At 42.3% G+C, this 131523-nt stretch overlaps 4 protein-coding genes across 5 annotated transcripts in view; 3 read left to right on the top strand and 1 right to left on the bottom strand.

Annotated features, from left to right (window-relative positions):
* LOC134347769 (uncharacterized) overlaps positions 1 to 8363 on the bottom strand; it is a 21792-nt gene extending 13429 nt beyond the window's left edge. Inside the window, exons 1-4 of the mRNA XM_063050173.1 lie at positions 8112 to 8363; positions 6365 to 6476; positions 2968 to 3120; positions 404 to 559 (exon numbers count right to left, since the gene is read on the bottom strand). Coding sequence (XP_062906243.1) covers positions 404 to 559; positions 2968 to 3120; positions 6365 to 6476; positions 8112 to 8363 — 673 coding nt within the window. The remainder of the gene's footprint in view (positions 1 to 403; positions 560 to 2967; positions 3121 to 6364; positions 6477 to 8111) is intronic.
* Positions 8364 to 18444: 10081 nt separating this feature from the next.
* c6h3orf38 (chromosome 6 C3orf38 homolog) lies at positions 18445 to 31953 on the top strand. Of its 2 annotated transcripts, none has more exons than XM_063050492.1 (4): positions 18445 to 18562; positions 18950 to 19371; positions 24409 to 24596; positions 30741 to 31953. In XM_063050492.1, exons 2-4 carry the CDS (start codon positions 19245 to 19247, stop codon positions 31353 to 31355), a joined length of 930 nt encoding a protein of 309 aa, XP_062906562.1. In that variant the 5' UTR covers positions 18445 to 18562; positions 18950 to 19244; the 3' UTR covers positions 31356 to 31953. The 2 variants fall into 2 exon arrangements, with proteins under 2 accessions (XP_062906562.1, XP_062906563.1); XM_063050493.1 differs by lacking the exon at positions 18445 to 18562 and adding an exon at positions 20123 to 20302 and having other exon boundaries at positions 19239 to 19371.
* A 13842-nt stretch (positions 31954 to 45795) lies between these two features.
* LOC134347493 (uncharacterized protein C3orf38-like) lies at positions 45796 to 71853 on the top strand. The gene is made up of 3 exons (XM_063049823.1): positions 45796 to 45994; positions 61590 to 62143; positions 69021 to 71853. Exons 1-3 carry the CDS (start codon positions 45871 to 45873, stop codon positions 69570 to 69572), a joined length of 1230 nt encoding a protein of 409 aa, XP_062905893.1. The 5' UTR covers positions 45796 to 45870; the 3' UTR covers positions 69573 to 71853.
* Positions 71854 to 82911: 11058 nt separating this feature from the next.
* LOC134347768 (uncharacterized protein C3orf38-like) lies at positions 82912 to 119414 on the top strand. The gene is made up of 6 exons (XM_063050171.1): positions 82912 to 82989; positions 86077 to 86158; positions 91215 to 91390; positions 99073 to 99169; positions 108056 to 108399; positions 118954 to 119414. The coding sequence occupies exons 1-6, from the start codon at positions 82912 to 82914 to the stop codon at positions 118957 to 118959; spliced, it is 783 nt and encodes a 260-aa protein (XP_062906241.1). The 3' UTR covers positions 118960 to 119414.
* The last annotated feature ends 12109 nt before the right edge of the window (positions 119415 to 131523 follow it).

Raw genomic sequence — 131523 nt, 5'->3', positions numbered from 1 at the left:
ACCTACCAGTGAGTATGCTAATTGGTCATTATAAATTGTCCTGCAATTAGGCTAGTGTTAAATAGGTGGGTTGTTGGGCAGTGTGGCTCTTTGGGCCGGAAGGGCTCGTTCAGTGCTGTAACTAAATAAATAAATAAAATTGCTCGGCAATCTCTTTACTGTTGGTCAAGGACATTGACTATGGTTGAAACAAGAAAAGAAAATATGTACATACAATGATAGATGATTAAATTTCTTATTGGAATTGAAGATGTTTTCCATTATTATTATAGGATGTGGAAAGTGTCATTCACATTTACTACTGATAGCAGTCAGGAACATTGGATGTTGCCCATTTAAATCATATGTTCTGGTGGTGATCTTCCACTGAACAGGAGCAGAAAAGGAATAAAATTCTACATACCAGAAGAGGCTGCAATTTTGGCATTTAATGAAGCAACAGAGTCATGCTCCACCAATCTGTACAGAGCATTGCTGTCTTCAAATTCTTTTACAGCCACGGGATTTAAAAACTTTCTATTTGTCAGATCTCTTCCCAAGTCAATCGCTGCAGATTTGTCTATATTAAAATACAGATCAAAGGACAAAAAAGAATGAGTACTCCTTATAGATATGTTTACTAATCAAAACAACTACTCAGAAGTTATTTTAGAAATTTTATTTTAAAAAATAAGCAACACACATCAAAGTTGCCAGGCAGCATCTATAGGAAGAGGCGCAGTCGACGTTTCAGGCCGAGACCCTTCGTCAGGACTTAAGTTCAGTTTTCCTCTACTCTGCTGTAAGGCACATGACATCAAAGTAGTTCTAAAGTCCCGTTATCCTTTATCAATAATAAGGATAGCCTCTCCTTGGTCAACCATTATTGCCCCACCACTATCAAGTACAATTCTCTCAACAACCCTTTCCCTATCTCATGGTTCATCCTGTATTGAAGAAAAACTTTTGAATCTAACACTTCTCAAAGAGGGAATTGAGATACTTGGTGTAGGGTAGGAAAGCAAAATAGAGTTACACAATCAGCAAAAGGGAGATCTGGGTACCGGCTGGCAGTGAGAATGTGATTTCCTTGTGCCCCTTGCCAACCAGCTCAAGATTTCCCCTCACTATCCATCTGGTAACTTATTATTCCCTTCCCACCCCTTGATCTTTTTTTCTGCTCAGGCTGAGACCACTTTCTCTCTCCCTTTCTCAGTGAAGCCAGTGTTCTGTTCCTTATACCCTGCCTCATTCCCTCCATTCCTTTCCTCCACATACTCTCCTGCCTCCAGCTTCTAGCACACAGTAGATCTCCGAGACCTTGCCAACACCCATCTAGGCAACTACTGGGAGAGGAACAGAGAGAAAAAATATTTTCCATTATATTGAACAGAATCCTCAAGTTCTCTGGCCAATCAAGATAACTCTGCTCACAAAGGGCCTTTCCATCTCAGTCCTCCAAAATCTAGCACTACCACTGACCCATACCCTGGCACAAGTTTGTACAGGTAACCAAAGGTGAATGTCTGAATTTGTGGTCACTTTTAATTAAGAGCTACTGTAACAATAATGCATTAGAAAACTAATGCTTGCAGGGTGTGTGTTAGATACAAGGCTATGTCCAAAGGAAAATGGCTGGAGTCACTTAGTTGCTAATGTGTTGATTAGGTGCATTAAAAATCTGATGAAGGGTTCTGGCCTGAAACGTCGGCTGATCTTTCCACGGATGCTGCCCGACCTGCTGAGTTCCTCCAGCGTGTTGTGAGTGTTGCATTAAAAACCTAACTTACAAAAATTAGTGAAAATAGTGAAATAAAAACTGCCAATATTTACAAAAAGGTATCTACCAGAAAACACAATAATAGCTCCATACTATTTTTGTGCAGTGTGAACACCTGGCAACTCTCCTCTCTCTCCTACTGAGAGCAAAGAGCTCCGGTTATTAAACACCAGGATATGCCATCTTTAATTACCCACAAAGTTAACTTAAGACTACACATGAATTAGAATATGATGCACCTCACAATGTAGTTACAATCATATTACAAAATAAACAGAAATATCTACCTTAAATACAGTGCACAAACAATATGTAAACATTTATCTTCTCCGTGGATTGTCACCTTGTCGTGGAGAAGCTTGTGTGGTCCTGAGATCCCGAGAGTGATGCCGTCTTGAGCTATGCTCCTGGTAGGGTCACCCATGGCGGTAAGGTCGAGGGTGAGGTTCCTGACAAAGAACAATCCAACCAAAACCTCAACGGTGGAACAGGCGGACGAAGTTACTTTGAACTCAACGGTTGTGAAGGCAGATGAAGGCTGCAACAAATCCATCAGCTCCAATCGTCGTGGTTTCCATGCCATTGGAATCAGTTGGTTGATTTGTGAAGTATCGTGTGCTTCTTGGAGTGCAACATCAAGTACATGTTAAACAAATACACGCACAGGCACTTTCGCTCTGTGGGCCACTTCAGAATGAAGACCATCATTCTCAACCTCGAGGGATAGCCATGACGAAACATTTATATATCCCCATTACTAAAGAAATGGAATATTCTGCATGTATGGCAGAAAAGGCACCATAAAACCAACCCAAGCACATTGGCTTGGTTTATACCTATTACGAGAATAGACCAGGGAAGACTGTGGAGTGTGTGCACTCAGTGCAACGACAGTAGAATGACAAAGCAGTGTGTGTGTGTGTGTGTGTGTGTGTGTGTGTGTGTGTGTGTGTGTGTGTATATATATATAAAGGAGTGTGTATACCAAGCACTCTCCATCAGAGTGTGCTTGTAAAACAAATGGAAATATAACTGAATTAGTGGTAACCAGGATATCCTTTGAATATGTGACAGGAGGCTCCTCATGAGGTTGTGCTATCATTAGAAGCTATCACAATCTCATCTCAAACTGCTGCAATCAAATCAAAGGACTTCTGAGCATTTTTCAACTGATGAAAAGTAGAGGATTTTTCATCTAGCAAACTCACCAATATTTCTATTATCGACCAGCCAATTCACAAAATTTTTCCCTGAAAAGGTGTCCTGGTATAGTTTGAGGCAGATCCAGTTGTTGCCAATAATCCCACTTTCCTTGAAGTCCATGATTAGGTTTGTATATTCATCTACTTTACTTACTGGTTCTACAAAGCAAATAATAAAAATTCATTAATCTTAACGGTGGGTGCTTTAAAGCTTAGACATAAATGTGCATTCTGTGAATCATGAACAGGTTGCCTGTTTGTATACTATTATACCTGCTGTCTCTTTGAAAGAAGCCATCCTGTACCTTTTGCAGTAATTAGGTACAGATTATGTTTGACATAAATAGCTAGAATCAAATAGAGCATTATTTGTGGTGGCAAACTTTTCCTTAACACAAACAAAGAACTAAATCTCCAAAACTAAAAATAAAGTTTCGCTCTCAATTGTTGAACAAAATCACTGAGTAGCACAGTGGTACAGCAATCAGTTCTGCTGCCTTATCCAGGTTTGATCCTGACCTTGGGCATTGTCTGTATATTTTTCCTGTGAATGAATGGCTTTGCCACGGGTATTCTGGTTTCATCCAAGATGGCCAAACACACGTTTAGTCTTAGGTTAACTGACTACTGTAAAATGTCTAAAGTGTATGTGGGCAGCAGAGGCAGGTGATGGGATTGAAAGAGGAAAGCGTAAGATTTGTGTTGAAGGGTGTTGATGGTCAGAATGGAGGCAATGGATAAATGGGCCTGTTTCTGTGTTCTGACATGATGACTCTGTAAAACGCTATTTCTTTAAATACCAAGTTTTCTGGATTACCTACGCTTCATACAAGAAGCGGAGTTAGACTTCCAGGCCAATATTCCGATGAATCAGAAATGTTAACTTTATCTCTAATTCTACGGTCATTTCTCTGCTGGCGAATACCTTAAACATTTTCTGTTATTAGAGCAAAGTTATTTTGAGACACTACAAGGAAGTAATACTCTATAGCCATCAGAATTGAGTGAAGTATTTCATTCTTAAAATCTCAATCTGAATTAATATTTGTGAGGAACTTCAGTTACACTCAGAACCTCTTCGGACTGGCAAACAGAATTACACGTTTCAACCATGGACAGGAGCTGAGTCATAAAGCTAAAAGTAAGCTTACATATTTCACGTCTGACTATCACACATTGGATATAATTTAATTTGATATTCACTTGTGTTATGATAATAAATTTGCCCATGATCAACAGACTTTGGATCATCATTAATTATGTTTAATTGAACAAACCATTTGGTTCTTGAACTAACTGGCAAAACCCTAATCACCACAGTTTAGCAACACCATGTACACTTTGACCACTTTGCAGTAAAATGGACTTTTTTGGTGTTTGTAATTGTGCCTTCTGGTTAAAAAACTGTATTTTTCATGTTTAATGTACATTTTTCCTTGAATGTAGCCTATATGATGCTATGGGCCCGTGATGCTGCTGCAAGTGAGTTTTTCATTGTACCTGTGCACAAACGTACTTGTGCAAAGTGATAATAAAATCAATCTGACTTTGTCATAAGCTCGGTGGATACAAGAGAGGGTCATGTGCTGGGTTTCCTGACTCTCCAATGACTTGCCACTAGTAACTAAGCACAAGTCAAGATACTCCCCACTTTCCTGGATGAGTTCAGTTCTAACTACTCTTCAGGAAATCGACACCATTAAAACTTTGATTGCCACCCTGTCTGCTATACTAAACTTTCACTTTCTCCACCATCAGTACAGCACCTCATCAAGGCTCCATTAATAGCCAAACCACAACCTCTATCACCAGGATAGTTAAGAGCAGAAGATGCTGTGAATGCCATCTCCAAGTCTCTCTTCATACTTCCTGACTTAGAAATATATACCATCTTTTTATTGCTTCAGAGAACTTAAAACACAGTGGGATTGCAATGGGTCAGGGAGAATGCTCACTGGCATCTTCTGAAGACTAACAACGAATGGCAATAATTTCTAGTTACATAGGTGGCCTTTGACATATTGATCTACATGAAGTCCTAGGACAATTCCATTCCTCTGCTCAGTTCCAATTTCCTTATAACTTATGGTCTTACACATGCCAATTAACAATTCATGATTTTCCCAGCAGCCACATGGGGCAATTTATAGTAAGTGATTAATCCACATGTCTTTGAACTGTGGGAGGAGGGGAACCTATGACAAGAATATCACAGTGAGAATGTAAAAGCGTCACACAGGTAACACTGGAGGTTAGAACCGAGCCAAGCCGACTGGAGCAGTAAGGCAGCCACACCACCAGTAGCGTCATTGAATTTCTAGTCATTCCAGAATTACTGACATCGTATGAATAATTGAAAGAAATACAATTAGTTGTTGGCTTCCCATTCCAGGGCCAAACCACAGGAAATTTTTTACATTGCATTGGCTTTGCAAAGCAGCAGAACCTGTTCACACACTGCACAGAAACAATTGTCTGTTTTGAAACATGTTTTGATCTGCCATGCTTCACATAGATATACGTACTCTACTCATGAACAGATTGAACAAACATTCTTCCTCCTTTAGTCACGTCAAGAACCCGATACCACAGCAAATTCTCTTTTTTGCAAAACATATCATCAAAGTTCTGGTGTCCACGATGACATTCACCCTTTCTATGATATAACCATGGCAACTACACTCAGTGACCACTTAACTGGGTACCTCCTGTTCCTAATGAAGTGTCTACTGAGTGTATGTTTGTGGTCTTCTTCTGTTGTAGCCATTCAGATTCAACATGTTGTGTACTCAGAGATGCTCTTCTGCACACAACTGTTGTAACATGTGCTTATTTGAGTTACTGTCACCTTCCTGTCAGCTTCAACCAGTCTGGCCATTCTCCTCTGACCTCTCTCGTTAGCAAGGTGTTTTCACACACAGAACTCCTGCCCTCTGGATGTTTTTGTGTGTTTGTTTGTGTTTTGCACCATTCTCTGTAAACTCTAGAGGCTATTGCACAAGAAAATCCCAGGTGATCAGCAAATTCTGGGATACTCAAACCACCCTCTCTGGCACCAACAATCATTACACAGTCAAAATAACTTAGATCACATTTCTTCATCATTCTGATATTTGGTCTGAACAACAACTGAACCTCTTTACCACATCTGCATGGTTTTATGCATTGTGTTTGTGCCACATAATTGGCTGATTAGACATTTGAATTAATGCGTAGGCGTACCTAATAAAGTAGCCTCTAAGTGTACAGCTTACTGCTTCCTTTCAACATTCTGCTTTGAATTTTCAATGGAAGCTGCAGCAATGTAAAGCCTGGATGGAAAGAGATGGCTACAATACATGACTGGTACGCCTTCGCCTTGATAGTCACCACTTGTGAGTTTGTGGAATTTCATTGTTCCTACCTTCCTTCTGCACCTGTTCTTCAACAACTTCCGTTTCAGGGATTGGAGGAGCATCTGGAGGTACAGGTTCATTCTTAACCAGATCAATCAGTTTGTCAAGCTCGGCTTGCGGCTGATGAGAAAAGAAGTGATTCATTATTTCACCATGTTATTGCATTGTGACTATCTGACAGGTACATCAAAAATGTTGCTTTACTACTGGAGGAATTCATTAGGTTAAGCAGCATCTATAAATGCTTAGGGATGGGTGTCATTTTGGGTTGACACCCTGCATCAGGACAGAGAACGTAAAGGGAAGATAGGCAGCGTGCAGGAAGGGGCGGGGGGGGGTGCAAACCAGATGCTGGTAGGTGATAGGTGGAGAAATGTAAGATAGGGTTGATGGGTAGATGGAACCTGATGGGGAAGGGGGTAGGAAGGATGAACCAAGGGAGAAAAACCCCTTGTGGTTTGGTACGTGGGTGATGGGCAGATGGAACTATATGGGGGGGTGTAGGAAAGGTTCAGCAAGGAAGAGGAAACTCTGGTGGATAGGCATGTGGGTGATGGGCAGATGGAAGCAGGGAGGAGAATGTAATAATGAGCAGGGGTGTGTCATTGATAAAAGGTAACAGAGGATGGACTGATGGAATTGAGAAAGTAATACAGGAGAGTGAGTTAACTGAAAGAAGAAAAAATTATTGTTCATATCATTAGGTGGTACGTTACTGGGTAGAATATGAGGTTTCCTTCCGCTTTGCATTTGGCTTCACTGTAACAGTGGTGAAGGACAGCCAGTTCATAGTATTTAAGTTAGCAGGAAAACTACCCTCATCTCACAAACCTACACCCTGTTTGGAATCATGCAGATTGAAACTCCTTGTTTAATTCCTCCTGGCCACGGTATACATGGAGCTGATAATTAGTTTCAACCAACACACATAAAAGTTGCTGGTGAACGCAGCAGGCCAGGCAGCATCTCTAGGAAGAGGTACAGTCGATGTTTCAGGCCGAGACCCTTCGTCAGGACTAACTGAAGGAAGAGCTAGTAAGAGATTTGAAAGTGGGGGGGGGGGAGATCCAAAATGATAGGAGAAGACAGGAGGGGGAGGGATGGAGCCAAGAGCTGGACAGGTCATTGGCAAAAGGGATTTGATAGGATCATGGGACGGGAGGCCTAGGGAGAAAGAAAGGGGGAGGGGGAAGCCCAGAGGATGGGCAATGGGTATAGTGAGAGGGTCAGAGGGAGAAAAAGGAGAGAGAGAAAAAAAGAATACATAAATAAAGAAATAAAGAAAGAAAGAAAGAAAGAAAGAAAGAAAGAAAGAAAGAAAGAAAGAAAGGATGGGGTACAGGGGAGGTGGGGCATTAACAGAAGTTAGAGAAGTCAATGTTCATGCCATCAGGCTGGAAGCTACCCAGACGGAATATAAGGTGTTGTTCCTCCAACCTGAGTGTGGCTTCATCTTTACAGTAGAGGAGGCCTTGGACAGACATATCAGAATGGGAATGGGACGTGGAATTAAAATGTGTGCAGTGGAAAGACATATCAGAATGGGAATAAATAGTTTGTTGCGTTTACCATTCATATTCAATACTTCCAATATTTTTGACTTAGTCAGTGGTAGATTCCGTTCTGAGTGGAGTGCAGAACAAGGTGATTCAATAAAATGGACACCTACTTTATTTGTTTAGAATTTTATCATATGAATAAAGTTCTAGGCCATATTAACTTACCATACTGCAATAAGTGATCAGTTTTACCTACCAACTTCTGAAAATCATCATTTCCTCCAACATGGATGTTGTTAAAGTAGATTTGTGGTACAGTAAGACGTCCAGTGAGATCTATAATCTGTTGGTGTATTACAGGATTTTTCTCCACATTGACTTCAAAGAATGGGAGGCCCATATTGGTCAGGTGATTCTTTGCATAACGGCAGTGAAGACATCCTTTCATGGAGTAAAGAGTGATTCTGCCTGCTAGCTCCTGTTGGATCACTGACTCTTGCTGCTCCATTTCTGACTTACTGAACTGAAGGCTTGTATTACCAATCTACATTTGATGCTGCTGTGTTTGTTTCACAATAGTCTTGTGTAGAAGATGATAAATGATTGCATGTCAAGGTTGTTTCATTCCTTGGGCCCCTTTCTCTTTTTGTATGTGACAGTGAATTTTTCAGTTCCTGAAATTGATGCAAGGGAATTCAGGAAAGGGGAAATCAAAAGGAACACTTATTTATAGAGAGTATTTCACAAATTTAGAACACTCTAAAGCACTTCATAATCAATAACTTACTTCTGAAGCATGATCTCATTTGGGAGTGCTATTTTTGTCCTGGTATTCAAGCACACAGGTGACTAAGAAAATCATCACTCTCTAAATTCAACATACAAAATATATTGTCTTGATGTTTTTGTAAAAACATTGAGATTTAATCTCAAAATCAAAGCATGATAAACTCTTATTGATCATAATGTATATTTTTTATTTGATGTTCAATAAAAATTAACTTGCCTTTCATTAAACTAATTTTAATATTAGTTTGATGGGTCAGATGTTATACAGTAAATTTAATTGACATAGTTCTTAATGTTATCTGGGTAATTTTTTTCTTGTGTTCTGTTTTTGTGACTCTCCGTTTTAATCTACTTAGATGGAAATAAGGGTACAATTTTCACTGCAGGTAAAATAAGTTTTAAGGACTAATAGGAGAGCATATGTTACATATTTATTTTTATTTTGGCTTAGATGACCAATTACTTTTATTGGTTGTTTCTGAAATTAATAGCATAAAAACTAATGGCTAGAATGTACTCAATAGTAGCTATAGTAAAATGGCTAAGTCACCTGGTATAAATGTTGTACATCAAGGCTGCTAAGAAAAGAAATGATGTGATAGCAGATAAATATAAACATATATAATAATCTTCCAATACTTCCTAGATATGAATTATGAAGGCATCGGAAAATTGAAGAGTGACAAATGTGACAGTCTTGCTCAAGAAAAATTATAATTTTTTCCAAGTATTGACAGGCTGGTCATCTTTGCATATGTGTCAGGTAGGATTTTAAAAGCCAGAATCAAGGAAAAAAATAATATGCACCATTAGAGGTTTGAATTAAGGAGATTCAGCAAAAATGGATATGGATCTTAAGAAAGCTTTGGAAAAAATAATCAACTTGGATAAAAAGGTTGCCTTAAGGAGAGAGAGAGGTGAATTGTGGTTAAAAGTTCCTCACACTGGGGGGTATTAGTTTGTGATTTCCATGGGTCAATATGACTGAGATATTGGAAATCAGAATAAACATTTGCTTTTGTTACCAAATGTGGAGTGTAACAAGTTGTGAAGATGATATTAATTAACCAGAACAACGCAGCAGATGAAATATATGAATGTCCAAATGAAATTTAATATAGTAAAATGAGAAATTATTTATTTTGTCAGAAGGCATGAGAAGAGACAACATGGACATTTTAAAGAATGTACTGAAACAGGGTAACAATTTCATAACATACAGCAAATATTTTAAGATGACAGAACATATTGAGAGAGTAATCAGCAAGGCCTATAGGATTGTGGCCCGCATACAAATAGATACTGAGTACCTAATTGGACATTATCCAGAGCCTTTATAAAACTCTTGTTTGTCCACAGCTAGTGATTTCCAACTACAGTACTTCTGGTCATTACATTTCAGAAAGTTTGAAGAAGGTGTGGGAAAGATTTACCAAAATGGTTCAAGGGATGAGTGATTTTAGTTAAAAGGTTGGGTTGGTGAAATTGGGATTGCTCTCTTTGAGGTAAGGGAGTTAAAAGCTAATTTGACAGATATGAAATGTGATTGTGAAGAATTTACATAGGATAGGCAAAGTAATTTCCATTGCAGGATAGCACAACGCTGAAAAATATAGAGTCATGGAATTATACAGTATGGAATGAGTCTTCTTGGCCCAACTTGTCCTTGCCAACCCCATTGACCATTTGGGCTAATATAATTTCTCCACGTTTGACCCGCATCTGAACTAGGAGACCTTCTCCTAAGGTTTAGGAGAAAGGATATAGTGGGGTGTAAGGGAGGATTGTCTCATAAATCAAGTGAAAGCGATTTGAGAACTTGCTGCCTACAAATGTGATGGAAACAGACATTCAAAGAAAAACAGAAGTCACTTGCATAAAATGAACTTGCAAGGTACTAGTAACGGGAGGGCTGAGGCCATAAGACCATAAGATATAGGAGCAAAACTAGGCTGAAGAAATAACTCCTTATTACTGTTCTAAAAGAGACACTCCTTTATTCCGAGGCTGTGTCATCGGAGTGGAGACTGAGTAGATTACACTATAAAAAGCCAGCATAAACTCAATGAACTGAGTGGCCGCTTTCTGTGCCATATTAATCTTAAATCTTCTAGTCCGAGTACAGACGAAAACAATGTAATTGTTCCCAGAGCACTGGCATATTTACCAAATTTTAATCTGAGGAAATATGCAGCCTGCCCATAGCCAGCTGACCACAATGGATAACATACCATGTACTTGCCAATCAAACCTGCCACAACAGAAAGCCCATCTCACTTGTATGCATACTTCTCAGGGATTGTTTATTTTAAAGGAGGCCAGTTCAATGAGATCACAAAGAGCCATCAGTGACATCAAGTTGGTTGCCAATGTTGCCTCATAATTTTAGAATGCACTGTATCTGTAGAACCCAGCAGAACCCCAACATGAAATATTTCAGATATGAACACAATTATTGCGAGGGGGAAGGCAGAGGAACATATTCATACTCATATAGGTATTTTTGTATGATCTGGGTACTGGTGAAATTACTATCAGTGTCAATATTTATTCCGGCAAATGCAATATATAATAATAACTTCTTTATAAGGGAACAAACTATGAAGGGTTTAATAACATCTGCATCTCATCTACCCACCATTCCCTTTCTCACCTGGTTCCACCTATCACCTGTCAGCCCCCGCCCCACCCTTCTCTCTCACCTTTTTATACTGGTCCTCTACGTTCTTAGTCCTGATCCAGGGTCTTGACGTGACCTCATCCACGGATGCTCCCTGACCTGTTGAGTTCCTCCAGCAGGTCTTTCTTCCTCCAGATTATAGCATGTGTGGTCTCTCGTGTCACTGAGTGTTCTGCTTTACAATGTTGTGGAAGTAATCAAACTTAGCTGAAAGAAGACAGTAGTAGTATTCCTGGATACAAGGGGTTTGGGAAGGAAAGGAAAGGCAGTGCTGGAGAGAGAGAATGACCTGAAACTGATCTGTTTAGAATTAAGAAACAATATGGACATGATTACATTACTGGTATGATTCTACAGACTATCAAGTTAACAGGAGGAATTCATGAATAGAAATGCTACGATATCCTTCTTTAAATGTGGTTGCCACTTTTTCTGAGAGATAGCCTGTTATTTAGAAATGTGTTTAACAAAAAAGTACAGTAAAACAGTAGAGTTTCACAATAACTTGGGTTCCTTCCTGTCCCAAAGGTATGCAGGGTTGGTAGGTTAATGAGCCACTGTAAATTGCTCCGCGTCTATAGGTGGGTGGTAAAATCAGGGGAGGGAGTGAGGGGTAATTGATGTCGGGGGGGGGGGAGAACAGTTAAAGATAAAATTAGTGGGTGAATAGGACATCTCTGTGAGCCAGCACAGACTTGATGGGTTGAAATGACTTCTTTTTTGGTCATAATGTCAGGGGAAGGATATTCAGGGGCCAGTTTGCAGGGAAATTGCAGAAATGTGCGAAAGTCAGAGATGATGATAATGGAAAATTTCACCTCAACAAATATATGCTGGGATAGCAATAACTGAAAGAGTTTCTGAATTTTCTTTGGGAGAACTTTGTTGATTAGAACATCTAGGAAACTGACAGTAATATCCTTAAAACATGGCAAAAATCCTCAATGAGAGAAGGGAAAGTTTCACTGAGATTAGAAATCCTCTTCAAATCATCCCTGAAAAATTGTAAATCCTCCACAAATGTACTTTTGAACCAACCAAATGAACTATGAAGTATGAAATTTCAGTCCCTTGAAATATGTAGCAAACTTGACTTTTAGATCTGCCTGTGTTTGACCCTTCTCCCCCTCCCCTCCTTGTTAGCATCAGATGGGAGGTGCGGGATCCCTCGATGAGAACTGGTGTGTGTTCCCTCGACTTGCCCTCCCTGAAGTCCACAATCAATTCCTTTACTGACGTTGAGAGCAAGGTTCTTGCTGCAATACCACCCAACCAGCTGACAGAAAGATAGAAACACAGAAACATAGAAAAACTACAGCATATTACAGGCCTTTCAGCCCACAGTGTTGTGCCGACCATGTAATCTACTCCAGAAGCTGCCTAAAATTTCCCTACCACATAGCCCTCTATTCCTCTAAGCTCCATGTGCCTATCTAAGAGTCTCTAAAATGATCCTATTTTATCCCCCCTCTACCACCATCACTGGCAATGTATTCCATGCACACACCACTCTGTGTGAAAACTTTAACTCTGATATTCCCCACGTACCTACTTCCAAGCATCTTCAAACAATGCCTCCTTGTGTTAGCCATTTCAGCCCTGGGAAATTGCCTCTGTCTATCCACACAATCAATCGCATTCTTGTCCTCCTTGTCACCATCTGAAATTATGCCAATAGTGGTTGTGTCATCAGCAAATTTCTAGATGGCATTTGAGCTGTGACTAACCACACAGTCATGGGTGTAAAGAGAGTTAGGCAATGGGATAAGCACACATTCCTGAGGTGCACCGGTGTTGTCAGCGAGATGTTATTTCCAATCCACACATACTGTAGTGTCGCAATGAGGAAGTCAAGGATTCGTCTGTCTTCTCTCTAACAAGTTTGCCCACATTGTATAAGTTCTCCATGTCATTTTAATGGAATTTCCATCATTCTGTTTCATATTGTTCGTCCTTAGTGGTTTCTGCTTCCCGTCTTTCTTTCATAAAGCTCTGACCAAAACTGGCTCCTGCTCATTTTCTGCACACTTCAACCGCAATTCAAACCCATTTCAGAATCAGAGATTTGCTTAAACAATCCATCCTTTCTCGAAACAGTGTTCTAATTCTTAGAGTCAGAGTCATAGAAATGTACAGCACAGAGACAGGCCCTTTGGCCCATCTAGTCCATGCCAAAACCATTTAAACTGCCTTGTCCTTTTGAACTGCACTGGCACCATAGCACTCCATATCCATTCCGTCCATGGAACTATCCAAACTTTGCTTAACCTTTGAAATTGAGCCCATATGCACCACTTGTGCTGGCAGCTCGTTCCACACCCTCACCTCTGAGTGGAGAAGTTTCCCCTCATGTTCCACTTAAACTTTTCACCTTTCACCCTTAACCCATGACTTCTAGTTGCAGTCCCACCCAACCTCAGTGGAAAAAGCCTGCTTGCATTTACTGTCTATACCCCTCATAATTTTGCATACCTCTATCAAATCTCCTGTCAGTCTTCTAGGTTCTAAGGAATAAAGTTCTAACCTATTCAATCTTTTCTATAACTCAGGTTCTCGAGATCTGGCAACATCCTTGTAAGTTTTCTCTTGTACTCTTTCAACCTTATTTATATCTTTCCCATAGGTAGGTAACCAAAACTGCACACTATATTCCAAATTAGGCCTCACCAATACCTTCAAGATAATATCTCACCTCCTGTACTCAATACTCTGATTTATGAAGGTCAATGTACCAAAAGCATTCTTTACAACCCTATCTACATGGGATGCCACTTTCAATGAATTATGAACCTGTACCACCCCCCCCCCCGGCCCCGCCGCCGATCCCTTTGTTCTACCATAATCCCTAGTGCCCTACCACCCTACCATTCACTGTGTAAGTCCTGCCCTGGTTGGTCTGTTACGTACCCATAATGTGTATCCTTGTTCATTGAGCTTCCAGCAATAATCTTCTTTCAGCCATGATTCACTGATTCCTACAACATCACACCTGCCAACTGTGCTGCAAGTTCATCTACCTTATTCCATATACAGTGTGCATTCAGATACAACACATTCAGTCCTATATTCACCTTTTTGATTTTGTCCACCTCTAACATTGCAACTCATCCTGTTGACTGCAATTTTGTCCTATGAACAGCCTCTGTTTGTAAATCAGCTACCTCATCTTCAGACCTACTATTCGCCTTTCCTACATCTGGCTTGGTGGAAAGGTTTGCCTGGAGTCTAAAGACTGCACTGCATGTAATGTCAGCAGAACACATTTCACTGACACTGAATCAGAAGCTCATCAATTACCCCTTGCATATCACAATGCAGCATACTCCACAACTGACAACCCACCAGCTATTCTGTTCCCGAATCATCGCTTGTTTGGATCTTCTTAAACCCAGTTTCAGAAAGAGTATGCAGGGAAGCCGCTGAGACAAATTGAGGGCTCCTCAAACAAAGAGTTTCAATCTTTCACTCCTGGACAAGCCGTCCTGGTGAGGGACGACAAAGATGACCAAAAGTGGGTACTTGGGAAGATTAAGGACAGAATTGAACCACTCTCCTACAGAGTGGAGATTGTGTCTGATGTCATCTGGAGATGACACATCCATCAGATGAGGAGAGCTGAGTCAATTGTTAGAGAAGTGAAGTGTTCAGAGCTGTCAGAACTACCTCCTGCAATACCAAAGTCAACTCCTACAACCATCATGGAGGAGACCCCAGAACCTGAGTTTGTTTCACAGCCCCAAATCACACCTGCCGTGCAGATTTGATTACCCTTGCTAGGAAAGTGTCACAAGGTGGGTGTTGATGGCAGACCCAAATGCAAGACACAGACACCCAAGTACTAGGAACAGGACTAGGTTTATCGAGGTAGCAAGGTGAGTAAGGAAGAAATGACGCTGAACATTGACACAGGCCCTGGACGAGACTAGGATTTAGGGCCTGGGCTAGGACTTGGGCTAGAAGCACGGGGCCTGGACGTGGAATTAGAAACAAGGAGCCTGAACTAGGAACTCGGAACTCCGGAACCAGAGTCTGGACAGGGACCCGGAACCTGGGTCTTGGTTGGGACTCGGAACGTGGGTTTTGACTCAGAACTGGAACCTGGGTCTGGGCTAGGACTTGGAACCAGGATCTTGGCAAGGACTCGGGACTAGGACCTTGGCAAGGACAGGATGTGGCTACAGGGCAGGATGAGGTACCCCAGCACAGGACAAGGAATCTCCAGCACCGGGCTGGGCGAGGAACTCCTGTGCTGGGCGAGGCACTAGATGAGGACACGAGGCTCGGATTTGGACAGGGCTGGAACACGGCGCCTGGACTTGATCTTGGAACACAGGAACACAGAGCCTTGGACGTGGACTGGATGCTCAGATCCTTGGACGTGGACTGGACGAGGTACTCCAGGGCAGGACATGGCTCTTGGACTAGGTTTGGTGCGGCTCTTGGACTCGGCTTGGTTAGGCTCTTGGGTACAGAGCTGGGACTCCTCCTTGGAGCGCAGGGCCAGGACCCTTTCTAGGACACAGAGCCCTAAACACAGGGACACAAAGAGACAGTTTCAAACTCAACGATAGATAGTTCCTTATCTTGGCATTGCAAGGCTCCGGTCTCACTCCAGCAGTTGAACTAGACGGCGATACAGGCGAGGACGCAGGTGAGGTAACAGATGAAGATTACAGACGAAGGTTAGTGCCAAAGTAACTGTTGAGATAAACTGCCAAAGTAACTGCCAGGGATTCAGATGGGGAGGAGAAGGAAACAGTCCAGCAGGGAGTCCTTGGTTTGGGAGGTATTTATGTGCCAGCCCAAAATGAGAATCAGGTGCCTCAATTAAGGCACCCAATGGAACAAGGGAAAAGAGGAAAACCCAGAATAAGGAATTGACGGACCGGACCGTGAACCAGAATGTGGACTTCACAGACCGGACCATGACAGAAACACATTATCCCACAAGAGTAAGAAATCCACCACAGTGATTAAATCTTTAGGCCTGAATGGGATAATTTAAAATTTACTGTGCAGTGGATGTCTATATTGTAGTTGTATTATGTAGTATACTGTGTATGTAAGATTACTAGGGAGCTATACGTTACATATTTGAGTTGAGATGCATTCTATATTGAGTTGGTATTCATAGCTAAACAGAGAAGTATAATGTATTTAATATTGCAGTAATATTTCAGTAATGTTGTAAATTTTTCATTTGATTAAGCGTTCTTTGTGGTTTACATAATTTATGATGGGGTGTATGTAAGAAGAACGTGAATAGCATACCCATGATATCACCACATTGTATGTGAGCAAAAACTACCTAAAGAAAAACTAATTCATTTCTTTCATCTGCCTGTTATGCCACTGGCAATTAGGGCAGCAATGAAGGTCCTCCACCTCTGTCTGTCCTTGGCCATCATCTTGGTTGTGCCCCAGGTGTGTTGAGGGTCCTCATATCTGCCTCTACGGTATGGTTGCAAGTTGTCTTTGGTTTCCTGCTTTCCTCTGCCCTTCAGGAGTCCAATGAAGTGCTGATGGAGTTGGCCGCTCTTCTCAACCTGTTCCCAATCCATGTCCAGTGTTTCCTCATGACGATTGTGGCCATGTCCTCTTGGTGACACTGAAGGACTAGGGCATGGTTGGAGATCTCTCTTGGCCAGAAAATACAGAGGATCTTCCGAAGGCTCATGGCGTGGAACGATGACAGCCTGGCAAGGTCATGATGCACTATCAATTACTCCAAAAGACTGGAAGTAGAGTAAATACCAAAAGGCTTTTATTAACAGTAAAATGGGACCTCGTCCATGCTGAGTATCTGCCCTGGACTGAGAGGAGCAGTGGCACAATCGCCTTTATTCAGGGGTCTGTGGGAGCAGCCACAGGAGCAGTCAGCAGAGGGGTGTGTCCAGGCATGTTCAGACAGGTAACCCAGTTACAACTTATATATATCGTTTACCACAGGTCGTTCTCTGTTATGTGCCAGTATTCTGACCCATACAAGTTTATGGACAGAACACAGCTCTGGTACAGCTTCACCTTGCTTGATCCCCATTTGCTGCTCAATGATCTGAAGTCATTTATAGCTTTGCTGAGTCAGCATTGGTTGTCATCCTTGGTCCCACCATTCTGCCCAGGTGGGTGAATCTGCCGTGCTGGGCAAGTTGACGCCATGTGCCTCGACAGGAGGAGGAGACCCTACACTGATGGTTTCAGTCTCCCTCTGGTGACTCTGAGTCCAACCTGTCCACCAAAAGTACACAGGCACTGAGTTTTCTCTTGCATTGTGGTATGTATATGATAGTAAGGCGCTATCACCCGCAGTCAAGGTCTTCTAAAGTTGCGAATAGAGTCCATCTAATGCCTCTCTCCTTACCTTTCATTGTTTGCCTCATAACCCAGTCATCAGCAGGTAAGTGATATCGCCAACATCACATAGCCTTGCCTGACTCCCGTCTTGACTTCAAATCTCAAATTGCAGTCCCCCACTGTGCAGGTGAAGTTAGCACAGAAACTCTGGAAAAGCTGGACAGTTTTGGAAGGTATCCCATATGAACTGAGAATTCGCCAGAGGCTCTCCCTGTTGATGCTATCAAAAGTCTTTTCAAAGTCCAGGAATTCTCACGTTTGACTCTGCCACTCTGTGCACTGTTCCACGATGTTACGCAGCGTGAAGATCTGGTCGACACAGCCTCTTTTTCTCCTGAAGCCAGCTTGCTCTCTCCTCAAGCACACATTGTCAGCATCAATAACTCGTTGGACAATGGCTTTGCGTAAAATCTTGCGGGGCAGAAGCAGACATCCCACCTCTCCCGGAAGTTCTGGGAGTCTCCCGCATATGAATAGTGGCTCCCTGATGCCCGCAAATTATATACAATATCACGGAAATCATTTCTTTTGAGAGCGAGCGAGAGAAAAGCAAGAGAGAGCGCGAGAGCGACCACGAGAGAGAGTGCGTGCGCGCGAGAAAGAGCGAGAGCGAGCAAGCAAACGAGAGAGTGCGAGAGAGAGCGCGCGAGTGACAGAGAGAGAGAGAGAGAGAGAGAGAGAGAGAGAGAGAGAGAGAGAGAGAGAGAGAGAGAGAGAGAGCCATGACAGAGTGTTCAAAAAAAAATGAAACATACGTCACCCCAGACTACACTGAGGTGTACCCCTGCCTAATAGGGGTCAAAATAATGACAGTGCTGCTCGCTGCACTGTTTGCAACAGTGACTTTTCCCATGGTGGGTTAAGACTGTAAAAGACGTGTTGAGGTGAGTTTAACAGGTGTCATTCGTTCATTGGCATAGCTAATGTTATTTAAACTAGCTGGCTACCTGCTAAGGAGCTACTCTATTGCAGGCATCCCACCTCTCCCAGAAGTCTCCCGCAAATTGATAGTGCTACCTCCCTGAAATGAGTTTTTGCAGGATGGGATGTCTGCAGAAGTGTGATGCCATGCCAGTTGTTGTTATCACTTAACGCTCCCTTCTTAAGAATCCTAACAATAACTCCCTTTGAGTACTTGTTCCCGGTCCCAGATCACAGTAAACAGTGGTCGCAGGATGGCTGCTGCAACTTTTGGTGTGTATGTGTGTTCAAATGGTCATGTCCTGCTGTTCTTAATGATTTAATTGCATCAACAATATTTTCTTTCTTAGGTGATCTGTGTTGATGTTGAGGTATCTGCGGCCTCTTGAATATCAGGTTCTTCAATAGACAAACGCCAAATGAAAACATAACAAAGGGAGAAAGTGTTAGCGATGCAGGATGTGAGATGGATTAAATGGAAGAAGTGTTGAACGAGCGGGAGAGATAGAATGGACGATGAGAATAAGCCGGAACGTTTCTCCGGGTTCCGGTAACTGTCCGGACGAAAAAGAAGCAGGAGCTGGTGCTGCAATGGCGGTGTGAGGCAGTATCTGGGCTTCGTGTTTTAGAGAAAAAGCGATCACCATGTCGATGTTGTCGGGGAGCGAGCGGTGTGGCTGTCGGGAGATCCTCCAGTCCCTGGGTCAGTTCGAGCTCATGTCGGTGGCGGACACCGTCACCAACAGGATGTTAAAGATCGACAACTGCGCAGGTGAGTGGGGCCGTCAAGAGCTTGGTGGATGGGAGCAGATCATCCCTCAGCACCCCTCACATCCTACAATCTCCCCCAATCCCCGCGCCACAACACCCCACAAAGAACCTGCAGAGGGTTTTAAATCTAGTCAGCTCCATCTTGGGTATTAGCCTATAAAATACCCAGGACATCTTCAAGGTGCAGTGTCAGAAAGACAGTGCCCATTATTATGTTTCCCCGGCACCCAGGGCATGCCCTTTTCTCACTGTTACCATCAGGTAGGCGGTACAGAAGGCTGAAGGCACACACTCAGCGATTCAGGAACAGCTTCTTCCCCTCTGCCATCCGATTCCTAAATGGACATTAAACCTTTGGACACTACCTCACTTTTTAAATATATATTTGTGTTTTTTTTTGCACGATATTTGATCTATTCGATATACATATGCTGTAATTTATTTACTTATTTTATTATGTTTTTTTCTTCTATATTATGTATTGCATTGAACTGCTGCTGCTAAGTTAACAAATTTCACAACATGTGCTGGTGATAATAAAACTGATTTCTGATTCTGCTCTACTCCCTCTACGTTCATGCCTTTGTGTCTAGGTACAGCTCAAGCACCGTATGTACATTTGCTGATGACCCCAAAAGCTAACATGGTGACGAGGAGGTGTACAGGAGTGAAGTAGATTAGTTGGTTGAGTGGTGTTACATAACATCCTTGCAATGATGTCATATGACCAAGAAACTGATTGTATGTTTCAGGAAGGGAAAGTCAGAAGAACATGCACCAGTCCTCATTGAGGGGTCAGCAGTGGAAAGGGTGCGCAGTTTCAAGTTCGTGAGCATCAGCATCTCAAAGGAGCTGTCCTGGGCCCAACATATTGATGCAATCACAACAAAATCACACTTGCGGCTATACTTTTCTGGGAGTTTGAGGAGTTGGTATGTTACCTAGGATGCAGATTTCTATAGATATACAGTGAAGAGCTTTCTGACTGGTTAATCACAGGCTAGTATGGAGGCACCAATGCACAGGATCATAAGAAGCCTCAGAGGGTTGTAGACTTAGAAAGTTCCATTGCAAGCACAAGCCTCCCCAACACTGAGGACATTTGAAAATCGTTGCCTCAGGAAGTTGGCATCCATCATGAAGTATTCGTACCATCTGGGCCATCTTCCCATTATTATCATCAGGGAGGAGGTACAGGAACTTGAAGACCCAAATTAAATGTTTTAAGAAAAGCTTCTTTCCCTCTGCATCGGATTTCTGGACTGAATATGAACTCCTGAAGACGACCTCACTGTTCTGCTTTGGCACTACTTATTTTTTGTATTATAACTTATTTGTTATGCCTGCACTGTATTCCTATCACCAATGACCTGACTTGGACCAACCAAGCAGAGTTCACCGCCAAGAAGGCCCACCAGTGTCTTTACTTACTGAGAAAACTAAAGAAATTTGGCCTGTCCCATAAAACCCTCACTAATTTTTATAGATGCACCGTAGAAAGCATTCTTCTAGGGTGCATCACAACTTGGTATGGAAGTTGTCCTGTTCGAGACCGAAAGAAGCTACAGAAGATCATGAACACGGCGCAGCACATCACACAAACCAATCTTCTGTCCTTGGACTCACTTTACTGTTGGAGCAGTGCTGCCAGGATAATCAAGGACACGACCCACCCAGCCAACATACTTTTCGTCCCTCTTCCCTCTGGGAGAAGGCTCAGGAGCTTGAAGACTCATACGGCCAGATTTGGGAACAGCTTCTTTCCAACTGTGATAAGACTGCTGAACAGATTCTGACCCGGATCTGGGCCGTACTCTCCAAAGATCCGGACTTGCTTCAGTTTTTTTGCACTACCTTTCCATTTTCTATTTATGATTTATAATTTAAATTATTAATATTTACTATTGATTTGTACTCCAGGGAGTGGGAAGCGCCGAATCAAATATCGCTGTGATGATTGTACGTTCTGGTATCAATTGTTTGGCGATAATAAAATATAAAGTATCACGAACAACACATTTCATAACTTAAGTCCATTACAATAAATCTGGTTCTGAAAACTCCCAACAGCACTCCCTGCATCTCCCCTGCGATAGCCCTTGACCCACAATATTCCCAGCCCCTCACCTAGCAACACCCTCTCGCCTCACATCACCTCATACAACATCTCCCCACCTCACAATCCCAGCCCTTGCTCCACAATGACCCCCCATCTCTCGATGTACAACATCTCAACTGCCGTGGCTCGATGACCCTGCCTCACTAGCTCAGTGATACCCTTCCCCTCTTTGCACAATCACCATTCACCCCAAACTTGAGATTCTCAATAACTTTCCAAGTGCTGCTGCTCCACTTCAAGCCATCATGGGCCTGTGATTCCCATAAGTCAGTTAGGATGTTGCATTTCATAAGGAAACTTCAGATACATCCTTGATTCTTTTTCTCCGCTCAGCAAACCCCACACACAGCAGAGGTCCTTTTTCGGGAATGTGGTGTTGGGTGACTGAGTAATCTAGTTAACCTAAAGTAGCTGAGAGAAACTAGAGCCTAAGTGCTGGGGACATTGCATTGAGAAGAAGCTGACTTTGGTTTGCTAATCCTTTCATTTAGTTAGGAGGATTTTGCAAAGAGTGTAGTGATGGTGTTTTTTCAGTGTCTGGATTTGTCTGCAGTAGATAGTCTAAGTATCAGAAGCATTTAGGAGGACAGGGACCACTGCTGTTTGTTAGATCATGATCTTCAATTCAACAAAGGCTGTGGTAATTTGATGGCATCGGTGATATTGAGATGTACAGTGGATATATCCGTGCAGCGCAGGAATGGCGCTGTTCTACTTAATTAGTTTGGCTCACAAACTAATGGTGCCTAATTAAACTAATGCTTTCTGCTTGAACATTGTCCATATCCTTCCATTCTCTGCATATTTATGTCTCTTTCTGAAATGCTTCTATCATATTTCCCACCACCACCATCCTGTGTATATAAAAAAACTTACCTGCACATCTCCTTTGAACTTCTCCACTCTCACCTTAAATGTATACCCTCTAACAGATTAGATTATGAGGACACTCAGGCCTCATTCATTGTCATTTAGAAATGCATGCATTAAAAAATACAACGTTCCTCCAGAATGATATCACAAGAAAACACAGGAAACACAGAAAACACTGTAGGATGAAAATATGAGATATTTCAACTCCGAAGAAAGATACACCCACTATTTAATGTATCTATGCCTCTTATAATTTTCTAAACTCCGATTAGGTCTCCATTCAGCTTCTGCTACTCCACAAAACAGGACACTAGTTTATCCAACCTCTAACTCAGACTACATCTTGTTAAGTATCCTCTACATCCTCTCTAAAGCCTCCACATCCTTCCAATAAGGGGGCAGCCAGAATTGAATGTAGTACTCCAGATGCAGTCTAACCAGGGTTTTAAAAAGCTGCCACAGTTTGCTTTCCCAAAGCAGCGGAAAGTGTACTGTAGATGCATTAAGTGGAAGGGGAGTCTGGTTCTTGTGATAGACTGGACTGCATTCATGATTCTGGGATTTCTTGAGGTCTTGGGCAGGGCATTTGTCATATCAACTTGTGATGCTTTTGGATCAGATACTTTCTATCATGCAGCTGTAAAAATATGGTGAGAGTCATTAGGGACATTTCGAGTTTCCTTAGCCTTCTGAGGAAGTATTGGCAATGGCAGATCTTGGACACGTAGTTGGACCAGGATAATTTGGTGATGATATTTATACTTAGAAACTTGAGGCTCTCAAACATCTCCTCAGCACCTTTGATACAGAGAGGGGCATGTACTCCACTCAGTTTTCTGAGGTCAAGAATCAACTCTTCGGTTTTTGTTGACATTGTAGGAAACTTTGCTCTGACACAATACTACTAGGCTATCTGTCTCCTTCCTGTTTTCAGTCTGGTTGGTTGAGATCTGATTCACCACAGGACTGTCATCTGCCAACTTGTAAATTAAGTTAGAGCAGAATATGCCTACACAGTTATAAGTGCCAAGGGAGTGACGTAAGATACTGAGGATGCAGCCTTGTGGCGCACTAACACTTAGGATAATCATGGCAGAGTTGTTGCTGTCTATCCTTGATGACTGTGATCTATTCAACAGGAAATCAAGGATCCAAATGGATGTGCCGACTCCAAGATATAGGAGTTTCAAGAGGAGTTTAAAATTATGGTATTAAGCTATGGCTAATACCAGTGATCATAATTTTAGGGTGATTGAAGAAAAAGATAGGGGGAATGTCAGAGATATGTTTTTTATACAGTGGTAGTTATGTGGAATGCCCTTCCGGGGGTGGTTGTGGAGGCAGATGCATTAAAGACATTTAAGAAATTCTTGGATAGGCACATGGATGAAAGAAAAATGGAAGACTGTAGGATGGAAGGATTAGATTGATCTTCGAGGAGTTCAGCACAGCAACGTATTAGAAATCTGATTGATGTTCGGCTGGTTTCTGATTTTCTTCAAAACCTTATAATGAAACTATGTGTTTCAAATATTACGTGTGATCGGGTTTTCATTTTCAGTTCTGCGTTTCTCTTTTGATTTTTGTTTTCAAAATTTTGAAGCATATTATTTTAAAATTTTAGTCAAAACTAATATGAGAGTCAGGGATGAATTGTGATTTTTAAAAAATATTAAATAAATTATATAACTAAACTAATTGACTTGATAGAAAATCAGTATTTGAATCCATGTCTTTGCTACATGGAGAAAGAAAGAGCAAGGAACGGCAGCAAGTGTAATCATTAGGTTTTTTTTGTGTCCAATACAGATATATTGTTTTCTGAAACCTTGATACTTTATTTGCAAAATTCACTGGGCACAGAATCAAACTCATAGCGTTGCAGTTCGTTTCAGTAAATTATCCTGGGCAGAGGTAAGGGTTTTGGGAAAGTTTCACAGCAATATAACAAGATAATATAAAGTTTCCACAGACGTAACTGCTGAGCTGAAAAGTGCCTTGTGTTTTCTTATGATTTTACTTCATTGTTGCTCTTATCACCTGCAGAAGCTATGAATGCAATACTGAGTTATAGCCAGAGTGCTGAGGAGCTACTGAAAAGGAAGAAGATCCACCGTGAGATACTGTTTCAGTACTTGGCAAAACATAATATTGTGATTTCTGCTAATACAGAGAAATATCAACTAATTCAGAGAATTATTGACTATTGGAAGGAAAGCACCACTACTTCCCAGGTATTTCATGAGAAGGGTGTATTTTTAGTTATTTAGGGATACAGCACAGTAACAGGTCCTTTGCTGCCTAATCACACCCAGGTGACCAATTAACCTACTAATCCGTACATCTTTGGCATGTGGGAGGAAACCGGAGCACTCAGAGGAAACCCATGCAGTCACAAGGAGAATGTACAAACTCCTTACAGACAGCGGTGGGATTGAATCCGGGGCACGGGCATTGTAATAGCATTCTATTCTGAGGTTGTGCCCTCTAGTCCGACACTCCCCCACTGTAGGAAACATCCCCTCCACATCCACTCTATGTAGGCCTTTCAACATACGATAAGTTTCATTGAGATCCTCCCTCATTGTCGTAAATTCCAGTGAGTACAAGCCCAGAGCCATCGAACACTCCTTGTATGACAAGCCTTTCAATCCTGGAATTGTTTTCATGAATCTCCTTTGAACCTTCTCCAATATCAGCACATCCTTTCATAGGTAAGGGGCCCAAAACATAGAAACATAAGAAACTTACAGCACAATACAGGCCCTTCTGCCCACAATGCTCTGTTGAACACGTACGTACTTTAGAAATTACCTAGGGTTACCCATAGCCCTCTATTTTTCTAAGCTCCATGTACCTATCCAGGAGTCTCTTAAAAGATCCACCTTCGCTGGCAGCCCATTCCATGCAATCACCACTTTCTGCATAAAAAAACTTACACCTGATGTCTTCTCTGTACCTGCTTCTAAGCACCTTAAAACTGTGCCCTCTCGTGTTAGCCATTTCAGCCCTCGGAAAAAGCTTCTGACTATCCACACGATCAATGCCTCTTGTCATCTTATACACCTCTATCAGGTCACCTCTCATCCTCTGCCACTCCAAGGAGAAAAGGCCGAGTTCACTCGTCCTATTCTCATAAGGCATGCTCCCCAATCCAGGCAACATCCTTGTAAATCTCCTCTGCACCCTGCCTATAGTTTCCACATCCTTCCTGTAGTGAGATGACCAGAACTGAGCACAGTACTCCAACTGGGGTCTGACCTGGGTATAACATAACTGTAACATTACCTCTTGGCTCTTAAACTCAATCCCACGGATGATGAAGCCCAATGCACTGCATGCCTTCTTAACCACAGAGTCAACCTGTGCAGCAGCTTTGAGTGTCCTATGGACTTGGACCCCAAGGTCCCTCTGATCCTCCACACTGCCAAGAGTCTTACCATTAATGCTGTATTCTGCCATCATATTTGACTTACCAAAATAAACCACTTCACACTTATCTGGGTTGAACTCCATCTGCCACTTCTCAGCCAAATTTTGCATCCTATCAATGTCCCGCTGTAACCTCTGACAGCCCTCCACACTATCCACAACTCCCCCAACCTTTGTGTCATCAGCAAATTTACTAATCCATCCCTCCACTTCCTCATCTAGGTCGTTTATAAAAATCACAAAGAGAAGGGGTCCCAGAACAGATTCCTGGGGCACACCACTGATCACCAACCCCCATGCAGAATATGACCCTTATCAAATGCCTTGCTGAAATCCATATACACTACATCTACTTCATCAATGTGCTTAGTCACATCCTCAAAGAATTCAATCAGGCTGTAAGGCATGACCTGCCTTTGACAAAGCCATGCTGACAATTCCAAATCATATTATGTCCCTCCAAATGTTCATGAATCCTGCTTCTCAGGATCTTTTCCATCAACTTACCAACCACGGAAGTAAGACTCACTGGTCTATAATTTCCCGGGCTACCTCTACTTCCTTTCTTGAATAAGGGGACAACAATCCTCTGGAACCTCCCCTGTCCCCATTGGTGATGCAAAGATCAGTGTCAGAGGCTGAGTGACCTCCTCCCTTGCCTCCCACAGTAGCGTGAGATCCATCTCGTCCAGTCCCGGAGATTTATCCAACTTGGTGCTTTCCAAAAGCTCCAGCACATCCTCTTTCTTAATGTCTATATGCTCAAGCTTTTCAGTTCGCTGTAAGTCATCCCCACAATCACCAAGATCCTTTTCCATGGTGAATACTGTAACAAAATATTCATTAAGTACCTCTGCTATCTCCTCCGGTTGCATAACACTTTTCCACTGTCACACTTGGTTGGTCCTATTCTCTCATGTCTTATCCTCTTGCTGTTCACATACTTGTAGAATGCCTTTGGGTTTTCCTCAATCCTGCTCACCAACGCCTTTTCATGGCCCCTTCCGCTCTCCTAATTTCATTCTTAAGCTTCTTCCTATTGGCCTTATAATCTTCTAGTTCTCTATCATTACCTAGTTTTTTGAACCTAACGTAAGCTTTTCTTTTCTTCTTGGCTAGATTTTCAACAGTCTTTGTACACCATGGTTCCTGTACCCTACCACCCTTTCCCTGTCTCATTGGAACGTACCTATGCAGAACACCACGCAAATATCCCCTGAACATTTGCCACATTTCTGCCGTACATTTCCCTGAGAGCATCTGTTCCCAATTTATGCTTCTATGTTCCTGCCTGATAGCTTCACATTTCCCCTTACTCCAATTAAACACTTTCCTAACTTGTCTGTTCCTATCCCTCTCCAATGCTATGGTAAAGAAGATAGAATTGTGATCACTATCTCCAAAATGCTCTCCCACTGAGAGATCTGACACCTGACCAGGTTCATTTCCCAATACCAGATCAAGTACAGCCTCTCCTCTTGTAGGTTTATCTACATATTGTGTCAGGAAACCTTCCTGAACACATCTAACAAACTCCAACCCATCTAAGCCCCTTGCTCAAGGAAGATGCTAATCAATATTTGGGAAATTAAAATCTTTCACTATGACAACCCTGTTGTTATTACACCTTTCCAGAGTCTGCCTCTCTATCTGCTCCTCGATGTCCCTGTTACTATTGGGTGGTCTATAAAAAGCACCCAGTAGAGCACCCCTTCCTGTTTCTAAATTTCACCTATAGAGACTCCGTAGACAATCCATCCATGACTTCCTCCTTTTCTGCAGCCGTGACACTATCTCTGATCAGCAGTGCCACGGCCCCACCTCTTTCGCCTCCCGCCCTGTCCTTTCTGAAACATGTAAAGCCTGGCACTCTAAGCAACCATTCCTGCCCCTGAGCCATCCAAGTCTCTGTAATGGCCACAACATCGTAGCTCCAAGTCCTGATCCAGGCTCGAAGCTCATCCGCTTTGTTCATGATGCTTCTTGCATTAAAATAGACACATTTCAAACCATCGGTCTGAGCGTATCCCTTCTCTATCACCTGCCTATCTTCCCCCTTGCACTGTCTCCAAGCTTTCTCCATTTGTGAGCCAACCGTCCCTTCCACTGTCCCTTCAGTTCAGTTCTCACCCTGCAGCAATTCAAGTTTAAACTCTCCCCAGTAGCCTTAGCAAACCTCCCTGCCAGGATATTGGTCCCCCTCAGATTCAAGTGCAACCCATCCTTTTTGTACAGGTCACACCTGCCCCCAAAAAGGTCCCAATGATCCAGAAATCTGAATCCCTGCCCCCTGCTCCAATCCCTCAGCCACGCATTTATTCTCCACCTCACTCTATTCCTATACTCACTGTCACATGGCACAGGCTATAATCCCGAGATTACTACCTTTGAGGTCCTGCTTCTCAACTTCCTTCCTAATTTTCTGTATTCTGTTTTCAGGATCTCCCTTTTCCTGCCTATGTCATTGGTACCAATATGTACCACAACCTCTGGCTGTTCACCTTCCCACTTCAGGATATCGTAGATCAGAAACATCCTGGACCCTGGCACCTGCGAGGCAAGCCACCATCCATGTTTCTGGGTCAACAGAATTGTCTGTCTGACCCCCTAACTATACAGTCTCCTATTACTGCTGCCTTCTTCCTTTCCCTACCCTTCTGAGCCACAGGGCCAGACTCTGTGCCAGAGGCGCAGCCACTGTTGCTTCCCCCAGGTAGGCCATCCCCCCCCCCCCCCCAACAGTACTTGAACAGGAATACTTATTATTAATGGGGATAGCCACAGGGGTACTCTCTAGTATCTGAGAGTACTCGCAAAGCTGCTCACAATACTCTTAAGTGTGGCCTCATGAGTGCTTTATAACATTATGTCCTTGATTTTATATCCTAGTCCTCTCGAAATGAATGTTATCATTGCATTTGCCTTCCTCACCACTGACTCAGCCTGCAAGTTAACCTTTAGGGAATTCTGCACGAGGACTCCCAAGTCCTTTTGCACCTTGGATTTTTGAATTTTTTCCGCATTTAGAAAATAATCAATGCTTTTATTCCTTCTACCAAATGGATGACCATACACTTCCCAACACTGTATTCCATCTGCCACTTCTTGGTGCTGAACCCTGTAGGTTTATCAGGGTACATCAAATTCTCATCCACCTGATGTTTAAATTCATTGACCATTTATTTCATATTCCCCCATCTCCAAGCAGTGAATTTCAGTCTAAGGAAGGATGCTATTTTGAAAGGTTGACAAAAAAGCCCAAATGGGTTGAACAGCAAAGTAACAGCTTCCTTTGTATGGACCAGGCAGAAGAGTGGTACACCTTGTAGAGCCACTGCCACACACACAGTTTCAATCCTGATCTAAGATGGAGTTGGTATATTCCCCTGGAGACCAGCTGGATTTCCTCTGGCTGCTTCATTTCCTTCCTACGTTCCTAGGATGTGTGGGTTGGTAGGTGAATTGGCCTCTGTAAATTACTCCTGGCTGAATGGCAGGATCGGGGTGGGGGGGGAGTTGATGAGAGTATGTTGAGAATTTAAAACGAGAGATTGATGTTAGATTAGTGTACATGAGTGTTTGGATTAGGGCCAGGCATGGGCCCTATTCCATTCTGTATCTGCTTATGACTCCATTACTCTGTTAAGAGGCAATAGGTGTTCTTTATTACTCACTAATTTTAAATTCATACACTGCTCCAGTGTCCCACTTCTCTTTGAAGGTGCAGTAACTACCAAAAAGAAAGAAAATTTAGCAGATTTAAATGAAATCTCTCATATTTCAGTTTGATGTTTTTAGAGTGCGTGAAAAGTGTTGGCCTTAGCAACAGTCCAAAGATGATTAAAGATGAAAATTACTATGGTGTGCTTTAAGTAAATTATTGTGAAGCAGATTTAAGCTTGGGGTGAATAATCTGCTGTCCGCTCTGGGGAACAACAGGAAGTATTGGCACTGAAATCAGATGCCAGAGAAATATAGAAACAAATACGAAAGAAGACCTTTCAATCAATATTGTACAGAATTGGTAAGAGACTACAGGACAACTTTATAAACACAAAATATTCTGCAGATGCTGGGGTCAAAGCAACACTCACAACACGCTGGAGGAACTCAGCAGGTCGGGCAGCATCCGTGGAAACGATCAGTCAACGTTTCGGGCCGGAACCCTTCGTCAGGACTGAAGAGGGAAGGGGCAGAGGCCCTATAAAGGAGGTGGGGGGAGGGTGGGAAGGTGGTAGGTATCAGGTGAAAAACCAGTAAAGGGAAAGATAAAGGGGTGGGGGAGGGGCAGCAGGGAGGTGATAGGCAGGAAAGGTGAAGGAGGAATGGGGGAAGCACAATGGGTAGTAGAAGGAGGTGGAACCATGAGGGAGGCAGTAGGCAGCTGGGGGAGGGGGCAGAGTGAAATAGTGATAGGGGAAGGGAGGGGGAGGGAATTACCGGAAGTTAGAGAATTTAATGTTCTTACCAAGGGGCTGGAGACTACCCAGAGAGTATATGACGGTATTTTCACTCTGCCCCCTCCCCCAGCTGCCTACTACCTACCTCATGGTTCTGCCTCCTACTACTACCCATTGTGCTTCCCCCATTCCTTCTTCACCTTTCCTGTCTATCACCTCCCTGCTTCCCCTCCCCCCACCCCTTTATCTTTCCCTTTACTGGTTTTTCACCTGATACCTACCAGCCTTCTCCTTCCTACCCTCCCCCACCTTCTTTATAGGGTCTCTGCCCCTTCCCTCTTCAGTCCTGATGAAGGGTTCCGGCCCGAAACATTGACTGATCGTTTCCACAGATGCTGCCCGACCTGCTGAGTTCCTCCAGTGTGTTGTGAGGACAGCTTTATAGTTATGAAGTGGAATTGCTTGTTAAGTAAATATGAGCATTTCTTTGTTTACATGGTATATTGACAGCCGAAGATTAACATACTGATATTTTCTCTCTTTCAGAAAAGTAATGCCTCTGAAAGCCCATCAGGAAATAATACATCACAAGTTGACTTAGCAACAAATTACAAAAATGATTACCAGGCAATGGGACTACAATTTTGTGAGTGGTTTTATCACCTTCTGAACACCCAGAATCCTTTGCTAAAAGAACATTCAGCAGAGTGGGGCCCACAGCACTTTTGGGAAGATGCGAAACTTAAGTTTTCATACCGAACTTTAGAGCAGCGGATGGAGGAGTACTCTGGTGCAGTTATGGTCAGCCTCCGTTTATTAGCACTTACAAAGGATGAACATCTATTCCTGAATCCTAACCTGACTGGTGGCGGACTAAAGTGTATCCATTCACCTCATGGATTAGTTATTATTGCAGTGGCTGGCACAATTCACCGAGATTCAGTCTGCCTAGGAGTTTTTGAGCAAATCTTTGGTCTTATCCGCTGTCCAAGTAACGAGAATAATTGGAAGATGAAATTTATTCATCTCAATATCACAGGCCAAGATGCAATGGCAGCAACCCTTCAGTCTGGTGAGGCGTCGCAGCCGCCCGTTATCAAATATGAACCTAATGAGTTACTGCACGTCTTTGAAGAGAATCCAGTGGCAGTTCATGATTGAAGATGTGACGTGTTAGACTGTAGTGGAGAACTGCTTTATGAACGTGTAATGGGGCTTTAAACCTACAGCAGTTGATAAGGCAATGTGTTGCAATGCCACCTATACTTCATTTCGTGATGCAGTGTAACTACAGGTGCTCTGGCTAAATAATTAAAAACAGGCTGAATTTATTGTTCATGTTGTGATCTAACTATTAGTATTAACAAAAATTTATGGATGTGCTTTTTTCTCCCCCACAAAGTGAAGACTGTTATTTCTGCAAGTTCTTTATTTCTCCAATCTAGCACCACATTTACTAGTTACAGATACACTCATTGTTTTAAAGGTTGTAACTTCTAAACACCATTTGAGTCTCCTAACTACTAGTAGCACCAATTGCTCAAGTCAGTAGATTATTAAACATATTTCAACATGTTGGTTGTAGAAAGTTGTATGTTAATATACTTTTTTGGGCAATGCAACTTTTGATAGTTAACACTTTGGAAAGGATATTGTAGACTTAATGATTCTACGATGGAATGTGTATGTATTGTAAATACACGTTATAAAGACAGTTCAGTGTTGTATTTGACATGAAGGAAACAATAAAACTGAATTGATGTCATACTATCTTTGAACTTATTAAATAGTATAATTTGTTGGGTTATATCTTCATTCATGCACGATACTGTAGTGGCATAAATTGCTGAAGATATTATCCAAAAAGAATATCAAGGTACTGAACATCAGTTTATTCTTGAACAATCCTGGATAATACAACAAAATGAGTTGAGAAACAAATGAAATTAGACAGTAGATGCTGAACCTGGAGCAACACAAAGCTTAGGAGGAACTCAGCGGGCTAGACAGCAGCTATGGCGAGAAATAGATAGTCAATGTTTCGGGTTAAGACCTTTCAACTGGACTGAAAAGAAAGAGGGAGATAGCCAGTACAGAAAGGTGGAGGGAAAGAGTGGAACAAGAGCTGGCTGTGATAGATTGGTCCAGGTGAAGAGGTGATAGGCAGATGAGGGATGGACAGTACAAATACCTAGAACTGTAAGAAAAAGTTTGTGAACCCTTTGCAATTAGAACATGACATAAGAGGAGAATTAGGCCATTTGGATCATCGAGTCTGCTCTGCCATTCAATCATGGCTGATCCTATTCTCCTCCTCCATTTCCTAGCCTCCCTGTAACCTTTAATGACATGTCCAGTCAAGAACCTATCAATCTCTTCCTTAAATACACCCAATGCCCTGGCCTCCACAGCTGCATGTGGCAAAAAAACTCTACAAATTCACCACCCTCTGGCTAAAGAAATTTCTCTGCATTTCCGTTTTGAATGGATGCCCCTTTATCCTGAGGCTGTGCCCTCTTGTCCTAGACTCCTACCATGTGAAACATCCTTTCCACATCTACTCTGTCTAGGCCCTTCAACATTTGAAAAGTTTCAATGAGATCCCTCCCTCATCATTCTAAATTCCAGCGAGCACAGACCCAGAGCCATCAAACATTCCTTGTATGATAACCCTTTCATTCCTGGAATCATCCTTGTGAACCTCCTCTAGACCCTCTCCAATGCCAGCAAATCTCTTCTACGATGAGAAGCCTGAAATTGTACACAATACTCAAGGTGAGGCCTCACCAGTGCCTTATAAAGCCTCAGCATCACATCCCTGCTCTTGTATTCTAGACCTCTTGAAATGAATGCTAACACTGCATTTGTGTCCCTCACCACCGACTCAACCTGCGAGTTAACCTTTAGAGTGTTCTGCACCAGGACTCCCAAGTCCCTTTGCATCTCAGATTTTTAGATATTCTCCCCGTTTAGAATATAGCGTGACCATGCATTTTCCAACATTATATTTCATTTGCCACTTTTTTGCCCATTCTCCTAATCTGTCTAAACATAGAAAATAGGGGCAGGAGTAGGCCATTCGGCCCTTCGAGCCTGCACCGCCATTCAGTATGATCATGGCTGATCATCCAACTAAGTCCTGTATCCTACCTGTTTCCTCAACAAAACCTGCTCCTCCACCAGTCTTCGTTTCATCTGCAAACTTGGCAACAAAGCCATCTATTTCATCATCTAAAACATTTACATACAGCATAAAAAGAAGTCCCAAAACCCACCCCTGCAGAACACCACTAGTCACTGGCAGCCAACCAGACAAGGATCCTTTTATTCCCACTTGTTGCCTTCTTTCCAATCAGCCAACGGTCTTAGTAGCTTTCCTGTAATACCATGGGCTGTTAACTTGGTAAGCAGCCCCATGTGTGGCACCTTGTCAAAGGCCCTCTGAAAGTCAAAATATGCAACATCCACTGCATTCCTTTTATCTATCCTACTTGTAATCTCAAAGAAATCCAACAGGCTTGTCAGGCACGTTCTCCCTTGTAATAGTAACTGCACTCACTTCCTTTCTTCACACACTACAACATCTGGCACACCGCTAGTGTCTTCCACAGTGAAGACAGGTGCAAAAACTCATTTAGTTCATCTGCTATCTCCTTGTCCCCCATTATTATTTCTCCTGCCTCATTTTCTGGCGATCCTATATCCACTCTCATCTTTCTTTTACAGGGTTGTAGAGATGCCCTGCCCTATAAAAAAGACACACAAAGTCAGGTTACTGACAGAGCCTGCTCTTCTCAAGAAAGGTCTGTTTATGTGCACCATGCCTTGATCAAACAACTTTCAGAGGACCTTAGAAGAAAGATTGTAGAGATGCATGAAGCTGGAAAAGGCTACAAAAGCATTCCTAAGGACCTGAGTGTTCATCAGCCCACAGTAAGAGAAATTGTCCACCAATGGAGGAAGTTCTGAACTGTTGCATCTCTCCCTAGGAGTGAGTGTCCTGCAAAGATCATATCATGAGCACAATGTGCAATGCTGAAGATAACCCATGGGTAACAGCAAAAGACCTGCAGAAATCTCTAAAGCTTGTTAAAGTCTCTATTCATGTGTCCACTATAAGAAAAAAAGAACAAAAATGGTGTGCATGGAAGGACACCACGGATGAAACCACTGCTCTCCAAAAAAAAACATTCCATTGCTGCACGTCTCAAGTTCGCAAAAAAAAAAAACACCTGGCTGTTCCTCAACACTTGTGGGACAATGTTTTGTTGACAGATAAGACAAAAGCTGATCTTTTTGGCAGAAATGCATACTGCTATGTTTGGAGGAAAAAGGGCATTGCACACCAAGACCAAAACCTCATTCCAACTGTGAAGCATGCTGGAAGGAGCATCATGGTTTGGGCTGCTTTGTTACCTCAGGGCCTAGACAGCTTGCAACTGTTGAGGGAACAATGAATTCAAAATTGTATCAAGAGATTTTACAGGTGAATGACAGGGTAACAGTCCATCACCTGATAATGATCCAAAAGACAAAGAGTAAATCAACAACAGAATGGTTTAAAGAGAAGAAAGTTAGTGTTCTAGAATAGCCAAGTAAGAGTCCAGACCCTAACCCAATTGAGAGCCCTGCTGGCAGCCGATGGGGTAACATCTTTTTGAACTTGCTCCTACCTTATCAATCCTTTTGTTTCCTACCAGTTTTTTGAAACCTTATTCTAAATCTCAATATTGCTCTATTATGTCTATGAGAAAGACTAAAGCCTCTGCAAAAGAAAAAGAAGATGATTCTTCAACCACTTTGGAGATTTCCTTAAAAAGCAAAGAACAGAACTTTCTGAGGAATTTCAACATCTTAACGTCAAGTTGGACACTAGTCAACAAACTCTAACCGAACATGAAAAGCGAATTAAGGAGAATAAAGAAACTTTGTCGATACTGGAAGTGGGCTTAGAAGACATGAGTAAGCTCTGCAAAAAAATTATCATTATCTAATGAAAAATGAACAAAGAAGCTTGCCAACCTGGAAAGAGAAGGAACAATCTACGTATTCTGGGTCTTGAAGAATCAATTGAAGGTGCCCACCCCACGAAGTTTTTTGCAAGCTTTCTGAAGCAGCTATTCCTGATTTATTGCCGTCTGTGCCTAAGTTGGACCGCGCCCACCGGTCACTGGCCCCCAAACCAAAGTCGGGAGAGCGATCTAGGTCAGTTATTTTATGTTTTCATGAATTTCATACTAAGGAGCTTTTAATCCGTCATACTCATCGAGCAGGAATGATCAATTACAATGGGAAGATGATCAGATTCGTGGAAGATTATGCACTGGAGGTTATGGCTGAACATGCCAAGTATAAAGAGGTCAAGTCGCTGCCTTACAACAAAGGGTTTAAGCCCTCCCCTCACTTCCCTGCACATCTTAGAATTGTTCGGAAAAATGGTGTGCAGAAATTGCTGGGATCGGTTGAACACGCACAGAAGTTTTTGAAAGCAGAAGATTAATTGCTTGTATCTCTTACAAGAGCAATTATCTTTTTAACATTGGATAGAATAAGGTTTTAATAAACTTACATTTTGACTGTTTATATATCTTGCTATTTTTTATTACTTTATTCTTTTTTTTGAGGTTTTTCTATATATGTACTTTTTGAAATTGTTAAAATGAATCCTCTTATGTTTTGGATTTCTGATCTAAGTTTTTTTTTGTCTGTTTTGTCTTGGTAGGAACATAATAACTTTGAATGATTGGAGTTTTGCCAGCAGGATTTCTTTGGGAGGGTTGTCTTTAGGGGTTAGCATGCCGAATGTCCTTTCGCCAGCTTTTTGGCTTTGGGAGGGGGAGTGGGACGGGGTCTCTTTTTTCTTTTTTCTCTGGAAGCTGGGTTGGGCTATCATCCAAATTTTCTGTTTGAGTACCTTATTTTATGGTTCGTTCTCTGGTTTTAATAATTTATGGTCAGATCTTTTTATACTTCTCTTAATTGGTATTTAAAATGGATCAGAATATTAATTTACTTAGTTTTAATGTGAAAGGGTTAAATCATCCTGTGAAATGGAATAAGATTTTTGCTTATATTAAAAAGTCAAGGGCCCCCATTATTTTTCTACAAGAAATGTATGTACATAGTTGTGACAACGCATGCCTTTTTAATCGGTGGAGGGATCTACAATTTCATTCTTCATGCAGATCAAAATCTTGAGGGGTCTCGATTTTTATAGACAATACAATTTCTTTTGTTCAACATAAAGTTGTCTCTGACCCTAATGGGCAACTTGTCATAGTGTCAGGGAAACTAGATAATAAATTAATTGAATTTGCAATGTGGATGACCCCGGATTTTTTGTGTGTTTCTTTTCATTCCTGCCAGATTTGTGTCTTTATTCTTTAGTGATGGGAGGAGATTTTAATTGTTGCCTAGACCCAGTATTAAATCGTTCTTCTCTTAAATCAGCCACAGCTAATAAATCAGCTTTATTTATTCAATCCTTTCTAACAAAATGTGATATTGTTGTTGTCTGGCATTTTTTTTTTCACCTAGCAGAAAGGGAGTATTCATTCTTCTCTCATGTCCATCATTTCTATACCAGGATTGATTATTTTTTATTGATAGTCAAATGATTCCATTAGTTCGATCTATTGAATATAAAGAAATAGCTGTATCCAACCATTCTCCTTTATTTCTATCTTTAAATCTTCCTGGTTTCACTCATATGAACAGATCCTGGCGTTTAAATTTAACTTTGTTATCTGACAAGGACTTCCTAAAATTTCTGGAGAATCAAATTACTCTTTTTTTTGAAGAAAATGCGGTGGAAGAGACTTCTAGTCTTATCATTTGGGACGCTTTTAAGGCATATATTAGGGGACAAATTATCTCCTATACTGCATATATTAAGAAAAAAGCTAATAAAGAGAGAACTGACTTAGTTAATCAATTAAACCAATTAGACCAGAACTATGCTTTGGCACCCGACCCTGAACTGTACAAAAGAGGTAATGAAAATAAAACTAAATATGATCTTCTTATAACGTATCCAATTGAAAGCCAACTTTTAAAAGATAGAAGCCAATTCTATATACATGGAGAAAAAACTGGTAAACTATTGGCTAATCAATTGAAGACCTTTATAGCTAAACGACATATTAAAGAAATTTGCAAAACCAATGGTGATTTAACAACTGACCATTTTGAAATAAATGACACATTTAGAGAATTTTATTCTAAACTGTATAGTTCTGATTTTGTTAAAGATAATACTGCAATGAACATTTTTTTAGACCAAATAAATATTCCTGGACTTTCAGTTGATAGTCAAAAGCAGTTGGATCAACTTATTTCTCAGGAGGAAATCACTGAGGCTATACATTCATTGCATTCTGGGAATTCTCCAGGACCTGTTGGATTCTTTGGAGAATTTTATAAGGCTTTTTCTTAATTGCTTATACCTCATTTATGTTCTACCCTTACTGATTCCTTCAAGGTGGGTAGGTTGCCACAGTCTTTTTAGAAGCTTCCATTTGGCTTATTCTTAAAAAGAATAAGAATCCAACTGAATGCTCTTCATATAGACCAATTTCTTTACTCAATGTTGATGCTAAGATCCTATCTGAAGATTTGGCCCGTAAACCCGAGAATATTATACCTTCCATAATATTTGATGATCAGACAGGATTTATTAAAAATCAACATTCCCATTTTAATATACAGCGATTGTTAAATGTTGTGCATTCTCCATCTAAGGAAATATCGGAATGTGCGATTTGTCTGGATGCAGAGAAGGCTTTTGACCGAGTTGAATGGAATTACATATTTAAAACCTTTGAAAAATTTAATTTTGGGCCCAGTTTTATTCTTTGGATTAAATTACTTTACTTATTTCCCTCCGCTCGGGTCCTTACTAACTTTCAGAATTCTAAACCAATTAAATTCCAACGTGGAACCAGACAAGGATGTCCGTTGAGCCCTTTGCTTTTTGAATTGGTATTAGAACCTTTAGCAATTGCCTTTGGAGAGTCTAAAGATATCACCGGTATCTTAAGGAAAGGTACTATTCATAAAGTGTGCTTTATACTGATGACCTACCGCTTTTTATATCTAATGTTACAACTTCTTTACCCTCTATGTTTCTTTTACTGACTAACTTTAGTCAGTTTTCAGGATATAAATTGAATCTACATAAGAGTGACACATACAAAAGTTGCTGGTGAATGCAGCAGGCCATAAGAGTGAATTGTTTCCTTTAAATAATTTGATACGAACTGATATTAACCTTCCTTTTAAAATTGTAAGAAAACAATTTACATATTTGGGTGTAACAATCACTAAGAATTATAAAGATTACAAAGAAAATTTTCTAACCTTAATGAATTATGTGAAAAAGACACTTCCTAATTGATTGCCTCTCTCTTTATCATTGATTGGTCGAATTAATTCTATTAAAATAAATACTTTACCTAAATTTATATACCTTTTTCAAGCCGTACCTGTTTTTATTCCTAAGTCTTTTTTTTATTCTTTGGATTTGATTCTTTCTTCCTATATATGGAAGAACAGAAAACCCCGATTAAATAAAGCCCACCTTCAAGAAATTAAAAAGAATGGAGGCCTTGCTCTACCCAATTTTAGGTTATATTATTGGGCAATTAACATAGGAAATCTTACGTTCTGATTGTATTATATTAATTGTGAGGATTGTCCAATATGGCTCTTTTTGGAAGCCTTATGAAATTTTCTATTATTTCTCTTCTTGGATCCTCTCTTCCTTTATCTTTAAATAAATTAACTGACAGTTTGGTGGTTAAACACACTTTGAGGATCTGGCTACAGTTTAGAAAACATTTCGGTTTATTGAGATTTTCCCTTTCTAGTCCTATTTTTTCTAATCTTTTTAAAAATCATCAACGACCGATCTGTTTTTTAGAGAATGGGATACATAGGCATTAAACCATTTCAGGATCTGTTTGAAGGAGGGTTTCTTTCTTCTTCTGAGCAGCTCTCAGTGAAATATAACCGATCAAACACCCAGTTTTTTGATATCTACAGATTAGAGATTTTTAAAGATCTAAACTACATATATTTCCTACCAGCCCAGATAAGAAAATAATAGATGTAATTTTTATTTTGAAACCTTTTGATAATGGCTTAGTATCTTATATTTATGGTCTGTTGCTGGGACTGAGAATGGCTCCTTCAGACAGAATTAAAAAAGATTGGAAAAGGATTTACAGACTTCATTATCTGATGAGACCTGGAGGGCTATTTTCAAAATGGTTAATTTTTTATCATTATGTGATCGTCATTCCCTGCTACAATTTAAAGTGGCACATAGGCTCATATGTCTAAAGACAAGCTTTCTCATTTTTTTGCAGAAATATCTCCTTATTGTGACAGATGTAATAATGGAGAGGTTTCATTAATTCATATGTTTTGGTTATGTTCGGCCTTGAAAAATATTGGAAAGATGTATTCCAAACATTTTCTGTACTTTTTAAAGTTATTTTTAAGCCCAATCCTTTGACTGCCTTATTTGGTATTGTTGAGGAAAGAGTTATAATTTTGGAGCCTTCTCATTTGCGGGTACTGGCTTTTATTTCTCTTATGTCTAGGAGGGCGATCTTGCTTAAATGGAAGGAGGTTGCCCGCCCTACACATGCTCAATGGTTATGCGATGTTATGTCATGTTTAAGTTTAGAGAAGATTCGTTGTTCGATTTCTGATTCTAATCAAGATTTTCAATTGCTATGGGGACCCTTTCTGAACTATTTTGAAAATCTTTGAATTGTTATTGTTATTAAAATATAGATCTGGGCTATTATTATAAAACACTATATGGTAAAGTACTCTTTTTTCGTTTGTTTTTTTTTACGAACCAGCTTTGTCTTGGTAGTGGGTGTAGATTTTTCTTATAATATAATTATCCATATTATTGTATTTCATATTTTAATTTATTTTATTTGATTGATCATGAATATGGGATACCGTGATTGTATCAGTGTGATTTATATATAGTGCATTTTGTGCTACCTTATTTTGATTTATAATACGTATCCTTATGAATTCTGTATGTGTGTATATGAAATTTAATAAAAATATTGGAAAAAGAAAAGAAAAGAAATGCTATGGCATGATCTGAAGAGGGCTGTTCATGCACGGTATCCTAGAAATATTGAACCAGAAGAGTTTTCTACGGAAGGATGGCCTAAAATTCCTCCTTAATGTTGTGCAAGCAGCTACAGGAAATATTTGGTGGAAGTTGTTGCTGCTAAAGGAGGTTCTACCAGTTGTTAAATACAAGGGTTCACATAGTTTTTCCAGCCTGGACTGTGAATGATTAAACAACGTGTTCAATAAACACATGACAAGTACAATTGTTTTTGTGTTATTAATTTAGGCAGATTGTGTTTATCTATTATTGAGGCTTAGATAAAGAACAGATCACATTCTATGAGTAATTAATGCAGAAAAACAGGTAATTACAAAGTTTCACGAACTTTTTCTTGCAACTGTATGTCAGGATGCTGAGAGTTTAAGACCATCATTCCTACAGTTCTGATCAAAAAGGTTCAGAACCTGTGATTCTGTACCTCCCTGTGCAACTGGATCCTCAACTTCCCAGCCGGAAGACTACAATCTGTGTGGATGGGAAATAACACCTCCACCTCACTGACAATCAACACTGGTGAACATCAGGGATGTGTGCTTAGCCCACTACTCTACTCTCTCACTACACCTATGACTGTGTGGCTAGGCACAGCCCAAATGCCATCCATAAATTTGTTAATGTTACAGCCATTGTTGGCAGAATCTCAGATGGTATCATGTATGAAGAATGTCATCTTTTTGAGGCACCACTCCTTGAAGATGGTCTGGATACTACCAAGGCCAGTGGACCCTTGGTATAAGAGGGCACACAGGAGCGAGACATACCAGCTAGGTCAGTGGTGTCGCAGCAACAACCTGGCACTCACTATCAGTAAGACCAAAGATCTGATTGTGGATTTCAGAAAGGGTAAGACAAGTGAACACATACCAGTTCCCAAAGAGGGATGAGAAGTGGAAAGAGTGAGCAATTGCAAGTTTCTGAGTGTCAATATCCCTGAGGACCTAACTTGGATTCAACATATCAATGCAGCTAGAAAGAAAGCAGGACAGAGTCTATAATACATTAGGAGGAGATTTGGTATGTCACCAAAAACACTTGCAAATTTCTATAGCTGTACCATGAACAGTGTGCTAACTGGCTGTATCACCATCTGGTAGAATAGGGCTACTGTACAGGTCGAGGTAAGCTGCAAAGAGATATAAAATTAGTCAACTCCATCATGGGCACCTTGGTAATATCCAGGATATTTTCAAGGAGTGGTGCCTCAAAAAGTTGGCATCCATCATTAAGGACCCCCATCACTCATGACATGCCCTCTTCTCATTGCTTTTGTCAGGAAAGAGGTAGAGCAGTCTGAAGGCACACACTCAATGATTCAAGAAAACTTCTTCCCCTCTGCCATTTGATTTCTGAATGGAGTCTGAACCCATGAACACTGCCTCACTATTTTTTAATTTCTATTTTTCCACACTACTTATTTCATTTAACCATTATATATATATATATATTCAACCTGTAATTCACAGTTTTTTTGTATCGTATTGTACTGCTGCCACAAAGTTAGCAACATATGCTGGTGATATTAAACCTGATTCTGATTCTGAGGAGAGTGGGAATGGTGTCAGAAGCTGGGAGGTGATAGGTGGAAGTGACAAGGATGAAGATGATGGAATCTGAGAGGAGATGAAGGTGGAATTGTGTGAGAGAGAGGGTAGTGGGAATGGGACCAGTGGGAGGAGTGTGTGGGTAATGAACAGATGAAGGGTGTGGGGTTAAGGCAAGATATGGAGTTATGGGAGCTAATTAGATCAGTAGGAGAAAGAAGGGGAAAAATGGGAAGAGAGATAGAGGGGAACGGTTTCTGGAAGCTTGAGAATTTGTGATTCATGCTGCCAGATTGGAGGCTCTCCTAGCAGCATGCGAGGTGCCGTTTCTCTAATTTGCTTTCGCCTGGCCGTGGCAGTAGAGGAGACTGTGCTCAGAAATGTCTGTGTGGAAATGGAACTAAAATGGCTGACCACCAAGAGATCCTGGCTGTTGGGCAAATGGGGCAAAAGTGCTGGTGAAGCAGTCCCTCAATCTGCGTCCATCCTCATTGATGTTGTCATAGTCTGGTCTGTGAAGTCCACATTCCCGTTCATGGTCCGGTCCGTGGACTCAGGACTCCGGGTCTTCCAGCTGTCCCTTGTTTGGTTGAGTTAATCATAGGCACCTGATTCCCATCTTTGGGCTTGGAATATAAGAACCCCTGGGGTTGAGTGTAGGGGGCTGGTTTGTCTTGTCAGTCCCCTTTGGAGCAACCTGCTGAGGGAAGGCTAGTGAAACCATTTGTGATCTCTAGGCCTGGTTGGAGGACCACTGGTTCAGGGAGCCTTGTTGCCACTCGTTGGAGTAGTCTTTGTGGTATGGATTTGGCTGTTTCCTGGCCAGCTGAGTGGCTGTCAGCTACTCTGAGCTAGGTAGGGATCTGGCTGTTTCTGTAGCCAGCTGAGGTTGCTGGCTGTAACTGTGACTCAGAGCAACCCTGAAGCAGAGATGGATCTGTCTGTCATTCTTTGGTGTTTGTCTCTTCTTGTCCTCGCCTCTGTGGGGTAAGTCAGGCCGTTTTGCCATTGCTCTGCGGGGGATCTGTCTTGTTTTGTCCTCGCCTCTGTGGGGTAAGTCAGGCTGTTTTTCTGTTGCTCTGCGGGGAGGGGTCATGTCTTGTCTTGTCTTTGCCTCTGTTGGGTAAGTCTGGCTGTTCTGCCATTACCCAACAGGTGGTCCTGTCCCAATTTGGTGTGGAGATAAAGTTGAGTCCCGGCTTGTCTAAGTATAAGTCCTGGTTCTATGTCTATGTACTGTCCTATCTCATGTAGGTGTCATGTTAATGATGAGTCCTGGCTTTTCGAAGAACAAGTCCTGGCTCTATGTCGATGTTCAGTTCCCAGTTGGTCTCTCAGCTCCAGCCTCCGAGTTATCAGCCTCCGCACTTCAAGCCTCGAGGATCCCACAGCCAGGCTCCGAGAACCCAAGCCTCGAGGATCCCGCAGCCAGGCTCACGACCCAAGGCCCCAGCCTGCAGCCAAGCTCAAGGCTCAAGACCTCGGCCTCCTGTCCTGTTGCCATGTCATATCCTTGCCTGGTTCTGGGGTCTGAGCCCAAGGCAAGACGCAGGTTCTGGGTCCTTGTCCAGTGTTGGACTCGGAGTCGATGCCTTGTCTCCTAGCCCATGGGTTCTAGTCCTGGTCCCGCTTTCCCTAGCCCAAGTCTGCATTCTTGTCCCTGCTCTTTGCCTGTATTCTGTCACATTCCTACTCTAGTCAAGTCCTGTTCTTTGTACTTCAGTGTCTGTGTCTTGCATTTGGGTCTGTTCCCAACATGCCCCATTGTGACAAATGTAGAAGAAGCTGCTATAGGAGCACCAGATGCAATAAGTAATACCAAAGTTCATATATGTCACTATGTACTACCCTGAGATTCATTTTCTCGCATTCACGAAAGAGCACAATAAAATCAGTGGAAATCCACACACGGTGCACAAACCGTAAATGTGCAACACAACAGACTGCAAACAAAAAAGGAAAAAAAAACTGAATAATAATAAATAAATGAACAATAAATATTGAGAACATGAGATGGAAGTCCTTCAAAAGGATTTCATGGGTTGTGGGAGCAATTCGGTGTTGGAGTAAGTGAAGTTATCCCCTCTGTTTCAAGGAGACTGGTGGTGTGAGTCTTGAGGCTCCTGTCCCTTATTCCTGGGGTGGCAGCAGTGAGAAGAGAGCATGAGCTGGGTGGTGAGGGTCCTCGGTGATGGATGCAGTCTTCCTGTGACAACGCTCCATGTACAAATACTCAGTGGCGTGGGTGGGTGCTTTACTGGTGATGGACAGGGCTGTATCCATTACTTTTTCTAGGCTTTCCATTCAAGGGTGTGTGTTGAAGAAAGTAGGGGCACTGCCTTGCCATTTTTTTTTTGTAATGACACGTATGTGATGGAAAGATCCTCTGGAATGATAACGCCAAGAATTTTAAAGTTGCTGACCCTCTCCACCTCTGATCCCATGACGAGGACTGGCTCATGGATCTCCGATTTCCTCCTCATGTAGTCAATAATCAGTTTGTTGGTTTTGCTGAGATTGAGTGAGAGGTTGTTGTCGGACCACTCAGCCAGATTTTCAATCTCCCTCCCATATGCCGATCCACAGGATTCACCTGTGAACGACAGTCTCACCTGGACTGGTTGTTTAGAGCCCTGGATGATAGTGAACGAGAAAGTATCGGGACAGGCGTATCACCTGACCCCAGACCCCTCGCTGGGAAATTGATGAAAACATGGCGCGAACGAAGATGAGACGGTGCTTAGGACTGAATGATTGGCCTCTGAGAGGGAGAGGTTGGTGGGACGAAGAAGTGGGGGGGGGGAAGAAATTATGGGGGGTCACGATAGGGTTAGGCATGGGGTCAGAAGAGGACGGTGGATTGGAGGACTAAGGGGAGGCGAGGTGGTGGAAAGAGGGGGACTGAGGAGTGAGGGGAGGTCCAGGCTTCGTAGGGAAGCTTGTGAGACCAGGGGTCGATGAGGAAAGGTGGCGGTAAATAAGCGGTAGGACTCAGCGAGGGTCTCAGCACGGAGGTGGCCGGGACGGGAGTGACTTTTCTATTGCCCATGGTGGGTTAAGACTGTAAAAGACATGTTGAGGTGAGTTTAACAGGTGTCATTCGTTCATTAGCATAGCTAACGTTATTTAAACTAGCTGGCTAGTTGCTAAGGAGCTACTCTATTGCAGACATCCCACCTCTCCCGTCGGGGTCCTTGCCCAGGAGATTATGAAATTAACCCTTTCTTTACTTTGCTAGTTTTAATCTGTTCTGATTATATTTATTTACTTGCGTTTCCCTGTTTTCTTTCAGATCCATAAAGAGAGCGCATATGACTGCAATCTTACTAGAATGGGGCAAGAAATTATATTTTGATTGTTTCGCACTGATGATCTATTACCGTTTATGTTCCAGAGTCATAAAAACCAAAGTCCAGAATCACCATTTTGCCTGTAATTTTAATAGACGCATAGTAAATCAGAGTGAGCGTAGGAAAGGAGTGTGCTGACAAATTAATTTCTCTCTGAAGATTGCCCCTGTGTTTAGGTGATTGCTGTAAACAGATGGGGATAAATGGCAATACGGGGAGAATACAAAAGTGATACTTGTAGGATCAGAGGACATGGGTGGTTGAAGTTTGTTACAGATTCGGCGGACTGAAGAGCTTGTTTCCGTGCTATAACTAACAATGACTCTGATTCCAGAAGCCTCAATTTCTACAATAACCTTTTGCCTGCTTGAAGCCTGTCGACGAGGAAGCAGTTATAACTTATCTAGCTTTACATCTGATGGTGTTTCCTGTTTATATCAGCTGATTATGAGTTTCGATTTCCCTTGCTCCTTTCGCTTCGATGTAATTTCCCGAATTCGCTAACTGACGCGTTGACGCTTTCGAAGCGAATCAGAAATCACTGTGGCACATTACTGCATATCTTCTAACAGAGTTGACTCTAAATTCTTGGTGAATTTCATTTAGGATAGAGAAAAATCATGTATTCTTTTTCACAGGCCCAAAGAAGAGGATGTACTGAAATCCTAGAATCATTAAACTACAGTAGTTTACTTGGACTGAAGGACACTATAGCCAGTAAGATAAATGTGTGGAGTAAAGAAGGTGAGTACAATCAGGTCGATTTCTATATAACAAATAGATTATAATTGTTTTCAACAGTGTAACACTCTCTCTCGTGCATCACTGGATTTGTTTTCTCTTCAGACTATTTTTGGCATGTGAAATCAACCTTGTGTGTAAAATTGCACGTTTACACTCGAATAAGTTTTAAATGTATTTAAAGAAAAATGTACTTGAGGAAGCCTTGAATATATATATACACACATTCTCTGTCCTCTGGACTTATTTGCTAATCACTATTTTACCTTCAGCTGACGAAAAGTAATTTTTACAGTGGGTGCAGAGCAGAATGCTCTCATTTAAAATTATACTTCTGTGTTGTGATTATGTGGCTTTCGCTATCTTAATAGAATTTCTCAAAAACTCATGGCATTCCTATGTCAGCCTGCCCTAACTTATCCAGTACCATATGTGGTGAATAATTAGCATATAATTGTCTTCCGGCAAGATGGCACCAATGACCAACAGCAACATCTTGTAGATAGTTTACAAAACTACTGGATACTCGTCTTCTGCTAAATATACTTCTTCTGAACTGTGACTGTTTGCAGACTGTAACTTCCCCTTTTAACAATGTATTTTTGGGACAACTGAATGATCTGACACTTCTGTGATTTCCTGGGGTATTCTGCATGGAATGCAGCTGTGGCTGTAGCTGGGGGTTGCTGTGTTGATTCCTAATAGCAGAACACAAACCCGTGGTTGGCTCCATTGCTCCACTCTGATTAAAGCATTGAGCAAGATTAAATTCAACGAAGGACGATATTCGTACACGGTCTCTTGCAGACTCTGATAGGATGGCAGGGAGGGAGTCTGATGGTGACAGCAATAGCATGGAGTGTGAGTGGGAAGAGGTGGGGAGAGCGACTAAGAACAGGAAGATGATGGGTTGGAAGAGAAAGAAAGGAGGTGGGTCGAGTGTAGGTGGATCGGAAAATGAGGGAAGAGAAGTTGAGGAGAAGGGCCTGAGGGCAAAATTGCTAAATGTAGTGTTAGGATTTGAGGGGGAAGGGGGAGTATAGAAAATCGATCCGCTTAAGCTAACAAAGATCATTAGAGGACAAGTAGGGGAAGTGAACCATGCTGAGAATTTTAGGAGATGGAAACCTGCTGATAGGATGTAAAACTGAAGAGCAAATGGAGAAGGCAATGAAGGTGACTAATGTTGGGAAAGTCAAAGTGTCCAGGGTTGTAAGAGTTGGAGCACAAAGGGTCAATGGTTGCAAGGGGGTGATATCCGGGGTTCCCCTCAGTGTTAATATGAAGAAGCTAGTGGAGAACTTGAGGGTGAGGAATAGTTCAGTGAAGAGTGTGAAAAGAGTGACAAGGGGAGCAGAGAAAAGGGAGACTGAAACTGTTCTGGTAGAATTTGAGGATAAGGTGCCTCCAAAGGAGTTATATTTTGGATTTTTAAGATACAAGGTAAGAAAATATATACCAAAACCTATGAGGTGTTTCAATTGCCAGGAGTTTGGGCATGTGGCCAAAGTGTGCAAAGGAAAGAGAAGATGTGCAAGGTGTTTCGGGGAACATGAATACGGAAAATGTGGAGAGGGAGTGAGACCAAAGTGCTATAATTGTGGAGGTAACCATAGTGTAGCATACTGGGGATGTAAAGTGTTGAAAAAAGAGGTGGAGGTGCAGCAGAGAAGGGTGAAGGAAAAAGTCTCATATGCTGAGGCAGCTAAATTGGCAAGACAGAAGAAAATGAATGAGGGAGGGTGTAGCAAAGAGCAAGTGGCAGCTAAAGAAAGGCAAGATAAGAAGAATGCATGGATAGAGAATAAGAAATTGGTGACCTTTATAGCAGGAGTGGTAAACGCAACGTATGAGATCAAACCTAAAACTGAAAGGATTCAGATTATTGTGAAAGGTGCAGAGCACCATTTGGGTTTGATAGGATTAAAATGGGAAGAAGTAAATGATGAACTCAGGGTACAGTCAAGTCAAGAGACAGTATGTGTGGGTTGATGTTACTAATAATACTACTTCTTCAATGGAATGCAAGAAGCCTGATTGCTAATGGACAAGATTTCAAGCAGTTTATAGCGAGTAGGAGAGAAAAGCCAGATGTTGTGTGTATCCAGGAGACCTGGTTAAAACCTAATTTAGATTTTGTTTTATATGGTTATGAGGCAGTAAGGCAAGACAGGAGAGGAGGGGAGGAGGGGGATGTGCAACTTATGTAAAGCAAGATATTCCTTATAGAATACTAGGTGTAGGAAGTGGACAAGAGGATGTGGTAGTAAAAGTATGGGCTGAAAGGAAAGAGATGGTGATTGTGAATTATTATAATCCATGCAAAAGACTAGACTTAAACAAGCTTGAGGAGATAGAAGGGCAGAATAGTAGTAACGTTGTTTGGTGTGGTGATTTTAGTGGACATAATGTATTATGGGGATGTGACAGAACAGACATCAATGGTCGGGTAATAGAGGAGTTGCTAGATGAGAAGTATTTAGTGTGCCTAAATGATGGCAGTAGTACTAGAATTGATGTTAATACAGGTAAAGAATCTGTGCTTGATCTTACATTAGCATCAAACTCCATTGCATCAGTGTGTGATTGGTTAGTGTACCAAGAAGGAACTGTAGGGAGTGATCATTACCCGATCTGGTGCAAGATAAATATTTCTGCTTCATTGGTCACAGAGAATACAGGTGGGAAATGGATCCTTGAGAAAGCCAATTGGGAGGAATTTCTGGAAAAAAAGTGATAGATATCTAGGAAGGTCAGTGATGGAATGGATGTAGAAACACTTGACAGCATATTAAAACAAGGTATAATATCAGCTGCATTAGAATCCATTCCTAAAAGTAAAGGAAGAATAAAGAAGAGAATAATACCATGGTGGGATGATGATTGTAAGGAAGCAGTGAGAAATAGAAATAAGGCATTTAAACTGGTTAAAATAACTCATAACTTCCAACATATGATTCAGTACAAACAAGCTCAGGCAGTAGTAAGGAGGTCAATAAGACATGCTAAAAGAACGCACTGGAGAAAGTATCGTGATTCAATCGGAAACACAACTCAAGTAGGAGAGGTGTGGGGGATGATAAAAAGGATGGGAGGGGACAGGAGAGAGTGGAGGTACCCAGTTCTGGTTGATGGAAATGTGACTGCAGTAACAAATAAGGAAAAGGCGGAGTTGTTGGCAAACACTTTTTTTATGGTACATAGTTCTGATAATTTGTCTGAGAAGGGAAGAAGAGGTAGAGAGAGAACAAAAGCTGAAAATATGGAGGCTTTATGTAGGAAAGCTAACCTTGACCGTGTGCAAGATGTCCCTTTCAGCATGGGAGAATTAAGAAAGGCACTAGGTAAAACAGGAAAGACTGTGCCAGGTAAAGATGAAATATGTTATAGTATGATATAACACTTGAGTGAAGGAAGTCAGGAGAAACTACTGCTTCTGTATAACAAAGTCTGGGATGAAGGGAGAATACCAGGGAGCAGGAGAGAGGCGATAATTATTCCAATAAGGAAACCTGGGAAAGATGCCAGCAGGTCAGAAAACTACAGGCCGATTGCCTTGACGTCACATGTATGTAAACTTATGGAACGTATGATAAGTGAGAGGTTAGTGTACTCCGTAGAAAGTAGAGGTCTGGTGGCTATGTATCAAAGCGGGTTCAGGAAAGCAAGGAATACTATGGATCCAGTGTTGTGTCTAGAGGATGAAATGAGAAAAGCTCAAGTAAATAAAGAGACAGCGGTTGCAGTTTTTTTGATGTTGAGAAAGCTTATGATATGTTATGGAAAGAGGGGCTCCTAATCAAGAGAATGTGAATGGGGGGGGGCTATGTTCAACTGGGTTAAGGACTTTTTAAACGGGAGAACTATTCAGGTGAAGATAGGATCACAGCTATCAAGCCAGTATGTTGTAGAAAACGGGACACCTCAGGGGAGTGTAGTGAGTCCAACTTTATTCTCCATTTTGATAAATGATATATTCGTAAATATTCCAACGGAAGTGGGGAGGTCATTGTTTGCAGATGACGGGGCTTTGTGGAAAAGAGGGAGAAATATTGCACATATAGTTACAAAAATGCACGATGGAATTAATCAAGTTGAAGAGTGGGGGACAAAGTGGGGTGTTAAATTTTCAGTGGAGAAAACAAAAGCCATGTTCTTTACAAGGAAAAGGTTCAGGGGACTTAATTTGAATCTGTATGGAAGTAACCTGGAGAGAGTTGAAAGTTATCAGTTTTTGGGAGTGCACTTTGAATTGAGATTAACATGGAGAGAACATGTTAGGTATGTAGTTAGTAAATGTAAAAGTGTGATAAATGTCATGAGGTGTCTTGCTGGATTGGAATGGGGTGCTGATTTTGCATCACTAAAGTATATTTATGTAGCATTAATAAGATCAAGATTAGACTATGGAAGTATTCTATATGGGTCAGCAGCAAAATCTGTGCTGGCAGAACTGGATATCGTACAAGCTCGGGCTCTAAGGGTGTGCTTGGGAGCGGTTAGAACTTCCCCAGTGTGTGCACTCCAAGTTGAAGCAAATGAAATGCCATTGGGGCTGCGGCGTAAACAGCTGGAGGCCAATTACTGGATTAATTTAAGGGGGCATGGTGATAGCCATCCTACAGAAGGAGTGTTGCAGACGTGCTGGGAGAAGGAGAGGACACAAAAAGAAAGTTTTGGCTGGACAGGAGAGCAAACAGCAAAAGATATGGGTGTATATGATAAAGGGTTTTGTCCAAGGGTGGTGTGGCCTGTCAGACCTTTCTGGGTATTAAAAAATCCCTCTATAGATTTGGAATTGCTTAAGATTAAACACAGTATTAAGACGGCTGATATACTCAGTGAATATCATAGTTATAGGGAATGTGAGTATAAAGGCATACAGATTTTTATGGATGGATCAAAGGATCCAGAAACAGGTGCAACAGGGTCTGCAATTGTTGTGCCAAGTTATCGAGTGGAAATTAGCAAGAGAACACCTGATTGCTTGAGTGTATATGCAGTTGGAATGTTTGCCATATTGTTAACACTAGAATGGAGTGAGCAGGTTGATTGTAATAATATTGTGATATGTAGCGATTCTGTGTCGGCCCTTGCAAGCATTAAGACGGGTACAGCTAGAGGTCACCAGGATCTGCTTTATGAAATCCTGTTTACAAATTCAAGACTGGCTAGACAAGGCAAAAATATCGCATTCATGTGGGTTCCAGCACATTCAGGTATTATGGGAAATGAAACAGCAGATAGGCTGGCAAAAGCAGCAGTCAAAAAAGGATACAGAACATAGAATAGTACAGCGCAGTACAGGCCTTCGGCCCACAATGTTGTGCTGACCCTCAAACCCTGCCTCCCATATAAGCCCCCACCTTAAATTCCTCCATATACCTGTCTAGTAGTCTCTTAAACTTCACTAGTGTATCTGCCTTCACCACTGACTCAGGCAGTGCATTCCACGCACCAACCACTCTCTGAGTAAAAAACCTTCCTCTAATATCCCCCTTGAACTTCCCACCCCTTACCTTAAAGCCATGTCCTCTTGTATTGAGCAGTGGTGCCCTAGGGAAGAGGCTCTGGCTATCCACTCTATCTATTCCTCTTATTATCTTGTACATCTCTATCATGTCTCCTCTCATCCTCCTTCTCTCCAAAGAGTAAAGCCCTAGCTCCCTTAATCTCTGATCATAATGCATACTTTCTAAACCAGGCAGCATCCTGGTAAATCTCCTCTGTACCCTTTCCAATGCTTCCACATCCTTCCTATAGTGAGGTGACCAGAACTGGACACAGTACTCCAAGTGTGGCCTAACCAGAGTTTTACAGAGCTGCATCATTACATCGCGACTCTTAAACTCTATCCCTCGACTTATGAAAGCTAACACCCCATAAGCTTTCTTAACTACCCTATCCACCTGTGAGGCAACTTTCAGGGATCTGTGGACATGTACCCCGAGATCCTTCTGCTCCTCCACACTACCAAGTATCCTGCCATTTACTTTGTACTCTCCCTTGGAGTTTGTCTTTCCAAAGTGTACCACCTCACACTTCTCCGGGTTGAACTCCATCTGCCACTTCTCAGCCCACTTCTGCATCCTATCAATGTCTCTCTGCAATCTTTGACAATCCTCTACACTATCTACAACACCACCAACCTTTGTGTCGTCTGCAAACTTGCCAACCCACCCTTCTACCCCCGCATCCAGGTCGTTAATAAAAATCACGAAAAGTACAGGTCCCGGAACAGATCCTTGTGGGACACCACTAGTCACAATCCTCCAATCCAAATGTACTCCCTCCACCACCACCCTCTGCCTTCTGCAGGCAAGACAATTCTGAATCCACCTGGCCAAACTTCCCTGGATCCCATGCCTTCTAACTTTCTGAATAAGCCTACCATGTGGATCCTTGTCAAATGCCTTACTAAAATCCATATAGATCACATCCACTGCACTACCCTCATCTATATGCCTGGTCACCTCCTCAAAGAACTCTATCAGGCTTGTTAGACACGATCTGCCCTTCACAAAGCCATGCTGACTGTCCCTGATCAGACCATGATTCTCTAAATGCCTATAGATCCTATCTCTAAGAATCTTTTCCAACAGCTTTCCCACCACAGATGTAAGGCTCACTGGTCTATAATTACCCGGACTATCCCTACTACCTTTTTTGAACAAGGGAACAACATTCGCCTCCCTCCAATCCTCTGGTACCATTCCCGTGGACACCGAGGACATAAAGATCCTAGCCAGAGGCTCAGCAATCTCTTCTCACCTCGTGGAGCAGCCTGGGGAATATTCCGTCAGGCCCCGGGGACTTATCTGTCCTAATGTATTTTAACAACTCCAACACCTCCTCTAACCTTAATATCAGCATGCTCCAGAACATCAACCTCACTCATATTGTCCTCACCATCATCAAGTTCCCTCTCATTGGTGAATACCGAAGAGAAGTATTCATTGAGGACCTTGCTCACTTCCACAGCCTCCAGGCACATCTTCCCACCTTTATCTCTAATCGGTCCTACCTTCACTCCTGTCATCCTTTTTTTCTTCACATAATTGAAGAATGCCTTGGGGTTTTCCTTTACCCTACTCGCCAAGGCCTTCTCATGCCCCCTTCTTGCTCTTCTCAGCCCCTTCTTAAGCTCCTTTTTTGCTTCCCTATATTCCTCAATAGACCCATCTGATCCTTGCTTCCTAAACCTCATGTATGCTGCCTTCTTCCACCTGACTAGATTTTCCACCTCACTTGTCACCCATGGTTCCTTCACCCTACCATTCTTTATCTTCCTCACCGGACAAATTTATCCCTAACATCCCGCAAGAGATCTTAGAGGTCAATATTAAACTATCAAAATCAGAGGGGAAGAGCATAGTGTGGAGAAGGATAAATCAACAGTGGCAGCAGCATTGGGATAGAGCAATAAAGGGAAGACATTTACATTCAATTCAGAACAGAGTAGATATGGGAAGAAGTAGGGGAGTAAAGCGGAAGGAGCAAGTAATTATAAGTAGACTGAGAATTGGATACAGCAACCTCAATGGCACTCTGGCCACATAAATAAGCATCCAACAGGTTTTTGTGATCTATGTCAGGAGACTGAAACAGTAGAGCATATCCTTATTTCATGCCGGCAATTTGCACAGGAAAGGCAACAAATGTTACAACAATTACGCAAAATAGGACTGGTAGAGAACAGAGTTAAAGGTTCATTGGAATGTGAGAAGAGTGATCGGGGAGGAAATGGTTGTTTAATTTTTTAAGGGCGACGGGACTGGAAAGACAGCTTTAAAGTGAATGGACAATGAAGGACAATAAATCCTGAAGATGGCAGCAATGCAACCGTGTGGATGCCAACTGCCGTAAAACCTCAGAAGAAGAAGTATTTCAATGAGAATGAGAACGGAAAACGAATGGGTGTTCAATGCCACCTGCCTGTGTTTGACCGGTCTCCTTCTCAGTGTTGCCTGTGGAAGGTGCTGGAGTCTCGGTTCCCACGCTAGAAGGTTTGATTGCTTTGGCAGCTCATGTCTGTGGACTCACTTTTGGCTGCAATTTGGTGTTTAATGTCTTCAGTGCTGAAAATGCTTTATATTTGTGTGACTTGATTGAGGCCCTTCGCCATGCAAGTGGATCTGTGGTTGTGACCTGCAGCCACTGACAGACACAGCACTGAATTTACTGACTCGGTAGCTGTGGCCGTAGCCACAGGCTCCTGGACCGGCTTCACTCGCCTCTGCGGTTCATGGTTGTGGATGCACTTTTGGGGATTCTGCAGTTTGATGTTTAATGTTATATATATTGTTTGTTCGCTTTTTGTTGCTGCTTAGTTTGGTACTTTTTCCGCACGTTTGATGGTCTTGTGTGGGTTTTTTCTTTCAACGGGTTCTTTGGTGTTTCTTTGTTTTGCAACTGCCTGCAAGGAGACAAATCTCAACTTCGGTAATAAATGTACTTTGAACTATCAGATTCAGTTTCACAGTACGTGTTGGCTAACCATGTAACCATATAACAATTACAGCACGGAAACAGGCCATCTCGGCCCTTCTAGGCCGTGCCAAACTCTTACTCTCACCTAGTCCCACCAACTTGCACTCAGCCCATAACCCTCCATTCCTTTCCTGTCCATATAGCTATCCAATTTAACTTTAAACATCGAACCTGCCTCAACCACTTCTGCTGGAAGCTCGTTCCACACAGCCACCACTCTCTGACTAAAGATGTTCCCCCTCATGCTACCCCTAAACTTTTGCCTTTTAACTCTCAACTCATTTCCTCTTGTTTGAATCTCCCTCACGCCCAATGGAAAAAGCCTACCCATGTCAACTCTATCAAACCCCCTCCTAATTTTAAATACCTCTATCAAGTCCCCCCTCAACCTTCTACGGTCCAAAGAATAAAGAGCCAACTTGTTCAACCTTTCTCTGTAACTTAGGAGATGAAACCCAAGTAACATTCTAGTAACGCAAATACGAGGAAATCTGCAGATGCTGGAATTTCAAGCAACACACAAAAAAGTTGCTGATGAACGCAGCAGGCCAGGCAGCATCTATTGGAAGAGGTACAGTTGACGTTTCGGGCAAAGACCCTTCGTCAGGACCAACTGAAAGAAGAGCTAGTAAGAAATTTGAAAGTGGGAGGGGGATGGGGAGATCCGAAATGATAGGAGAAGACAGGAGGGGGAGGGATGGAGCCAAGAACTGGACAGTTGTTTGTCAAAAGGGATATGAGAGGATCATGGGACAGGAGGCCTAGGGAGAAGGAAAAGGGGGAGGGGGAGAAAAAAGCCCAGAGGATGGGCAAGGGGTATAGTAAGAGGGACAGAGGGAGAAGAAGGAGAGGGAGACAAAGAATGTGTGTATATAAATAAATAACAGATGGGGTACGGGGGAGAGGTGGGGCATTAGCTGAAGTTAGAGAAGTCAATGTTCATGCCATCAGGTTGGAGGCTACCCAGACAGAATATACGGTGTTGTTCCTCCAACCTGAGTGTGGCTTCATCTTTACAGTAGGGAAGGCCATCGATAGACATATCAGAATGGGAATGGGACGTGGAATTAAAATGTGTGCCCACTGGGAGATCCTGCTTTCTCTGGTGGACAGAGTGTAGGTGTTCAGCGAAACCTGACGCAGACTAGGAGATTGTTTCACTGAACATCTACGCTCTGTCCGCCAGAGAAAGCAGGATCTCCCAGTGGCCACACGTTTTAATTCCACGTCCCATTCCCATTCTGATATGTCTATCCATTGCCTTCTCTGCTGTAAAGATGAAGACACACTCAAGATGGAGGAAAAACACCTTATATTCTGTCTGGGTAGCCTCCAACCTGATGGCATGAAGATTGACTTCTCAAACTTTTGCTAATGCCCCACTTCCCCCTCATACCCCATCCGTTATTTATTTATATACACACATTCTTCGTCTCCCTCTCCTTCTTCTCCCTCTGTCCCTCTTACTATACCCCTTGCCCATCCTCTGGGCTTTTTTCTCCCCCTCCCCCTTTTCCTTCTCCCTAGGCCTCCTGTCCCATGATCCTCTCATATCCCTTTTGCCAATCAACTGTCCAGCTCTTGGCTCCATCCTTCTCCCTCCTGTCTTCTCCTATCATTTCGGATCTCCCCCCCTCCCCCCACTTACAAATCTCTTACTAGCTCTTCTTTCAGTTAGTCCTGCCGAAGAGTCTCGGCTTGAAACATCAACTGTACCTCTTCCTAGAGATGCTGCCTGGCCTGCTGCATTCACCAGCAACTTTTTTGTGTGTGGCTTAACATTCTAATAAATCTTCTCTGTACTCTCTCTATTTTGTTGACATCTTTCCTATAATTCGGTGACCAGAACTGTACACAATACTCCAAATTTGGCCTTACCAATGCCTTGTACAATTTCAACATTACATCCCATCTCCTATACTCAATGCTCTGATTTATAAAGGCCAGCATACTAAAAGCTTTCTTCACCACCCTATCCACATGAGATTTCACCTTCAGGGAACTATGCACCATTATTCCTAGATCCCTCTGTTCTACTGCATTCTTCAATGCCCTACCATTTACTATGTATGTCCTATTTTGATTAGTCCTACCATAATATAGCACCTCACATTTATCAGCATTAAACTCCATCTGCCATCTTTCAGCCCACTCTTCTAACTGGCCTAAATCTCTCTGCAAGCTTTGAAAACCTACTTCATTATTCACAACTCTACCTATCTTAGTATCATCTGCATACTTACTAACCAAATTTACCACCCCATCATCCAGATCATTAATACATACGACAAACAACATTGGACCCAGTACAGATCCCTGAGGCACACCACTAGTCACCGGCCTCCAATCTGACAAACAGTTATCCACCACTATTCTCTGGCATCTCCCATCCAGCCACTGCTGAATCCATTTTACTACTTCAATATTAATACCTAACAATTGAACCTTCCTAACTAACCTTCTGTGTGGAACCTTGTCAAAGGCCTTTACTGAAGTCCATATAGACAACATCCACCACTTTACCCTCGTCAACTTTCCTAGTAACCTCTTCAAAAAATTCAATAAGATTTGTCAAACATGACTTTCCACGCACAAATCTACGTTGATTGTTCCTTATCAGACCCTGTCGATCCAGATAATTGTATATACTATCTCTAAGAATACTTTCTATCAATTTACCCACCACTGACGTCAAACTCACAGGCCGATAATTGCTAGGTTTACTCTTGGAACCCTTTTTAAGCAATGGAACAACATGAGCAATATGCCAATCCTCCGGCACCATCCCCGTTTTTAATGACATTTCAAATATTTCTGTCAGAGCCCCTGCTATTTCCACACTAACTTCCCTCAAGGTCCTATGTCATGGTCTAGTCCATGAAGTCCGCATTCTGGTTCACGGTCCGGTCCATCAACCCTTGCTCCAGGTTTTCCAGTCTACCCTGTTTCTGTTCCTGTTGAGCTCTAACTGAGTCGACTGATTCTCGTTGGGGCTGGCTGCATAAATACCTCCAGAGACTAGGGCGTGGCTGCTGGATTGTTCTTGTCCTTACTCCTTGTATCTCTTCCCCTGCCTTCTGTTTCCTCACCTGAAGCCTTGCCTTGTCTTGCCGGTAACTCTCGCCTCGCCTGAAGTTCTTGTCTTGCCTTGCATTGCCTGAAGCCTTGCCTTGTCTTGCTGGTAACTCTCACCTCATCTCACCTGAAGTCTTGTCTTGGAGCCACCCTGTACCTAGCTCCCTTCCTGTCCCTTGCCTCCGCTGGGTAAGTTGGGCCGTCTTGCCGTTACCTACGGTTGGTTCTGTCCCTTCCTGTCCCTTGCCTCCGTCGGGTAAATCAGGCCGTATTACTGCTACCCTGTGGTGGGTTCTGTCCCTTCCTGTCCCTTGCCTCCATCGGGTAAATCAGGCCGTATTACCGCTACCCTGTGGTGGATTCTGTCCCTTGCTGTCCCTTGCCTCCGTCAGGTGGAGATCCGCGCCCTGCCCAGGAGGAGCTTCAAGACCCCAAGCCTCTAGCCGAGCCTCACCTCAAGCCTCTAGCCGAGCCTCGCCCCAAGCCTCGAGCCGAGCCTCGCCCCAAGTCAACCTTCAAGACCCCAAGCCTCAAGTCTCTGGTCTGCAGCCTCGCCTCAAGTCTCTGGTCTCCAGCCTCGCCTCAAGTCTGAAGACTCCAGCCTCATCCTGCCTGCCAGCCAAGTCACGTCCTTGCCTAGTTCCGGGTCCTTGTCCAGTCCCTGCCTCGGAGTCCATGCCCAGGCTCCTAACTCTCTTGTCCAGTCCTGTTCCGGGTTCCCGGTTTTCGTGTCCATGTCCTAGCCCTCACCCTGTATCCTAGACCTGTCCCTAGTACTTCAGTGTCTGTGTCTTGCACTTGAGTCTGTTCCCAGCCACCCCCTTATGACATCCTAGGGAATATCCTGTCAGGACCCGGAGACTTATCCAGTTTTATATTCCTTAAAAGTGCCAGTACTTTCTCTTCTTTAATCATCATAGTTTCCATAACTACCCTACTTGTTTCCCTTACCTTACACAATTCAATATCCTTCTCCTTAGTGAGTACAGAAGAAAAGAAATTGTTCAAAATCTCCCCCATCTCTTCTGGCTCCACACATAGCCATCCACTCTGATTCTCTAAGGAACCAATTTTATCCCTCACTATCCTTTTGCTATTAATATAACTGTAGAAACCCATTGGATTTATTTTCACCTTACTTGCCAAAGCAACCTCATATCTTCTTTTAGCTTTTCTAATTTCTTTCTTAAGATTCCTTTTCCATTCTTTATATTCCTCGAGCACCTGGTTTACTCCAAGCTGCCTATATTTATTGTAGATCTCTCTCTTTTTCCGAACCAAGTTTCCAATATTCCTTGAAAACCATGGCTCTCTCAAACTTTTAACCTTTCCTGTCAACCTAACAGGAACATAAAGTTTCTGTACCCTAAAAATTTCACCTTTAAATGACCTCCATTTCTCTATTACATTCTTCCCATAAAACAAATTGTCCGAAACTACTCCTTCTAAATCCTTTCGCAGTGGCTAGTGCCGTGTACCAGCAGTATATTGTAATCTTGAACATAAGACACTGTAAGTACAAACCCAATCTGGCAGAATTTCAACCTTGTCAATGTTCTCTGAAGATACAAAACTTTAATTTCCTTAAACAACTTAAAATAAGTCAAGCTTGATTTGTGCTTCTACTATCAAAGTTTCTTTCCACATTCTTTCTGCAATGAGTCAACAAATCGCTTTTCCTATTTCAGTAATATGAAATTAGTTTCTATGTTACACCAGAATGTATCATGCCAAACAAAAAAGTGTGTCACCTTTACAAGCATGCATAGACTAGCCTTGGCATATGTCAACCAAATTTAGCTTTGTCCATCTTGTTGAAATAATGCATTTAAGATAAAATTATGCACAGTTCTTTGGCAGGTTTTAATTGTAAATACCCTGTGATTATAATTAAGCAGCTGAACCAATAATTTGAGTTCAAAATCAATTATTAAAAAGATAAGTCTGACTACCACATAGGTAACTGGGAAATTAAAATTTAGTTATTTAATAAATATGGACATAAAATACTTCATCAGTATAGAGACAGACACAAAAATTTTCTTTACTAGTCATCCTGACTGGCTGCATCAGTGCTAGGTATGGGAACTGTACTTCCCTCAATCGCAGGACTCTGCAGAGAGTGGTGCGGACAGCCCAGCACATCTGTAGATGTGAAGTTCCCACTATTCAGGACATTTACAGAGACAGGTGTGTAAAAAGGGCTCGAAGGATCATTGGGGACCCGAGTCACCCCAACCACAAACTGTTCCAGCTACTACCATCCAGGAAACAATACCGCGGCAAAAAAGCCAGGACCAACAGGCTCCGGGACAGCTTCTCCACCAGCCCATCAGACTGATAAATTCATGCCGATACAATTGTATTTCTGTTATATTGAGTGTCCTGATGTACGAACTACTTATTACAAATTACTATAAATTGCACATTGCATATTTAGACGGAGAGGTAACGTGAAGATTTTTACTCCTCATGTATATGAAGGATGTAAGTAATAAAATCAATTCAATTCAATTCGTTCAGGAAAGGAGACCTTTTGTTCCTACATGGTCTGACCTTTCAGGTGATACCAGATACACACTAAAGTAATTAATATTTAAGTGCCCTCAGAAGGAATTTCTAACCAGATTCAAGTAAAACAGAAATATTCATGCCGCCATACAGTGTAGAGTACCTTCCCAGTCTGAAGAATGAGTTATGCTGAGTGGGAGGAATGGGGTGCAGAACAGAAAGCTCTAGATGAAATCACCCATGTAAGCATTACACCTGCCCCGACACCTCCTCCCTCACTACCATTCAGGGCCCCAAACAGTCCTTCCAGGTGACACTCCATCTGTGAGTCCGTTGGGGTCATAAAATTTATCCGTTGCTCCTGGTGTGGCCTTCTGTGTATCGGTGAGACCTGACGTCGATTGGGAGACCGCATCACTGAGTACCTTTGCTCTGTCCATTACAGAAAGCTGAATCTTCCGGTGGCTACCCATTTCAATTCTACTTCTATTCCCATTCCAACAAGTCAGTCCATGGCCTCTTCAACTGCCGTGATGAGGCCACGCACAGGTTGAAGGAGCAACACCATTTATTCTGTCTGGATAGCCTCCATCCTGATTTCTCAAACTTTTGGTTATGACCCCCTCCACTTCATCATTCCCCATTCTTGTTTCCCTCACTCACCTTATCTCCTTACCTGAAATCACCTCCCTCCGGTCCTCCTCCTACTTCCCTCTCTTCCAGGGTCTTTTGTCCTCTCCTAACAGATTTCCCCTTCTCCAGCCTTTTATCTCTTTCACCAATCAACTTCCCAGCTCTTTATTTCACCCCCTCCTCCTCTCCTGGTTTCACCGATCACCTGTCACATTCCTCTCCTCCCTACATCTTCATACTCTGTTTCACTCCCATTCCTTTGCAATCCTGATGAAGGGTATCAGCCCAAAATGTTGACTGTTTCCTCTTTTCCATAGATACTGCCTAATCTGCTGAGTTCCTCCAGCATTTTGTGTGTGTTGCTTTAAAATGTCTGTCTGTGTCATTTAGCATAATAGACGTCATACGGCAAAGAAAAGATTCTTCACCGCACATGTCTGTGCTGACCATCAAGTACCCACTTACACTCATTAATCCTAGTTTAACCCACCCACATTCCCTTCAGCTCCCTCCAGATCCCTCCATTTACCTATCAGCCTTCCAGTCTGCATGTGGAGTTCAGAAGGAAATCCATCTCCAGGAAGAAACCCACTTGGTCACAGTGCAAACTCTGCACAGACAGCAGTGGAAGTCAGCATTGAACCTCAACCCCTGAGCTGAGAGGCAGCAAACCTGGCAACAGTGGGCATATTTCTCCCTCACTGAGTGCAGAATCAGGGTATTTTCTTTTTAGTTGAATTATAGTAGCATCTTAATTTCTCATTCTCATTTACCTTCTTAGTGAGCTGATTATTGTACTTAAAATTCCTTTTTTGTTGTACTTACAATCAAATGTTGAGATTATGTATTTATGTGCATATAAATTACATATTCTTGAACCTTTTTGCAGACCTCATCGGTGTCATTCTGAACCACAGCCAAAGTGCAGAAGAGCTCCTGAAACGCAGGAAGGTTCTGCGTGAGGAAATATTGAAGTACCTAATTAAACATGGTGTCACTGTTTCTACATCGTCAGACAAACAACAACTTATTAATAAAGCTTTGGTGTATTGGATGATGTCGGAAATGAATAGAGAGCCATCAACAGCTGAAACAGATGTGCAAGTTCTGTACCAAAAACATAAGGAAGGACTGGGGCAAAAGTTAGTGAACAATACTGAAAGTATAGAGGTAAAACCACAGACAACAACTTTCACAACATTAAGAGAACTGAGGCAGATGAGACAGGCAGAGGAGCAGAAGGAGAAAGAAGAGAAGGCAAAGAGGCAAGAGGAGAATTTGCGAAGGCAAGAGGAGGATTTGCGAAGGCAAGAGGAGGATTTGCGAAGGCAAGAGGAGGATTTGCGAAGGCAAGAGGAGCATTTGCGAAAGCAGGAGCAAATGCCGAATCCACCGCAGGGTGCAATGGCCATGGAGTTGAACATAAATGTGAATATTTTGCAGGTAATTTATGTGTATCAAAAGATATTTAACTGCATTTGGAGATTTTATATTCTTGCATCTAATTAGAATTTCCTTATTTATTTTCAGTGTTACATAGAAACATAGAAAATAGGTGCAGGAGTAGGCCATTCAGCCCTTCAAGCCTGCACCGCCATTCAGTATGATCATGGCTGATCATCCAACCCAGAACCCTGTACCTGCCTTCCCTCCATACCCCCTGATCCCTTTAGCCACAAGGGCCATATCCAACTCCCTCTTAAATATAGCCAATGAACCGGCCTCAACTGTTTCCTGTGGCAGAGAATTCCACAGATTCACCACTGTCTGTGTGAAGAAGTTTTTCCCCATCTCGGTCCTAAAAGGCTTCCCCTTCATCCTTAAACTATGACCCCTCATTTTGGACTTCCCCAACATCGGGAACAATCTTCCTGCATCTAGCTTGTCCAATCCCTTTAGGATTTTATACGTTTCAATAAGGTCCCCCCCGAATCTTCTAAATTCCAGCAAGTATAAGCCTAGTTGATCCATTCTTTCATCATATGAAAGTCCTGCCATCCCAGGAATCAATCTGATGAACCTTCTTTGTACTCCCTCTATGGCAAGAATGTCTTTCCTCAGATTAGGGGACCAAAACTGCACACAATACTCCAGGTGTGGTCTCACCAAGGCGTTGTACAACTGCAGTAGTACCTCCCTGCTCCTGTACTCGACCTCTTGCTATGAATGCCAGCATACCATTCGCCTTTTTCACCGCCTGCTGTACCTGCATGCCCACTTTCAATGACTGGTGTATAATGACATTCAGGTCTCGTTGCACCTCCCCTTTTCCTAATCGGCCACCATTCAGATAATAATCTGTTTTCCTGTTCTCACCACCAAAGTGGATAACCTTACATTTATCCACATTAAATTGCATCTGCCATGAATTTGCCCACTCACCTAACCTATCCTAGTCACCCTGCATCCTCTTAGCATCCTCCTCACAGCTAACACTGCCGCCCAGCTTCATGTCATCTGCAAACTTGGAGATGCTGCATTTAATTCCCTTGTCTAAGTCATTAATATATATTGTAAACAACTGGGGTCCCAGCACTGAGCCTTGCGGTACCCCACTAGTCTCTGCCTGCCATTCTCAAAAGGTCCCATTTATTCCCACTCTTTGCTTCCTGTCTGCCAACCAATTCTCTATCCACATCAATACCATACCCTCAATACTGTGTGCTTTAAGTTTGCACACTAATCTCCTGTGTGGGACCTTGTCAAAAGCCTTTTGAAAATCCAAATATACCACATCCACTGGTTCTCCCCTATCCCCTCTACTAGTTACATCCTCAAAAAATTCTATGAGATTCGTCAGACATGATTTTCCTTTCACAAATCCATGCTGACTTTGTCCGATGATTTTACCGCTTTCCAAATGTGCTGCTATCACATCTTTGATAACTGACTCTAGCATTTTCCCCACCACTGATGTCAGGCTAACTGGTCTATAATTCTCCAGTTTCTCTCCCTCCTTTTTTAAAAAGCGTTCATAGACTTGAAAGATATTCTTCCATTAGCCGAAAACCATAATACTCAAAATGCTATCCAGAAAAACTAAGACAACATTTTTGCAATAGTTGTACTTCTCAAGAAAGTATTCTATTAATAACCCCATGATTATATCTGAAATGGAGAATTTTTTTCTTATCAGATTAATTCAGAGTCGTGGAATAGGATGAAAACTGAGTTGCTGTAAATAATAGAATGTTGGATAAGATTAGTGTGGCAAAATGATTACCATATTTAATGTCCTTACATTCTTATCTCACTTGGTTCAGAACTGATTTGCATTTAGATTTGTGATGTTGATAGATATCTGGAACTGTGATGTACAGCACAACATCAATGCTGCTCATTCACCAAAGCTGCTAACTCATCACTTGGGGTATTGTTTCAAAGTAAACATAAAGGGAAAGAATTTTATACACACTTGAGTGTTGAGGATTTGGAAGACACTGTCAGGGGTAGTATTTGACAGAGGTTTATTTCTAGAGAACTAAAAAGAGCTGATTAAGTATGTAAAAGGAATGAATTTAACAGCCCTTGGAGAAAAGACTGGACAGTATTACCTAACTGGAGACTAGGTGAATTGCTCTTAAGAGGACCTGGATGAGCTCGATGGGCTGAATAGCATTATTCTGTCATTCTGTAAAACCTTATTCCTGTATTGAATTCAATTAGAAGAAAACACCAAATGTAGTAATACAAATGCAGTGAAATACAAAATCAAGTTTCAAAGTACATTTATTATTGAAGTATGTATACTGCATACCATTCTGAGGTTTGTCCTTCCACAGGCAGCCAAAAAAAACAGAAACATCATGGAACCTATTTGAAGAAAACATCAAACCCCCAACGTGCAATTTAAAAAAAAGAACAAATCATGCAAAAGCAAGGCTTTAACGTACAGAATATTAAACATCAAATTTCGGAATGCATCTTAAATACAAAATACATACAGAGTGCTGGAGGAACTCAGCAGGCCAGGAACTATACATGGAAAGGAATGAACAGTTGCTGTTTTTGCTGAGAGCTTTCATCAGGACTAGAAATGTAGGAGGAAGAAGCCAGAAGAAGACGGTGGAGGGACAGGAAGGACTACCAGCTAGAAAGTTCTAGGTGCTGCTAGGTTGGTGAGGGGATGAAGTAAGAAGCCTGGACGTTATAGGTGGAAAAGGCCTTAAGACATTAGAGAATTAGGCCATTCAGCCAATCAAGTCTGCTCTGCCATTCTATCATGGCTGATTTATTATCCCTTTCAACCTGATTCTTCTGCTTTCTCTCCATAACTTTTGGCATCCTGACTAATCCTAATCAAGAACTTTCCAACCTCCATTTTAAATATACCCAATGACGGCCTCCACAGTCATCTGTAGCAATGGATTTCAGATTCACCACCGTCTGGCTAAAGAAATGTTTTCTCATCAAAATGGACATCCCTCTATTTTGTTCCAGTGCCCTCTGGTCCTTGACTCCCATACTATCAGAAACATCTTCTCCACAGCCACTCTAACTAGGCCTTTCAATGTCCAATAGGTTTCAATGAGATCTACCCCGCTTCTACTACATTTCACTGAGTACAGACGTGGAACCATCAAATACCACTCCTACATTAACCCTTTCATTCCTGGAATCATTCTTGTGAACATCCTCTGGTCCCTCTCCAATGCAAGCACATCTTTGCTTAGACAAGTGGCCCAAAACTGCGGTTTGACCCATGCCTTACAAAGCCTCAGCATTACATCCTTGCTTTCATATTCTATTCCTCTTGAAGTGCATGCAAACATTGTATTTTCCTTCCTTACCAGTGACTCAACCTGCAAGTTAACCTTTAAGGAATCCTGCACAAGGACTCACAAGTCCCTTTGTACCTCTGATTTTTGAATTTTCTATGCCTTCACTCCTATCAAAGTGCATGATTATACCCTCCCTACACTATACTCCATCTGCAGTGTTAAGGGACCATGTTGAGGAAATGGGGCTGCACTAGTTGACCTTCAGCTCATGAGAGAGAATGAGGAAGTGACAGATAGGAGGTAGTCACCCCTAAGTTGCAAGAGGCTGATACCTGGTGACTGTCAGGAGAAGAGAAAAGAACCCTGTGTGTACTCTTGTGGCCGTTCCCCTCAATAATAATTGCACCACTTTGGAAACTTCTGGTGGGGGAAGGGTGTCATAGCAACCGGGTCTCTGGTATTAAGTCTGACCCTGTTGCTCGATTGGGAAGGGGAAGAAGAGGAATGGAGTAGTGCTAGTGGATTCCATAGAGGAGCAGACTTGGGATTCTGTGGATGTGAAAGAGACATAGAAATGATATGTTGCCTCCCAGGTGCCAGGGTCAGGGATGTCTCAGATCAGGCCCACAGCATTCTAAAGGGGGAGAGTGAGAAGCCAGAAGTCATGAAGTCATGGTAAATACTGGTACCAACAACATAGATAGGAAAAGGGAGGAGATCCTCAAGAGAGAATATAGGGAGCCAGAAAGCTGAAAAGCAGAACCTTCAGGGTAATAATCCCTGGATTGTTGCCTGTGCAATATATCAGTGAGGGTAAGAATAGGATGATTTGGTAGATGAATGCGTGGCTGAGGAATTGGTGCAGGGTTTCAGGTATTTGGATCTTTTTTTTAGATTATGAGAACACTCAGTCCTCTTTTATTGTCATTTAGAAATGCATACATGCATTAAGAAATGATACAATGTTCCTCCGGAGTAATATCACAGAAAACAGGGCAAAGCAAAGACTAACACTGACAGAACCACATAATTATAATATATAGTTACAGCAATGCAAATCAATATCATAATTTGATAAAGAACAGACCTTGGGCACGGTAAAAAAAAGTCTCAAGTCCCGATCAACTCCCGAGTCTCCTCCTTCTGGGGAACCGTTACACCTGAATCCAAGGGGGAGACCAATATCCTTGTGGACAGGTTTGCTTGAGCTGTTGGGGAAGATTTAAACTAATTTGGCAGGGGGATGGGAACCAGAGTGATAGGCTGGGGATGAGGCAGCGGTAGACAAGTAAATGCAGTTTGCAGTGAGACGGAGGAAAAATAGGCTGATGATAGGGCAACTTTGCAGTCAGTAAGATGAATTGAAGTGTAACATTGGGACAAAATCAAAAAGTGTGATGAATGCAGGACTGAAATTGTTATATTAGATGTGCATAGTATACAGGATAAGGAAGATGATTTTGTAGCGCAGTTAGAGATTGGCAGATATGATGTGAGTATCACTGAGTTGTGGCTGAAAGAATATCATAGTTGGGAGCTTAACCTCCAAGGTTACACAATGTATTACATAATGTACTGGGTGGGCACAGGAGTACATTCAGCCAGAGACTCATTCCTCCGAGATGCAGCACAGAGCGTCATAGGAAGTCATTCCTGCCTGCGGCCATCAAACTTTACAACTCCTCCCCTGGAGGGTCAGACACCCTGAGCCAATAGGCTGGTCCTGGACTTATTTCATAATTTACTAGCATAATTTACATATTACTATTTAACTATTTATGGTAATATTACTATTTATTATTTATGGTGCAACTGTAACGAAAACCAATTTCCCCCGGGATCAATGAAGTATGACTATGACTATGACTATATAAGGACATGGTGTGGAGTGACTTTAGTAAAAAAAAATTAAATGAAATCCTTCGGATGAGCCAATATTAGATCATCAGAAGTTGTAGAATCCTTGTGTGGAGATTTAAGCAGTTAGGGTAAAAAGACTCTGATGGGACTCCGAACAGTAGCAAGGATGTGGGGCACAAATTACAATGGGAGATAGAAAAGGCATGTAAAAGTGTAAATCAGGGTGGTGCTGAATCCCAAGAGAAGGAATTTGTAGAAAGCCTATGAGATGGCTTTGTAGAGCAGCTTATAGATGAACCCACTAGAGGAGGAACAGTACTGGATTGGGTGTTGTGTATGAACTGCATTTGGTCAGCAAGGCAGTGATCACCCCGCAGTTTGAGAGGGAGAAGCTAAAGTCAGATGTGTCAGTATTCCAGTGTACAGCGAAATGGATCAAATGTGGGAAAACCTTAGATGGAATCAGTTGGGGTGAAGGGTCTGTTCGTATGCTGCACGACTCTATGACTAGTTGGAAACCTTTTATTTCCAAATTCAAATTTGTTCATTTAATCTAACTTCCAATGGCAGCCAGGATGGTATTTGAACTCATAAACTTTGGATTATTTATCCAGGTATCTAGATTACTAATTGGGGTATTTAGCCACAGCAATACCAGAGTACTTGGTTTGGCAAGGGGTAGAACTGAAGTTGATGGAGGAGTTAAAATCAGAGATGAGTTAATTGAATGGCAGACCTGGCTTGATTCGCACTATTTCGGATATTGCATTAGGTTTTGATGTGTATTCTTATGCATGAAACAGACATATTTCTTATACTTTCTTGACTACTTGTTCTAAGAGAGGAAACTCCTATTCCTGATAATAGCAGACTTATAATCTCTAAAATACTAGTGATGCCAAGAGCAGTTGATTAGCAGAGTTTAGAATACCAACACCCTATGCTTCAAACAATTTGGTGTTGGTTTAAGACCTTTGCCTTACTCATAATCAAAGCAATGCTGTTAAGGGGGCGATTGAAGTTGTAGATCCAGTGGGAGTGAAGGATAGGTGATCTGTTTCCAGGTTAGGCTTGTGTGCAGCTTTCAGGAGAGCCTGCAAATGGTTCTCTTTCCATGGCCTGCTGCCCTTTTCCTTCTCTGTGTTATGGGCTTGGAGGCTCCTGTCATTGTCCAGGTTAATTAAGGGTAAATGTGTAAGTGATACACATTGCACCCACTGTGTACCAGCACTGGAGAAAAAGAATGCTAGTTGATCAGACTTAGTCTTTGATGGAGTCAACTTCATGGGTGATGTCGGAGCTGAATAAATCCATGCTGAGTGTTTCAAGATTCAAGATTGCTTAATGTCATTTCCAGTACATAAGTGTAAAGGAGAATGAAATAATTGTTACTCCAGATCTGACACAGCTTAAAAATATTTCCATATCACAAAATAAAAATAATATCAAGAGTAGAATATTAAAAATACACAATAATTATGAGTACATAAGCTTATGTCCATTGATTGTATGTACATAAAGTGACAGTATGTATGGGAGTGTCTACATAAAGTAACTGATAGGAAATGATAAAGTAGTGATGGGGGGGTGGGGCTTAGTGTGTGTTTAAGGGACATAGAACTGCATACTTCTTTGTCCCCATTTATGGTATTCAAAGTATTTGTCTTTGTTGTAATATTCTATTTTTTTTAACAAAAAGCTGACTTTATTCTTTTTTTCTCAACGCATTCCATTATCAGCCCCCACCTCAGCAAGTGGCAAGTGGAGTCTCAGAAGGTGAACAAATGGGCACCGAGTTCTGTGAATGGTTCTTCCAGCTTCTGAACTCTCAGAATCCTTCCTTTGGACAACAGGCAAAAGAGTGGGGCCCACAGCACTTTTGGGATGATGCAATCCTTTACCTTACCTATTGTATCCAGGGAATCGTAAAAGAACAACATCAGAGTTCTCAAATTGTTAGTCTGCGCCTACTCTCACTGGTAAAAGATGAACAACTACTCTTCAACCCCAATATCAGCCAGAGTGGTGTGAAATGTGCAAGTTCTCCACATGGAATAGTTGCCGTGGCAGTGGCTGGCACCATTCACAGGAATTGTCAATGCCTAGGTGTTTTTCAACAGCTCTTTGGGCTCATCCGCACACCAATCTATGGAAGCAATTGGAAAATCAAGTGCATTAACCTTCAGATGAAAGCTTTTAATGATCAGCCTGTAATTATGCAACCCAGTGTATCTGTTCAGATGACAGAACTACAAGCCTGTATCAATGAATTAAGCACACTTCCGAAGTAATTTATTTTGAAAATCATTTTCAGCTTTATAGCCTGAAAGGATTTGAAATTTGTGTGGATTTATGTAATGGTTGGACATTTTCCTGCATAGATGACACTGGATAATAAAATTAAAAATGACCCTCCTTCTTCTCGATTTGGATATGGAAGTTTTAGCAACTATTGTAATCTTAGGAACCTATTGTCTACTTTAAAAAACAGTACTGTGCAAAAGTCTTAGACACATAATGAAGTTAGGAATATTCAGACACCTCCCTGATGGTATTGCATGATGGATCAGAATCTGTTTGTACTTCTCAGCACTGAGGATTCCATTAATTCTGACCAGATCACCAACTCCATTTGCAGAAATGCAGCTCCACGATGCAGGGAACCTCTGACATGCTTTCCTGTTGGTAGCAGACACTCATCTGTGTATCGCTGTCCAGCTTTTCCATGGACAAACTGCCTCCTGTTTGAGGCAGAAATTTCAAATTTTGTCTTGTCAGTCCAGAGTAGTTGTTGCTGTTGTTCAGCACACCCGTCCTGTGTTTTTGTGCGTAGGAGAGTCTCTTGGCTTTGTTTCCACTTTGAAGGAATGGCTTTTTGGCAGCAACTCTACCGTGAACATTTCTGACATGACTTCTCCAGACTATAGAGGGGTGCACTTGGGTTCCAGTAGTTTCTGTGTGTTCAGAGCTGTTAGCAGTACTGGACTTCTGAGTTAGAAAGGACATTGGTTTGGTGTATATCCCGTCTCCTGCACTCAGTTTCCGTGTCCGACCACTGCATTTCTGATCAACCTTGCCTGTTTCTACGTGCTTCTTCAGAAAAGATTGGACAGCACATCTGGAAACCCCTGTCTGCCACAATATTTCTGCTTGGGGGAGACCTTGCTGATGCAGGATGACCAGCTTGTGGTCTTGTTACTAAACTCATTCACGCCATGGTGTTAGAATTGATGATTTGAAGATTAAGCTCCCACATCTGCCACAATCTTACCTTTCAGTTTAGTTGTCCTTCGTCCAGTTTGATTTTTCTACACCTGTTTCTGTTTCAGTTAATGAGTTTAGTGCATTCAACTCATTATGTCATTGATCATTAGCATCCTGTTTGTTATCTTGGTTTAATCATGCGCTGGGCTAGATACGTACTAAGTAATCAAGTTTTATTTGAAAGGTGGTCTATTACATATATGTTACTTCCTTCAAAGAACTACAAAAGTTCTTGGTAACATTTAGTTTTTTGGAAAATGGTACGTTTAGAAATCTAAAATTTGCTCTTTTCTACTGATACACTAATGCAGAAGAGAAAAGTAAACATCTGAAACAAAATTTGTATATAAAATCTAGGCTGCCTAAGAGTTTTGCACAGAACTGCAGTTATCTTAAAAAGAAAATTGATCTTTTGAAAAAGATGATTTTGGTATGAAAATCCTTTGTGCATTATTTTTAATCAACAGATCAATATATTTAGTAAATGACACTTTGCATCATTTTATTTAAATCATCACTGCATATATAAATTACTTTTGTTAAAGCAATATAGAATGGAGCCTCATCCAAGCACCAATAAAATGGAAGCAACTGGAAAATCCAGATGAAAGCTTTTAACAATCAGCCGGCAATGATCCAACCCCGTGTATGTACTGTGCAGATGACAATACTACAGGTCCACGTCAAAGAATTAAGTGCACTTCTGAAGTCGGCAGATTTTGGATAGGGAAGGACAATGTGTTGAGGTGTATCAGCTGTGACTATGATGAACAGGCTCGAGGGGCAAAACAGCCTCTGGTGCTCTTATCTCTTACCTTTATGTTATCATTTGTATCAAATAGAAGCTTGTGTTTAAATGTGACTTTAATTTGAGTTTTTATGTTCTCAGTGACAGTGATGATCAAAATATGCTTGTGCTTGTTTGGTAGCTACAGCTAACATTGAAAGTTATAGAAAGGATGCAGACCCCACCTAGAAAATAATTATTGGAGGGATGGGGGTATAAGGTGGGAATCTTGCTCAATTATACAAAGAGGTTCTGCTCCTGGACATGAAACATAAGCAAGACTCTTTACTTTTAATATCTGCTGCTTCTTAGTAATAAGGCCCCATATGCCACCTAGGCACTAAGGGTTCAGACAACGACGACGCTTCTTAGTAACATTGATGAAGAAGGACATTCTCAACTCATTATTTTCTATGTTATTATCTGGACTTTGGGTTTTACGATTCTCTGGTTATTTGATTGTTACACTAATTATCATTGACATAAATTAATTGAATAACAAAGTTTGCATTAATCATTAATTCCTGAAGCTAATGATTGTAATGGAAAGGTAATGCAGTGATGGAAGGGGTTGCAGTATACAGCTCAGGGTCTTGACCTGAAATGCTGACAACCCTCTGCCTCCATCGATTCTGCCTGACCTACTGAGTTCCTTCAGTGGTTTGTTCTTTTCCTCACAGCTGTTAGTATTGATATTGGTGTTGTTCATTGATACATGTACTAAGGTACTGTTAGAAGCTTGTCTTGCATGCTGTTCATACAGATCAATCATTACACACTGCATTAAGGTCGAACAATATAAAGCAATAGCAATGCAGAATAAAGTGTAAGAGCTACAGAGAAAGTGCAGTGCAAATAAACAAAGTTCAAGATTATAGCAAAGTAAATTATGAAGTTAAAAACCCATCGCATTGTAAAAGAGGTCCATTCAAAAGTCTGGTACCAGCTGGATAGAAGCTGTCTTTGAGGGTGGTGGTATGTGCTTTCAGGTATCTTCTGCCCGATGGGAGAGAATGTGCTGAGCAGCGCCCACAACTCTGCAGCTACTTGTGGTGATGTTCAGAGCAGCTGCCGTACCACGTTATGCATCCTGTGGAAATGCTTTCTGTGGTGCATTGATAAAATGGAGCCCAGTCAGTGTTGATTTCCCGGGAAGTATGGCAGCCTGTACAGATGATAGTGGAAAAAGAAATGAAGTATGTGATTAGACTGTAATGCAGAAATACCACATACAAGTTCACCCTACTGTAGGTCACACCCAACATTAGTTTGTTCACCTCGCTCCAATGACTTCTCCAGCTGTGTGCATTTACTGAGGCAGTGTATTCCCACAGGGTTTATTTTTGGGAGAACTTCCAATGGAGCCAGCAATCTGAAGCACAAGGAAAGGTGCTTATAGCCTCCTATTATTTAAATCAAGAGTCATCGTGCAGTGTGGCTGGAATATTGTGGGCACTGTGAACTCCCTGAGAATCAGACTTGAGGGAATGGAGCCTTTTATATTTCCAAAGTGAAATATTTCCTTGGTTTCCTTGGCCGCGTACGTCTAGGGAAGACGCCCCCAGGCTGGCTAAACTCGTGAGACTGAGGCGCCCCAAACCTCTGTTTGTGTGGATGCTGTGTCATTTACTACACTATTACAAATTAATGCCACAAAATAACAGAGAGTATACTGCATACGATTAAAGGAATTATATTTGTGAATCTTAACTGAAGTGTTAGTAAAGAAAGACAAAAAGAAAAGGGCCCTTTCTAATTGAACAGTCAAATGTGCACAAGCTGGATCTCATATTGAACTGCTCTGTCACTCACGTGCTGGGCCCTTGGTCAACATGAAAGCACACACCACTTTCCGAATGTTACTCTTGCAATCATTCTCAAAAAATCATGTCTCCAAGCAGATATGCTACTACTGGTTCTTCCCAGCGTGTTCTCTCTTCATCTCCTCTCGAACAAAAGTCCCAAGCCTAACCTTACTGTCCTTCACTGTTGTGTTCTTTATATGTACTGTGGGTTACTCATAAAGATACATATTCTGGAAGAACATAACTAAAACTTTTATTTAACAGCAAACAGCAACCACTTCTTAACCATACAAGCTTCTCGATCATTCTGTCATTTCTGCACATGCTCCAAATTCTGTCCAATCATGTTCTTACATGTGATATCACCACACTTCACCAAGAAAACTTCCCACTAATTGGATGACACACATTCCACATCATCCCTTATCTTGAACAAGAACCCAAACAGGCTGAAAGCAGAACAGACTGCTCTTACAGAACTGCCAAATGAAATACCTACAGCATAACAGTAAAGATGTGAACCAGGGCATTACACTCCTCCCCCACCACAAATAGTCATGTCCTCATGACTTTGTAATCATTTGTTATCCCATCATTTATACCATTTCCAAAGGAATTTCATGATGTCAGAACCTCCAATTCATTGGTAAATGGTAGTGACATATCTCGCTGGGGGGATAGTCACAACCCTCCGTTTCCCCGGTGCTACGTAGGCTAGCCTATCTGGGATCTCCTGACTCTTTGAGACCTCCTTATCCCATCATCTACATCTTCACTTTCAGACACTACTTGGGATACTTCTGGTCTATAAGGCAAGGCCTCCCCCCGGTCTATCACTCGTGCCTTCCTGCAACTCAGATCTCTCTGCCACTTGGTGGAGCTCAGCTTCATCCCCAGTTATCTTAGAGCCCAGCCCCCCTTCATGGCCCAGCTGCAAGCCTGCCTGAGCACTGCTGCTCCCCTCCATTTCACCTGCCTCAGCGTGAGAAAGTTTGGGAATTTCTCCCCTAATTAATGGGGAGTTAGCAAAAGGCAGAATATATCACACCCCCAGTTCCTCATCCTCCAAGTCCGTATCCCATTCAGGGGCAGGCACCAGTTTAATCCTTCCTGCTGCTGGTCTTTCAGTCTCACCACATTGCCGCAGAGCCCTCTAACTACGTGTAGGGCCTACATCAGGGCTCTGGGTCAACATGTACCTCCTGTCCCAGAGGCAGAAAGTGATTCCAATCCTCTGGTTTCGCCCGGAAAACTGGTACATTTGGCGTCTGACTCTCCACTACATAGGGCATAACTGCCCAATGGTCAGACAACTTATGCTTCCAAGTAGCCCCAAATTCTTGATGAGGACTCAGTCTCCAGGCATGAATTGGGAGAACCTAACCTTTTGATCATATCTCCTCTTATTTCCTTTTGTGGAGGGCTTCATTCCTGAGAACAGGCCGGGACTTTGAACCTGGGCATTTTGCCATTTATTCACCAGGGAGGTAAGGGCCACTACCAACTCAGAATGCTCAGCCCTCGCTTGAGGACTCATTAGACCTTCTGCATCACCAGACTACTCCTTTCCCTCGCTTCGCAGAAACAAGAGCAACATGTCTTTAAAATCTCTGCCCCAGCTGTGGGAAACATGGCTTCTGATTCGGTACACTCAGCTTCACACCCCTCTTTTTGGGAATTATGAACAGCCTATGGCTGCCCCTCTCCCAGGGTTCCAATAGAACCAGGCAGTTCTACTGCCATTACGTCAGTGCCAGTCTGAACTAGAACACAGTCTTTTCTGCCGTATTATCAAACCTCCTCTCCACCCCTGCAGCATCCATAACTACGTATCATAATCACTTTACCAGACAATTGTTTAACATAGACTTAAACACACAACCCACTGGATCAATGGTCAGGGCAATCACACCGCATCCAATGAAATCGATCCTGGATGATACCTTTGCAATAAAACCAGCTTGGTTTCCTTGGCTGCATAAGTCTTGGGAAGACGAGCTCCGTCCCCACCGAACACATGAGATTGAGATGCACTTGATCCCATTCCAAGCCTCGGTTTGTGCAGATGCCATGTCATTTGCTACCCTATTACAAATTAATGCCATGAATTCACAGAAAGAACATTGCATTTGATTAAAGGAATTATATTTATGAATCTTAACTGAAGGGTTTGTAAAGAATAACAAGAAGAAGAGGGCCCATTTTAATTAAACAGTCAAATGTGCACAAGCTGGAGCTCATCTTGAATTTCTCTGTCACTCACGTGCTGGGCCCTCGGTCAACATGAAAACACACACCACCTTCCGAACATTGCACTCGCAATCCATCTCGAACAATCAAGTCTCCCACCGGATTGTGTGCTACCACTGGTTCTTCCCAGCATCTTCTCTCTTCACTTTCTCTGTAACAAAAGTCCCATACCCAACCTTATTGTCTCTGACCATAAAAACCTCCCTCTATTCCACATCATCCCTTATCTTCAACAAGAACCCAAACAGGCTGAAAGCAGAACAGCAGCTCTTGCAGAAAGAAATATCTACAGCATAAAGGTAAAAATGCTTCTATGTCTTATGGTCTTATGTGAACCAGAGCATTACATAAGCAAGTTGAAACAATTCCTTTAGTTCAAGTTTAATTTCATTCAACAATCAGAATCAAAATCAGATTTAATATCACCAATATGTCATGAAATTTTGTTAACTTTGCTGCAGCACTAGAACGCAATATGTAATAACAGAGAAAAACACTGAGTTACAGTAAGTATATATATTTGTCATGGTCCGGTCTGAAGTCCGCATTCCCATTCACAGTCTGGTCCGTGGACTCCGGACTCCGGGTCCTCCGGCTGTCCCTTGTTTCAGTTGCACTTAATCATAGGCACCTGATGCTCATCTTGGGGCTGGGAATATAAGTGGCCCTGGGATCACGTGTGGTTGCTAGTTCATCTTGTCAGTCTCCCCTTGGAGCAAACCTACCGGTCGAAGGCTCGTGTAGTCATCAAGATATGGATTTGGCTATTCCGTAACCTGCCAAGGATACTGGCAGCTTTGAGTCTTGGTGCCACCCCGGGACCTACCTCCCTTCCTGTCCCTTGCCTCCGTCGGGTAAGCCAGGCCGTTTGCTGTTACCCTGCGGCTGGTTCTGTCCCTTCCTGTCCCTTGCCTCCGTCGGGTAAGCCAGGCTGTTTGCCATTATCCTGCAGTTGGGTCTATCCCTCCCTGTCCTTGCCTCCATGGGGTGGAGTCCCGCATCCTGCCCAAGAGTTGCCTCTAAGTACCCTTGACCCATCATATCCTCGTCTAGACTCCAATAACCCGAGCCTCCAGGAACTCAAGCCTCGTCACGTCTTCACCTGGTCTCCAGGAACCCAAGCCTCCTCATGTCTTCACTTGGTCTTGGGGTCCGAGCCCGAGTCAAGACCTAGGTTCTGGGTCCTTGTCCAGTCTCTGGTTTGGAGTCCACGCCCAGGATCCTTGTTCCCAGTCCCTCGTCCTGGTCCTGCTTCCCTAGCCTAGTCTGAGTTTCTGTCCCTATTCCAAGTCTGCGTCCTGTCCCGTCATTTAGTTTTGTCCGTTCCTGTTCCTAGTACTTCAGTGTCTGTGTTTTGCATTTGGGTCCGTTCCCAGCGCCCACCCCCCCATGACAATAAAAGGAAAGGCATCCGTTAGTCTTGAGGGATCATGGATCTGCGCCTGGAAAGTCTTCACTCTCCAGGGTGCAGGCCTGGGCAAGGTTGTATGGAAGACCAACAGTTGCCCATGCTGCAAGTCTCCCCTCTCCACGACACCAGTGTTGTCCAAGGGAAGGGCATTAGGACCCATACAGCTTGGCACCAGTGTCGTCGCAGAGCAATGTGTGATTAAGTGCCTTGCTCAAGGACACAACACGTTCCCTCAGCTGGGGCTCAAACTCACGACCTTCAGCTTGCTAGTCCAATGCCTTAAGCACTTGGCCACGTGCCCGCTCTCTTGACAATATTAAATAGTTAAAATAGTTATGTAGTGCAAAAAAAGTTAGGAAATGAAAAAGGTAGTCTGGTAGTGTTCTTGGTTTCCATGTCCATTCAGAAATCAGATGGCAGAGGGGAAGAAGCTGCTTCTGAATCCCTGATTGTGTGCCTTCAGGTTTCTGAACCTCCTACCTAATGGTATCAATGAGAAGAGGGCATGTCCTGGGTAATGGAGTCCTTAATGTTGATACTGTCTTTTTGAGGTGAAGCTCCTTGAAGATGTCCTGGATTCTTTGGATGCTAGTGAACCCATGACTACAACTACTCCGGGGCCAAGGACCAAACCGCAGTACCAACAGTCACAGACAGCAGAAAGCAAATAGATAAGATAGCAACCACATATAAGTTATCTCTGTGTGAAAGCAACATGCAGTGAAACTCTTTTCCATGCCTAAACTCAGTGCAGTTATAGATTCTTCCTGTGCTGGCTTGTCACTTTGAATTAGCTAAATGACGTTGGTCTAATTTGTTCAGACATGCACTGCAGTGACATAGTCATTACTAAGTGCCCATTTGTATCATGAGTGACTTCAGTTCCACACCAGAATCAATGCAATTTAATTTAATTAATGGTGCAAGATTCTCTTTAATTGTGCAATCAAAATTGTGAGCAAGTGAACTATTAAATGGTTTCTTTGTGATCCGGTTTCTGGGCGAATGTGAAAGGGATATAATCATGATTGGGATACCAGGAGAACTTTTTTTTCTTCCACCAAAGATATTTAGGATCACTTACAGTTACCTGGCTATAACATCCATTATGGAAAATGGCACCTCAGCCTTGTAGCAGTGAGTTTGAAGCTTAATGTAAGTATTGTAGTCCTTTGAACTTGACTTGAAGCTACATCTGTGACGAGAGCCCTTGACAAGAATGAATTGGACCCAAATGCTGGAGTGTTCAAGGCTAAGATCGAGACACTGTTTCAAACTGGATCAAGAACCTGAGCACAAAACAAACACCAAATAAAATCACAAGCAGGCTTACAATTGATCACTGGACCTCAGTTCAGGTGCTCCCTGAATGCCCAATCCTTGACGCCCAACACATGATTGCCAATGAGCAAGACGGTCCTGAATCTTTAAAGTAGCCATGCCAGCTATCCATACTCTGGGGAGTTAAAGCATCTAAAGCTCAGAAGCTGGCACGGATGGGCGCGTGTTGTAACAACGTCCTTCCAATACAGAATCAAGAGTGCAAACACTCAGGCAAGGCTGACGATGGATAAAGTGAGGCAATGGATTTTCAAACAGTGCAGTATTTACTAGACATTGGAAATTGTTGGATTTATGGAGGAAAATCAAAGTTATTACCTGATATGGAAAGATCAGAAAAAGCCCACAAAAAGTAATGGACTCAATGGTGGGGGGAGGGGTGGTTGTTGATGTCTTTCTTTAAACCTCTATGGTTTTCTGTATTTTATGGCTATCTGGAGAAGACAAATCTCAGAGTTGAATTCTGCATACCTACTTTGATAATAAAATGAACCTTTGTACCTTTCGATACAGCCCTATCCATGACAGGGAAAGCTTTCCCCACCATTAGGCATTTATTCAAAATGGATGATTGCAGACAGTTCAAAAAGTTAAATGGCTCACAGTAAATGTATTATCGAAGCAAGTGTACTGTATATCATCATATACTGCCCTGAGATTTACTTTCCTGCAGGCATTTACAGTAGATACAAAGAAACACAACCAAATCATGAAAAGCTACACACAAGCAAATACGGATAAGCAATCTACTGAAGAAGACAAACTGTGGAAATGCAATAATAAATAAACAAAGAAACAAACAATATTGAGAACATGAAATGCAGGGTTCTTGAAAGTGAATCTGTAGTTGTGGAATCAGTTCACTATTTAGGTGAGTGAAGGTATCCATGCTGGTTCAGGAGCCTGATGGTTGAAGAGTAACAACTGTTCCTGAACCCAGTGCCTCAACGAGAAACAAATGAAATTAGACTGTAGATGCTAAACCTGGAGCAGCACACAAAGCATTGGAGGAACTCAGAAGGCTGGACAGCATCTATGGATATAGTCAATGTTTCGGGTTAAGACCCTTCAACTGGACTGAAAAGAAAGAGGGAGATAGCCAGTATAGAAAGGTGAAGGGAAAGAGTGGAACAAGAGCTGGCTGTGATAGATGGATCCAGGTGAAGAAGTCATAGGCAGATGAGGGACGGGCAGTACAAATACCCAGAACTGCAAGAAAAAGCTTGTGAACCTTTTGCATTTTCTGCATTAATTACTCACAAAATGTGGTCTGATCTTTATCTAAGTCACAATAATAGACAAACACAATAGTCAAAGTCATACTTTATTGATCCCGGGGAAAATTGGTTTTCGTTACAGTTGCACCATAAATAATAAATAATAATAGAACCATAAATAGTTAGATAGTAACATGTAAATTATGCCAGGAAATAAGTCCAGGACCAGCCTATTGGCACAGGGTGTCTGACCCTCCAAGGGAGGAGTTGTAAAGTTTGATGGCCACAGGCAAGAATGACTTCCTATGACGCTCTGTGCTGCATCTTGGAGGAATGAGTCTCTGGCTGAATGTACTCCTGTGCCCACTCAGTACATTATGTAGTGGATGGGAGACATTGACCAAGATGGCATGCAACTTAGACAGCATCCTCTTTTCAGACACTGCCGTGAGAGAGTCCAGTTCCATCCCCACAACATCACTGGCCTTTCGAATAAGTATATTGATTCTGTTGGTGTCTGCCACCCTCAGCCTGCTGCCCCAGCACACAACAGCAAACATGATAGCACTGGCCACCACAGACTCGTAGAACATCCTCAGCATCGTTTGGCAGATGTTAAAGGACCTCAGTCTCCTCAGGAAATAGAGATGGCTCTGACCCTTCTTGTAGACAGCCTCAGTGTTCTTTGACCAGTCCAGTTTATTGTCAATACGTATCCCCAGGTATTTGTAATCCTCCACCATGTCCACACTGACCCCCTGGATGAAAACAGGGGTCACCGGTACCTTAGCTCTCCTCAAGTCTACCACCAGCTCCTTAGTCTTTTTCATATTAAGCTGCAGATAATTCTGCTCACACCATGTGACAAAGTTTCCTACAGTAGCCCTGTACTCAGCTTCATCTCCCTTGCTGATGCATCCAACTATGGCAGAGTCATCAGAAAACTTCTGAAGATGACAAGATTCTGTGCAGTAGTTGAAGTCCGAGGTGTAAATGGTGAAGAGAAAGGGAGACAAGACAGTCCCTTGTGGAGCTCCAGTGCTGCTGATCACTCTGTCTGACACACAGTGTTGCAAGCACACGTACTGTGGTCTGCCAGTCAGGTAATCAAGAATCCATGACACCAGGGAAGCATCCACCTGCATCGCTGTCAGCTTCTCCCCCAGCAGAGCAGGGCGGATGGTGTTGAACGCACTGGAGAAGTCAAAAAACATGACCCTCACAGTGCTCGCTGGCTTGTCCAGGTGGGCGTAGACATGGTTCAGCAGGTGGATGATGGCATCCTCAACTCCTAGTCAGGGCTGATAGGCGAACTGGAGGGGATCTAAGTGTGCCCTAACCATAGGCTGGAGCAGCTCCAGAACAAGTCTCTCCAGGGTCTTCATGATTTGGGAGGTAAATGCCACTGGTCTGTAGTCATTGAGGCCGCTGGGGCGCGGTGTCTTCGGCACAGGGACGAGGCAGGGCGTTTTCCACAGTACAGGAACCCTCCGGAGCATCAGGCTCAGGTTGAATACATGGTGAAGTACTCCACATAGCTGAGGGGCACAGGCGTTTGAGCACCCTGGTACTGACACCATCCGGTCCTGCAGCCTTGCTTGGGTTGCAACGTTTCAGCTGTCTTCCCACCTGTTCAGCCGTGAAGCCCACTGTAGTGGTTTTGTGTGGGGAAGGGTTATAGTCATGACAGCAGGGTGGGGCACTGTGAGGAGGGGTAGGAGGGGAGAGTGAAACATGTGTTGATTGGGGGCCGACAACAGATGGCTCATGTGGGGGATGGGCAGGGGTCACAATGTCAAATCTGTTAAAGAATCTGCCTAACCTAACAACACACAAACAGTTGTAATTTTTCTCATCAATACTGCATACACCATTTAAATAATCACAGTTTAGGTTCAAAAATGTATGTGAACCTCTGGGGTAATGCGTTTGACAAAAGCTGTCTGGAGTGAGGTGTTGAAATCAATTAGATGATTGGTTACAATCATCTCTGGGTTGTAGAGATGGCCTGCCCTATAAAAAAGACACACAAAGTCAGGTTACCGACAGAGCCTGCTCTTCTAAAAAAAAATCTGATTATGTGCACCATACCTTGATCAAACAACTTTCAGATAACCTTAGAAGAAGGATTGTAGAGGGGCCTGAAGCTGGAAAAGGCGACAAAAGCACTTCTGAAGACCTGAGTGTTCATTAGCTCACAGTAAGTGATATTGTCTACAAATGGAGGAAAGTCAGTACTGTTGTTACTCTCCCTAGGAGTGGCAACCTGCAACGATCACACCAAGAGCACTACATGCAATGCTGAAGGAGTGAAAAAGAACCCAATGGGAAACAGCAAAAGACCTGCAGAAATCTTTAGAGCTTGTTGAAGTCTCTGTTCATGTGTACACTATAAGAAGAACACTGAAAAAGAATGGTGTTCATGGAAGGACACCACGGATGAAACCATTGCTCTCCAAAAAAAGATTGCTGCACGGCTCGAGTTGGCAAAAGACCACCTAGTTGTTCAGCAACACTTGTGGGACAATGTTTTGTTGACATGATCCTTTGGCAGAAATATATACTGCTGTGTTTGGATAAAACGGGCACTGCACACCAACACCAAAACCTCATCCCAGCTGTGAAGCATGGTGGAAGGAGCATCATGGTTTGGGGCTGCTTGGCTCCCTCAGGGTCTGCACAGTTTGCAATCATTCTGGGAACAACAACTTCAAAATTGTATCAAGATATTTTACAGGTGAATTTCAGGGTAGCAGTCCATCACCTGAAGTTTAATAGAAGTTGGATGATGAAACAAGACAGTGATCAAAAAGACAAAGAATAAATCAACAACAGAATGGCTTAAAAAGAAGAAAACTAGTGTTTTGGAATGGCCAAGTAGGAGACCAATTGAGATGCTGTAGCATGAACTGAAGAGGTCTGTTCATGCACGGTATCCTAGAAACATTGAACCAAAGGAGTTTTGTATGGAGGAATGGTCTAAAATTCCTCCTCAGTGTTGTGCAAGTCTGATCAGCAGCTACAGGAAATATTTGGTGGAGGTTGTTGCTGCTAAAGGCGGTTCTACCAGTTTTACATACAAGGGTTCACATAAATTTTCCAGTTTGGACAGTGAATAATTAAACAACGTGTTCAATAAAGACATAAGTGTTTGTCTATTATTGTCGCTTAGATGAAGAACAGACCACATTTTATGAGTAATTAATGCAGAAAAACGAAGGGTTCACAAACTTTTTCTTGCAACTGTATGTCGGGATGCTCGGAGTTTCACACCATCATTCCTACAGTTCTGGTCAAAAAGCTTCAGAACCTGTGCTTCTGAGGTTCTCTCTGCAACTGGATCGTCAACTTCCTAGCTGGAGGAACACAATCTGTGTGAAGTGGAAATAACTTCTCCACCTTGCTGACAATCAACACTGGCACATCTCAGGATGTGTGCTTAGCCATCTGCTCTACTCTCTCTACACCTATGACTGTGTGGCTAGCTACAGCTCAAATGCCATCCAAAAATTTGCCAATGATACAACTACTGTTGGCAGAATCTCAGATGGCATCATGAATGATGAATGCCAGCTTTTTGAGGCACCGCTCCTTGAAGATGTCCTGGATACTACCAAGGCTAGTGGACCCCTGGTACGGGAGAGGGCGTACACGAGCAAGATATATCAGTTAGCTGAGTGATGTCGCAGCAACAACCTTGCACTCAACATCAGTAAGACCAAAGAGTTGATTGTGGACTTTAGAAAGGGGAAGATCAGTGAACACAAACCAATCCTCACAGAGGGATCGGAAGTGCAAGGATTGAGAAATTTCATGTTCTGGGATATCAATATCTTTGAGACCTAAACTGTATTCAACATATCAATGCACCCATAAAGAATGCAAGATGGAGGTTATATTTCATTAAGAGTTTGAGAAGATTTGGTATGTCACCGAGAACACTCAGAAATTTCTACAGATGTACCATGGAGAGTATGCTAACTGGCTGCATCACCATCTGGTAATGTGGGGCACAGGACTGAAGTAAGTTGCAGAGAGTTGTAGAATTACTCAGGTCCATCATGGGCACCAGCCTTGGTCATATCCAGGACACCTTCAGGGAGCGGTGTCTCAAGAATGTGCTATCCATCATTGAGAAACCCCATCACCTATGACGCGCCCTATTCTCATTACTACCATCAGCAAAGAGGTAGAGGAGTCTGAAGGCACACACTCAATGATTCAAGAACAACTTTTTTTTAAGATTTAGATTATGAGAACACTCAGTTCTCTTTTATTGTCATTTAGAAATGCATACATGCATTAAGAAATGATACAATGTTTCTCTGGATGATATCACAGAAAACAGGACAAACCAAAGACTAACACTGACAGAACCACATAATTATAACATATAGTTACAGCAGTGCAAAGCGATACCATAACTTGATGAAGAACAAACCATGGGCACAGTAAATAAAGTCTCAAAAGTCCCCGAGTTGATCGACTCCCGTGCCCCGATAGCAGGCAACAAAAGGGAGAAACTCCCTGCCATAAACCTCCAGCCACCGTCAACTTGCCGATGCCTTGGAAGCAGCCGACCACAGCCGACAGTGAGTCCATCCGTCCGAAAACTTCGAGCCTCCGACCAGCCTCTCCGATACAGCCTCCTGAGCGCCATCCCCTGCCGAGCGCCTTCGACCTCGCCCCGGCTGCTGAAACACGAGGATTTTGGCGCCTTCTGCTCCGGAGATTCCGGTTACCACACAGTAGCAGCAGCAGCGAAGCGGGCATTTCAGAAGTTTTCCAGATGTTCCGTCCTGTGTTTCTGTGATGTCACACCAGAGGAATATTGTATCACTTCTTAATGCATGCATTACTAAATGACAATAAAAGAGAACTGCGTGTCCTCATAATCTAATCTAATCTAATAATCTAATCTAATGTTCCTCCGTACTGTCACGTCCGTCTCCATCAAATCAGAATTGTGCACGGTCCCCGACTTGACAGTTAACAGACATCACCACTGAAGTGGCTGTGCGCACTGCCGTTGCACCACCATCTTCCCCTCCTCCTCCTTCTCCTCCTTCCTCCCCTATGATGTTTGATTTCTGAATAGAAATTGTATCCGTGAACACTGCCTCACTTTTTAATTTCTATTTTTTCGAACTACTTATTTAATTTAACCATTTAATATATATTTTCATCATGTAATTTAATTTTTTTTTGTATTACATTGTATTGCTGCCGCATAGTTAGCAAATGACACGACGTATGCCGGTGATACTAAACCTGATTCTGATTCTGAGGAGAGTGAGAATGATGTCAGAAGCTGGGTGGTGATAGGTGGAGTTGCATGACTTGGATGCTGAGCATCCTTGATGATGGATGCTGTTTTCCTGTGAGAGTGCTCCTTGTACAAGTACTCAGTGGTTGGTGGGTGGGGCTTTACCCATGATTGACAGGGCTGTGTCCATTAAACTTTCTCGGCCTTTCGTTCAAGGGCATTGATGTTGAAGAAAGTAGAGCCGCTGCCTTGCCATGTTTGTAATGGAAATGATAATTTCTGAAATGATAATGCCAAGAATTTTAAAGTTACTGACCCTCTCTACCTCTGATCCCGTGATGAGGACAGGCTGATGGATTTTCCATTTTCCTCCTCATGTAGCCAATACTCAGCTTGTTGGTTTTGCTGAGATTGAGTGAGAGGTTGTTGTGGCACCACTCAGCTAGATTTTCAATCTCGCTCCGATATGCTGATCCAGAGGATTCATCTGTGAAAGACAACCTCACCTGGATAGGTTGTTTTTTTATGGGCATTCATTGGTCTCGTGAGACCATGGATATGTGCCTTGGAAAGTTTCCAGGGTGCAGGTTGTATGGACGACCGGTAGTTGCCCATGGTGCAGGTCTCCCCTCTCCACGCCACCGATGTTGTCCAAGGGAAGGGCATTAGGGCCGATACAGCTTGGCACTGGTATCGTCGCAGAGCAATATGTGGTTAAATGCCACAATGCTGAAGGACCCAACACGCTGCTTCAGCTGAGGCTCGAACTAGCGACCCTCAGATCACTAGTCCAACGCCTTAACCACTTGGCCACGCGCCAACACACTGGTTGTTTAGAGCCTTGCATAATAGGGAGGGAGAAGGTATAGGGACAGCTGTAACACTTGACCCCAGACCCCTTGCATGTAGTTGAGTGCTGGGAAACGGAATGGATGAAAACCTGGAGAAAACAAAGATGAGACCGCACTGAGGACAGGTTGTTGTGGCTCACAGAGAGAGAGGTCGGTAGGAGTGGTGGGTGCGGGGGGCAGAGGTTGAGGGCACGACCGGGTCAGGTATTGGGTCAGAAGAGGGCAGTGTTTTGGAGGACTCAAGGGAAGTGAGGTGGTGGAAAGAGGGGGACTCGGAGGAGTGAGGGGAGGACGAGGGTTATCAGAGGAGTGTGAGACGAGGGGCCGATGGGGAGAGGTGGTGGCAGATGAGCGGTAGGATTCATCTGGGGGTCTATCACAGATGCGGCTGCGTCGGGCGTCAGTGTTGTTGCCTAGCCGATTATGGAATTTGCTTTGCTTTGCTAGTTTTAATCTGTTCTGATTATATTTATTTATTTACTTTTCCCTCTTGGCTTTCAGATCCAAAAAGAGAGCACACGTGATTGCAATTTTACCAGAATGGGGCAAGAAATTATATTTTGCTTATTTTGCACTAATGATTTGTTACCGTTTACGTTCCAGAGTCATAAAACCAAAGGCCAGAATCACCACTTTGCCTGTAATTTTAATAGACGCATAGCAAATCAGTGTGAGAGTAGGAAAGGTGTGTGTTGACAAATTAATATCTCTCTGAAAATTGCCCCTATGTTTAGGTGATTGCTGTAAGCAGATGGGGATAAATGGCAATACGGGGGGAATACAAAAGTGATACTTGTAGGATCAGAGGACATGGGTGGTTGAAGTTTGTTACAAATTCGGCGGACTCAAGAGCTTGTTTCCGTGCTATAACTATCAATGACTCTGATTCCAGAAGCCTCAATTTCTACAATAACCTTTTGCCTGTTTGAAGCCTGTCGATAAGGAAGCAGTTATAGATTCTGTAGCCTTACATCTCAAGGCGTTTCCTGTTTCTATCAGTTTCGATTTCCCTTGTTCCTTTTGATTATTTGTTTCACTCGATGTAATTTCCCGAATTCGCTGACTGACGTGTTGACGTTTTCAAAGCCTATCAGAAGTGACTGTGGCACATTACTGCGCATCTTCCAACAGAGTTGACACTAAATTCTTGGTGACCTGAGAGATTTCATTTAGGAGAGAGAAAAATCATGTATTCTTTTACACAGACCCAAAGAAGAGGATGTTCGGAAATCCTAGAATCATTAAGTTGCGATAATTTGCTTGGACTGAAGGACATTGTAGTCAGTGGAGGGTTGACTACAGATGGTAAGTACAACCAAGTCGACTTCTATCGAACAAATAGATTATAATTGTTTATAACCGTGTAACTCTCTCTCTCTTGCAACACTGGATTTGTTTTCTCTTCAGACTATTTTTGCCGTTTGAGATCAATCTTGTGTGTAACATTGCGCGTTTACACTCGATGAAGTTTTAAATGTATTTAAAGAAATCAATTAGGTATTTTTATCTTGCAACATTTAAAAGAGCAGATATTTATTAAATATTGATATTCATTAGCATTCTAATAAATGTATATTTTCTAAATTGCTACATTTCCAAAAAAAAAGCTCCATTGCTCCACTCTGATTAAAGCGTTGAGCAAGATTAGATTCAACGAGAATGAGAACGGAAAACGAATGGGTGTTCAGTGCCACCTGCCTGTGTTTGACCGGTCTCCTTCTCAGTTTTGCCGGCGGAAGGTGCCGGAGTCTTGGTTCCCATGCTAGAAGGTTCGATTTTCTTGGCAGCTCATGTCTGTGGACTTACTTTTGGCTGCAATTTGATGTTTAATGTCTTCAGTGCTGAAGATGTTTTGTTATTTGTGTGATTTGATTGAACTGCTTCGGCACGCAAGTGATCTATGACTGTGACAAGACAAAGATGTAGAAAGGAAGCAGAAGTTGTTGTGGATCTCTTTACCTTCTGCCATTATCCTTCTATTTGACAGTGGTGGATTTATGAGATACTGTCAAAGGAGACCCGATAAGTTGGGCCAGTACATTTCTCAGATGATACACATTAACTAACATTCAGTGTTCCAGAGATGGAGGAATTGATCAGTGAAGGTACTAATTAATCTCATCAGGAAAGTGGCAAGTATTGCATCACATGCCTCAGCTGTGTTTTGTGAATGCTGGAAAGGCTTTGGGAAGGTACTAGGAGAGTCCGTCTCCACAGAAGATTAACCTACTGACCACCTCTTGTGGCCATATTCGTTTGGCCAGCTCAGTTAAGTTTACAAGGTGTTGACGGTGAGCTATTTGGTGAAAATAATAGGGAGTTGATTGACTGTTTTGCTGGAAATGATCAGTGGCATTCACATCTGTAGTGAAAGTAGAATTTATGAATGGTGCTGAGGTTTTGTCGCAGGTGAGGAGTTATGAATGACACTGAACATGGTAGAATCACCATCGTATATCTGCATTTCCGGAAGGTCATTGATAAGGTCAATTGACGGTTGTGGTTAACTCACTTTGCGATGAATATGTATTAGTTTGTACATTGGTTACTTGTTGGTCTTTGTCTGTAGTTTTTCATTGATTCTTTATATTTATTTGTTCTACTGTGAATTCCTGCAAGGAAATACATCATAGGGTAGTATATAGTGATACATACACACTTTAATAATAAATTTACTTTGAATTTTGAACTCTAAACTCTGTGTATAGAGGCTGTAGTCGAAAGTTACCATTTGAGAAACATGGGTAATTTGGTCCAGAGCTTTCAGTCCTGCACCCCTTCCCTCCCATTCAGCATAACTCATTCCTGAGATAAGGAAGGTACTATATACTAGATGGTTGAATGAATATTTCCATTTTACTTGAATCTGGTTGGAAATTACTTTGCCTCATCGTTTGAGGGAACTATCATAACTCCATCTCTTTAAGGTTCATCTCTTTAATCTTGATTGCATTGAGTATTAGCATATCTTGTGAAGCCATATTATTTCTTTCATGCACAGGACAGGGACATTTATTGCTCATTCCTAAATTGTTTACATGTTTTGTTCAGATAATTCTGAGGGCAATTAAATATTAATCTCCTTAGTGTGTATCTGGTATCATTGAAAGTTCCGACCATATGGGAACAATAGGATTCTTTTCCTGAAGGAGACGAGTGAAAATTTTTTTTGTGTCTTTCTCTGTACAAATGAAGTATTTCAAGTATATATTTATTAAATAACTAAATTTTAATTTCCCAGTTACCTATGTTGTAGTCAGATTCATCTTTTTAATACTTGATTTTGAATTCTAATTATTAGTCCAGCAGCTTAATTACGGTCATACAGTGTTTCCAATTAAAGCCTGGCATGGAACTGTGCAGAACAGTATCTTAAATGCATTATTTCAATATGATGGACAAAGCTAAATTTGGCTGACGTACTCCAAGGCTTGTCTGTGCATGCTTGTAAAGGTGACACACCTGTTTGTTTGGCTGATACATGCTGATGTAACATAGAAACTAATTTCATATTAGAAACATAGAAAACCCTTTAGCACATACAGGCTCTGGGCATTCAGACAGTAAGAAGATTCACAGTCTGAAGTCATTCTTTCTCACTGTGGGACGCATGATACCATGATAGATCATTTTAACCTCTGCAGTTTACCATAAGTTTTATTTTGTGTGTGTCCTATTCAGAATCACATTTTTAGCTATTTTATGGGCGATACAACCATGCTGTTGGAATATACAGAACATTATATACATGAATCAATAAGGAATATTAATGGTTTAAATGTTTTCCAAATAAACTATAATGAAATTGGGCAGAATTAATGTGAATTTTGGAAAGAAAAATCCTGAAGTATTCTTTGAGGACATGTTTAGCAGAATAGATCAGCAGGAGCCAGCAAGTATGGTGTATTCAGCTTCTTGGAAGATTTTGATATGGTCCCATGCAGGAGGTCGGTAAAGCGATAGATAATATGGAATTGGAGGGAAATGTGCTGAAATATATTGACTATTGAACAGAAAGCAAAGAATGGGAATAAACAGAACCACTTCAGATTAGCAGTCTGTGACCAGCGAGATAAGGCAGAGATGTGTGGGGTCCAGCTTTTCACAATCTACATGAATAGTTTGGCTTAAACGTCAGATGTCAAATGTCTAATTTTGCTATTAATACAAAATATAGTGGGATTGTGAGTACTGAGGTGGAGTAAAGTGACTTGAGGGAGATATAGACAAGCTGAATGAATTGGATGAGGGTATGCAATATCATGTGGAAAATACATGAGGTCATTTACTTTAGTACACAAACAGAAATACCGAGTATTGTGTAAATGGCAAGCAAGAGATTGGATGGTATTACTGTTCAAAGGAAGCTGGGTGTCCTTGTGCACACGTCACTGAAAGCCAGTGGATGCAATAGGAGAACAGGAAGGTAAACGGTATGTTAGCATTTATTATGAGAGGGAGGACACCTCCTCCCTCATTATCATTCAGGGCCCCGAACAGTCCTTCCAGGTGGGGCGACTCTTCACCTGTGAGTCTGTTGGGGTCATATGCTGTGTCTGCTGCTCCCGGAGTGGCCTCCTGTATATTGGTGAGACCCGATATAGATTGGGAGACCACTTCACCGAGCGCCTTCGCTCTGTGTGTCACAAAAAGCTGGATCTCCCAGTGGCTACCCATTTCAATTCTACTTCTCATTCCCATTCCAACATATCAGTCCGTGGCCTCCTCCACCGCAGTGATGAAGCCACACTGTGGTTGGAGGAGCAACTCCTTATATTCTGTCTGGATAGCCTCCAACCGGATTTCTTGAACTTCTGGTAATTGCCTCACACCCGCCTCACCATTCTCCATTCCTGGTTCTCTCCCTCAATTTATCTGATTACCTGCAATCACCTCCCTCTGGTGCTCCTCTCCTTCCCTCTCTTGCATGGTCTTTTGTCCTCTCCTATCACATTCACATTTCTCGAGCTCTTAATCTATTTCACCAATCAACTTCCCAGCTCTTTAATTCACAGCCCCCCCCCCCGGGTTTCACCTATCACCTATCGCTTTCCTCTCCTCTCTCCATCCTGATAGTCTGTTTTACTGCTATTCCTTTGCAGTCCTGATGAAGGGTCTCGGCCCAAAACATTGACTGTTTACTCTTTTCCATAGATACTGCCTGACCTGCTGAGTTCCTCCAGCATTTTGTGTGTGTTGCTCTAAAATGTGTATCTGTGTCATTAAGCATAATAGAAGCCATACAGCAAAGAAAAAATTCTTCACCGCACATGGCTGTACGGACCATCAAGCATGCATTTACACTCATTAATCCTATTTTAATCGACCCATATTCCCTTCAGCTCCCTCCAGATCCCTCCATTTACCCACACACTATGGTGACCCATCAATCTTCCAGTCTGCATGTGGAGTTCGGAAGGAAATCCATCTCCAGGAAGAAACCCACTTGGTCACAGTGCAAACTCTGCACAGACAGCAGTGGAAGTCAGCATTGAACCTCAACCCCTGAGCTGAGAGGCAGCAAACCTGGCAACGGTGGACATATTTCTCCCTCACTGAGTGCAGAATCAAGACATTTCTTTTTAGTTGAAGTAGAGAAACAGTATAATTTTTCATTCGCATTTACCTTCTTAGTGTATTAATTATTGTACTTACAATTCCTTTTTATATTACTTACAATCAAATGTTGAGATTAGGCATTTACGTGCATAGAAATGACATATTCTTGAACTTTCTTGCAGACCTCATCGGTGTCATTCTGAACCACACCCAAAGTGCAGAAGAGCTCCTGAAACGCAGGAAGGTTCGACACGAGGATATATTGAAGTACCTAATTAATCAGGGTGTCGTTGTTTCTACTTCGTCAGACAAACAACAACTTATTACTGTAGTTTTGGAGTATTGGAGTACATCAGAAGTGAGTAGAGAGCCACTAATAGCTGAAGCAGATCTGCAATTTATGCACCAAACACAGAATACTTCACGGGTAATTTATGTGCATCAAAAGATATTTAGCTGCATGTGGAGATTTTAATGTTCTTGCCTCCGAACTATTAGAATTTCCTTATGATTTATTTTCAGTGTTCATAGACTTGAAAGATATTCTTCAATTAGCTGAAAACCATAATTCCAAAAAATGCTATCCAGAAAAATAACTAAAACAAAATATTTGCAATAGTTATACTGCTCAAGAAAGTATTCTCTTAAGAACCCCAAAATATATTTGAAATGGAGGTTGTTTCTTATCAGATTAATTTTTGGGAGTGTAAAAAAGAGTCGTGAAATGGGATGAAAATCGAGTTGCTGCAACTAACAGAATGGTGGATAAGATTAGTGAGGCAAAATGATTATTACCATATTTAATGTCTTTGCATTCTTGCCTCACTTGGTTCAGAAATGATTTGCACTTAGATTTGTAATATTGACAGATATCTGGAGCTGTGATGTAAAGCACAACATAAATGCTGCTAACTCATCACTGGGGTATTGCTTCAAAGTAAATGTAAAAGGAAAGCACTTTATACACACTGTTTAGCATCTGGAATACACTGACAGGGGTAATAGTTGATAGAGGTTTAATTCTAGAGATCTATAAAGAGCCGATATCTAAAAAGAATGAAGCCATAGAGAGAAGACTGGATAGTATTACTAACTGGGGACTAGGTGAGTTACTCTTACCTAGGATGGGTTGAAAGGCATTTTTCTGCCATTCCGTAAATTCCAATATTGAATTCAACTAGTAGAAACCACCAAATGTAGTAATACAAATGCGGTGAAATAAAAATCAAGCTTCAAAGTTTCAATATACTTTTATTACCAAAGTACAGTGGTATGCAAAAGTTTGGGCACCCCGGTCAAAATTTCTGTTACTCTGAACAGTTAAGTGAGTAGAAGATGAACAGATCTCCAAAAGTCCTAAAGTTAAAGATGAAATATTCTTTTCAACATTTTAAGCAAGATTAGTGTATTATTTTTGTTTTAGTCATAGTCATAGTCATAGTCATAATTTATTGATCCCGGGGGAAATTGGTTTTCGTTACAGTTGCACCATAAATAATTAAATAGTAATAACAAAATCATAAATAATTAAATAGTAATATGTAAATTATGCCAGGAAATAAGTCCAGGACCAGCCTTTTGGCTCAGGGTGTCTGACCCTCCAAGGGAGGAGTTGTAAAGTTTGATGGCCACAGGCAGGAATGACTTCCTATGACGCTCTGTGCTACATCTCAGTGGAATGAGTCTCTGGCTGAATGTATTCCTGTGTCCACCCAGTACATTATGTAGTGGATGGGAGACATTGTCCAAGATGGCATGCAACTTGGACAGCATCCTCTTTTCAGACACCACCGTCAGAGTGTCCAGTTCCATCTCCACAACATCACTGGCCTTACGAATGAGTTTGTAGATTCTGTTGGTGTCTGCTACCCTCAGCCTGCTGCCCCAGCACACAACAGCAAACATGATCGCACTGGCCACCACAGACTCGTACAACGTCCTCAGCATCGTCCGACAGATGTTAAAGGACCTCAGTCTCCTCAGGAAATAGAGATGGCTCTGACCCTTCTCGTAGACAGCCTCAGTGTTCTTTGACCAGTCCAGTTTATTGTCAATTTGTATCCCCAGGTATTTGTAATCCTCCACCATGTCCACACTGACCCCCTGGATGGAAACAGGGGTCACCGGTGCCTTAGCTCTCCTCCGGTCTACCACCAGCTCCTTAGTCTTTTTCACATTAAGCTGCAGATAATTCTGCTCACACCATGTGACAAAGTTTCCTACCGTAGCCCTGTACTCAGATTCATCTCCCTTGCTGATGCATCCAACTATGGCAGAGTCATCAGAAAACTTCTGAAGATGACAAGATTCTGTGCAGTAGTTGAAGTCCGAGGTGTAAATGGTGAAGAGAAAGGGAGACAAGACAGTCCCTTGTGGAGCTCCAGTGCTGCTGATCACTCTGTCTGACACACAGTGTTGCAAGCACACGTACTGTGGTCTGCCAGTCAGGTAATCAAGAATCCATGACACCAGGGAAGCATCCACCTGCATCGCTGTCAGCTTCTCCCCCAGCAGAGCAGGGCGGATGGTGTTGAACGCTCTGGAGAAGTCAAAAAACATGACCCTCACAGTGCTCGCTGGCTTGTTCAGGTGGGCGTAGACATGGTTCAGCAGGTGGATGATGGCATCCTCAACTCCTAGTCAGGGCTGATAGGCGAACTGGAGGGGATCTAAGTGTGCCCTAACCATAGGCTGGAGCAGCTCCAGAACAAGTCTCTCCAGGGTCTTCATGATGTGGGAGGTCAATGCCACTGGTCTGTAGTCATTGAGGCCGCTGGGGCGCGGTGTCTTCGGCACAGGGACGAGGCAGGACGTCTTCCACAGTACAGGAACCCTCTGGAGCCTCAGGCTCAGGTTGAAGACATGGCAAAGTACTCCACATAGCTGAGGGGCACAGGCTTTGAACACCCCGGTACTGACACCATGTGGTCCTGCAGTCTTGCTTGGGTTTAGACATTCCAGCTGTCTTCTCACCTGTTCAGCTGTGAAGCCCACTGTGGCGATTTCGTGTGGGGAAGGGGTATAGTCATGAGAGCAGGGTGGGGGACTGTGAGGAGGGGTAGGAGGGGAGAGTGGAATATGTGTTGGTTGGGGGCCAACAGCAGATGACTCATGTGGGGGATGGGCAGGGGCCACAATGTCAAATCTGTTAAAGAACAGGTTCAGTTTGTTGGCCCTGTCCACACTGCCTTCAACTCCTCTGTTGCTACTTTGCCGGAACCCAGTGATGGTCCTCATCCCACTCCAGACCTCTCTCATGTTGTTCTGCTGGAGTTTCTACTCAAGCTTCCTCCTGTACCTGTCTTTAGCCTCCTTGATCCTGGCTTTCAGGTCCCTCTGTATTGCCCTCAGCTCCTCCTTGTTTCCATCTCTAAATGCCCTCTGTAAAATTTTAGAGTGAAAAAAAGGAAAGGAGCGCCATGCAAATGTTTGGGCACCCCAAGAGATTTGAGCTCTCAGATAACTTTTACCAAGGTCTCAGACCTTAATTAGCTTGTTAGGGCTATGGCTTGTTCACAGTCATCGTTAGGAAAGGCCAGGTGATGCAAACTTCAAAGCTTTATATATACCCTGACTTCTCAAACCTTGTCCCAACAATCAGCAGCCACGGGCTCCTCTAAGCAGCTGCCTAGCACTCTGAAAATTAAATTAAATGATACCCACAAAGCAGGAGAAGGCTATAAGAAGATAGCAAAGCGATTTCAGGTAGCCGTTTCCTCAGTTCGTAATGTAATTAAGAAATGGCAGTTAACAGTAATGGTGGAGGTCAAGTTGAGGTCTGCAAGACCAAGAAAACTTCCAAGAGAACTGCTCGTAGGATGCTAGAAAGGCAAATCAAACCCCCCATTTGACTGCAAAAGACCTTCAGAAAAACATAGCAGACTCTGGAGTGGTGGTGTACTGTTCTACTGTGCAGCGACACCTGCACAAATATGACCTTCATGTAAGAGTCATCAGAGGAAAACCTTTCCTGCATCCTCACCACAACATTCAGCATCAGTAGCTTGCAAGGGAACATCTAAACAAGCCTGATGCATTTTGGAAACAAGTCCTGTGGACCGATGAAGTTAAAATGGAACTTTTTGGCCTCAATGGGTAAAGGTATGTTTGGAGAAAAAAGAGTGCAGAATTTCATGAAATGAACACCTCTCCAACTGTTAAGCACGGGGGTGGATCGATCATGCTTTGGGCTTGTGTTGCAGCCAGTGGCATGGGGAACATTTCACTGGTAGAGGGAAGAATTAATTCAATTAAATACCAGCAAATTCTGGAAGCAAACATCACACCATCTGTAAAAAAGCTGAAGATGAAAAGAGGATGGCTTTACAACAGGATAATGATCCTAAACACACCTCAAAATCCACAATAGACTACCTCAAGAGGTGCAAGCTGAAGGTTTTGCCATGGCCCTCACAGTCCCCCGACCTAAACATCATTGAAAATCTGTGGATAGACCTCAAAAGAGTAGTGCATGCAAGACGGCCCAAGAATCTCACAGAACTAGAAGCCTTTTGCAAGGAAGAGTGGGTGAAAATCCCCCAAACAAGAATTGAAACTCTCTTAGCTGGCTACAGAAAGCGTTTACAAGCTGTGATTCTTGCCAAAGGTGGTGTTACTAAGTACTGACCATGCAGGGTGCCCAAACTTTTGCTTCAGGCCCTTTTCCTTTTTTGTTATTTTGCAACTGTAAAAGATGGAAATAAAAAAGTAATCTTGCTGAAAATATTAAAGAAATGTGTCATCTTTAACTTTATGCCTTTCGGAAATCAGGTCATCTTTTACTCGCTTAGCTGTTCACAGTTACAGAAATTTTGACCGGTGGTGCCCAAACTTTTGTATGCCACCATATATATACTGTGTTCAACTCTGAGGTTTGTCCTTCCACAGGCAGCCACAAAGAAACCGATCATGCAACCTATTTAAAGAAGAGATCAAACACCCAAAGTACAATTAAATAAAGAACAAATCAAGCAACAAACACAAGCTTTGAACATACAGAATATTAAACATCAAACTGCAGAATGCACCTTTAATACATAATACATGTATTTAATCCATGATGCATGGAACTCAGCAGGCCAGGAACCGTAGATGGAAAGGAATGAACAGTTGATGTTTTGGGCCTCGACCCTTCATCAGGACCTTTGAGAGCAGCGTATGGGTCATGAACAGATGAAGAGTGTGGAGGAGGGGCAAGGATTGGAGTTATGGAGGCCAATTAGGTCAATAAAAGAGGGAAAGGAAAAAATATAAGGGCAAGAGAGATTGAAGGGAGTGAATAGTGGAAGCTTGAGAACTTGTGATTCACGCTGCCAGATTTGAGGCTCTCCCAGCAGCATGTGAAGTGCTGTTTCTCTAATTTGCTTTCACCTGGCAGTAGAGGAGGCTGTGCTCAGAAATGTCGTGTGGAAATGGAACTAAAATGGCTGACCACCGAGAGATCCTGGGTGTCATGCAGGTGGGGCAAAAGTGCTGGTGAAGCAGTCCCTCAATATGCATCCATCCTCATTGATGTAGAAGAAACAGCAATGGGAGCATGAGATGCAATACGCAACACCAAAATTCATGTTTAATATAAATTTATTATCATAGTTCATATATGCAGACATCTCACCTCTCCTGGAAGTTCCGGGAGTCTCCGGCATATGAATAGTGGCTCCCTGATGCCCGCAAATTATATACAATATCACGGATCAATTTTTTGAGAGCAAGTGAGCGAGAGAAAGCAAGAGAGAGCACGAGAGCGACCATGAGAAGGCCCACAAGAGCGAGCGTGAGAGAGAGCGAGAGCAAGCAAGCGAGAGCGTGCGAACGAGAGAGAGAGAGAAAGCAAGCGAGAGCATGAGAGAGAGAGAGCGCAAGCGAGAGAGAGAGAGAAAGCAAGCAAGAAAGCGACCACGAGAGAGAGAGCGAGAGAGCGCGCGAGAGAGAGATCACAAGAGAGAGAGTGTGTGTGAGAGAGAGAGAGACATAGCAGAGTGTTCCAAAAAAAGAAAATATAAAACGTACGTCACCCCAGACTACACCGAAGTGTACCCCTGCCTAATAGGGGTCAAAATAATGACAGTGTTGCTCGCTGCACTGTTTGCAACAGTGAGTTTTCTATTGCCCATTGTGGGTTAAGACTGTAAAAGACATGTTGAGGTGAGTTTAACAGGTGTCATTTGTTCATTAGCATAGCTAATGTTATTTAAACTAGCTGGCCAGCTGCTAAGCAGCTACTCTATTGCAGACATCCCACCTCTCCCGGAAGTTCCGGGGGTCTCCCGCAAATTGATGATGCTACCTCCCTGAAATGAGATTTTACAGGGTGGGATGTCTGTATATGTCACCATAGACTACCCTGAAATTCATTTTCTTGTATTCGTAATAAATAAAAAATGAGCACAACAGAATCAGGGAAAAGCTGCACTCATCGGACAAACAGCAAAAGTGCAAAAAACAGTTGCAGATAAAAAATATATCAATAAATAAGTGAACGATAAATATTGAGAACCCGTGATGGACAGGGCTGTATCCATTATTTTTTGTACAATTTCCGTTCAAGGATATTGGTGTTGAAGGAAGTAGAGGCGCTGCCTTGCCTTGTTTGTAATGGAAAGATCCTCTGAAATGATAATGCCGAGAATTTTAAAGTTGCTGATCCTCTCCACCTCTGATCCTGTGACGAGGACTGGCTCATGGATCTCCAATTTCCTCCTCATGTAGTCAATAATCAGCATTTTTAATCTCCCTCCCATATGCCGATCCACAGGGTTCACTCGTGAAAGACAGCCTCACCTGGACTGGCTGTTTAGAGCCCTGGATGATAGGGAAGGAGGAGGTATAGGGACAGGTGTAACGCTTGTCCCCGGACCATTGCGTGTATTTGAGTGCTGGGAAATGGATGAAAACACGGGGAAAACGAAGATGAGATCGCACTGAGGACAGGATATTGTGCTTCACAGAGGGAGAGGCAAGTGGGACGGGGGCTGGCAGGGGGTGTGGATGGGATGATAGGCATACAACAGGGTCAGGTATTGGGTCAGAAGGGGGCAGCGAATTGGGGGATTCAGGGGAGGTGAAGTGCTGGAAAGAGGGGGACTCGGTGGAGTGGGGAGGACGAGCGTTAGCAGAAGCGTGTGAGACGAGGGGCTGATGAGGAGAGGTGGTAGCCGAGCGGGAGGGTTCACATCTGCGGTCTCAGCTGAGACAGGAGAGGGATCAGGAGGCGTCGGGGTCCTTGCGCACAAGATTATGAAATTAAACCTTCCTTTGCTTTGCTAGTTTTAATCTGTTCTGATCATATTTATTTATTTACATTCCCTATTCTCTGTCAGATCCAAAAAGAGAACGCATATGACTGCAATTTTACTAGAATGGGGCGAGAAATTATATTTTGCTTGTTTTGCACTGATGATCTGTTATTGTTTATGTTCCAGAGTTATAAAACCAAAGGCCAGAATCACCACTTTGCATGTAATTTTAATAGACGCATAGTAAATCAGTGTGAGAGTAGGAAAGGTGTGTGCTGACAAATTAATTTCTCTCTGAAAATTGCCCCTGTGTTTATGTGATTGCTCTAAACAGATGGGGATAAATGGCAATACGGGGAGAATACAAAAGTGATACTTGTAGGATCAGAGGACATGGGTGGTTGAAATTTGTTACAGATTCAGCGGACTCAAGAGCTTGTTTCTGTGCTATAACTATCAATGACTTATTCCAGAAGCCTCAATTTCTACAATAACCTTTTGCCTGTTTGAAGCCTGTCGACGAGGAAGCAGTTATAAATTCTGTAGCTTTACATCTCAAGGTGTTCTCTGTTTATATCAGCTGATTTATATCAGTTTCAATTTCCCTTGTTCCTTTTGATTACGTATTTGTTTCACTTCGATATAATTTCCCGAATACGCTGATTGACTCGTTGACGCTTTCGAAGCCAATCAGAGGTCACTGTGGCACCTTACTGCGCATCTTCCAACAGAGTTGACTCTAAATTTTTGGTGACCTTTGTGATTTCATTTAGGAGGGAGAAAAATCATGTATTCTTTTACACAGGCCCAAAGAAGAGGATGTTCTGAAATCCTAAAATCATTAAGCTGTGATAATTTGCTTGGACTGAAGGACACTATAGTCAGTGGGTTGACTACAGTAGGTAAGTACAATCAAGTGGATTTCTATTTAACAAATAGATTATAAATGTTTATAACCGTGTAACTCTCTCTCTTGCATCATTGGATTTGTTTTCTCTTTAGACTATTTTTGGCATCTGAAAACAACCTTGTGTGTAAAGTTGCACGTTTACACTCTATGAAGTTTTAAATGTATTTAAATAAATTAATTAGATGTTTTATCTTGCCAAATTTGAACAGTTAAAAGAACAGATATTTATTTGTTAAATTTATTGGCATTCTAATAACTACAGTTCCACAATCCCTTATCCGGAATCCTTGGTTCCAGTTGCATTTCGGAATTATGAATTTTTAGGATTTCAGACCCCCCCCCCCCCCGCCTCGCTACCCCCGATACCAAAAAACACATGTGCTCCTGTTCCTTATTTTACGGGTGTCATTGCAGTAGACTTTAGGACCCAGCAGTGCACCAAACCTACGCACATCCTCCCGTATACTTTAAATCATCCCAAGCTCACTTATAATACCTAATACAATGTAAATGCTATGTAAACAGTTGTTATAATGTATTGTTGAGGGAATAATGACACGAAAGAAATTTATTTCCAACAAAAACATTCTATAAAACATAAAAATATACAGCTTCAAACGAACCAAATCAAACACACGGTAAACGATTTATTGGAATAAATGTAGAACGTCACTGTCACTATACAACTTCAGTAACTTGTCTTTCTGTTTATTTAACTCATGTACTGGTGGTTCCGACACTATTTTCTGCAGTAAGATGCCACACAGACACACCACGATCAGGCTTTGCAATAACTCCACTTTCTGCGTTATTTATAATGATAGATGCTTCCTTCTCTTTTTCTCATTGTTACCCATAGGGGTATCTGCAGCTCTTTTTGACATTTTCACAGTGAAATTAAACACAAAGTCAACAGTGAACACAAAATATCAGCGAACAGCAAACGCACGTGTACCCAGTATGAGCGCTGAGCCACAACTGACGTCTGGCGGCCTCTGCTAGTGCCCTCACGTCACACCTAAAAAAGTAAAAACATAGTCTTCTAAAAATAGAAAATATGGATGTTATTTTGTAAAATATTTTTCCAGATTTCCTTAACTTTGAAGTCTTGGACTTTTAAGGATCATAAACTTGAGGGCTTTTTCTTTTATATGCCATTTTTTCTAGTACAAGGATCACAAATGGATTATAACAGTACGGATTCAAACAACATGCTCTCTAAAGTCTTTTGGTGTCAGACTGTTCTCCTTCAAATAACATTTGAGAGAGGTAGTTCGAGATACTGAGATCTTGGTAAGAAAATGTTTGATTGGTGTACCAAGATTTGGCAGAAATGTAATTCCCCACAAATGTTTGCTGTAAATGTCTATCATCTGACCATTATATTGAGGATGCCTTGAATATTTTCTGTCCTCTGGACTTATTTGCTAATCATTTTTTGAACCTTCAGCTGATGAAAAATAATTTTTACATTGAGTACTGTGCACAATGCTCTCATTTAAAATTATGCTGCTGTGTTGTTATAATGTGGTTTTCTCAATCTTAGAAACCATAGAAACCATAGAAAAGCTACAGCACAGAAACAGGCCTTTTGGCCCTTCTTGGCTGTGCTGAACCATTTTCTGCCTAGTCCCACTGACCTGCACACGGACCATATCCCTCCATACACCTCCCATCCATGTATCTGTCCAATTTATTCTTAAATATTAAAAAAGAACCTGCATTTACCACCTCGTCTGGCAGCTCATTCCATACTCCCACCACTCTCTGTGTGAAGAAGCCCCCAGTAATGTTCCCTTTAAACTTTTCCCCCCTCACCCTTAACTCATGTCCTCTGGTTTTTTTTCTCCCCTTGCCTCAGTGGAAAAAGCCTGCTTGCATTCACTCTATCTACACCCATCATAATTTTATATACCTCTATCAAATCTCCCCTCATTCTTCTACGCTCCAGGGAATGAAGTCCTAACCTATTCAACCTTTCTCTGTAACTGAGTTTCTCAAGTCCCGGCAACATCCTTGTAAACCTTCTCTGCACTCTTTCAACCTTATTTATATCCTTCCTGTAATTTGGTGACCAAAACTGAACACAATACTCCAGATTCAGCCTCACCAATGCCTTATACAACCTCATCATAACATTCCAGCTCTTATACTCAATACTTTGATTAATAAAGGCCAATGTACCAAAAGCTCTCTTTACGACCCTATCTACCTGTGACGACACTTTTAGGGAATTTTGTATCTGTATTCCCAGATCCCTCTGTTCCACTGCACTCCTCAGTGCCTTACCATTAATCCTTAATGTTCTCCCTTGGTTTGTCCTTCCAATGTGCAATACCTCACACTTGTCTGTATTAAACTCCATCTGCCATTTTTCAGCCCATTTTTCCAGATGGTCCAAGTCCCCCTGCAGGCTCTGAAAACCTTCCTCACTGTCTACTACACCTCCAATCTTTGTATCATCAGCAAATTTGCTGATCCAATTTACCACATTATCATCCAAATCATTGATATAGATGACAAATAACAATGGACCCAGCACTGATCCCTGTGGCACACCACTAGTCACAGGCCTCCACTCGGAGAAGCAATTCTCTACTACCACTCTTTGGCTTCTTCCATTGAGCCAATGTCTAATCCAATTTACCACCTCTCCATGTATACCTAGCGACTGAATTTTCCTAACTAACCTCCCATGCGGGACCTTGTCAAAGGACTTACTGACGTCCATGTAGACAATATCCACTGCCTTCTCTTCATCCACTTTCCTGGTAACCTCCTCGAAAAACTCCAATAGATTGGTCAAACATGACCTACTACGCACAAAGCCATGTTGACTCTCCCTAATAAGTCGCTGTCTATCCAAATGCTTGTAGATTCTGTCTCTTAGTACTCCCTCCAATAACTTACCTACTACCGACGTTAAACTTACTGGCCTATAATTTCCCGGATTACTTTTCGATCCTTTTTTAAACAGCGGAACAACATGAGCCACTCTCCAATCCTCCGGCACTTCGCCTGTAGACAGCGACATTTTAAATATTTCTGCCAGGGCCCCTGCAATTTCAACACTAGTCTCCTTCAAGGTCCGAGGGAACACCCTGTCAGGTCCCGGGGATTTATCCACTTTAATTTTCCCCAAGACAGCAAGGACCTCCTCCTTTTCAATCTGTACAGTTTCCATGATCTCACTACTGTTTCCCTTAATTCCATGGACTTCATGCCAGTTTCCTTAGTAAACACAGACGCTAAAAACCTTTTTTTAAGATCTCCCCCATTTCCTTTGGTTCCACACATAGCCGACCACTCGGATCTTCAAGAGGACCAACTTTATCCCTTACAATCCTTTTGCTCTTAATATACCTGTAAAAACTCTTTGGATTATCCTTCACTTTGACTGCCAAGGCAACCTCATGTCTTCTTTTAGCCCTCCTGATTTCTTTCTTAAGTATTTTCTTGCACTTCTTATACTCCTCAAGCACCTTATTTACTCCCTGTTTCCTATACATGTCATACAACTCTCTCTCCTTCTTTATCAGAGTTGCAATATCCCTTGAGAACCAAGGTCCCTTATTCCTATTCACTTTGCCTTTAATCCTGACAGGAACATACAAGCTCTGCACTCTCAAAATTTCTCCTTTGAAGGCTTCCCACCTACCGATCACATCGTTGCCAGAGAACAACCTGTCCCAATCCACGCTTTTTAGATCCTTTCTCATTTCTTCAAATTTGGCCTTCTTCCTGTTCAGAACCTCAACCCCAGGACCAGATCTATCCTTGTCCATGATCAAGTTGAAACTAATGGTGTTATGATCACTGGAACCAAAATGCTCCCCTACACAGACTTCCGTCACTTGTCCTAACTCGTTTCCTAACAGGAGATCCAATATTGCATCCCCTCTAGTTGGTCCCTCTATATATTGATTTAGAAAACTTCCCTGAACACATTTTACAAACTCTAAACCATCTAGACCCCTAACAGTATGGGAGTCCCAATCAATATATGGAAAATTAAAATCCCCTACCACCACAACTTTATGTTTCCTGCAGTTGCCTGCTATCTCTCTGCAGATTTGCTCCTCCAATTCTCGTTGACTATTGGGTGGTCTGTAATACAATCCCACTAATGTGGCCATACCTTTCCTGTTTCTCAGCTCCACCCATAAGGACTCAGTAGACAAGCCCTGTAATCTGTCCTGCCTGAGCACTGCTGTAATATTTTCCCTGACAAGCAATGCTACTCCCCCACCTTTCATTCCTCTGCCTCGATCACATCTGAAACATCGGAACCCTGGAATATTAAGCTGCCAGTCCTGCCCCTCCTGTAGCCAAGTTTCACTAATTGCTATAATGTCATAATTCCACGTGTCAATCCATGCCCTCAACTCATCTGCCTTCCCCGCAATACTCCTAGCATTGAAATAGATACACCTCAGAAGATTTTTACCACCACTCACAACCTTTCTATTAGCAGATTTGCTTGAAGTTTTAACATCATTTATTTTCACCCCAGCCACACTGTCAGCTCTGGCACTTTGGTTCCCATCCCCCTGCAAATCTAGTTTAAAGCCTCCCCAGTAGCACTAACAAACCTCCCTGAAAGGATATTGGTTCACCTGTAGTTCAAGTGTAACCTGTCTCTCTTGTACAGGTCCCACCTGCCCCAGAAGAGGTCCCAATGATCCTGAAATCTGAAACCCTGCCCCCTACACCAGTTTCTCAGCCACTTGTTCATCCTCCAGAGCATCCTATTCTTACCCTAACTGGCACATAGCACAAGTAGCAATCCTGAGATTACCGCCCTTGAGGTCCTGCTTTTCAACTTCCTACCAAGCTCTCTATACTCACTCTCTAGGACCTCCTCACTCTTCCTTGCTATGTTATTGGTACCGATGTGCACCACGACATCTGACTGATCACCCTCCCACTTCAGAATGTCATGCAATCGATCAGAGACATCCTTGACCCTGGCACCCGGGAGGCAACAAACCATCCTGGATTCTCTGTCACGACCACAGAACCTCCTATCTGTACCTCTAACTATCGAGTCCCCTATCACTACCGCTCTCCTCTTTTTCCCCCCTCCCTTCTTTACTGCAGAGCCAGACTCAGTGTCAGAGATCCGGGTACTGCAGCTTGTCCCAGGTAAGTCATCCCCCCTAATAGTATCCAATGCGGTATACTTGTTGTTGAGGGGAATGGTGACAGGGGAACCCTGCTCCGCGGGCCCTTTCCTCTTCCCTCGCCTGACAGTGATGCAATTTCCTGTCCTCTGCTCCTTTGGCGTAACTACCTCCCTGTAGCTACTATCTATAATCTCCTCATTCTCCCGAATGATCTGCAGGTCATCCAGCTCCTGCTCCAGTTCCCTAACGCGGTTTGTTAGGAGCTGCAGCTGGATGCACTTCTTGCAGGTGTCGTCGTCAGGGACACCGGAGGGCTCCCTGACTTCCCACATCCTGCAAGAGGAGCATTCCAACATCCTGCCTGGCATCCTCTCTACTCTAAACAATCTGAACAAAAAACTTACCGGAACCTACCCTGGCCTCTGCCTGTTCTCGCCGAAGCCTGCTGAGCCAAAGCCGTCGCACTCTGACTCAGTCCACTCCGATGATGGCTGCTACAATGATGGCCGCTACAACGATGGCCGCGGTATATGGTGGTCTGCTTTTAAACCTTGACGCGCTACGTCACGCGCCTGTGCAGTGCAGACCTTTCTCCCCAAGCAGAGTTTACAAAAACCCGACTTTTTCTACCCGATTTCTTCACTCCCTTCTTCTCAGCTGCTTGCTTCGACTGAAACAAGAACCGTTGAAAATTTCTCCTTTTAAACCTTAATAGACTTTCTGAAAAACTCATGATATTCCTATACAAGGCAACCCTCCCTAACTTATCCAGTAGCATATGCGGTGAATAATTAGCATATAATTGTCTTCCAGCAAGATGGCTCGAACGACCAATGGCAACATCTTGCAGACAGTTTAGAAAACTACTGTATACTCGTCTTCTGCTAAATATACGTCTTCTGCTAAATATACTTCTTCTGAACTGTGATTGTTTGCAGCCTGTAGCTTCCCTTTTTAACAATGTATTATTGGGACAACTGAATGATCTATCGCTCCTGTGATTTCCTGAGGGATTCAGCATGGAATGTAATTGTGGCTGTAGCTGGGGGTGGCTGCGTTGATTCCAAATAGCAGAACACAAACCCATGGTTGGCTCCATTGCTCCACTCTGATTAAAGCGTTGAGCAAGATTAAATTCAACGAGAATGAGAACGGAAAATGAATGGGTGTTCAGTGCCACCCGCCTGTGTTTGAACCGGTCTCCTTCTCAGTGTTGCCGGCAGAAGGTGCAGGAGTCTTGGTTCCCATGCTAAGTAGGTTTGATTGCCTTGGCAGCTCATGGCTATGGACTCACTTCTGGCTGCAATTTGATGTTTCATGTCTTCAGTGCTGAAAATGCTTTATATTTGTGTGATTTGATTGAGGCCCTTCGCCATGCAAGTGGATCTGTGGTTGTGATGTGCAGCCACTGACAGACACAGCAGTTTTAAAATAGTGTTAGTTGCGTTTGCTTGCATTATGGGCCGATAGTCGGAGAATCATAAAGTAACGAGTTTTGGTATTTTTTAAAATTTTTACTGTGCAGGAAGGCAATGAAGGCAATGCAGTTTGCCCTGATTTTGTTTATTTACAGTCAGTAAAAAGAACACAGCAGTGTACTTACTGGATGAATTCCTTTGTGATAACTATTAGGAACTAATACACAGTTTTATAGCACTGTACTGGTATTTGTAGTGTTCTAATCCGTTCTATATTTCATTTCAATATGTAATTTGCTTCTCAGTTAAATGGTAGTTTGATTTTATTCTACCTTTTTAACTATTTTCATGAAACTTCAGCTAATTGGGGCAGCTACTTAATTGGATCAAAATGTACTGACCATGATGTGTCCCAGTTAACCAGAACCCTCCCTCTGAGTTTATATTCCATGAAATAGGCCAGAAAATAGTAGGGTATGATTGGGTAGGTGCAAGTGCATTAAGTGCTAGTTAGTTTCTCTTACCCTTTTCTTAATCTGCTTTTTTTTTCTGGATCTGCTTCTTTTCCTGAAAATGCCTGCAAGTAAATGAATCTCAATAAGGTAACATAAGGCATAGGAGCAGAATTCGGCTATTCAGCTTATCAAGTTTGTTCTGTTATTCCATAATGGCTGATTTATTATCCCTCTCAACTCCATTCTCCTACCTCCTCCCCGTAACCTTTGACAACATTACTAATCAAGAAGCTATCAAACTCCACTTTAAACCCAGAATATTGGAGTGCTAATGCACAGTAATTGTACCAATGCAGCCATACATAATTTTATCAGAAATGATGTATTGGTAATGAATGATCAGTTTATTTTTTGTATATTCAGTGATGCAGAAGAAGAGAAAAAAATCTGAAAGCAGAGCTCTTAAGCACATGTTTAAATTAGAGTACTATTTACTATTTAGTCTATTTAATCTCATGTGGATAGGGTGGTGAAGAAAGCTTTTGGTATGCTGGCCTTTATAAACCAGAGCATTGAGTATGGGAGTTGGGATGTAATATTAAAAATGTACAAGGCATTGGTGAGGCCAAATTTGGAGTATTGTGTACAGTTCTTGTCACCGAATTATAGGAAAGATGTCAACAAAATAGAGGGAGTACAGATGAGATTTACTAGAATGTTACCTGGATTCCGGCACCCAAGTTACAGAGAAAGGTTGAACAAACACCTTCGCTCTGTCTGTCACAAAAAGCTGGATCTCCCAGTGTCTACCCATTTCATTTCTACTTGTATTCCAACATGTCAGTCCATAGCCTTCTCTACTGTATTGATGAGGCCACACCGAGGTTGGAGGATCAACACTTTATATTCTGTCTGGATGGCCTCTAAGCCGATTTCTTGAACTTATGGTAATGACCCCCCCTCCCTCCCCCTCTTCACCATTCCCCATTCCTGTTTCCCTCCCTCACTTCATCTCCTTACCTGCAATCACCTCCCTCTGGTGCTCCTCCCCCTTCCCTCTCATCAATGGTCTTCTGTCCCCTCCTATCAGATTCCCCCTTCTCCAGCTCTTTATCTCTTTCACCAATCAACTTCCCAGCTCTTTACTTCACCCTCTCCTCCTCTCCCAGTTTCACCTATCACCTATCACTTTCCTCTCCTCCCTGCACCTTCTTATTCTGTCATCTCGCATTCCTTTCCAGTCCTGCTGAAGGGTCTTGGCCCAAAACGTTGACTGTTTACTCTTTTCCATAGATACTGCCTGACCTGCTGAGTTCCTCCAGCATTTTGTGTGTGTTGCTTTAAAACATCTGTCTGTGTCATTAAGCATACTAGACGTCAAACAGCAAAGAAAAGATTCTTCACCTCACATGTCTGTGCTGACCATTAAGTAGCCACTTACACTCATTAATCCTATTTTAACCCACCCACATTCCCTTCAGCTCCCTCCAGATCCCTCCATTTACCCACGCACCAGGGTGACCCATCAGCCTTCCAGTCTGCATGTGGAGTTCGGAAGGAAATCCATCTCCAGGTAGAAACCCACTTGGTCACAGTGCAAACTCTGCACAGACAGCAGTGGAAGTCAGCATTGAACCTCAACCCCTGAGCTGAGAGGCAGCAAACCTGGCAACAGTGGGCATATTTCTCCCTCACGGAGTGCAGAATCAGGGTATTTTCTTTTTAGTTGAATTACAGTAGCATCTTAATTTCTCATCTCATTTACCTTAGTGAGCTAATTATTGTACTTATAATTCCTATTTTAATTTTACTTACAATCAAATGTTGAGATTAGGCATTTACGTGCATAGAAATGACATATTCTTGAACTTTCTTGCAGACCTCATCGGTATCATTCTGAACCACAGCCAAAGTGCAGAAGAGCTCCTGAAACGCAGGAAGGTTCGACACGAGGATATATTGAAGTACCTAATTAAACATGGTGTCGCTGTTTCTACATCGTCAGACAAACAACAACTTATTACTGTAGTTTTGGAGTATTGGAGTAATTCAGAAGTGGATAGAGAGCCATTAATATCTGAAGCAGATCTGGAACTTCGGGACCAAACAGTGATGGAAGAACTGGAGAGACAAGTGGAGCAATTGCGAAGGCAACAGCAAATGCTGAATCTACCACAGGGTGCAACTGCCATGGACTTGAACATAAATGTGAATATTTCACAGGTAATTTACGTGCATCAAAAGATATTTAGCTGCATGTGGAGATTTTAATGTTCTTGCCTCCCAACTATTAGAATTTCCTTATGATTTATTTTCAGTGTTCTTAGACTTGAAAGATATTCTTCCATTAGCTGAAAACCATAATACTCAAAGTACTATCCAGAAAAATAACTAAGACAAAATCTTTGCAATAGTTGTACCTCTCAAGAAAGTATTCTTTTAAGAACCCCACAACTGGAACTGGAGGTTGTTTCTTATCAGATTAATGTTTGGGAGTGTGAAAAAGAGTCCTGAAATGGGATGAAAATCGAGTTGTTGTAACTAACAGAATGGTGGATAAGATTAGTGAGGCAAAATGATTATTACCATATTTAATATCTTTACATTCTTACCTCACTTGGTTCAGAAATGATTTGCATTTAGATTTGTGATGTTGATCGATATCTGGAGCTGTGATGTAAAGCATAATATAAATGCAGCTCGTTCATCAAAGCTGCTAACTCATCTCTTGGGGTATTGTTTCAAATTTAACATAGGAAAGAATTTTCTACACACTGAGTGTTTAGCATCTGGAATACACTGCAAGGGTTGTAGTTGACAGAGTTTTAATTCTAGAGATCTAAAAAGGGTTGGTTAAGTATCTAAAAGGAATAAATTTAATGGGTTGTAGAGAAACGACTGGACAGTATTACTAACCGGGATTGAGCTAAATTGCGAGCTGGGAAGCTCAATGGGCTGAATGGCATTATTCTCTCATTCTGTAAAATCTTATTCCAGTATTGAATTCAATTAGAAGAAAACAGCAAATGTAGTAATACATATGCGGTGAAATACAAAATCAAGCTTCGAAATTTCAAAGTATATTTATTATCGAAATATGTATACTGCATACCATTCTGAGATTTGTTCTCCCACAGGCAGCCACAGAAAAAGAAACATCATGGAGCCTAATTGAAGAAAACATCAAACACCTAACGTGTGATAAAAAAAGAACAAATCATGCGAAAAGCAAGCTTTTAACATACAGAATATTAAATGTCAAATTCCGGAATATATCTTAAATACAAAATACATACAAAGTGCTGGAGTAACTCAGCAGGCCAGGAACTATACATGGAAAGGAATGAACATTTGCTGCTTTTGCTGAGAACTTTCATCAGGACTAGAAATGTAGGAGGAAAAAGCCAGAAGAAGACGGTGGAGGGACAGGAAGGACTACCAGCTAGAAGTTGCTAGGTGCTGCTAGGTGGGTGAGGGGATGAAGTAAGAAGCCTGGAGGTGATAGGTGGAAAAGGCCTTAAGACAGAAGAGAACTGGACCATTCAGACCATCAAGTCTGCCGTGCCATTCTATCACGGCTGATTTATTATCCCTTTCAAGCTGATTCTTCTCCTTTCTCCCCATAACTTTGGCATCCTGACTAATCAAGAACTTTCCAACCTCCATTTTAAATATACCCATTGACGGCCTCCACAGTCATCTGTAGCAATGGATTTCACAAATTCCCAACGCTCTGGCTAAAAAAATTCCTCCTAATCTAAATGGACATCCCTGTATTCTGTCACAGTGTCCTCTGGTCTTAGACTCCCATACTACAGGAAACATCTTCCTGACAGCCACTCTATATTCAATATTCAATAGATTTCACTGAGATCCACCCCCTTCTTCTACACATCACTGAGTACAGACCTAGAGCTATCAAACACTCCTCATTCATTATGTTATGTACCCTGTAACTGGGTTGTCAAACCAGCAGAAATAGAACACTCGTTGGAGTCTGTGATTACTAGAAACTAATAAAGTTTTATTAAGAAAAGAAGTAATACAGTACACGAACTGCAAGGATATAAATATAACAGGTTAGCAAAGATAGTATACACATATACACAGAAATAGGGTAATAGGAATTAACCAAGCTCTATCGCAGTCTAGGGGTAAAATGATCAGTCTTGAGGTGAAGCAGAGTTCAGTTCAGTCCAGTGTAGTTCGAAGTAATCGCTGTTGTTGTACCGTTGGAGAGAGAGAGAGAGAGAGAGTGTGAGATACAGTTGAGGTTTCAGGCAAAGCTTTCAATGCCTTTTAATCCCGTTGTGGTCACCAACTGTGACCCCTCCGTTCTGGATGCGATCGTTCTTCCGTGGAGAACCCGGCACCCAGGCAAGGGCGGACACACAACAGGTCCCCACCCGTCGTACTTTTACACCCTGTGAGCCTCTGACGGATTCCCGCGAATCGGTCCTCCAAACTCCACCAACTTGTGGGGCACAATGCTCTTTCCAGGGTCTCGAGGCATGTATGTTGTGCCTTAGCAAACCCGCTATTTTATCCTCCCCCTGATGAGGTATCACCTTTCCATCAAAATTCACATTTCCTATTGTCTCAGCAGGATTGCTAATGAACAGTTTAGGTTCAGAGGAAACTGTCTGTGGCAGACACCAACATACTGAATTATGTGTGTCTCGCTCTCGTTATCTCTCTCTTCTCTCTTATTAGCATTTTGAATGGCTCTCCTTTGTTCTCGTTATCTCTCTCTCATTAACAGCATCCGTTCTGCAGCTCTGCTTGGCTTCACACATGAGAATTAACCCTTCCATTCCTGGAATTGTGAACCTCCTCTGGTCCCTCTCCAGTGCCTGCCCGTCCTTTCTATGAGAAGTGGCTCAAAACTGCTCACAGTTTGCCAACTGCAGTCTGATCCATGCCTTATATAGCCTCAGCTTTACATCCTTGCTTTTATATTCTATTTCTCTTGAAGTGAATGCAAACATTGTATATGGCTTCCTTACCAGTGACTCAACCTGTAAGTTAACCTTTAAGGAATCCTGCACGAGGACTTCCAAGTCACTTTGCACTTTCGATTTTTGAATTTCTATGCCTTCACTCCTATCAAAGTGCATGATTATACCCCTCCCTACACTATACTCCATCAGCGGTGTTAAGGGACCATGTTGAGGAAATGGGGCTGCACTAGTTGACCTTCAGCTCATAAGAGAGAATGAGGAAGTGACAGAGAGGAGGTAGTCCTATTAAAAGTTGCAAGAGGCTGATACCTGGTGACAATCAGGAGAAGAGAAAAGAACCCTGTGTGTACTCTTGTGGCCGTCGCCCTCAATAATAATTACACCCCTTTGGATAGTTTTGGTGGGGGAAGGGTGTCATAGCAACCAGGTCTCTGGTATTAAGTCTGACCCTGTTGCTCGATTGGGAAGGGGGAAGAAGAGGAATGCAGTAGTGATTGGAATATTGATGTGACTCAGACACTGCTGTAGATTGAACAGCCACGTTTATTCACCAAACTTTCATTTTTACTTTTCCACATCCTGACGTCATACGCCCTCTGATGCTACGAATACTCACACAATACATTACATCCCCCTTCTCAAGATTTTTTTTCTCTTTTTACAGCACTGTGAATTACCAAAACAATGCCTCTAGGTATGCCCTTCTTACAGTGCAACAACCATGACATAAACTAAAAAATCTTACCTTGTACTGTATTCTGCATTGTACCTTACAGTACTAACAGCAGTGTATTTACTTTTACTAACATAGACTAATAAACCTTTTATTTCACACCTTGGAACTTATGACATGTGTGACTTTGCCTCAAACTGTGTGAGACTGTATGTATGTCTAGTCTCTGTATCGAGCTGGAAGTTTGACTCGTCTCCCAGACCGTGTGTGATACAACTGTGACTGTGCTGGTCCTTCACCAGTGTCAGTCTCTCGAGTGACCTCTCTGTCTTTGCGGTCTGCTGCACTCTTGGTGTCCTTTGTTTCTACGTCAGTATATGTGGAAACTCCCTCTCGCCTGTCTTCAGCAGATGCTTCCTGTTCCTCCTGTCGACTCTTCCATCCGGCGTGCGAACTATGAAGGATCTTGGTTGCTGATGTCCGTTCACAACCACATTTGGTTGCCAGGTGTCTCCTCTCTGTATTCTGACATTGTCACCTGTATGCAGATCTGGCAACTGTCTTGTATGTCTGTCATAGTAGCTCTTTTGCTTTATTTGCTTGTACTTTTGCTTGTCATGTACTTGAGCATTACCTTCAGGAGTCAGTAGAGATGTGGATGTTGGCAGTTTGGACTTCAGACGACGTCCCATCAACAGCTGCGCAGGAGAGAACCCCACACCCTCAATCGGTGTGTTGCGGTATTCAAGCAGAGCAATGTAAGGGTCACCGTTGCTGCTTTGTGCCTTCTTGAGCATGTTCTTGACAGTTTGTACAGTTCTCTCTGCTTGTCCATTAGACTGAGCGTGCCCTGGACTGGAAGTAACATGCTGAAATTCCCAGCTTTCTGAGAACTCTCTGAACTCTACACTGGTATATTCTGGACCATTGTCACTAATGACAATTTCTGGAATACCATGTCTTGCGAATGTCAATTTTGTTGTGGTAATGACACCTCAAATGGACGTGTCACTTAACTTGGTGATCTCCGGATATTTTGAATAGTAGTCCACACAAAGCAGATATTTTGCACCATTGTAATGAAAGAGATCTGTGCCAATCTTCTCCCATGGTCTTCCTGGTAGTGGGTGGGGAAGCAAAGGCTCTCTTGGATTGCTGTGTTTGTTTTCATTACAGACAGCACACTGAGACACAATGTCCTCTATCTGAGTTGACATGCCTGGCCAATAGAGAATGTCCCTTGCTCTTTCTTTACATTTCACTATCCCCAGGTGTGACTCATGAATTCTGTTGAGCATTTCCTGTCTCATTTGGTTTGGTACGATCAGTTTTGCCATTTTGAACATTAGTCCTGATGCATAGCTGATTTCCTCTTTAAATGTCCAGTATTTCTGCATTTCCTTTGGAACATCTTTTCTTTCTGTTGGCCATCCATTCATTGTAATGTCTCTTAGCATTTGCATTTCAGGATCATCTGCAGTCACTTTCCTGAACACGTTCAACTTCTCCTCAGAGATGGGTAGCTGAGGTGTAACCCAATTGACCTCCAGCTCTCTTCCTAGCAACTCTTCCTTTTGCTCTTTGAGGTAAGCAAGGCTCAAAGCATCAGTGATGTACAGTTCTTTTCCTGGCTTATAGGTGACTGTGAGAGTGTACCTCTGTAGCCTGAGAAGCATCCTTTGCAGCCGCATAGGAGCTTGGTGGAGTGGCTTTTTGAAGATATTCTCAAGTGGTTTGTGATCACTCTCAACCTGGATTTCTTTGCCATATACATATTGGTGGAACTTCTCGCACCCATAAACTATGGAAAGTAATTTCTTCTCGATTTGAACATATTGGCGTTGACAGTCCATAAGTGCTCATGATCCATACGCCACAGGCCTCCCATCCTGCAGTGTAACAGCTCCTATTCCCTCCGGACTGGCATCCACAGACATCGTTACTGGTTTATTGACATCATAGAACTTGAGTGCTGGTGCATTGGTAACCAACTCCTTCAATGTGTCAAAACTTTTCTTTTGTTCGTCTTCACAGTGCCATTCAGTGTTGCTCTCTAGTAGCTTTCACAGTGGAGCGCTGACCTCTGATAAATTGGGAATAAATTTGGCAAGATACTGTATCATGCCCATGGACCTCAATAGTTCTTGCTTGTCTTCGGGTGGTGGTAGCTGTACCACAGCTCTGACCTTTTCATCATCTGGTTTTAGCCCATCAGCACTGAGTACATGACCTATGTATTTGATCTCTGTGGTTCTGATCTTACATTTACTTTTGTTCAGTTTTGGGTTGTACTCACATGCTCTCTGCAGGAACTTCCGCAGTCTCTGATCATGTTCCTCAATTGTGTCACCCGTATCAGCAAATCATCAATGGTGTTGACCACCCCATCCAGGCCTTCAATCATTTGTGCCATTGATCTCTGGATTACCTCTGATGAAGGAGAAATCCCAAAGGGTAGACGCAGGAAACGATATCTCCCTATGGGCATGTTGAAAGTGCATAATTTGGAACTTTCTTCATCCAGCTTGATCTGCCAGAAACCTTGATTTGCATCTAATACTGAAAGGTATTTTGCATTAGGCATGCGGGAGACAACCTCTTCAGCTGTGAGCTGCGGATAGTGCTCTCTTTTGATGGCTTGGTTGAGATCTTGAGGATCCATGCAAATCCTCGTCTTTTTTTCTGTGACCACTGTCACAATACTATTCACCCAGTCAGTCAGTTCCATTTGTCTTGCTATGACTCCCATCTGTTCCATTCTGTGTAGCTCCTCCACTACTTGATCCCTGAGAGCTACTGGAATCTTTCTCGGGGCATGCACGACTGGTGCAATAGTTGGATTAATCTGGATATGGTGTTTCCCTGGTAAACATTCTAATCCAGAAAACAAATCATCAAAGTCTTTGAGAATGTCATTTTCTTTTTCAACACCATAGATTCGCTTCACCAGCCGAGCTTTGTGCATGTTGCTTTGCCCAGTATTGCTGGAACACGTTGCTGTACTATTTCAAACTCGATGTTGTAATGTTGACCTTTGTACACACAGGTGAGTGCTTTTTTTGCCCAGTGGCACTGTCTTGTGGCCAAAATATGCAACAAGCTTGCAGGTGGATTTTCTCAGTCTTCCTCTGATGTCCAGTGAGTTGAATGTTTCTGCTGACATTACATTGCACTTTGCCTCAGTGTCAAGCTTAAATGTCACATTCCTCCTGTTTATTAGCAGATCTTGAGTCCAATCATCTTCATCCTCCATTCCTGCATTGCCAATATTCTTGATGCATACCTCCTGTTCCACTTCAACTGTGCCAATGAATATGTTGCTGTGCCCTCACTCTGTTCCACAGCATGCATTTTCCTTGTGTGCTCCTTCAATTTGCACATCTTCACAAAGTGATTTCTTTTCTAGCATAACTTGCATATCTGACCAAAGGCTGGACATTTTCTGTATCCATGTTTACAACCACATCTGTTGCAGTTAACCTCCTTCTGATCATCCTGTGGAGCTGGCTTTGTCCTACCCTTGTCAGTTTTCAGTTTTTATTTTGTGCACTTCAATCTCTTCATTGAGCACTCTAACTTGACTTGACATGATCTCGCTGGCACAGCAAACATCAATCGCCTTTTCTAATGTAAGATCCCTCTCTCTCAATATCCTGCCTCTCACTTGATCATCTCGTATGCCGCATACAATCCTGTCACGTATTAAAGAGTCATGCAGTTGTCCGAACTCAGTCTTTTGCCTTGCTCTTCAAATCTGTTACATCAACGTCTATGGTCTCTATTAGTCCTTGAGCCCTCGTGAAAAACCGGTGTCGGATGTACGGTAGGTTTTTTCTCGGTTCGCAGTAATCTTGAAACTTTTTCTTCAACACATCAATTTTATCCTGCTCATCATCTTGGAAGACAAACGTGTTGCAAACCTTTATTGCCTCTTCTCCCGCCACAATCAGAAACGTAGCACATTGCACTTTCTCCGTCTTTTCAGCTACGCCGTTAGCGGTGCAAAACAGCTCAACTTCTGGATCCATATTTTCCAGTTCTCAGCAAGATGACCTTGTAGGCTTAAACTTGACGGTGGCTGTAACTGTGACATCTTTTACCTGTCTTCTCTTCCTTTTTTTTCGTGATCTCTTCTGACACCATGTAATATTGATGTGACTCAGACACCGCTGGAGATTGAACAACCACGTTTATTCACCAGACTTCTATTTTTACTTTTTCCACGTCTTGACGTCATACGCACTCTGACGCTACGAATACTCACACAATACATTACAGTGCTAGTGGATTCCATAGAGGAGCAGACTTGAGATTCTGTGGATGTGAAAGAGACATAGAGATGATATGTTGCCTCCCAGGTGCCAGGGTCAGGGATGTCTCAGATCAGACCCACAGCATTCTAAAGGGGGAGAGTGAGAAGCCAGAAGTCATGATGTCATGGTAAATACTGGTACCAACAACATAGATAGGAAAAGAGAGGAGGTTCTCAAGAGAGAATATAGGGAGCTAGAAAGCTGAAAAGCAGGACCTCCAGGGTAGTAATCCCAGGATTGCTGCCTGTGCCACACACCAATGAGGGGGAAAATGGGATGATTTGGCAGATGAATGCGTGGCTGAGGAACAGGTGCAGGGTCAGGAGGCATGGTTTTGGATCATTTGGATCCCTTCTGAGGAGTAATAACCTGTACAAAAAGGACCCATTACACCTGAATCTGAGAGGGGACCAACATCCTTGTGGGCAGGTATGCTTGAGCTGTTGGGGAGGATTTAAACTAATTTGGCAGGAGGTTGGGAACCAAAGTGACAGGCAAGGGTTGGGGCAGTTGGTAAGCAATTTGATGCAGTGTGTAGTTTTACTGTGAGGAAAAGCAGGTAGATGATAGGGCAACATTAGAGTCAGTGCGATGAATTGAAGTATAACATTGGGACAAAATCAAAAAGTGTGATGAATGTGTTTTATTTGAATGCACATAAGTAGATGATTTTGTAGTGCAGTTAGAGATTGGCAGGTATGACGTTGTGAGCATCACTGAGTTGTGGGAGCTTAACGTCCAAAGATACACAATAAACGGACAGAGTGTTACCAGGTTTGGATATGGCCCAAGTGTGGAGTGAGAGACACTGAAGCAAGTCAATAGTCCACAGACTTTAATATGAATAGTGTTAAAGGGAAAATAAACAATAAACACTAGGCCAAACAGGGCCATTAACTAAAACTCTTGAAAGGAACACGAAGTCTATACTGCGGCTGGAAAGAACATCTAAACGTTAAACGAATACCCCTAGTCTTCAGAGTCAGTTGACTAGAAAGTCCAATATTTCAGGGAAGGCCAAAAGCAAAACAGCAGGAAAGCGTTGCTATGCTCTGTCCAAGTCTTGACAAGCACTACGACGACAAGTATGGAGTTAAATACTATCACAGTTAAATAATAATTAGCTCACACATGCAAATTCACAAACGCAGTTGCCATATCTACTGCACTGCTGAATCCGTGGTTGTGACACAGAGGGTATGGAGTGACCTGGTTGGCAAGGCAGTGATCACCTTGCAGTCTGAGACGGAGAAGCTAAAGTCAGATGTATCGGTATTGGACCAAATGTGGGAAAATGTGATTCCAATAGATGGAATCAGTTGGGGTGAAGGGTCTGTTCACAACTAGTACTAGTTGGACACTTTTTATTTCCAAATTCTAATTTATTCATTTAATCTAACTTCTATGGCAGCTAGGATGTTATTTGAACTCATACCTTTGGATTATTTGTCTAAATATCTAGATTACTAATTGTGGTATTTAGCCACAGCAACATCAGTGTACTTGGTTTGGCAAGGAGTGGAACTGAAGTTGATGGAGGAGTTAAAATCAGAGATGAGTTAATTGAATGGCAGAACTGGGTTGAATAGCACAAGTTCAGATATTGCATTAGATTTTGATGTGTATTCTTATGCATGAAACAGACATATTTCTGATACTTTACAAATTGTTCTGAGAGATGAAACTCCTACTCCTCATAACAGTGGACTTCTAATCTCTAAAATACTAGTGATGCCAAGAGCATTTGATTAGCAGTGTTTAGAATACCAACACCCTACGCTTCAAACAATTTGGCGTTGGTTTAAGACCTTTGCCTTACTCATAATCAAAGCAATGCTGTTATGGGGGCAATTGAAGTTGTAGATCCAGTGGGAGTAAAGGATAGGTGATCTGTTTCCAGGTTAGGCTTGAGTGCAGCTTTCAGGAGAATCTGCAAATGGTTCTCTTTCCATGGCCTGCTGCCCTTTTCCTTCTCTGTGTTATGGGCTTGGAGGCTTCTGTCATTGTCTAGGCTAATTAAGGGTAAATGTGTAAGTGATACACATTGCATCCACTGTGTACCAGCGCTGGAGAAAAAGAATGCTAGTTAATCAGACTTGGTCTTTGATGGAGTCAACTCCATGGGTGATGTTGGAGCTGAATAAATCCATGCTGGGTGTTTCAAAATTCAAGATTGTTTAATGTCATTTCAAGTACATAAGTGTAAAGGAGAATGAAATAATTGTTACACCAAATCCAATACAGCTCAAAAATAATAATGTTTTCATATCACAAAACAAAAATAATAGCAACAGTAAGATCAAGAACACAATAAAAATATACAATAAATATAAATACATTAGGTACAAAGGAGATGTCAGGGGTAAGGTTTTTATGCAGAGAGTGGTGAGTGCGTGGAATCGGCTGCCAGCGACAATGGTGGAGGTGGATACAATAGGGTCTTTTAAGAGACTCCTGGATAGGTACATGAAGCTTAGAGGGCTACAGGTAACACTAAGTAATTTCTAACGTAAGTACATGTTAGGCAAAGCATTGTGGGCTGAAGAGCCTGTTTTGTGCTGTAGGTTTTCTATATTTCTATAAGCTTATGTACATAAATTGATTGTATGTACATAAAGTGACACTATGTACGGGACTGTGTGTACATTAAGTGACTGACAGGAAATGATATAGTAGTGATGATGGGGGGGAGCCTAGTGGGTGGTTTAAGGGACAAAGTACTGCATGCTTCTTTGTCCCCATTTTTTGCATTCAATGTATTTATCATTGTTGTAATGTTCACTTCTTTTACAAAAAGCTGACTTTATTCTTTTTTCTTAACACATTCCAGAATTAGCGAGTGGTTGTTGGAGTCTCAGAAGGTGAACAAGTAGGCAAGGAGTCTGCGAATGGTTCTTCCAGCTTCTGAACTCTCAGAATTCTTCCTTTGGACAACAGGCAAAAGAGTGAGGCCTACAGCACTTTCAGGACGATGCAATCCTTCACTTTACCTATTGTGTTTTTGAACAGCGCTTTGGGCTCATCCACACACCAATCTGAGTAAACAACTGGAAAATCAGGGTATATTAATCTTCAGATGAAAGCTTTTTTATGGTCAGCTTGTAATTATGCAACCCAGTGTATCTTTTCAGATGACGGAACTACAAACATGTAACAATGAATTAAATGCACTTCTGAAGTAATTTGATTTGGAAATCATTTTCAGCTTTATAGCCTGAAAGGATTTGAAATTTGTTTGGATTTATGTAATGGGTGGACATTTTCCTGCATAGATGACACTAGATAATAAAATTAAAAATAACCCTCCTTCTTCTCGATTTGAAATTATTTTCACATATGGAGGTTTTAGCAACTATTGGAATCTTAGGAACCTATCTTCTACTTTAAAAAACAGTATTGTGCAAAAGCCTTAGACACATAATGAAGTTAGGACTGATCAGACACCTCCCTGATGGTATTGCATGATGGATCAGAATCTGTTTGTAATTCTCAGCACTGAGAATTCCATTAATTCTGACCAGATCACCAACTCCATTTGCAGAAATGCAGCCCCACGATGCAGGGAACCTCTGACATGCTTTCCTGTTGGCTGCAGACACTCATCCGTGTATCGCTCTCCAGCTTTTCCATGAACAAACTGCCTCTTGTTTGAGGCAGAAATTTCAAATTTTGTCTTGTCAGTCCAGAGTAGTTGTTGCTGTTGTTCACACCCGTCCTGTGTTTTTGTGCGTAGGAGAGTCTCTTGGCTTTGTTTCCACTTTGAAGGAATGGCTTTTTGGCAGCAACTCTACCATGAACATTTCTGAAATAACTTCTCCAGACTATTGAGGGGTGTGCTTGGGTTCCAGTAGTTTCTGTGTGTTCAGAGCTGATAGCAGTACTGGACTTCTGAGTTAGAAGGGACATTAGTTTGGTGTATATCCCGTCTCCTGCACTCAGTTTCCGTGTCCGACCACTGCATTTCTGATCAACCTTGCCTGTTTCTACGTGCTTCTTCAGAAAAGATTGGACAGCACATCTGGAAACCCCTGTCTGCCACAATATTTCTGTTTGGGGGAGACCTTGCTGACGCAGGATGACCAGCTTGTGGTCTTGTTACTAAACTCATTCTTGCCATGGTGTTAGAATTGATGATTTGAAGATTTGAAGATTAAGCTCCCACATCTGCCACAATCTCACCTTTTAGTTTAGCTGTCCTTCGTCCAGTTTGATTTCTCTACACATATTTCTGTTTCAGTTAATCAGTTTAATGCATTCAACTCATTATGTCATTAGTTGTTAGCATCCTGTTTGCAGACATCCCACCCTGCAAAAACTCATTTCAGGGAGGTAGCACCATCAATTTGTGGGAGACTTCTGGGAGAGGTGGGATGTCTGCAACAGAGTAGCTCGTTAGCAGCTAGCCAGCTAGTTTAAGTAATGTTAGCTATACTAATGAACGAATGACACCTGTTAAACTCACCTCAACACGTCTTTTACAGTCTTAACCCACCATGGGCAATAGAAAAGTCACTGTTGCAAACAGTGCAGCAAGCAACACTGTCATTATTTTGACCCCTATTAGGCAGGGGTACACTTTAGTGTAGTCTGGGATGATGAACGTTTTATTTTTTTTGGAACACTCTGCTATGGCGCGCTCTCGCTCGCGCTTTCTCGCTCGCTCTCAAAAAAATTGATTTCCGTGATATTGTATATAATTTGCGGGCATCAGGGAGCCACTATTAATATGCGGGAGACTCCCGGAAGTTCTGGGAGAGGTGGGATGTCTGTGTTTGTTATCTTGGTTTAATCATGCACTGGGCTAGATACATACTAAGTAATCAAGTTTTTATTTGAAAGGTGGTCTATTATATGTTACTTTCTTCAAAGAACTACAAATATTTCTTGGTAACATTTAATTTTTTGGAAAGTGAATGTTTCGTAATCTAAAATTTGCTCTTTTCTACTGACACACAAATGCAGAAGAGAAAAATAAACATCTAAAACAAAATTTGAATATAAAATCTAGGCTGCCTAAGAGTCTTGCACAGAACTGTAGTTATCTTAAAAAGAAAATTGATCTTTCGAAAAAGATGATTCTGGTATGAAAATCCTTTGTATTATTTTTAATCAACAGATCAATATATTTAGTAAATGACAATTTGCATCATTTAATTTAAATCATCACTGCATATATAAATTACTTTTGTTAAAGCAATATAGAATGGAGCCTCATGCAAGCACCAATAAAATGGAAGCAACTGGAAAATCCAGATGAAAGCTTTTAACAATCAGCCGGCAATGATCCAATCCCGTCTATGTACTGTGCAGATGACAATACTACAGGTCCACATCAAAGAATTAAGTGCACTTCTGAAGTCGGCAGATTTTGGATAGGGAAGGACAATGTGTTGAGGTGTATCAGCTGTGACTATGATGAACAGGCTCGAGGGGAAAAACAGCCTCTGGTGCTCTTATCTCTTACCTTTATGTTATCATTTGTATCAAATAGAAGCGTGTTTAAATGTGACTTTTATTTGAGTTTTTATGCTCTCCGTGACAGTGATGATCAAAATATGCTTGTGCTTGTTTGGTAGCTACAGCTAACATTGAAAGTTATAGAAAGGATGCAGACCCCACCTAGAAAATAATTATTGGAGGGGTGGGGGTATAAGGTGGGGATCTTTCACAATTGTACAAAAAGGTCCTGCTCCTGGACATGAAACATAAGCAAGAACTCTTTACTTTTAATATCTGCTGCTTCTTAGTAACATTGATGAAGAAGGACATTCTCAATTCATTATTTTCTATGTTATTATCTGGACTTCGGGTTTTATGCTTCTCTGGTTATTTGATTGTTACACTGTAATTGTCATTGAAGTAAATTAATTGGATAACAAAGTTTGCATTAATCATTAATTCCTGAAGCTAATGATTGTAATGGAAATGTAATGCAGTGATGGAAGGGGTTGCAGTATACAGCTCAGGGTCTTGACCTGAAATGCTGACAACCCTCTGCCTCCATCGATTCTGCCTGACCTACTGAGCTCCTTCAGTGGTTTGTTCTTTTCCTCACAGCTGTTAGTATTGATATTGGTGTTGTTCATTGATACATGTACTAAGGTACTGTTAGAAGCTTGTCTTGCATGTTGTTCATACAGATCAATCATTACACACTGCATTAAGGTCGAAAAATATAAAGCAATTGCAATGCAGAATAAAGTGTAAAAGCTACAGAGAAAGGGCAGTGCAAATAAACAAAGTTCAAGATTATAGCAAAGTAAATTATGAAGTTAAAAACCCATCGCATTGTAAAAGAGGTCCATTCAAAAGTCTGGTACCAGCTGGATAGAAGCTGTCTTTGAGGGTGGTGGTATGTGCTTTCAGGTATCTTCTGCCCGATAGGAGAGAATGTGCTGAGCAGCGCCCACAACTCTGCAGCTACTTGTGGTGATGTTCAGAGCAGCTGCCGTACCACGTTATGCATCCTGTGGAAATGCTTTCTAGGGTGCATTGATAAAATGGAGCCTAGTCAGTGTTGATCTCTTGGGAAGTATGGCAGCCTGTACAGATGATAGTGGAAAAAGAAATGAAGTAAGTGATTAGACTGTAATGCAGAAATACCACATACAAGTTCACCCTACTGTAGGTCACACCCAACATTAGTTTGTTCACCTCGCTCCAATGACTTCTCCAGCTGTGTGCATTTACTGAGGCAGTGTATTCTCACAGGGTTTATTTTTGGGAGAACTTCCGATGGAGCCAGCAATCTGAAGCACATCTGCACCTCCAGGAAAGGTGCTTATAGCCTCCCAGTATTTAAATCAAGAGTCATCGTGTAGTGTGGCTGGAATATTGTGGGCACTGAGAACTCCCTGAGAATCAGACTTGAGGGAATGGAGCCTTTTATATTTCCAAAGTGAAATATTTCCTTGGTTTCCTTGCTGCGTAGGTCTAGGGAAGACGCCCCCAGGCTGGCTAAACTCGTGAGACTGAGGCGCCCCAAACCTCTGTTTGTGTGGATGCTGTGTCATTTACTACACTGTTACAAATTAATGTCACAAAATAACAGATAGTATACTGCATACGATTAAAGGAATTATATTTATGAATCTTAACTGAAGTGTTAGTAAAGAAAAACAAAAAGAAAAGGGCCCTTTCTAATTGAACAGTCAAATGTGCACAAGTTGGATCTCATATTGAACTTCTCTGTCACTCAGGTGCTGGGCCCTCGGTCAACATGAAAGCACACACCACCTTCCGAATGTTACTCTTGCAATCATTCTCAAAAAATCAGGTCTCTAAACAAATTATATGCTACTACTGGTTCTTCCCAGCGTGTTCTCTCTTCATCTCCTCTTGAACAAAAGTCCTAAGCCTAACCTTATTGTCCTTCACTGTTGTGTTCTTTATATGTACTGTGGGTTACTCATAAAGACACATATTCTGGAAGAACATAACTAAAACTTTTATTTAACAGCAAACAGCAACCACTTCTTAACCATACAAGCTTCTCGATCATTCTGTCATTTCTGCGCAGGCTCCGAATTCTGTCCAATCACGTTCTTACACGTGATATCACCACACTTCACCAAGAAAACTTCCCACTAATTGGATGACACACATTCCACATCATCGCTTATCTTCAACAAGAACCCAAACAGGCTGAAAGCAGAACAGACTGCTCTTACAGAACTGCTAAATGAAAGACCTACAGCATAACAGTAAAGTTGTGAACCAGGGCATTACACTCTTCCCCCAGCACAAATAGTCATGTCCTCATGACTTTGTAATCATTTGTCATCCCATCATTTATACCATTTTCAAAGGAATTTCATGATGTCAGAACCTCCAATCCATTGGTAAATGGTAGTGACATATCTCACTGGGGGGATAGTCACAACCCTCTGTTTCCCTGGTGCTACGTCGGCTAGCCTATCTGGGGTCTCCTGACTCTTTGAGACCTCCTTATCCCATCATCTACATCTTCACTTTCAGACACTACTTGGGATACTTCTGGTCTATAAGGCAAGGCCTCCCCCCGGTCTATCACTCGTGCCTTCCTGCAACTCAGATCCCTCTGCCACTTGGCTGAGCTCAGCTTCATCCCCAGTTACCTTAGAGCCCAGCCCCACTTCATGGCCCAGCTGCAAGCCTGCCTGAGCACTGCTGCTCCCCTCCATTTCACCTGCCTCAGCGTGAGAAAGTTTGGGAATTTCTCCCCTAATTAATGGGGAGTTGGCAAAAGGCGGCATATATCACACCCCCAGTTCCTCACCCTTCGAGTCCGTATCCCATTCAGGGGCAGGTACTAGTTTAATCCTTCCTGCTGCTGGTCCTTCAGTCTCACCACATTGCTGCAGAGCCCTCTTACTATGTGTAGGGCCCACGTCAGGCCTCTGGGTCAACATGTACCTCCTGTCCCAGAGGTAGAAAGTGGTTCCGATGGAGAATCTTGACAGGCCCATTCCCATCCTCTGGTTTCACCCAGAAAACTGATACGTTTAGCATCTGACTCTCCATTACATAGGGCGTAGCCGCCCAGCAGTCAGCCAACTTATGCCTCCCAGGTAGCCCCAAATTCTTGATGAGGACTCAGTCTCCAGGCATGAATTGGGAGAACTTCACCTTTTGATCATAGCTCCTCTTATTTCCTTTAGGGGTGGGCTTCATTCCTGAGAACAGGCTGAGCCTACAATAGCCAGGGCTTTGACCCTGGGCATTTTGCCATTTATTCGCCAGGGAGGTAAGGGTCACTACCACCTCAGAATGCTCAGCCCTCACTTGGGGACTCATTAGACCTTCTACATCAGACAACTCCTTCCCCTTGCTTCGTAGAAATAAGAGCAACTTGCCTTTAAAATCTCTGCCCTAGCTGTGGGAAACATTGCTTCTGATTCAGTACACTCAGCTTCACACCCCTCTTTCTGGGAATTATGAACAGCCTATGGCTGCCCCACTCCCAGGGTTCCAATAGTACCAGGCAGTTCTACTGCCATTACATCAGAGTAAGTCTGATCTAGAACAAAGTCTTTTCTGCTGTATTACCAAAACTCCTCTCCACCCCTGCAGCATCCATAACTACGTATCATAATCACTTTACCGGACAATTGTTTAACATAGACTTAAACACACAACCCACTGGATCAGTACTCAGGGCAGTCACACTGCATCCAATGAAATCGATCCTGGATGATACCCCCACAATAAAACCAGCTTGGTTTCCTTGGCTACACAAGTCTAGGGAAGAGGAGCTCCGTCCCCACCAAACACATGAGATTGAGATGCACTTGATCCCACCCCAAACCTCGGTTTGTGCGGATGCCATGTCATTTGCTACCCCATTACAAATTAATGCCATGAATTAATAGACCGGACACAGCATGTCTATGAAAGGAATTATATTTATGAATCTTAACTGAAAGGTTTGTAAAGAATAACAAGAAGAAAAGGGCCCATTTTAATTAAACAGTCAAATGTGCACAAGCTGGAGCTCATTTTGAATTTCTCTGTCACTCACGTGCTGGGCCCTCGGTCAACGTGAAAGCACACACCACCTTCCAAACGTTGCTCTCGCAATCCATCTCGAACAATCAGGTCTCCCACTGAATTGTATGCTACGACTGGTTCTTCCCAGCGTCTTCTCTCTTCACCTCCTCTCTAACAAAAGTTCCAAACCCAACCTTATTGTCCCGGACCAAGAAAACCTCCCACTAATTGGATGGCACATATTCCACATCATCCCTTATCTTCAGCAATAACCCAAACAGGCTGAAAGCAGAACAGCAGCTCTTGCAGAATGAAATACCTACAGCTTAAAGGTAAAAATGCTGCTATGTCTTATGGTCTTATGCTCTTATGTGAACCAGGGCATTACATAAGGAAGTTGAAACAATTTCTTTAGTTCAAATTTAACTTCATTCAACAATCAGAATCAAAATCAGATTTAATATCACCAATATGTCATGAAATTTTGTGAACTTTGCTGCAGCACTAGAATGGAATATGTAATAACAGAGAAAAAAACTGAGTTACAGTAAGTACATATTTTGTTATGGTTCGGTCTGATGTCCGCATTCCGGTTCACGGTCCGGTCCGTGGACTCCGGACTCCGGGTCCTCCGGCTGTCCCTTGTTTCAGTTGTACTTAACCATATGCACCTGATGCTCATCTTGGAGCTGGGAATATAAGTGGCCCTGGGATCACGTGTGCTTGTCAGTCTCCCCTGGGAGCAAACCTACTGGTGGAAGGCTAGTGCATTCATTGAGATATGGATTTGGCTGTTCTGTAACCTGCCAAGGATACTGGCAGCCGCGAGTCTTGGAGCCATCCTGGGACCTAGCTCCCTTCCTGTCCCTTGCCTCCGTCGGGTAGGCCAGGCCGTTTGCTGTTACCCTGCAGTTGGTTCTGTCCCTTCCTGTCCCTTGCCTCTGTCGGATAAACCAGGCTGTTTGCTGTTACCCTGCGGTTGGTTCTGTCTCTTCCCGGTCTCCAGGAACCCAAGCCTCACCCCCTCTTCGCCTGGTATTGGGGTCCGAGCCCGAGTCAAGACCCAGGTTCTGGGTCCTTGTCCAGTCTCTGTTTCAGAGTCCATGCCCAGGCTCCTTGTTCCCAGTCCCTCGTCCTGGTCCTGCTCCCCTCTCCTAGTCTGTGTTCCTGTCCCTACTCCAAGTCTAGGTCCTGTCCCACTATTTAGTTTCATCCGTTCCTGTTCCTAGTATTTCAGTGTCTGTGTTTTGCATTTGGGTCTGTTCCCAACGCCCCCCTTTATGCCAATATTAAATAGTTAAAATAGTTATGTAGTGCAAAAAAGTTATGATATGAAAAAAGTAGTCTGGTAGTGTTCTTGGTTTCCATGTCCATTCAGAAATCAGATGGCAGAGGGGAAGAAGCTGCTTCTGAATCCCTGATTGTGTGTCTTCAGGTTTCTGAACCTCCTACCTGATGGTATCAATGAGAAGAGGGCATGTCCTGGGTAATGGAGTCCTTAATGTTGATACTGTCTTTTTGAGGAGAAGCTCCTTGAAGATGTCCTGGATTCTTTGGACGCTAGTGAAGAGATGAATACCCATGACTACAACTACTCCGGGGCCAAGGACCAAACCACAGTACCAACAGTCACAGACAACAGATAGCAAATAGATAAGATAGCAGCGACATATAAGATATCTCTGTGTGAAAGCAATATGCAGTGAAACTCTTTTCCATGCCTAAACTCAGTGCAATTAGAGATTCTTCCTGTGCTGGGTTGTCACTTTGAATTAGCTAAATGAAGTTGGTCTAATTTGTTCAGACATGCACTGCAGTGGCATAGTCATTACTAAGTTCCCATTTGTATCATGAGTGACTTCAGTTCCACACCAGAATCCATGCAATTTAGTTCAATTAATGGTGCAAGATTCTCTTCAGTGGTGCAATCATATTTGTGAACAAGTGAACTTTTAAATGGTTTCTTTGTGATCCGGTTTCTGGGCGAATGTGGAAGGGTTATAATCATGATTGTGATACCAGGAAAACTTCTTGTTCCTCCACCAAAAATATTTAGGATCACTTACAGTTACCTGGCTATAACATCCATCTTGGAAAATGGCACCTCAGCCTTGTGGCAGTGAGCTCGAAGCTTAATGGAAGTACTGTAGTCCTTTGAACTTGACTTGAAGCTACATCTGTGACTAGAGTCTTTGACAAGAATGGATTGGACCCAAATGCTGGAGTGTTCAAGGCTAGGATTGAGACATGGTTTCAAACCAGATCAAGAACCTGAGCACAAAACAAACACCAATCAAAATCACAAGTAGGCTTACAATTGATCACTGGACCTCAGTTCAGGTGCGCCCTGAATGCCCAATCCTTGATGCCCAACACATGATTGCCAATGAGCAAGACGGTCCTGAATCTTTAAAGGAGCCATGCCAGCTATCCATACTCTGGGGAGTTAAAGCATCTAAAGCTCAGAAGCTGGCACGGATGGGCGCGTGTTGTAACAACATCCTTCTAATACAGAATCAAGAGTGCTAACACTCAGGCAAGTCTGACGATGGATAAAGTGAGGCAATGGATTTTCAAACAGTGCAGTATTTACTATACATTGGAAATTGTTGGATATATGGAGGAAAATCAAACTATTACCTGATATGGAAAGATCAGAAAAAGCCCACAGAAAGTAATGGACTAGATGGTGGTGGGGGGGGGGGGGCGGTGGTTGTTGATGTCTTTCTTTCAACTACTTCTATGGTTTTCTGTATGATTTCTATGGTTTCCAGATAGAAGACAAATCTCAGAGTTGAATTCTGCATACCTACATTGATAATAAAATGAACCTTTGAACTTTTTGATGCAGCTCTATCCATGACAGGGAAAGCTTTCCCCACTGTCACGAACCCCGTGACGGGAATAAAGAACCAGCAGAGGTGGAAAACACTTTGGAGTTCAGTATTGTTATAAACTAATAATATTTATTAGTAACTATGCAATACAGTAATATAAATGTAGATAAATCAAACAGGTTAGCAATGTTTATATATAAGTAAGTATATCAGTAAGTGTGGAAATATATGTATGAAAAACCAAGCTTCTTTAAGTCTAGGGGTAAAAAGATACAGTCTTACAATGATGAGTAAAGTTCAGTTCAGTTCAGTTTGTGGTATTGAGTTGAGTGGTGATGGAGAGAGAGAGAGGAAGAGATTTGAGTCTTCAGGTGAGCTGATGCCGTCGATCTTCTTGTTGTCCTTCGAAATCCTTTAAAAGTCACCGACTGTGACTTTTACAAAGGGGACCGATTTTCTGTGGTGGAGCTATCCCCCAGGCGAGGGTGGACACATGGACAACTCCCCACCAGCCAACCCCTTTTCCTTCCTTCTACTGCAGGAGTGATGGATCGATCTGCCTGATCAATCCTCCAAAACCCACTTTTCTGCAGGAACAACAATGCTCATTCAGTGTCCAAACATGTGTCTGAGGTCTATCATCTGACCTCCTATTTATCTCACTGTACTGGGTACCACCTGTCATTCAAATAACTCCTCATTCCTCTCTCTGTGAAAGAAATGCAAACAGGCAAAAATCCTTGAAGAAAGTGTCAACAACTTGCTGAAAATCATAACATCGAGTGATCATTAAATAACACCGCCTTCGGTCACCATAGCAACTTATGAGCTACTCGGTACTATCTCCACTTCAGCAGAAATCCAACAGTTAACCAGTTCTTTCCCATTTCTTAAAGTGCCAGTCCAACCATTAGTCTGCGTCTCTCTCTCTCTTTTCAAAATAATTCAGTGTTAAATAATTCTCTCTCTCTCTTTTTAAAACACAGTTCATAGAGATAATTCAGGATCACGTCACCATTATGCATTTATTCAAAATGGATGATTGCAGACAATTCAAAAAGTTAAAAGGCTCACAGTAAATGTATTATCGAAGCAAGTGTACTGCATATCGCCATATACTGCCCTGAGATTTACTTTCCTGCAGGTGTTTACAGTAGATACAAAGAAACACAACAGAATCAATGAAAAGCTACACACAAGTAAATACGGACAAGCAATCTACTAAAGAAGACAAACTGTGCAAGTGCCATAATAAATAAACAAAGAAACAAACAATATTGAGAACATGAAATGCAGGGTTCTTGAAAGTGAGTCTGTAGTTGTGGAATCAGTTCACTATTTAGGTGAGTGAAGGTATCCACGCTGGTTCAGGAGCCTGATGGTTGAAGAGTAACAACTGTTCCTGAACCTAGTTCCTCAATGAGAAACAAATGAAATTAGGCTGTAGATGCTAAACCTGGAGCAGCACACAAAGCATTGGAGGAACTCAGAAGGCTGGACAGCATCTATGGAGATAGTTAACGTTTTGGGTTAGGACCCTTCAACTGGACTGAAAAGAAAGAGAGAGATAGCCAGTATAGAAAGGTGGAGGGAAAGAGTGGAACAAGAGCTGGCTGTGATAGATTGATCCAGGTGAAGAGGTGATAGGCAGAAGAGGGATGGACAGTACAAATACCCAGAACTGCAAGAAAAAGCTTGTGAACCTTTTGCAATTTCTGCATTAATTACTCATAAAATGTTGTCTGATCTTTCTCTAAGTCACAATAATAGACAAACACAATCTGCCTAACCTAACAATGCACAAACAGTTGTACTTTTTCTCATCAATACTGAGTACACCATTTAAATATTCACAGTTTAGGTTCAAAAATATATGTCAACCTCTGGGGTAATGCGTTTAACAAAAGCCGTTTGGAGTCAGGCGTTGAAATCAATTAGATGACAGATTACAATCATCTCTGGGTTGTAGAGATGGCCTGCCCTATAAAAAAGACACACAAAGTCAGGTTACTGACAGAGCCTGCTCTTCTCAGAAAAGATCTGTTTATGTGCACCATACCTTGATCAAACAACTTTCAGATAACCTTAGAAGAAGGATTGTAGAGGGGCCTGAAGCTGGAAAAGGCTACAAAAACACTTCTGAAGACCTGAGTGTTCATTAGCCCACAGTAAGCGAAATTGTCTACAAATGGAGGAAAGTCAGTACTGTTGTTACTCTCCCTAGGAGTGGCAACCTGCAACGATCACACCAAGAACACTACATGCAATGCTGAAGGAGTGAAAAAGAACTCAAGGTGAAACAGCAAAAGACCAGCAGAAATCTTTACAGCTTGTTGACTGTGTTCATGTGTACACCATAAGGAGAACACTGAACAAGAATTGTGTTTATGGAAGGACACCAAGGATGAAACCATTGCTCTCCAAAAAAAGATTGCTGTACGTCTCGATTTTGCAAAAGACCACCTAGTTGTTCAGCAACACTTGTGGGACAATGTTTTGTTGACAGATAAGACAAAAGCTGATCCTTTGGCAGAAATATATACTGCTATGATTGGAGGAAAACGGGCACTGCACACCAACACCAAAACCTCATTCCAGCTGTGAAGCATGGAAGAAGGAGCATCATGGTTTGGGGTTTCTTGGCTACCTCAAGGTCTGGATAGTTTGCAATCATTCTGGGAACAATGAATTCAAAGAGATTTTACAGGCTAATTTCAGGGTAGTGGTCCATCACCTGAAGTTTAATAGAAGTTGGATGATGAAACAAGACAATGATCAAAAAACAAAGAATAAATCAACAACAGAATGGTTTAAAAAGAAGAAAACTAGTGTTTTGGAATGGCCAAGTAGGAGACCAACTGAGATGCTGTAGCATGAACTGAAGAGGGCTGTTCATGCACGGTATCCTAGAAACATTGAACCAAAAGAGTTTTGTATGGAGGAATGGTCTAAAATTCCTCCTCAATGTTGTGCAAGTCTGATCAGCAGCTACAGGAAATATTTGGTGGAAGTTGTTGCTGCTAAAGGAGGTTCTACCAGTTTTACATACAAGGGTTCATATAAATTTTCCAGCTTGGACTGTGAATAATTAAACA

The sequence above is a fragment of the Mobula hypostoma genome, chromosome 6, assembly GCF_963921235.1.
Source record: "Mobula hypostoma chromosome 6, sMobHyp1.1, whole genome shotgun sequence".
NCBI lineage: Eukaryota > Metazoa > Chordata > Chondrichthyes > Myliobatiformes > Myliobatidae > Mobula > Mobula hypostoma.
This window is presented reverse-complemented; position numbering and strand designations above follow the sequence as displayed.

Coding starts and splice junctions, on each gene's coding strand:
- LOC134347493 (XM_063049823.1), top strand. CDS start 45,871: ATGTATTCTTTTTCACAGGCCCAAAGAAGAGGATGTACTGAAATCCTA. Junction 45,995..61,589: donor AAATGTGTGGAGTAAAGAAG/GTGAGTACAATC, acceptor ACCTTTTTGCAG/ACCTCATCGGTGTCATTCTG. Junction 62,144..69,020: donor TAAATGTGAATATTTTGCAG/GTAATTTATGTG, acceptor TTCCATTATCAG/CCCCCACCTCAGCAAGTGGC.
- LOC134347768 (XM_063050171.1), top strand. CDS start 82,912: ATGAATGATGAATGCCAGCTTTTTGAGGCACCGCTCCTTGAAGATGTC. Junction 82,990..86,076: donor CCAAGGCTAGTGGACCCCTG/GTACGGGAGAGG, acceptor TTTACGTTCCAG/AGTCATAAAACCAAAGGCCA. Junction 91,391..99,072: donor AGTATTGGAGTACATCAGAA/GTGAGTAGAGAG, acceptor TCTTTTACACAG/GCCCAAAGAAGAGGATGTTC.
- c6h3orf38 (XM_063050492.1), top strand. CDS start 19,245: ATGTCGATGTTGTCGGGGAGCGAGCGGTGTGGCTGTCGGGAGATCCTC. Junction 19,372..24,408: donor AAAGATCGACAACTGCGCAG/GTGAGTGGGGCC, acceptor TATCACCTGCAG/AAGCTATGAATGCAATACTG. Junction 24,597..30,740: donor AAAGCACCACTACTTCCCAG/GTATTTCATGAG, acceptor TCTCTCTTTCAG/AAAAGTAATGCCTCTGAAAG.